This window comes from Chelonia mydas, chromosome 1 (assembly GCF_015237465.2).
Source record: "Chelonia mydas isolate rCheMyd1 chromosome 1, rCheMyd1.pri.v2, whole genome shotgun sequence".
Classification (NCBI taxonomy): domain Eukaryota; kingdom Metazoa; phylum Chordata; order Testudines; family Cheloniidae; genus Chelonia; species Chelonia mydas.
This window is the reverse complement of record NC_057849.1, coordinates 300,109,857-300,254,035: the sequence shown is the minus strand read 5'-3', so window position 1 is coordinate 300,254,035 and position 144,179 is coordinate 300,109,857. Positions and strand designations below refer to the sequence as shown.

The 144,179-nt window shown below is 40.5% G+C and overlaps 1 protein-coding gene across 6 annotated transcripts; it reads right to left on the bottom strand.

Moving 5' to 3' along the window:
• Window positions 1–36,388: 36,388 nt before the first annotated feature.
• Window positions 36,389–137,169, bottom strand: MDFIC (MyoD family inhibitor domain containing). Of its 6 annotated transcripts, none has more exons than XM_037888904.2 (7): window positions 136,958–137,168; window positions 136,410–136,564; window positions 135,817–135,855; window positions 125,807–125,938; window positions 90,858–91,133; window positions 61,452–61,510; window positions 36,389–42,811 (listed from the first exon to the last, which is right to left on the bottom strand). In XM_037888904.2, exons 2-6 carry the CDS (start codon window positions 136,501–136,503, stop codon window positions 61,500–61,502), a joined length of 552 nt encoding a protein of 183 aa, XP_037744832.1. In that variant the 5' UTR covers window positions 136,504–136,564; window positions 136,958–137,168; the 3' UTR covers window positions 36,389–42,811; window positions 61,452–61,499. The 6 variants fall into 6 exon arrangements, 5 of the variants coding, with proteins under 5 accessions (XP_037744832.1, XP_037744825.1, XP_037744818.1 ...); XR_005223756.2 differs by lacking the exons at window positions 36,389–42,811; window positions 61,452–61,510 and adding exons at window positions 76,908–77,032; window positions 84,810–86,001 and having other exon boundaries at window positions 136,958–137,169; XM_037888897.2 differs by lacking the exons at window positions 36,389–42,811; window positions 61,452–61,510 and adding an exon at window positions 73,348–77,032 and having other exon boundaries at window positions 136,863–137,154.
• Window positions 137,170–144,179: the final 7,010 nt, after the last annotated feature.

Below are 144,179 nucleotides of genomic sequence, written 5' to 3'. Positions count from 1 at the left end.
GTGAGGCAAATGTACCCTGTTTGATTAAGAATTAGTGATTCTCTCCAGTTTATTATATGCATCCTATAATTCAGTTACAAGGAGTTTGAATAAAGTGTGGATGGTCTCCTTTACAAAATAAATGCCTTGGGACTCATCAAGAAACAATCAGATGTTCCCCTGGGTGCATTAAAAGGGTCAAAACTTGAAGATATAGTGGCCTTTCCTTATTTTCTTGTTCTCATACTCACATGGCGGTAAATGGAAATAAGCCATAAATAACACTTATCAATAGATATAAATAAAACAATTTGCTATTATTTCTATTCAGGGAATAGAAGGCAGGGAAGTCATTTATACTACTTTGCAGAAGGTCAAGGAAAGCATTCCTTAACAAATTGCTATCATTCTATTCAGCGCCCTTGTATATAGAATGAAAAACTCTGAACAAATCTATTGGCTTTACGCTAATGTATAAGGAAAGGGACAGATACATATACATTTTTCCTATGTATAAAAGGCATTAATGTGAGAAAACAAAAAGGTAAGGCCTAACTTTTCTCTGTCAATCAACAGTCTTACGAATATTAGAATATACACCTGAAATTTTCTGATACTTTACCGTTAATCAGATCTTTGTTTTATTGTCATAAAGACAGTTAAAACGACCAATGTTCAGAGTCCTTGGAATGCAAAATCGTGCAATCCATAGGCAGGCAGAGCTACCATTTACTTCAAAAGAAGTCATCCCTTCTGGCTGAGGTATGGAGCAATGTTGACAGACAACTGCAAAGAGAGACATTTCCAGGCCTCTTCAGGGCTTGTCTACACTTACCGGGGTGGCGATCGATGCATCAGCAGTCAATTTAGCGGGTCTAGTGAAGACCCACTAAATCAACTGCAGATCACTCTCCCATCGACTCCTGTACTCCCCCACAATGAGATGAGTAAGGGGAGTCGATGGGAGAGCATCTCCTGTCAACCTTGCGTAGTGTGTACCCCACAATACGTAGATTTTAGCTATGTCGACTTGAGTTACACTAGTAACGAAACTCAAATTGCCTAGCTTAGATCGACTTTCATGCATAGTGTAGACAAGGCCTAAGTCAGAGTTAGTGTCACTGAGACATAGCTCTTCAAGGATGTTTGCAGGAGTATAGGGAACTGTTTCCTGGAGGAACCTTCCCTTAGGCTTGGGAAGAGGGAGGTTAGGAAGAGTCTCTCTTCATCATTGTATTTCTAAACTACTTATCACCATGGCATGGCAGAACAAAAATATAAAGGTAGTACATTCTGATGTACAAAACAGCCATAACATCCACCTCTCAATACATCACTTTTCTTCTTCTCTTCTTACTCCTTTGTTTTTCCCCTGAACCTTTCTGTCATGAGCTGGGCCTGAGAAAGAAGCCATTATCAGGTGAAGGCTTTAGCAACTAAGTAGGTCTCGCACTTTGATCTGAACAGTTCCCAGATGGAGTTTCATCACTACAAACACTCTGCCTTCTATTCCTGAGATTCCATTCAACCCCATGCGCAGGTAGCTGCACCATCCTTGTGGAATGCTTGGCAGCTCATGGAGAGATAGGTTATCTTTATGATAATCAGATCTTAGCCCACTAATCTACTACAAGCAAATCCCAAGAAGATTGACATCTGGGTGCTCTAAACCAGGGGTTCCCCCTTCTGATAACAAAAATTATTTCACGACCCCAGGATGGGGGGACTGAAGCCTCAGTCCACCCAAGGCCCAGTGTCCCAGGTGGAGGGGCCAAAGACCAAGGCTTCAGCCCCAGGCAAGGGGCCTGTAACCTGAGCCCCACTGCCCTGTGCTGAAGCCAAAGTCTGAGCCCCGCTGCCCAGCCCTTGGGATTTGGCTTAGACTCTGGGAAGTGGGGCTCGGGCTTCAACTGCAGCCCCTGGTGGTGGGGCTCGGGCTTTTGCTTCTGCCACAGACCCTAGCAAATCTAACGCTAGCCTTGGTGACCCCATTAAAATGGGGTCATGGCCCACAGTTTGAGAACCGCTGCTCTAAACAATTGCGCCATAATCACTTTACACTTAAAGAATGAATTGAATGAAAAAAATGAATGCAAGTTACACTTTTATTGGCCAGCAGTAGAGTCCACATTGCTTCTCTTCTATTCAGAGGCTGTGGGAACCAAACTACCTCTCCCTCTCTCCTCACACCAGCACTTGTGCCAGCAGAGGGATTAATCTGCGTCATTATTTTTTAAAAGAATACAGTCAACTATAATTATGATACTGAAATAATGCCCTGAAAAAGCTGAAGGAAAACATCCAACTAAAATAATGTGTAACATTATTGGGAAGACATCATGCTGTCCTCTGGACATGTAGATTTTGAGATGGGCCATCAGTCACAGACATGCTAATTACATTTGAAAAACGAATTGAATGAAAGTATGAAAAAAAGTTAGACTTAACATTTTTCATGTATGGATGTTCTTTGGATAACTCTCTCTTTATTCACATCTAAGCATGCATCTCTGCTTATGAAAAGAGGATGATACCTAAAAAAATCACACATAGCTAGAGATGTTCAGGAGCACAGCAGTGTAACCTGAAGAGAATAATAGAAAAATATGGGGAAAATAAGGTTAGAAGAGACACAGATGTTTTAAAATCAAAATGATTAAAATAGAAAATGTCAGGCTGTCTCTGGTCCTGGCATAGATGGTGGGGGGAGAGAGCCAAGGAGCCTTTCTTATCTGTTTCAGAGTAACAGCCGTGTTAGTCTGTATTCGCAAAAAGAAAAGGAGTACTTGTGGCACCTTAGAGACTAACCAATTTATTTGAGCATGAGCTTTCGTGAGCTACAGCTCACTTTAGTGAGCTGTAGCTCACGAAAGCTCATGCTCAAATAAATTGGTTAGTCTCTAAGGTGCCACAAGTACTCCTTTTCTTTTTTCTTATCTGTGAACCACAAACAAAGACCAGGAGGGATCATCCCCAGGGCCCTGTTCACGCAGATGTATGGAGCTAACTGACTACCAATAGGTACACCCTGAACTGTGGAGCTAGCTGAACACAACCCTCAAAGATGATGCAGCTTGCAATCTCCACTTGCACACCAGGGAGATTGGAGCATATTTGTCCCCACTAAGGGCTGTGGTTAATTGCCATAATATAGCCACGAAGAAACAGAACCCCAAAAGCAGGGATGAAATCCTAGCCCCACTGCAGTCAATTGGAACTTTACCATTGATGTCACTGGAAACAGAATTTTATCCCAGACTGGTATACTGAAGATAAACACAGCCCCTTGTGCTGTTGGTCCTCCTTACATCTATAAGTTGTGATTCTGCAATGAGATGCATGCAGGAACAGGGGTTTGTGCATGCAGAGCTCATTGCAGGATTAGCTGCTAAATGAATTGTATGAAAGCTCCAGATCGAGAAATACCATGTTCTCTATTCTATCTCTTTGCACAATGTCCAAAACATGTTAAAAGCAGACAGAAGGCTTACAAAATGTTTGCAACGTAATTCAGAATATCTCTAAATATGTTTGTCCACTGATTTTAGTTTTACATGATACTGAGTGCAATTGATATAACTTTGTTTTGCAGATAAAGCTAGACTGACATTTCTCATATTCCATTCATATTTATGTGCAAATCTTGGTTTTGTGTCACAAAAATTCACATGCACTATTTATAGCAGGTGAGATTATTCAGGCACTTTACGCAAAAAGTACAAAATACATTCTGTCTCCTACCTGTTACACATAAAGAGGTGATCAATGAGAAAGGTTCTCAGAGTCAGAGAAAATGGCCATATTGTGCTTCAGTGTTCAAATTACGTGTCTTCTTTAAAAAACTGAATGCTGGATAATGATTTGCCACACAGCTATGCTACAGGTAACTTCAGAAGCAAACTCAAGGCTGTCATTGATGTAAAGCCGTCAGTCTCTGGGGGAAGAGTATAGCACTTCCTACTGCTTGATCCATAAAGCAGCATTTACTACAGCCCACCTTCCTGGTCTGTGCTGCATAATACATTGCTGGATTATGGGATTTAGGGAATTAAAAGGAAAGGAAAAGAATGGATGAAAAAGCCATGACCTCTACTACACAAGTGGAATAGCTGAGTCCCTGACTCAGGATGCTAGAAGACACTAATTGCCATCCTAATACCCACTAGCCATTTGCACCTAAATATTACCCACTTCTGGCTGATTACCCAGCCTAAAAATTAGCTGAAAAAGTTTGCATTGAATATTTGCATCCTGTGGTGACCAACTGGGACTGGAAGCATTCAGTACCACAGCTATCATATAAAGAAGGGAAAACAAGACCATGTAAAGGAGCACACATAAAAGGCAAGGAGAGAACAAAAACAGCTCTCAAGGATCCTCCCTTCAAGTTTTTTCTGCTAAGAACCATCATCCAAATCTGCAAAACATTTGTTTTTAGTACAGTTCTAGATATGGTTGAGTTGGCAGAAGGTTCCATTTCTTTTCTGAATCAGTGCACCATTCTGTGAGGGAGTGTGAAGTCATATGGTTATTCACTTTAAGTGGTGCTACACGTACTAGGCACTGCACTGCTGCTTGGTTCAACATCTGCTATTTAACAATTACTTCCAGATTTTTTGTGGGCATTCTCAGTCACTCGTTGAAAGAAAACTGTAACATGCCTACAGAAAACCTGGGAGAGAAAACCAATGCGGTGACAAGCAGGTGCTGGATAGCCTGAATGAAGCTGAGGTTCCCTGTTGATTATAATCCATGTGAGAGCAAATAACACCCATGAAGACAGATTTGATAAGATTACCAATCACTCCAGAGCCTTGGGAAAAGAAATTCACAAGGAAGCAACATAAAGACTCCTTTGGTGCCAAAGTGCAAGTAAAGAAAGGAGAAGTTTGATACTGGAGACCAAGCAATGGATGCAAAGAAAAGGATTCAGGCTTTGCCAAGCACTGAAATAGATTGTGTGATGACAGTCCTGTTTAGTTCAGAAAGATTTCTCTTAAACAAAATGGATGCCAACAGCCAAGATTCACAACTTGCAGACCTTGTTAGGTGGGATTTAAACTCTTTTTTATACTGCTCAAAAAGTGCCAGGTGCTGCACATAATATTTGAAGAAACAGTCCTTGTCCCACAGTGTTTACAATCTAAAAGCAGACAGTGGATAAGTGAAAGGGAATTAATATACAAACAAGCAGTTAAGGTAGCGATAGGGTTATGTCTTGATTTTTCAACAAACTAAAACATGGATGATTGTTTTATAATATATTTTGGACCTGATTGTCCACTGCCTTGCACCGTGTGTAGTTATTTACACATGTACAAAGCAAATCATAATGCTAGCATTTTATGCACAGTTGTGAATAACTACATGTAATCTCCCCCTCCTCCCCCCCCCCCACACTTTCCTTCTTGGGTTACTCAGGATCAGGCAACACTCACTTATGTGCCCGGTGCCTGATGATGTCGACAGTAAAGGAGATCCTGAGTTTCCCGGTGGTGATGTTGGATAGATGGGAACCCTCTACCCACCCCTCTGCTGCAGTCCTTTCACATATAAAGGAAATTAATCTTGGCAGTGCCTCCACCTGGCTGGCCATATGCACACTCCCCTGGAGGCCGAGGGGGCATCCAGGAATTAACCTGAGCTAATTTATGCAATGGGTCTAATTCAATATACAACCACTAGACACTTAAAGTTAACATACCTTCACTTAACTTAAAAAAAACCATGATATAATAGATGGAGATTAATTGAAAAATGTCATAACCAATATAAATCAGTAAAGGGCACATCACTAAATCAATTAACAAATGCAGTCTGCATTTACACTGGCACCATTTACCCCACCCCTGAGTGTACACTCTACTGAATTACAGAGTTCTAAACACTTGCTTGAGTGGGTGCGCTTAAAGATCATGAAGCTGAAGACAGCACTGTATTGGCCCAGTAAAACAGTCCAGCTTAGGCAACAAGAGGCAGAGCAATTCTAACTTTGTATCATTCTAAGCTGCACAAGCCCTCTAAAGGTGGGAGTTGTTTTAACAAGAAGACAGTAACCCTGGATTCTGGTTAAACAATAAGACCACTTCGTCTCTTCTCAGACTGGGCCAACCTCTTAAGGGTTGCTGTCCCCTTTCGCCTGCAAGCACTTTCCCAAACAACAAAGGCCATGGTTACTTACACAGCCTTCACTGCAGGCCCACCTGAGTTGGTTCTGGCGAAGCAACAGGTTCTGCGCTGGCTCCGAGTGAAGCCCACCAGCCACCTCTGAGGCTTCCTGCTTGGTCAAAGCCCCAGTAGACTCTCAGCAGCAGCTCCTGGCTTGGACAGAGCTCCTCAAGTCTCAGCTCTCCTCTAAGATGGAGCCCACCGTATGCTCTCTCTGCAACCCCTGGACACAGTTGCCAACTTTCACGCAGTAAATAAGCACCCCGACTTTCACAATAAGCCAAAAAACAAACTAACCCCATTTCAAAACAAGGCCAAAACAAGCCAGTCCCTAAGAACCCCAACACTCTATGTGACTAGATCCTTCCGCTGTGCAGTCTGGGACTGTGGTGGGCCCGCTGTGCACCCCTGACTCTCTTCCCCCCTTGCCCCTGATTGCCGATCAAAAAAAAGAAGCAACAAGCTACAACAGGGATTGGGAACCTTTGGCACGCGGCCCACCAGGGTAAGCCCCCTGGTGGGCCAGGCTGGTTTGTTTACCTGCCACATCCACAGATTTGCAGCGGCGTGGGCCAAGGGATGTGCTGGCCGCCACTTCCCGCAGCCCCCATTGGTCTGGAGCGGCGAACCTCAGACAGTGGGAGCTGCGATTGGCCAAACCTGCAGACACGACAGGTAAACTAACCAGCCCAGCCCGCCACGGGGCTTACCCTGGTGGGCCGTGTGCCAAAGGTTGCCAATCCCTGAGCTACAACAAGCAGCAAGCTACAAGGCAAAAACTAGCCAACAAGCAACTCACAAGCCAATTAAGCAAAAACAAGCCCAATTTTTGCATTTTTTTTTGCAGGTTTGGCATGTCTACCCTTGAAGTGGAAGTCTCTCACTCTCTCTCCCCCCCCCCCCCCCCAAGGCATCATAGGAGTTGTAGTCCCCAAGGCTGGATTGCAGCACTCAGGATCTTTCCAGCTGGAACACTCCCAGTTAAGTTCAGAGGCCCTTCTAGTAGAGGGTGTCTACATGCACAAAGTGCAAGGTGCTGGAGATCCAGGCCCATAGCTATTTGTTGTAGGTATCTCACTCTGAAGGCAGAGAAGGTAGTGGCTTTGCGGGTCAGCACAGGAATGGCATTCCATTCATAGGTGGCAGTGAACAAATGTGATATCAAGGCTGACATCATGGTGGAGCAGAGGAGACAGGGTGTCCCAGGTTAAGAGAAAAGGGTAGTTGAGTAAAGAATTTGACGAATTGGAGATGGGGGAAACCAGTGGACAGCTCAGCAGGGCAGCATGACATGACCAATATAATACATAAGAAACTAGGTAGAAGGTCCTTTCATTTTCCTCATGTGATTGGCCATGTACTTCAAAAAGACAATGACAGACAGATATTGCACTGTTCTGAAACAAAACACACAGAATAAGAAGATTATCATTCTAAAAGCACCATACATAAATGGGAACTCTCCTACACACAAAAACTCCAGGTTTTTTGTATCTCAATTAACCAGCTCTATGGGAATATGTTTAGATGGAGTTCTTAAAGAAAATAAAAACAATTTCTACACACAAAGATGAAGGCGAACTTCATGATCAGTGCGATTAGACATGATGTTGTCAAATTCAAATGACTGCTATGTCATAAAAGCAATACAGCACAGTACACCAAGTAATAAAGGTAGGATCCCTGTAACCACTGTAACACCCATTGTTTCATGTTCTCTGTGTATATAAATCTCCCCACTGTATTTTCCACTGAAGACATCCGATGAAGTGAGCTGTAGCTCACGAAAGCTTATGCTCAAATAAATTGGTTAGTCTCTAAGGTGCCACAAGTGCTCCTTTTCTTTTTGTGAATACAGACTAACACGGCTGCTACTCTGAAACCTTTTCAGTGATACGTTACAAGACCTATCTTGCATAAAATATATCATAAATATGTCATAATCATATCATAATATCATCTCTATGAAGAATATAGGGTGCAGTGTCACAACAACATTTCTCTTTTAATATAAACACAGTATTAATACATCATTTTAGCCCCCCAACCTGAAGCAAATACTCACCAGCAACCACACACCAAAAACACTAACCCAGGAACCTTGCAACAAAGCCCGTTGCCATCTGTGTCCACATATCTATTCAGGGGACACCATCACAGGGCCTAATCACATCAGCCACACTATCAGAGGCTCGTTCACCTGCACATCTACCAATTTGATATATGCCATCATGTGCCAGCAATGCCCCTCTGCCATGTACATTGATCAAACTGGACAGTCTCTACGTAAAAGAATAAATGGACACAAATCAGACATCAAGAATTATAACATTCAAAAACCAGTCAGAGAACACTTCAATCTCTTTGGTAATTCGATTACAGACCTAAAAGTGGCAATTCTTCAACAAAAAAACTTCAAAAACAGACTCCAAGGAGAGACTGCTGAATTGGAATTAATTTGCAAACTGGATACAATTAATTTAGGCTTGAATAAAGACTGGGAGAGGATGTGTCATTACACAAAGTAACACTATTTCCCCTTATTTATTTCGCCCCTACTGTTCCTCACACGTTCTTGTCAACTACTGGAAATGGCCCACTTTGATTATCATTACAAAAGGTTCAAACCCTCCTCCCCCCGCCGTTCTCCTGCTGGTAATAGCTCACCTTACCTGATCACGCTTGTTACAGTCTGTATGGTAACATCCATTGTTTCATGTTCTCTGTGTATATAAAATCTCCCCACTTTATTTTCCACTGCATGCATCCGACGAAGTGAGCTGTGGCTCCCGAAAGCTTATGCTCAAATAAATTTATTAGTCTCTAATGTGCCACAAGTCTTCCTTTTCTTTTTGCGGATACAGACTAACATGGCTGATACTCTTACAAAACTGGGTCAAGGAGAGGGACTGCTTTAGGCATGCACAGGCCAAAAACGTACAACACTTTTAGTGGCAACAAAGACCAAAAAGAAATAGCTACATTTGGAGAGAATATGAGGGAAGGCAAAAAGAGCTGTGTGTGCTTAGGAGGTAAGTTAATTTATTTGTCATCATTTTCTCAATGCTAAAAGAAAGCAGTAAAATAATGACCTGTATAAATTCCAGCTCAAAGCAGAGAATCAGACCTTCTACAGACAAAAGGGTTGTTTCAGCCCATACTTGCCATTTGATTTCCACATGAAGTTGCGCACTCAATAAAATTCTGGCATGGTTCTGTTGAAACTCCTATAACTGTAGCCATTTATTAAATACCTACACTCAAGTAGAAAAAAAAAAGACCCCTGGCAAATGTGTAATACATGAAAGTAAGTATTTTGGTATTAACCAGAAGGACTCATGTCTTTCTAGAGTCTTAATAAAACTCCTCACTGAAATCCATGGGAGTTGGGTTCACACTTATGGCAATAGCTTAGGCAATATTAAGCTAGTGTACATGCATTTATGTACGTATCATTTACCCAGGGTTCTTGGACTCTTTATTATCTTTTCCTTTCTAGCCCCCATGTTCTTAGCATCATTTTTCCATGAGGAGTGATACCACAGTCATTCATGATGTGATGTGTGGGTTATGCCCAGTTGACAGACTGTGTTAGTACTATATTTATTCAAATTTCCATTGACTTTCAACCGAGTCTTAAGCTCCAGTTCAGCAAAGCTCTTTAGTACATGCTCCCATTGACTTTAATGGAACTTAAACACACATTTAAGTGCTTGACCAAATCTGGCCTTAAGAGTATTTTTATGAACTTGCATTTCCTCTGTTGTGGGACACAGCTATAACAGCCAACTCAACTAGGACACTGACAGAGTGGGCCAATTCTGCTTTCTGTTACATCAGTGCAAACCAATTATGGGTGTAACTGGGGGGAAAATTCGGCACCAGAAGCATTTATTTAGCAGCTTTTGGGTTAGCTTTGAAAGCGTCTGCATGCCTGAGTACACTCTATCATCAAAGTAAAAGTTAGACTTTTTTCCCCCCAAAGCAATGAAATACAGGGTTGTTTATGTAGTTGTTTTATGGAAGGGAATATATATTTTATATATGGTCTATAGTGTCAGAAATCCTTCTGGTGTTTACTAATTTGAAACAATATTTTGAATTGCCGGCATTGTTTTGTTTCATTATAAATGATTAGAGATGCTTATTGACTATTACATTGCTAGTTAATGAAACTGCTGTACTGTGGGATCTTGAGGTCGTCAATATTATGCACAATTACAGAAAATGTTGAATATTATTCTAAATTTATCCAGAACAACATATTTCAATGTATTTCTGGTTTATGTAGTCATGAGCACTAACATCTTAATGAGCAAAATAAATTTCACTGTTATTTTGGATTCCTCTAAGAATTGTGAAAATTAACATGAAAATATAGTTTTAAAATACAATAATTATTTTAAACATTGTGAAATAATAAATAAAAAGACTGCTTAATTAGTTCATTGCAGTTTAGAGTGAGTTAAACATTATTTTACCATTATGTAATTAGAATAAAGATATAAGTTATTAACATTGGTTCTCCATTTTTACATTTAAATGCTGTAGTTAAACATGGTATTTTGGACAAATCCTGCTAATAAATAATCTTCTATTGCATTCTAAATTATTAGCAATCTAGGATTACAAATTAGGCCCCTAAAATTTTCCTCACTCTTTATACCGCAGTAAACTGTAGTATGTTACCTATGAATTCCTTCATATTATTATTTTTAAAGATAAAAAATCAAGAGGAATGCAGTAAAAATTTCTTAACTAACTACTGTACAAGAGTACACAGGTAAACAGAAGAATAAAATGAGAAATACATATTACTTTGTCTAAAGAATAAATTCTAAAACCAGTAATAAATTCTAAAACCACAGGTAAAACGTGGAAGCTTTACACAGCTTTACACATCCTAAATGCAGCAGTAAAAATCTTTGACATACATTATTTTCTGAACTACTGCTGTACCTCTACAATGTGTTAAGTCCATGAACTTCCAGAGCCAATCATAAAATGTCACAAATGTTACGGCTATACTCCACAATATACTGTATTGAATCAGCGCAGGCCTCAGGGAGACTTTAAGCAAGTGGTTGTATGAGGCACATAAGTGAAAGATGCACTCTGAGATTTAAACTCTTCCATCTCTGATCCATATAGGGCACTATAATCTGGTCTCGCACAGAGCTCCAGAAACATGAAAACTGATGCTGTATTTCATACTAATCTCAAACAAGCACTGGCTTTGCCACGAGAGATTTTTCATTTTAAAAATGTAATTCCTTTTTATTTACCAGTTTTGTTTCTAACAAGTGAAAATCCAACCACTACCCATTGTATTTTTAAACTAAAGATTGTACTGCGGGTTTTTTGCACCACCACCACCACCAATACTCTCAAGATTTTTCACCATTTGATGTTGAGAAGCCTGTCCAGAACTAAAACTTTTTTTCCCCCTTTGTAGTGTTGTTGTAGCTGTGTTGATCCCAGAACTTGAGAGAGACAAGGTAGGCAAGGCAATATCTTGAGACCAACTTCTTTTGGTAGAAAGTACAAGCTTTCAAACTACACAAAGTTCTTTTTCAGGTCTGGGGAAAGACATAAGAGTGTCTCAGCTAAATACAAGTTGGGACAGATAATTAAGCATAAGGGATATCACATGTTGTAGGAGGTCATTTGAAATGGAGTGAGCAATGGGGGTGAGATTGTTATGGAAAAGGGTAAGCAGGATTAGCATCAGGGTTAAAGGGACAGCAGGCAGGTGTTCGTTACAGTTTGCTATAATGAGTCATGAAACCAGTGTCCCTGGTAAGTCCATGGTTTTTAGTGGCTAGCAGAGTTATGAATTTAAGTTCCCAGGCTCACCTTTTGAAGTTGTGCAGGTTTCCTTTGAGGATGAGTAATGAATGATCAGATATGGAGTGCTCACTTTGTGAAAAGTGTTTGTCCGTGGGTGGTACGGTGTTTTTGTCTTCTATCATTTTTCTGTGTGAGTTCATTTCAAATGACCTTCTGCAATATGTTACCCCTTATGCTTAACTGTCTGTCCAACTTGTACTTAGCTCAGACACTCCGAGGCCTGGTCTACACTAAAGAGTTAGGTAGACCCAGCTATGTAGCTCAGGGATATGCCCTGAGTGGTGTAGGTAAGATGACATAACTCCTAGAGTAGACAGAGCTAGGTTGTCGGAAGAATTCTGCATAATTCTATATGTAACTCTGATCATGCCAATACCAAGCCAATAGGTAACAGGATATTCTTTGGTGGACCAGTTGCTGCAATCAACTGTAGGGCTAGCCAGTTGCTCAGCTGCTGTTTCCTCTGCAGCTGAAAAGAGATCGCCCAAGTTGCTTGGCCCTGCCAGTCTATAGCCCTGACTATAATAAAACTAAGCAATAAAGCATCCATGATTAAAAAAAAATCCCAAAGGCCCCAATTCTGCAGGTGACTGCATGCTGCTGGACCTCTGACCCATTAACTATAATGGGGATCTGTGTAGGCACAGAGGGTTTCCTAAGCACAGTAACTCACAGGACCAAGGTCTAATTATGGACTTAAACAACTATTCAGACGTTTATATTTTCAATTCAATAGAGTTCTCTGCTTTCTAAGGCATATATTGTGCCATACACCTGCAGATCCATGGAATGATACCATATGGTCTTTAAACTGACTAATTTTGATCTTCATTTTTAATCAAAATTAAAACTGTTCAAAACAAATTGATGAAAGAAAGAAAAGTAGAAGGGTGACTTGTGGCCATTCACCTTTCCACAGGTATCTTCTTTCACCACCACCACCTTCCTCCTCATTTCTATGACATAGACCGATGTTGAAATTATCCTTCCACTGGTGACATTAATCTCCTGAAGAGCTCCAGAGGCTCTTGGAGTCCATCATAGGATAAGGTGAATATCAAATAGTCTGGAAGACTTCATTCTTTTAATGCCAGTTTCTTGTGACTCACATGTGATTAGTTGGAAGTCATGCCATTTATCTTAGTATTTTACCTTTTTGTTTGCAAAATATTCTTATTAGATTTCTGCATAAGGCCTTATAAACTATGAATGCTTTACAAGTCCATGTATTAACCTGCTTCGCCATAATCCATAGACAGCCATGTCCAACTATGCACGTACACTGAACTATTTAGTTTTCGTTCTGAAAAGGCTGACGCTCATAAATGTGCAGGAAAGTCATAAATGCCATTTCTTTGCAAACAGAAACTTCAGAACATTCACATTAATGGTCCATTAAGAAAAGCTCTCTCTCTCCAGAACCACAGGTCTCCTAAGAAATGATATTTGATAGGACTACAGATTAATATCAGAAACAAACCAACAGATTTTAAGAAGTCTCAGTTATTATGCTTCCAGTGTAGTTATCAATAGGCAACTGACAATAGTATTATTGCTATTTACATATTGGTACCATGCTGCCATGAATTTGCATAATGTATTGTGGCTGTATGCTCTAGGGAGTTGCACTGTAACATATTGGTGCTTAATGAACTCTGAAAAAATTGATTTTCCACAGAGTAAATTAAGGAATGCATTATAGCTGTTAAAGCAATCTTAAGGGAAATCTGAGGCTTCCACTGCAGCACCATGCTTAGTAAGTAATAAATTACATGTTATACTTATTTGCCTTAATTCATGCTAATTTTGTCCAATTAATGTATCACAGTAATTCAGAAGCCTGTCACAGGAGAGCTAATTATTTATTGGATTTTTGTGTTCAGCTCCCTAGGAGTCTACTAGCAAACAAACTTGCGACTGTCTTTCTGTTAGGTCCGCAATGACATTCTTATGTCTTACTGTGGGTGGGGAAAAAAAGCTATTTTTTTTTTGGTTCAAGTTATAAAAATGGATCATTATTCACCTAAGCTAGTTTTTTGTTTACAAACCTGTGGCATAGTAGTGACAGACTGCCATACTGTTAGGATGAGAGCCAATGTTTTCCCCCGTCAAATTACTTCCTGTAAATGCCTGTACATGGCAGAATTCTCATTAAAGAGCATGATGGTATTTTTTGCAACCTGAAAGGTTCCTTAGACTGTGTGTGTAAAGTTAAAAAAAAGAAAAACTCACACTCTTTTCATTGTAACTTACAGTTTTCAAATGAATTGGCTTGAGGAAATTAAGTACAAGACACCATAACAATTGATACCAGCTTCACAAATAGATTTTTAACTGTGGCAGCCTGTTAATTCACAGCAAAAAAAATGAATTATTTATTAGATTAATTTGTGCAATTCATACCTATAAATAATATGGCAGTTGCTAAATAATTTGCACAGTGATAAGATGCAGACATCAGAGTTAAGCAATAAGAGTTTCACCAGCTGTGAAACACCAAGTATCTGCTAGAATTCTGTCATGCACAAGCATTTACAGAAAGTTATTTGTTGGGGGTGGAAAGTTTTAGATCTGATACTCTGCTTCTTCTCATGGGTAGCAGAAGAAATTTTGTCAGGTGATTACCATCTTCTACTCATATGTGAAAAGAAGTGATATTTCTTTAAATCTATAATGCAAAGTGATGTTACCAGCAGGCTACATAAAATCATGTGATGTAACCTGACATAATATGATGCACATGACTGACTGTGGCAAAAATTTAAAGAGATTTATTATAGAAGAACTAGCTGAAAAAAAAATTTGCCCCACTACACTTCAGTCAGTTGGCATTGATCTGTATGGTATTTGCCTATAGCTAAATGAATAGTTCAGTAAATGTGTACAAGCAATATACTATTTTATTCTTCCAGTAGCTATTATCATCACTTAAAAGGAAACTGCAAAGTACATCATAGTTTTCTCGGTATATTTTGTAAAACTCTTCATTTCTTGCAATATAGAATATTCAAATGTGGCATTGCATGCTCTTTGGCCATATCGCCTGGAGGGACAAAACCACCCCAGCACAGCAGGCTCTCAAACTCTCCATCGACACTCAAATGGGAGCATGCACTGACCCTATGTGGGACTGCCTGCAGGGTCACCTCAGAGATTTGGGAATTCACAGGATTGAGCCAAATCTGGGAAACCTTGAATACACAATGCCTGGTGCCATGCCATCAACTGCGATCACTCTGGCAGACACAATGTCCCCAGTAAACTATGCATGTTTGATGATGATTCCTTACAATGCTCTTAAAAAGCTTGAAAATAAATTTTATCTCCCAGTATAGATAGATATATAGAGATGGATATATTTGCAACACTGTTTAATGTTTATTACATTTCTAACTTTAGGAATTTTCCTTTGTTTTCCTCTTTGGCCCTGATTCAGGACATGTGCTTAAGTCCCATTGAATTAATGGAAATTATGCACATACTTAAGTGCTCTCCTGAATCAAGACCATTATTTGTGCAAGCCCATTATCAGTCAGCACAACAGCTGGGAATAGCGTACTATTGCCTATTCTAAGTGTAGGGGCAAGCTACAAATGTTCCCCATGATGACTGTTGTATGAGCAATTTCCATAAAGGACAACTAAAGAGGGACAGGATGACAATCTACAAATAAACACCAAAAATGAGAGGGAATTATTTAGAGGGGGCCTTAGGTCTAAGAAAGAAAAATAGAATAGCTTACCTATCAGAAAAACCTTCTGAACAGCAAAATATATAAGCTATAAGCCATTGTCTGGGACACATTTAAAACTAGACTGTACAAAATATTAGAATATAGGGTCTGTCATAAATATAAAGGGAAGGGTAACCACCTTTCTGTATACAGTGCTATAAAATCCCTCCTGGCCAGAGGCAAAATCCTTTCACCTGTAAAGGGCTAAGAAGCTACGGTAACCTCACTGGCACCTGACCCAAAATGACCAATGAGGGGGACAAGATACTTTCAGATCTGGAGGGGGGGAAAAAAGGCTTTTGTCTGTCTGTGTGCTACCTTTGCTGGAACAGATCAAGGATGCAAGTCCTCCAGCTCCTGTAATGAATAGTAATTGTATAGTAATGAATAGATTAGTAAGTAATCTAGCTAGAAAATGCGTTAGGTTTTCTTTGTTTTGGCTTGTAAATTCGCTGTGCTGGAGGGAATGTGTATTCCCATGTTTGTGTCTTTTTGTAACTAGTGGGATTCTCTATGTTTTGAATCTGACTGCCTGTGAGATTATCTTCCATTCTAATCTTACAGAGTGTTTTCTTTTATCTTTGTTTTGTTCTTCTAATAAAGTTCTGTTTTTTAAGAATCTGATTGGATTTTTAGGGTCCTAAGAAATCCAAGCTGGTCTGTGCTCAACTTATTTATTCTCAAGCCTCCCCAGGAAAGGGGGTGTAAGGGCTTGGAGGGATTGCTGGGGGAAGAGGAACTCCAAGTGGTCCTTTTCCCTAGTTCTTTGTTAAAGCGCTTGGTGGTGGCAGCATACCCTAGTCCAAGGGCAAAGATTTTGTGCCTTGGGGAAGTTTTTAACCTAGGCTGGTAGAAATAAGCTTAGGGGGTCTTTCATGCGGGTCCCCACATCTGTACCCAAGAGTTCAGAGTGGGGAAGGAACATTGACAGGGTCTGATTTGACTCCCATTCACTTCAATGGACATCGGCTCAGACCTACAAGGGACAATTCTGCATTTAGCAGGGTCCTGAACTGGGTGTCCTATTAGTATTTTTTCAGTTCTGGGTTCTGTGTTTCAATGAGTAGTCAGCATCATGCAGAAAGTTCTAAATATCCTCTCCTTGTGTGTCCCAAACCGCATAACCTGACACTGACAATCATCTAAAACACTCATTATGCAGAATGGGTTACAGAGGGCTTGCAGGGTAAAGTCAATATAGTACTGCTGTACAGAATAAGAAAAAGCCCAAAAACTTAAAACAAGCCTTGGAATCCCTGGTTGAATTCAATATTTTTGAATGTCCATGTTTATTTCCTTGTTAAATTGATATGTTTGTTTCTGCTAGATGTAGCAGAAACTTACACGCTAACTTTTGTTTTATCTAACTCAATATAAAAATATTTAAAATATCTTGGAGATGGAAGCTTGGCTATCAGAAGACAGATATTTCCTTCAGTATCAACTTGTAAAATGCCTCAATAGTCCTTAATAAAGCTGACCAGAAATAGAAATCCTTTAGCATGAAAAATTCACTTTTTAAAAAAAAAATTTATTCCAATTGATGAAAAGCAAACTCTTTTGTGAGACAGTATTTCCAGAAAATCTGGTTTAGGCAAACCAAAATGAATTTTTTTCAGCTTGCTCAGCTTCCCACCTGGAATATTCTTGTCAATTTCACTTTCTAACTAGTGGAATGAGGACTTGAACTTGGGTATCCCACATCCAAAGAGAGTGTCCTAACTACTGGACACTCTTTCTCTGTCATTCTAACTCTTCATAACTTAATCATTCTAATATTTTCTCTGGGCTAATAACTATTTAATTATTTATACAAAGTGCAACATCTTAAACAGAAGAGACTGAAAGAACCCTACCCCTGAGTATTCCAAAGCCCAGTGGCCAGGGCACTCTTCTGAGAGGTTGGAGATGTAGGTTCCAATCCCTGCTCCGTATCTGGCAGAAGGGGGGAATTGGATCTGGATCTCCTGCCTCCTGGAGGAGTGCTCTAACCGTCCAACCTAAAGAATGCCAATATTTGTTGTGATCATTTTTAAGAAAGGGAACCAAGGCGTTGCACTCCTCTCCATTGCCAGGAAGATCCTCGCTTGTATCCTTTTGAAGCATCTCTTCCCTCTTGCCAAAGACGTCCTTCTGGAATCCCAACATGATTTCAGAGTCTATCTTGGGGCACCACTGACAAGTCTTTTGTTGCACAACAGATCCAAGAGACGTGTAGAGAACACCACCAGCCATTGTTTATGGCATTTATTAACCTAACTAAGGCCTTTGATTCCATCAGTCATGAAGCATTATGGAATTGTGATGTCTAGGTTTGGTTGTCCATTGAAGTTCATTTGCGTTCTCAGGCTACTTCATGGTGGGATGACCACCACCATCTTTTGTAGTGGGTTGGAGCTGGACCCACTCACCCTCTATACTGGTGTTTCAAACTGGGCTGTGTTATTGCCCCAACCCTTTTTTCCATCCATCCTGCCATGATCTTGATTCTTATTCATGACCACCTTTCTTCTGGAATTGGGATTGACTATCACATGGATGGCCAGCTCTTCAACCTGTGGTGTCTTCATTCTAAAACTAAGGTCACCAGGACTGTTATTACCAACCTTCAGTATGCGGATGACTGTGCTGTCCTCACACACACCGAGGCTGATTTGCAATCCACATTAGAAGACGCCTATCATAGCTTGGGACTTTCCCTCAACATTGGGAAGACTAAGATGCTTCACCAGCATGCCCCAGCACAAGTTGCCCCCTTCTCCCACAAATTGTCATCAGTGGTGAACTCCTGGAAAACGCTGAGCATTTCCCTTACCTTGGTAGCCACCTCTCCCAGACAGCCAATCTTGATGTGGAGATTGAACATAGGATCCATTGTGCCAGTGCATTCTTTGGAAAGTTGCTCCATCATGTCTTTATTGACAGAGATCTGCAGATGGAAATGAAGATCCTGGTCTACAATGCAGTAGTCATCCCCACTCTTCTTTATGGTGTGAGACATGGGTGACATACCAAAGCCACCTTAAATGTCTGGAGTGATACCAACAGCGCTACCTTAGGAAGATTCTCTGTATCAGATGGGAAAACCATCGCACCAAGGCCAACATTCTCTCTGCAGCTAACATCACCAGTGTTGAGTTGAAGATTATGAAACATTAACTTCGCTGGGCTGGCCATTGTGTGTGGATGGTTGATACTTGTCTTCCAAAGCAAGTCCTCTTTTCTCAACTTAGTCATGGTAAGAGGACTCATGGGGGGCAGAGGAAATGCTACAAGGACACCCTGAAAGTACATCTTAAAAAGGGAGGCATTGACCCCACGAATTGGGAAGAATTGGCTGGCAATAGACTGTAATGGCGTTGCATCATACATCAAGCATCAGCCCATTTTGAAGTGAATCATCTTGCTCAAGAGGCTGATAAATGGCAGAGGAGGAAGGAAAGTGTACAGCATCCCGTCCATCAGTTGTGTTCTCTCCAAGCAACCATCTGGTATATATGTGGAAAAACCTAGAGCACAGATTGGACTCCTCAGCCATCTTAAGTCTCATCAATGACTTTTTTCCTCCTGGTAGACATCATCCTGGTATCAAGGGATAGCCGACGACGGCTCTACCCGCTGGGCTAAAGTTACAAAGGGGGCACCACCTCCTCCTTCTCTGGCTGTGTTCTGTGTGGAGTCTGGTCCAATAGACATGCTCTAAGGCAGCCTCTGAGAAAGACTACCAGACTGGGCCCCACAGGCAAGATAGGCAAGGGAAGGAGGTTATCATAAGCACTTACAACAAGCCTAGCTAGCACACATCCATGCTATACAAGCCATTCCTTACCATATCTAACTGGCAGATGGTTTAGCAAAAGGTTGCACTGAGTACGTACACAAAATTTCTCTTCTCAGCACATTACTGCAAATTAGTAAATACTTTGTTTTGTTCCTTCGGAACTAATACAGTGAGCACTTTGAGATCCTTATATGGAACATGTTATAGAAATGCAAACAGTCTTACTTTATTATTTGACATACAGGCCATTGCATGGCTTTCCCTACTTAACACATCTGCTCTCTGTTGGTATCTGTATGCACCCTGAATTTTGTAACTGATAAAACTATCATTTTTCTGATGATATAAATCCATAAAGCCTTCAGCCATTTTGTTCACTAGATTTGGAACACATTGCCAGTTGAAATAAAGAGAGTTCCAGTCATTAGGATTTTAAATTCAAACATTTAAGGCATTGATTTTACTTAGTTTTTCTAAAATAATGTCTTTAGGAAATTGAGTGCTATGTTACTAATTTTAACTTTATCCACTGTAAAGTGCTCTGAGGTACAGGGGCGGCGAGTTATATCTCCACGTGGTGCCTTGGCACCAGTAATATTCAGAGCCCAGGGGCCCAGCTCCACCAATATTTGGGGCCAGGTGTGCCCCCCCGGCCCACCTGCCACCGCTCCCCCCACGCCTCCCACGAGTGTCCCCCCGCCCCTGCTTGCTGCCCCCATGCACCTCCCTGGACCCCGGAGCAGAGGGTCCCTGCCTCTGCCTCTTCCGTCCCTGGCTGCCTCTTCCGACCAGCTCCATGCTGCCTCCCTGCAACAACTGCTGCTGCAGGGTCCTAGCACCCCCCACTTCCCTGTCAGGACAGACTGACTGAGCTTGCCCTTCCACCTCAGACCCTTCCCTTTTCTGGCGGGATGCTCCACCAGCACAGGGGGCCCCCCGCACCCGCAGTCACCGCTCCTGCCCCATGCTGGGCAAGGAGGCAGCCCCAGCCCTCAGCCCCAGTGAGGCTACAGTCAGGGGCAACAGCAAAGGAGGAGGCACACGCAGCACCCCTGGCACCCACCACAGGGGAGGCGAGGGATATTCCTGGACCTGAGAGGAGCCCTAGGAGCACATGCAGTGACAGTGGTGGGGGTGGGTGAGCTGCTGGGGGGTGGGAAAGGGGGGCTCCTCCCCCAGAGCTCGCTGCTGCTGGCAGGGAAAGGGCTGGGGGGAGTCCTCCTCTCTGGCCTCTGTCCCGGAGCAACCTGCCTGCACCCCAAACTCATCCCCAGCCCTCATAGAATCATAGAATATCAGGGTTGGAAAGGACCTCAGAAGGTCATCTAGTCCAACCCCCTGCTGAAAGCAGGACCGATCCCCAATTAAATCATCCCAGCCAGGGCTTTGTCAAGCCTGACCTTAAAAACTTCTAAGGAAGGAGATTCCACCACCTCCCTAGGTAACGCATTCCAGTGTTTCACCACCCTCTTGGTGAAAAAGTTTTTCCTAATATCCAACCTAAATCTCCCCCACTGCAACTTGAGACCATTACTCCTTGTTCTGTCATCTGCTACCACTGAGAACAGTCTAGATCCATCCTCTTTGGAACCCCCTTTCAGGTAGTTGAAAGCAGCTATCAAATCCCCCGTCATTCTTCTCTTCCGTAGACTAAACATCCCCAGTTCCCTCAGCCTCTCCTCATAAGTCATGTGTTCCAGTCCCCTAATCATTTTTGTTGCCCTCCGCTGGACTCTTTCCAATTTTTTCACATCCTTCTTGTATTGTGGGGCCCAAAACTGGACACAGTACTCCAGATGAGGCCTCACCAGTGTCGAATAGAGGGGAACAATCACGTCCCTCCATCTGCTGGCAATGCCCCTACTTATACATCCCAAAATGCCATTGGCCTTCTTGGCAACACCCTGCCCCAGCCCAGAGTCCACACCCCCAGCCAGAGCTTTAACCCCCTCCCCCACTGCACCCTTAACCCTCTACCCTAGCCCTGAGCCCTTCCAACACCCCAAACACCTTATCCCCAGTCCCAGCCAGAGCCCTCATCCCCCCTGCACCTAACCCTCTGCCCCAACCCTGAGCCTCTCTAACACCCCAAACCCCCCCAGCCCCAGCCAGGGGTGGGTTCTGGGCACCACCAAAAATTATACAAACGTGCCACCCCTGCCAAGGTATTAGCACAAAGGGCACTGTAGAAATTTTATTGTACTCTATAAAAACAACAAGGAGTCCAGTGGCACCTTAAAGACTAACAGATTTATGTGGGCATAAGCTTTCATGGGTAAAAAAACACTTCTTCAGATGCATGGAGTGAAAGTTACAGATGCAGGCATTATATAATGACACATGAAGAGAAGGGAGTTACCTCATAAGTGGAGAACCAGTGCTGACAGGGCCAATTCCCAAGGTCTGTGAGAGTGAGGGATCATTTTCCAGGATAAGTTGTAGATCGTTGATAATGTGCTGGAGAGGTTTTAGCTGGGGGCTGTACGTGATGGCCAGTGGTGTTCTGTTATTTTCCTTGTTGGGCCTGTCCTGTAGTACGTGATTTCTGAGTACCTGTCTCGCTCTGTCAATCTGTTTCCTCACTTCCCCAGGTGGCTATTGTAGTTTTAAGAATGGCCATCACATACAGCCCCCAGCTAAAACCTCTCCAGCACATTATCAATGATCTACAACCTATCCTGGAAAATGATCCCTCACTCTCACAGACCTTGGGAGGCAGGCCAGTCCTCGCTTACAGACAGCTCCACAACCTGAAGCAAATACTCACCAGCAACTACATACCACACCACAGAAACCCTAACCCAGGAACCAATCCCTGTAGCAAACCTCATTGCCTACTCTGTCCCCATATCTACTCTATTGACACCATCAGAGGACCCAACCATATCAGCCACACTATTGGAGGCTCATTCACCTGCATGTCTATTAATGTTATATATGCCAACATGTGCCAGCAATGCCCCTCTGCCATGTACATTGGCCAAACTGGACAGTCCCTACGTAAAAGAATAAATGGACACAGATCGGACATCAGGAATGGTAACACACAAAAGCCAGTAGGAGAACACTTCAATCTTCCTGGACATTCCATAACAGATTTAAAAGTAGCTATACTTGAACAAAAAAAACTTCAGAAACAGACTTCAAAGAGAAACAGCAGAACTAAAATTCATTTGCAAATTTAACACCATTAATTTGGGCTTGAATAGGGACTGGGAGTGGCTGTCTCATTACAAAAGCAGCTTTGCCTCTCCTGAAATTGACCCATCCTCATCTATTATTGGGAGTGGAGTACATCCATCCTGACCGAATTGGCCCTGTCAACACGGGTTCTCCACTTGTGAGGTAACTCCCTTCTCTTCATGTGTCATTATATAATGCCTGCATCTGTAATTTTCACTCCATTCATCTGAAGAAGTTGTTTTTTACCCACAAAAGCTTATGCCCAAATAAATCTGTCAGTCTTTAAGGTGCCACTGGACTCCTTGTTGTTTTTGTGGATACAGATTAACACAGCTACCCCTGATATTGTACTCTATTGGATCCGAATAGGATGAGTTATGGAACAGTCTGAGACTTAACTCTGAATTTCCAACCTTTACTTGTTACAAGGTTTATAATACTAAGGTATTCTCATATATAAATTTCATGTTTAATTTTTTTCTTTTCAATGCTTAGTTTTATAATAGTTTATAAGAAGTATTGGAAGTATAATAGGCTATCATATATATCTTCATTTATGGATTTTTAAATAAATTGTTTACTTATTTTGTCTATCAAACAGTATAGTTGTACAGAGAGATTGCACAGAGCAGTTTGAGGTATATACAGGTATACAAAATGGGATTTTATTTTTAAACGGAAATTTTTTACTCATTAGACCATAGTGGGTCTTTAGAGGTCAATTCTGTTTTCTAATATTTAAGATTAGATTACTTTGCAATAGGATCTTTCTTTTGCAGAGGGAGAGATATGCTTTACTCTGAATGCCTGTGCATGGAAAGTCAATCATATATCAAAACTGCATGTGAATATTATATTGAGAATGAGAGATTGTGTGTGCACAATAACCACTTTGAAATTAAATAACTTGGGTTATGTTTATTTTTTCTACCCAAAATCATTTCCAGTATGTGCTAATGGCTTGCAAAAGTAACATTGACTATGCAAAAATCCCAAACACTGCACTTCATTTTCCTTTAATAATTTTAAAACTAGGATTTGGAGACTATAGTTACTGAATAAAGTAAAAACTTTGTTCATGAAGCAAAGGTCACAATTAAAAAATAGCAATATATTTCCATGAGTATGTATTTTTTCCATACATATCCTATAATAAGGTAGAGTGCATAAGGCAGGCACATGCTAAAAGAGATTGGCAAGCATTTCATTCTTATCATTATGTTTTCAAATGATTTCTCGCCTTTTCGTATTTAACCTAGAAATCAGAGCAAGCGATGAATACATAACACACACAGGCATAGGAATACTTTTAACGTGATAAGTAAAACTTTTAAAATATTAGGTCTTCAGAGGAAAAGAGTCAGGAGTATTAGAAAAGGTAAACATTAGCTTTGGAAGAATAAGTGGAACGTTCCCTAACAGGTTTGGCAAGACCAGTGGAAAATGTTCCTCACTCGCTGTGTTTTTTCCCCCTCTTCCCCCTAACAAGGGATAATTTGTGGAGGGATAAATTAGTGTAGCAAAAATAACTTGGATGAACTATAAGCAGCTTTTCAATAGAGATACAACCAACATGTACTCAAACTTTACCAGCTCACCTGGGAGGCAAAGCGATATATGTAGGTTATCGCTAACATCAAAAAGAATAGATCTATCACAGAAAAAAATCCCAGACTATTTAAAAATTGAAAGCACTATCCCTAGCATTGTTATTCAAAGTCTTTCTGTACAATTGGGTTTGCTTGTATGTTACTTTTGCTGTGGAAAGCATGGGACTAATCCTGAAACCCTTACTCACATGTTCAGGGCACTACATGGGCTTTTACTTCTGTGTGTAAATAGCACTGAGAGATTCTCAATTTCAAAACACAGCAAGACTAAAATAAAGACTCATAAATGGAGAGAGACACAATCAGCCCAACACAAAGCACTAGACAACAAAGCAAAAGGGCAGATGTAACTTGCACACCAAATGGTTATGTGGATTTTTATACTCATATTCCAGGTATTAAAATACCTGCTTATCATGAATGCATACATTACATAGTGCTTACCTAATCTGATTGGGCCCAGCCTGACCAGAAGTCAATGGGAGGCTTTCCATCGTCTTCAGTCCTCCAAAGAGACTCCTTGACTTTAATGAGACTCTGTATAGACACACATGGACCTGCCTGTACTGAGCTTATTGCAGGATCAGGGTCTAAATTGCAGACAACACAAGTGAGAAAACTGAAGAATATGGAAGGAGTAGGAATAAAATATATTACAGAAGTAAGGCCCGCAGTTACTTAAGTATTTTATATGCATATCTTGATATTTTTCCAAGTTCATCAGCAGACACAAAGACTTTCTCAGTGAGGGAAGAGCAGACTTTCTGTATGATATGACAGATTGTAGATCTGTGGCAATTCTGTTCTAGCACTGGAATTAATTGTAAGCAGAGTCAGGATGAGCTCTACCCTGACATCTGGTGGCGAGTCATGGTGGGTAGTGGAAAAGAACTTCAGGGGCTGATCTCATTTGCATAGGCACACCCACCCCGCCTAGATGGTCACTTTGGCTGCTGTAGGAGCCCCAGTTTCTCTGTTATTGGGGCAGGAATAAACTGTTATTATCCTGATTTTGTGAATCAAGGACAGTGGAACTGTACTTGGCCTTTTGTTATGATGGAGGGACTCACCATCAACTAAGCAGCACTCGCTAGGCAAAGGTCATGGGTTCCAAAATCCAGTGAATGGAGAGAGGCTGGGGATAGATGTTAATACTTGGTGGTATGGGCCCTATGGTGAGGGCCTTATATGTTAATTGCACTTCCTTCTCTCTCCCCTGTAGAATATCAGAGCTAATTTTGATTCCATTAGGAATCTAGTTGCAGGCTGCTGAGCTGAATTCATTTTGGGCCAATGGTGCACCAGTACTGAGGCTCCCCTACTACAAGCTGAAATCACTGAGTGTTGTGTTAAATAGTGGGGGAGCCTGAAGATACATTGCAGAGCAGTTTGTGGGATGGCTGGAGCGGCTCATGGGATGGCTGGCAGAGCTGCTGGTGGAACGGAGCAGTTTGTGGGATGCCTGGAGCAACTCATGGTGGCGGTTGGCAGAGCGGAGCGATTTGTGGAAGGGCTGGTGGAGCGGAGCAGAGCCCCATGGAGAGGTGGGGCTTGAGCCGGTTTTGCATTGTGTTATTGGAATGGAACCCCTAGATACTGAACCCGGCCCTTGTTGCTGCCAACTCTGACAGGCAGAAGGGTTACATAATTAAGGAATGAGACATGTTCTACTGCTTTAAATGTAAAATAGTCAGATTGATTTCAGTTAAAGTTAATCAAATAAACTAATTAAGTTTCCGGTAGTGCAACTTGCAGTGGGTTAGAAAGAAAGAAAGGAAGACATGATTCCTCAGTTCTCATAAGCTGTAAAATGGCTGTTCATTTTTATTTACAAGAGTTTATATTTAGAGTTGTTTGGAAAATGTGTTTTCCTCTGGAGAAAATTCTGACTTTTTGTCAAAAACCAAAATTTTTTGCTCACTTCATTTTTTTTAAGCAAATGTGAAATCTTCTGCAAGAAAGACACTTTTCCCCCCAAAAATAGTTTACTCAGAAACCTAATCTTTCATCGAAGAGCAGACCTATTTTCATCCAGACCTATTTATATTGAATTATTTCTTCTGTGTCTCTTGTCAGAAAACAATAATAGTTACAATAAGATCATTTATGTTGACCTGCTTTCAGTATTTACTAAATGCCAGTAAGGACAGAAATGACATTCTTGGTGGACATGTGAGATTGGATTATAACAAATCTATTTTTTATTATTTACTTTCTTGATGGCTAGGAAGGAAAGGAGGAGTACTATTTAGAGATGTCTGACAAAAATAAATTTCATATTAGAGCTGGTCAGAAAATGGCCTTTTATCTCCATGGAAAATTGTAAGTTTTTGACAAAATATCAGAAACTGAAATATTTTGGCAAAAAACAAAATATTTCAGATAGAAAATGCCTGATGAGCATTGTAGTTTGGATGCCTCATATTTCTATTTCCTCTATAGGCCGGTTCCCAGGTCGGAATACAACTCCAATGATGAACCATGGTCTCCCCTCATAATGAGAGGAGGAAGTTCCATCACAGGAATGCCTTGCTATAGTGCATTGTGGGAGATGCAGACTGGTTGGGGAGCCCTACTCATCAAGGAAAATGGGGACATGATGACACTGACCTATAATTCTCATAAGGCACCATGCCAACATATCTGAATTCAAATATTTCAATTTTCAAGCATCTTGTTTTTTGACAACATATTGAAATTTTCCATGGAAAGCAGACATGTTTAATGAAAAAATGCATTTGGTTGAAAACCGAATTTTCTAGTGAAAACAGTTTGACGGAAAATTTTCAACCAGCCCTACTCATGACTTTGTTTATGGTACTTCATTATACTTTCTCCATTCCTTTAGTCACTACCATAGTGCACCCATAATTAAAATGAATTATTCTCCAAAAATAAATAATCTGCTGAGAAAAACAAACTAATGCTTTTGTTCACATCAGTGCAATAAATGAATGTCATGCTGGTTCCTCTGGTATGTTCTACTGATTTGATTGTTCAGTAGTCAGATTTACAGTGCATTTAGAAAAGGAGGAAAAATTGAATGAAAGTGGCTCCTCTTTTCAGTTCTTGTAAGTTGTACAATAGCTTTTCACAGCTCATTCATTAAGTAGAGGATGAGGGATGGACTGTTGGCCTGTGGTGGTGTTTAATATCATTGGTATTCTCCTGTTAGCATTCTGCACTGATCACATACTATTCTTCAGGAGGTGTTTCACTGGCAGTTCTCTGATGACTCTGGACAGAACAGTAACAGCAGCAGAAATTTTCGTATGCTCTCTAATTCAGTTACTGGAGGTTTTCTAATCTAAACTAACTAGAGGGTGATTTATAAGTTGTTTTATAAGCAAACTTGTTCTTTTGTAATTTATTTTTGTGTCTGGAACTTGACTAAATACTTAGATTAAGTCAACATCTATATCAAAGGGCTGTTTAAAAATAGTATTCTTCAATAGATGAAAGAATTAACAGCACAGCAAACTGAAATCCTCTATTTATCCATAGAACACGTACAACATAAGCAATAGGTTTGGCTGGCCAACATACCTCATTCCTACTCTGGAGAAACACTTGTAGGGACACGAGTGTAAGTAAATCATCTTGGGCACTGATTGATTAGACAATGAAGATATTTCATGGAGGTGCTGTCAGGTGTCCATTAGGAACTATATGCACAGTTAGCTAAACTGAGGCAAACTGTAAATGACTTTTGGTCACTTTTCTTCTCCACCTCCCTCCCCATTCAGCCACCACTTTTGGAAAACTAAAAAACCCAAAGTCATATTTCGAATGAGATTGCATAAAGAAGACTCGTTCTGAATGAGTCTTCTTTCAGCACCCCTGGTTCGGGTCAGTGGATTAAATCACTGACATGGCATATGTTCCTTTTAATACATTATGCAACACTAATTAATTAAACCTGAAATTACGTGTGTGTATAAAGAAGAAAATAGCATGTAGTGCAGATTCTCATCTCAGTTACAGCATTGTTAATTTGGAGTGACTCCACTGAAATCAGTGGCTTTAGATCAATGTAAATGAAATCAGGGTCTGATCCTTTGGCCATTTCCAGTTGTACTTTATGGCACATTACATTCAGGTATTAAAATTTGCCACAAAAACAAATTTGCATACTGGACCACAGAACACTCAAGTTTTCAGAGGCCTGTTCAGGGTGCACCAAACCTAATCTGTAGAGTAAGCAGGTGATAGCAGTAGTACTAATGTTTTCCCTATAGTTCAATCTGTATAGTTTTTTCCTTATCCCGGTATTCTGAGAGGGGGAAAAAAGGGTCCTTGGTGTCAAAATGGGATGAACAGAATACAGTTCAGGAGCATTATTTCTTAAATGTAAATTTTGCAATTGCTCCTTTAAAATAGGCTTTTTTTGATTTAATCAAATCGGAAAACTCAGAGTGGTCCCAAGTTATTCTCCTGCCCAAGCCACACCAACAGTTTCAATTTATGAGGACCAACTGGGGAACTTAAATACAATTTTTTTACAAATATAGCACCAAATTATTGAAAAGGTCCAGTTAGCAAATCCCCAGGAGCCCTGGTCCTTGCACAAAACTACAGGCCTAATTTGCCTAGCCACTGTGCCCACAAATGTGTGCATGTAAGTGAGAAATTAGATGCTTAAACATCCGTTTATACATGCAAGTATTAATGTAGGCTCCATGGTAATACAAATAATTAATAATAATAATCTGCAGTATTTTGTGTCTGCAGATAGGGCCTGATCCAAAGCCCACTGAAATGAATGGGAGGCTTTCCGTTGACTTCAGTGGACCTGGGATCAGGCCTATACCCAAAAGCGTCTGTTGTAATTATATGCACACATGTAGACGTGCATAATTTTTCATAAATTAGTTTGCGTCTTTGAAAATGTGGTCCATAAGAAAACAACATAGTGAAAACAAAGACTGAATACAGAAAGTTTTTTTAGCCTATTTTTTTCAGAACCTGATTGCAATTTGGGAACTTTTCTGAAAGCTGGCATTATCTACCAATATTTAGTTATAAGTGTAAGATGCATGGCAACACTTAATACAATTGAAAACAGGAATATATCCCTAATTTGATTTTTAATATGCAGCATATGGTCAAAGCTTTCAAACTCAATGCACAAAATAAATACATAAATAAACTTTGTTTTTGAGCACAAATCAGCATAAACATTAGATTGTAAATTATTAGAAAATGTCCCTTACTATATTGAAATATTACTCTTAATACCAGAAATATAATTAATATCATCACCGATTAAAGGGAGAGGTGTTTTTTCCTCTTCTCACACATACTGCCATTGAATATCATTTCATACACCTGAGTAACCATTAGTTTCTTCATGCAGCAGAATTCACCTTCTAACAGCAGCTCTTAAGGAGGTTATGAGGACAATTCACATGAAAAATTAATATACTTTTTTTTTTTTTTAACCTGAAGACTTGTTTTACTTGTTGTTTCTCAACCAACAGCCTTTTCCCATTCGGAATATTTGCTCTACTATGAAGAAGTTGTTAGTTACCCGTCAGATTGCACCTTTTCTTCTTCTGCAAACCTCTCAGGCAGCGCACGCACATTGCATGTCCTTTCACAGTGCAGTTGACTTGGAGACAAAAGCAAGAGGAATTTGTTTCAGTTGAGCTAGTCTCCTTTAAAAGACACTTTCCAGCTGACTAAAGTTATATTTAAAATTACAGAAGCAGTCAAAAGGGAATCGAGAATTTAGGTGAATAATTTTCAGGATTTCAAAGATCAACAAAGGGAAAACTTTTATATTGATTTATTTGAAACATGTACATGTTAATTGATATGCGGTCATCAACATGCCAGTCTTAAATCATACCATGTAACTAAATTATTCTCCAAAATGTCATCATTAGATACTTGATTTAAATACATCATGATGAAAATTGCTTCCAGTAAAATACAACCGTGATACTTATTCTACCATTGCCATTAAAACTAAGTAACTGGCCTAGCTACAAGAACAACAGAAGGCTTATTAGATCAACTATGTATTATTTGCAGCTTGGGCAGCCTAAACCCCACATTAATTTTAAAATAGATGTATACCACATAATACCTTGATTATTGTAGGTGCTGCTAGTGCTATCTGACCAGAAAACACACAATCCAAACAAAATGCTTTTAAAATTATCAATCAATACTATTAATGACAGAAATTTCTCTACATGTTTGCACAGGTGTGTTGGCTACAGATAATAACATTTTATATCTTCAGCTGGACAGAATTTAATCAATTTAAAGTTGAATATGGATTTCATGTATTTATTATTATTATTATTATTTATACTACTATAGTACCCAGATACTATGATGCTGATCAGGGCCATATTGTGCCAGGCACTGTACAAACAGAGGAAGACAGAGTCGTTGATTCAAAGTACTTACAACCTAAGGTCTGGGAGACCTATCCCATCAAGCACTTATTGTGCACCAGGTGACTAAAGCTCTCTGTCCAGAGGTGGCTGTATTTCAGTGGGTCTGGGTGCATTTAGAGCCATATTGTAGCTCCTCTACATGTCCCTCCAATATTTGTATCCCTTACATTGAGCTGGTCACAATGGGAGTGCCGGAACTCAGGGAGCCCAAGGATTCCATGGTGCTCCAGTCTCTGTAAAGGGGAGGGAGAGGATGCTGAGTCAGGGTCCTTTCCAATCCAGCCCTTGGCACTAGCCAAGCAGATAAGGAACAAACACCACACCCAGTCCACGGGTGATGCAGCAAGCAGGTTCATGCTGCATTCTCCAAAGCTCTTAGGAGTTCTTGGAGTAGTGAGCGCCCCACTACCCCGGAGGCAGACCTCTGGTTATTTGCCACGGTCAAGTCCGAGTTTGTAAAGCACTTTGTGATCTTTTGGGATGAAAAGTTCTATATATATGTAAAATATTATCATAATTATTGGCTGCTGTTGGAAAATAAGGAACAGGAGCAGAGCTAGAAAATTACCCAAAGGCCAAACCTCTATCCAATCCTGCTGTGCCTGTCACATTTTGGCAGGAGAGAGTGGCAGAACCAGCCATCCTGCAAGTCTTGTAGTCACTGAACCTTTCTTTCAAGAAAGAATTATGAACTGTGTTTGGGGATATATTACTGTGGATGTCCAGATCAAAAGAAATGATGGCTATAGAATATTATGGTAACGGGTTTTGAACATATAATGTATTTTGTTGAAAAAACCCTAAACAATTAAGAAATTATGTTTCCAGTAATTTTTTAAGACCCTGGACCAGATTGCAGGAGGTGGATTTAGGGGAGGAAATTATTAACATTATCCTCAAGGAGTTTTCCATTTGGGGAAATGGGGTTTCCTGCTATCCCATCCACAAGCCTGTTTTTTGAAGAGTTGGCAGCACTTCTACCCTGAGAATACCACTAAATGATACCTCAGATCCCTTGAGAAGGGCTAATTTTAAAGGGTCTAATAAGGATACAAGGCCACCCGTATGAGGTCTCTGTGCCTTAATATAGACACTGGGGACCCCAACCTCTGGTTTAGGCCCCTAGGTACAGGACTATGCTGTATTGCCAGGACTCTCACTGCCCTGGAAGCCTTGTTAAAGCTTTCAGAGTTGCAGCCGTGTTAGTCTGTATTCGCAAAAAGAAAAGGAGGACTTGTGGCACCTTAGAGACTAACCAATTTATTTGAGCATAAGCTTTCGTGAGCTACAGCTCACTTCATTGGATGCATTCAGTGGAAAATACAGCGAGGAGATTTATATACACACAGTACATGAAAAAATGGGTGTTATCATACACACTGTAAGGAGAGTGATCACTTAAGATGAGCTATTACCAGCAGGAGAGTGGGGGGGTGGGGGCGGGGAAAGAAAACCTTTTGTAGTGATAATTAAGGTGGGCCATTTCCAGCAGTTAACAAGAACGTCTGAGGAACAGTGGGGGGGGGGGGGGAATAAACATGGGGAAATAGTTTTACTTTGTGTAATGACTCATCCACTCCCAGTCTCTATTCAAGCCTAAGTTAATTGTATCCAGTTTGCAAATTAATTCCAATTCAGCAGTCTCTCATTGGAGTCCGTTTTTGAAGTCTTTTTGTTGTAATATTGCGACTTTTATGTCAGAGATCGAGTGACCAGAGAGATTGAAGTGTTCTCCGACTGGTTTACGAATGTTATAATTCTTGACATCTGATTTGTGTCCATTTATTCTTTTACATAGAGACTGTCCAGTTTGACCAATGTACATGGCAGAGGGGCATTGCTGGCACATGATGGCATATATCACATTGGTAGATGTGCAAGTGAACGAGCCTCTGATAGTGTGGCTGATGTGATTAGGCCCTATGATGGTGTTCCCTGAATAGATAGGTGGACACTTCCTAGCATGGAAGGACCTTTATGGAAAAGCTAATGCAGCTTCAGGCCACAACAGCGTTTTGGTGGAATCGGTGCTGATTGCTGACATGCCCCTTATGTCTTGAAGTAGAGTCCTCCAAATAAGAAACAGTCTATGTGGAACAAGATTAGGTATTATCCATTGGATCCCTGAGATTATGAAATAAGAAAATAGAGAATGTCAAACATATATGACTTTTTATATTTTCATTCTATTACTTTTTCTTCTACAAAACCAAAACTAAGTTGAAGAGGAAGATATCTCTAAATTTTGAGTGAAAACTTGCCTGTGATTGGAATCAGGCAACTAAGAAAATATTTCAAAATCACTGTAGCAAATTATTATTGATCCTTTCTAGGAACTTGAAACTGTAGATAAATGTAGGGCATAATCCTTCGACAGTTAAAGACATGACTAGTTGACGTCAATAGAACTTCACCTGTGAATAAAGGCTGTTTGTCTGATTAATGGTTGCAGGAATAGGCCCAGACATTTTCATTGAAACCTCTGAGTTCTGATAAAATTTTCATTTTTTAATACTTGCTAGTGTATTTGCTTATGTGGGCAGCGTAAGACTTTTTATGTCCTTAATTATTCCTTTCCTTGCTTTCAATTGTTTAGGTTTTGTTGATGCCGTCAGTAACTAGGATGGATGGGTTACCAGACTATTACAGTGAAGGGCTGAGTAAACTGATAATGACACCCATTGACCCCGACCTCGTTTGATGCATGTGTGACGAGACACACATGTGCCCTTGGTATGCCATACATGCAGCCAGACTGCAACCTATCTTCACCCCAAAGGTTGGTAAGAAGAACTACAAAGCAAATGCAGATTTTCAGACTAGAAGCTATTGTATAGCTCTCACATATAGCCTCCAGGCTATAGTGTTTCCTAACTAAGTTACTGGCCCTCTCTGTTACCTCTTCTGAAAAATGTTGTTACTCGTGCTTTGCCTTTTTCTAGTGTTTTCCATTTGTAGATCTCAAAAGTATGTAGATTTCCTTATCTTCATTTCACCGACCTAATTAACTACAGAAATTTGAACCAATGTGTATGAGACATGCTGTGACCTAAAAGATAAGAGGCTGCATACGTACAGTTTTGTAAGTCACTTAAACGCCCTAGGCCTGGTTTTCTGGTCTGCTCTGGCATCAGAGAGTGGGTTTAACTGGCACCCCTTATGTAAGAAGAATTCCCAGGTGGTGTAGAGTCAGTGGAATGTATAGAACACGTTTCTGAGAAAAGGGATGTCCTTACACTGGATGAACCATGTATACAACCCTCTGTTGTAAATAACGCATAAAATTCATATGTTGAAATACATTAAAGATGATTTTGAAAATTGGACTGAATATGGATTATCCCAGGCACTTGCGCAAACATAACACTAGCAAAGAAGGGGCTGGAAGCAGATCAAGGGGTGAGGACTGGGAGGCAACAAGGAATAACCTATGAACCAGCTATAGAAGACCATCCAGTGTCCTCTTCAGATACTGCTCCCAATTGTGTTATTTCTATGTTGCCATCTAGAGTTGACTAAAGGAAAACAAGTGATTTGGCCCATTTATTTAATGATTTACAACTCTAGGACTATGGGATCCAAAACTATGACATTTCTATGGACCTAGGAGTCTGACATCTTTTCTGAAGACAGGATTATTTTAAAGTTATGTAGTAGTTTTAACATTTTGGGTTATGTTTCAAAAGTTATTCACCGTTATCATATATCTGTGACTGGCATTTGCCTGGCAGATAATGGACCTATTCTGGCCTTGTTAGCATTACAGGAATAATGTTTTTAAATTGAGAAACTATTCTTAAATAATTTCCTAAATGTTCAGGATCATTCCCTACACTTTCTTAGCAGGGGTGCTGAGAGACATTGAACCAAACTATAAACCATGTATATAGTGGAATCGACTTTAAGCTAGGGGGTGTGGCAGCACCCCCGGCACTTCTAGTTCCAGCACCTATGTTACTTAGTTTCAAGTTCCTAAAAAGGATCAATCATAACAATCAGCAATACTGATTTTGACTTATTTACCTGATTCCAATCACTAACTGGTGTGCCAAATTCTCCATGGGTGCAAATTAACATTGCTCTATTGATTTCAGTGGAGCTATGCTTATTCATACTAGCCAAGAATCTGCCCATTATATCTGGATTGCACTGTACAAATTTTACTCACCTTTGCATTGCCATCAAGGCAATTTGTTGTATTTTCTCCAAAAGAGACTCAGTCTATTTATGAGATTCATAAGTCTTCATTGTTTTCATGGATTCTGTGACTTACATTGCTTTTTAAAAAATTATCCATGAATTTTGCATGTGGGTTGGTAGACATGATAAGAATTGTACAGATTTCACAGAGAACGAGAGCTGGTAAAAAGGGAAACAATTTTTCTGAAAAAAATGTTCCCTTTTCATCAAAATTTTTCAGAATTCAAAATATTTTTAGTCAATATATTGAAAATACTAAGAATTATCTTGGGTTTGCGGAGTTTAGTCAGCAAATGCTACAGTCAAATCTGTCCGCCAATACACAGCTCAAGCAAATTTTGCAGTTCGTTGCACTAAAACAGGAAACCTATGCCCATAATCTTGACATTTTTCTCCATTAGTGCCATAATAAAACAAAAGCTCTAATGTCTGGTGGAAATGCGTAAATAATTATGGAACACTGCATTGTTTCTGTGGACAATTCTCACAACAGTAAAAACTACTTATTTGCTACGTGTATAGGGTAACAGTTTCAAAAGCTCAGGCTGCTAAGGGCAGGTCTACATTTAAAATGCTGCTCTGGTGCAGCTGCCCCGTTATAGTGCCTCTGTGAAGACGCTACTCTGTAGATTGAAAAAAGCAGCTCCCATCGGCATAGTTAATCCACCTCGACAAGAGGTGGTAGCTATGTGAGAAGCCCTCCCATCGACACAGTTCTGTCTATACTGGGGGTTCAGTCAGTACAACTACATTGCCTGGGGTGTGGATTTTTCACACTCCTAAATAATGCAGTTATACGGATGTAAGTTTATAGTGTAAACCGGGCCTATGTCACTTAAGTCTCATTTTCAAAGGAGACTTAGACATGTAGGAGCTTAAAACCAGTAACTGGAGGTTTAAAACAATAGACTAAAGTCAGCTTTGAAAATGAGATATAGGCTCCTAAGTCACTTAGGGGGACTACTGAACACTACCCTATGACAAAATATTGAAATAAATTCAGTGAATAACTACCAATATGATGTCAAAGACAAATAATGCCAGGCAAATGGCATGATGTCTTCCAGGGCCGGCTCCAGGCACCAGCTTTCCAAGCAGGTGCTTGGAGCTGCATTTAGAATGGGGCGACAGTTCATGTCCCGCGGCGGCAATTCGGCAGCAACTCTTCCCGCCACCACGGCTTTCAGCGGCAGCTCTGCTGCTCTTGCGGCGGCAGCAATTCGGCAGCGACTGCTTGGGGCGGCAAAATTGGTAGAGCCGCCCCTGGTGTCTTTAACAACTAGAACTTTTTGGTGAGCAATCCTATTTACATGTCTTACAGCTTTGGTCATCACAACAACATAATGTTAGATCCTCAAAGACCACCAAATTGCTGCACTTTTTACTTTTAATTTGGAAGAAGCTTAAACCATGATGAGTGAGAGGTAATGCAACACAGAAAGCACAGTAATCAGTTAGAAATTTACCAATCTTATATCACAAGCATATGATATTTATTAATTCATTTACATATTTTATGCATACAAAGATTTTGATAAGTTGTTTCCCTCCTACAGTAATTCTTAGTTCCTCAACACACAACCATCATTTTGAAAGATCTGAAATCATAATTTTTATAGGTTCTAATCTACTAAATGTGTATTTTATTTTAAAATAATATATAATATTGTAAATTCAGCAAATCTGTCTGTCTCACAAAGGAGCAAATTGTTCCTTTTGAAACATGCACACAACTCCTTCCTAACTCAACTGGAGGCTTTCCACATGTAACTGAGGGCAGAATTTTGCTCACAGTGATATTTTGATTCTTTTAAAAATAGAACAGTGGTCCCTGGCACAGAGAATATATGCGCAAAGGGTAAGATTATCCCCGCCACTGTGGCTTATTTATGCTGCTGTGAGAGCATAAAAGAACCAGTGGCACCCTGGATTTGTCCAGGGGAAACCTTCCTTGGGCACAAGCTTTATCCAAGGCAGCTTTCATGGCTCTCTGTGCCTGTACCACAAATTCTGGCACAAGGGGCTCGTCTGGGGATGGGAGGGATTCATCAGGAAGGGGGAAGGCTGCAGCACAGCAGGGATTCCATAGGCAGCTGGGGACAGGCTGCTGGCAGTCGAAGTTTCTTGACAGGTTTCAGAGTAGCAGCTATGTTAGTCTGTATCCGCAAAAAGAAAAGGAGTACTTGTGGCACCTTAGAGACTAACAAATTTATTTGAGCATAAGCTTTCGTGAGCTACAGCTCACTTCATCGGAATGCATCTGACAAGTACTCCTTTTCTTTTTAAAGTTACTTGAGGGTCACATCAGCTCTGACAATGGCTTAGATTAGAATCAGGAGATTAGCTGAGCTTCCCTCATGCTGGGTTGAGAGTTTTGTGCTTCTAGACATACCTCTCAAAATCTCATTCAAAATGTCTACTCATAAATAATTTGAAGCAGCAATAGTCAACCACAGTCTCTTACATTGTATGGGGCTTTCTTCCAAAGTTTCACAATGGTGTGGTAGTGCCCTAAGGAAAAATAATAATTTAAAATAAAAACTGAGTATCACAGTTAAGAGAGGCAGATAAGAGATCCACAGATTCATTTTTTTGCCTCTCTGGGACACCATTCTATGGCTAAGTGCCACTGATTTAAAAGATGAAGGTGGTGTAGATTTTGCCTACCTTATTTTGAATCAAATATAATATGATCTTTACCAGGATTGTAAAATGGCTCTGTGCACACATTTACGACTCATGTTTCGCCTACTTACATCCAGATATTGCCTTCACAGAGTAATTACAGTTTATCACCTTAATAATACCAACATCTGTGAAGCAGGTGGCATGAAAAAATCTATTATTTGATGTATATTTATTTAAATGTTCCTTTATAAAGCACATACCAAAACCAAATCTATGCACAAATACAAGCAACTAAAATCAGATATCAAAAAACAGATAGCACAGGCCAAAAGAGCAGACACCTTCAAAACCTTGCCTCAGCTAACATGGATAAACCACTGCCAGAATTAAAAGGCCTGAAAAAACAGGTAAGTCTTGCATTTCTTAAACTTTGTTTCTACTATGAAAAGTGGCCATGACTCTGTAAAAATAGTTATTGTATTCCATGGAGCTGTTCCTTTTCTGAGTTGTACCTGCTGACTTTAGTGACAAAAAGCTTTTACTGCTTTTTATGCAGTGGACCTGCAGAATGAACACAGCTGGGAGAGAAAGATTCTATTCCTCCTTGTTCATCTTCAACAGAATTCTTTAAAATTCCAATCACCTATGCTTGTGTATAACAACCATCATCTTGGTAGTCAGGGAAGATTGAACTCAGAAGTTCCATAGCATGAACTTAAGCTAAAGGGCTAAGGCTTCAATCATGCTTATATGTTTGCAGGATTGTGGCATTATCCCCTGCTTGTAGCAAACCCATATCCTTCGTGGATCAGGCACAGAAGGGAACACGTAACACACGTTGAACAGCAGTTATAATATGCAAACTAATTGCAATGGGATTGCACTAGGAATTCTCATTGGCTATTTCCAGAATCCTGAGTGGTGCAAAGTGGCCAGAATGACTCCAGCCCATCAGTTTATTTGCAACCCTAGAACAGGGCTTGGGGTCAGGCTTCACTATGCAGTCACACCAGGACAGTCCTTAAGGTAAAGTAGAGCAGGCTCAGGATCTCCTCTGGGTTCAGAATATGTTCTAGAGTAAACCCGGTTAACCTGTAGAAGTCCGAAATAGTCTTGTTTCTCGCTAATGCTGACTGCCAGGTCAACCACATTACTCAGGCTCCACCCCTACCTCAAACAGCCCAAACTAAAGCTGTCCCTAATGCTGCCTCACCAGGAATCTACACTGGATCCCAGTAAGTTTCCAGGTGGAACTGAAGATTCCTTAGGCCTTAGCCTATACAGTCTTAAATAGTTTGGGGTCTGGCTGCCTGGGAGATTGCTTCTCTCCCCATTTGATGCTGTCACAGTTCAGTTCAGTCAAAATGCTTGATACGGAGGCCCCTCAATACAAAAGAGAGGTAGTTGCTGGCAGGGCATTTTCCATAAGAGACCCTCTACTTTGGAACTTGCCCCTTTGTGCCTCAGCCTGGATGTGTTAACCTTCTGGTTATGTTGAAAAGCCCATAGTTTCCCCCAGGTTTTTGGGAAGGGGGTTGGGCTTGGGTTGGAGGGATCTATTATGTTTGCTACGGGCTGTTTTGTTTTATTTATACTATATTTGCTCATGGATGTTTATCTGTTCCTTGAAGTGGGAGAAGCAATTCATGGTATTAGATTGCATGATTGATATTGTTAATGCTAATTTGTCTAAAAAGCACCCAGAGCACCTATTGAGGTGCATACCTATTGAGACTTCTAGCAATCAAAAATAAATAAAATATTAATTTTTAAAAAGACACACACCCATGCACCCATCCACAAAGAGATGCAATTTGTCGTGCCTCTCATAAAATTGTCTAATTGCATTTCATTTTAAAAACTGGCTTTAATTGATTTTCATATTTCAAGCTTCATCCATAAGGATCTATTTTTATTTTATTGCTTTGTCTTCTACTTTATTGTTTCATTCAACCTAGTCTACTGAGATCTCTTTATACATGGTATTTTCTTCTTAGCCATATTTTATTGAAATGTCAACTAGTACTGGAGTTCTTCTTTCCATGGATTTTTGAAACTTAGAGATATCTTGGTTCTTACATGATACTTTAATAATGTTGCCAATCCTCTGATAAGTTGTTCACATCAGATATTTAGCCCCAATACCTAATGCTTGAGAATCCACATTGATTCTCTTCACGTTATGCCTCTGCATTCCAAGATTTATGAATATTAAGTTGTGCTTGCCCCAAAGCAAAAGTATACTCGCTAAGATATTTGCTGAGATCAGGAGTCTCTATGCCCCATTTTTAAAACAAAGGCATTAATTAGAAAGCACTATAAAATGTACAACATTCAAAAAATAAGGAAAACAGGAATTCAGTATTTTTTAATAAAGTGGGGGGAAAAAAATCAGTTCAAAGCACCCTATTCTGAGCTACCCTGAATAATGCAAAAGAGCAACATTTATGAGACTGGTACAGAATTATCTCTGCTAAGAAATGTGAATAAATCCTTGAGCTCTACAACTATGACCCTTGCTTTTAAAATCATGGTCGTCTACTGTAAAAAAAGGCATCCTTCGCTATAATTTTAACCCTTTCAGACACCAGGGGACTAACAATATATGGTTGCAGGTAATAACATGGAACCCTTATATAACATGTTGCTTAAGGCCTTTAAGAAAATAGCACGGAGTTCCTCCTCTTAATCATCCAGCAAGGAGGACAAAATAGCCAACAGTCATTGTTTTCACACCAATTTTGGAAAACTCTCCAAACCAGACCGTATACATATTTCTCTAAACTTGATAGCAATATCTCCTATGTAGAGCATTTGCAGAAACAGTGAGGGACAGTAATTATTGTGTCTCATCCATCCCTATGTCAGAACCATTTTCTTCATGATGTGTAATCTGGGGACACTTGTGACCAGTCCCTGGAAACAAACAGCATAATGAAAGTGAGGAGTTAAGTGACCTAGCCACAAGTTTGGCATACCAGGGCCAATTAAATGAAATTAGATTTACTCCTCCTTTTTCTTTTTCCTTCTTTTTTTGGGGGGGAGGGAGGGTCTACTTTCTTCTTAGCTATGAGGGAAAAGTACAGAAAATACATAGTAATCTCAGAACATGTAAGAACATTAAGGCATGCTAATCAGACATGGTTTCCACTCAATACATTGAGCCCATGTATCTAAACTTTTACCTTGGTTCATATTTACTTCTTAGTTCACTAAATCTCAGTGATACCTCAGTAAAAGTTACTAACTGCAAAACATGCTTGAAACAGAATTTTAAAAAAAAAGCTGAGCTAGAACCTTGAAAATGCACATGCCATGATCTATAGTCAAAATCTGTTTGAGCTACTTAGATTTGTAGGTAGGAGCAAAAAGGCTACGTTCATCTCTTATTGAAATAAGTGAGCAAAAACTTTCAACTGAACGGAAACACACACACACACACACAAAGTTTCAGTACTAAATTCAACCATGGGGTTGCCAGTACAGCTTCAAAGTTTTAAATACACATACATACACAAATTTAAAAAATTAAAAGTAATAGTATACTGGTAACAGTTTTTTTACCCCAAAATGAATACTTTTCTCAAGATCCTTTCCAAAAGTATTCACCATCTCTGGAGATTTGACCTATTCTTATTTGATTGTGGAAATAAGCACTCTGTATTGCAAACAAGTTGTAAAAAAAACCAATCAAATTTTCAGGAAAGAATATATATAGCTGCTGGCAGAGTTAACAGTGGATTACTGGCTTACTAACAGGTGGAATACACACGTAGTCACAAAAGCATTGCATTGAGACAAGCGCAGTACCAAACCAATACTAATAATTTATGTAGACGTATATTAAGATATTCAAGGTTCAATTTATAAACTGTGACTGCATAACATGACTTCTGCCCCTCTGTTTGTAATTACATCACTTTCAGTTATATGTATTAAATGGTCCCCAAGCTGCTCTTTAGAAAATAATAAATTGCTTAATTTTAAAAGCAGCCCCATATGGTTAAGATAATTCAAGAGATACAACTGAGTAATATAATTCATAATTTTTGACTTAAACCTTTTTATTAAACTAAAAATAGAGATCTACAGTGTTTATTACAGTAAATATTCTTATTAAAAATAAAGGCACATGAGGAATTCCCAGCAGGCTCTGCATAAACCGTCAGTGAAATATCTCATTGTAATTGTTTTTCAGCAGTTTCCTCCTACTGTGATGCACATTGTTATTATATATACTCCAGAACACCGTGCAACAAAACAAGATGTTGGTACTTCTCAGTCTTCTGAATGAAGGAGTTTCAATGTAACTTTTATTAGCTTATAATTAAATGGGTTGGGGGAGGAGAGGGCAGCACATACTGAAAACCAGCTCCATCCTCAGGAACCTGGTGGAATCCACAAACCTTTTTTCCTAGATGTACGAAGGCCTCATTGGATATCAGCATGATAGCTGATCCAAGTGATGTTTCAGCACAATGGCCTTCTTTCCTAAGTGGCAGAATGAGGAAAACACCTTGGGTTGTCCCACACTATATTAGGCTACTCCAAATAAACTGAGGATTAAATACTGAGGCATTATATAGATTGCCTGATAGTATTGGGGGCCACATTTTCTTTAACTTGCAGCTGGTCAGGAGGTTGTAATCTCTTTTTTAAAGATACCAGATATGGGTCTCCCCATAGTTAGCCATGCTTTTATCACCCTCCAGACTGGATTACTGCAGAATGCCCTGGATGACGGTATACAGTACAGAGACTCTCTTGTTCTGACAGTCCTCCAGCTGGTATCTCTCAGGGGCTAGCAGATGACAACCCTTAACTTTTGAATTTACTTCCCCCACCATCTTTGTGTGTGGTGACCAACTGGCCTCTGGTTTTATTCAGACTTTTTCATTTATTTGGAGAAGCAGTTTTGTTGTGTTTGCTAAATAATAAAGGTTTGTTTAGCTGACACCTTGTTATTCATATTACTGTATTATTTGTATTGCAATAGCACCTAGGGATCTCGATATCGACCAAGAGCCCATTGTGCTAGGTGCTGTACAAACTCAGAACAAAAAGGCAGCCCCTTCCCCAAGGAGTTTGCAATATACCTTATATTGTGTTTTCTATTACATCCATTGTAAATGCAACTAGAGGCTGGGATATGTATCTCATACATGGAAAAAATGAAAGATGCACCAGAATTACTCACCAGTCTGAATAGTCAAAAGTGAACTTTACCTGCCTCCAGACCAAAAGCTCCATTTTGCTCCAGAATAACAATCTAACATGAGAAAAACAAGTGGAACATCATTTGAAAATAATCACTTAGATTTGGATTCTGACACCCTTGCCTTGTTGTACCTTATTCCTTGAGTAGTCTCATGAAATGAATGGGGCTACTTAAGAAGTACAGGTACTACGCATTGTGAGTAATGGTGGCAGAATCTAGCCCTCAGTTTGAACAGGCTGCCTTTGAGGAACTGACCTTTGTCAATATAACAGGAGCTTTCTGAATCTACAAAGATCTATAAGAACAACTAACAGTCACTTCATGCTAACTCTGTAATATAATGCAAGTGCTAAGGAAGAGTGAATATTACTCATATCAGTAAACTAATTTTCTCATTATCAGTGATATAATAGACCCTAAATGAATTACTGATGTAGTAGAACCACTTTTGTAAGGTGTAGGCGGGGGAGGGAGAAACCCTAAGGCACTTCAAAAATTATAGTGGTTTTTATTTCGTACTATCAAGGAAAAAAGGAATAAAACACTGGAGGAAATATATTCATTAACGTCCCTGGAGAAAATATATTAATGATCAACAAAGGCTCAGCCAAAATGCTAAGACAACTTATGTAGTGCATCAGACAAAATATGCCAACTAATCAAAACCCAAGACAGACAAGATTAGGCTTGTGCAGATTGTCTCCCTGACATGCAGCGTTCTAGACAAGCAAAGTGAACATGCTACCAGACAAGCAAGTGTACACATTACACAAGGATCTAAGAAAACTACAAAACGATCAAAGATGTCTTCAATATCATAATGTAAAAATATAATGGGAAGGCAGACAGGATGATATAAAGAACCAGATCTCTTTGATATGCAATTCAAGAGTGAAAAAATGACAGGCTCATAGAATTTTCTGATAAGGATTTAAGATTGTCGTGCTTTCCACAAGAGCAGCCTAGGAAATGAGCATGAAATGCCCAGCTTTTAAAATGAGATTAGTATACTTTTGACAAACTATATTATTCCAATATTGTAAAATTCAGCCAGTGCCAGAAAGGAAGGTATCACACAATTCAGTGATGTAACATCTAATTAAATACAAAGCTAGAGAGAGCAATGCAGTTAAAGGAAGAGTCAGAGTGTCTGCCCTCACTGCATGAATTGCAGAGAAACCCTGCTGTGAAATAATAGGACCGGGCTCTGCTGATTTCCCCATCAGCCCTCCAGAAAGAAGGAAGCTGCAAAAGAAAGTAGGGGCTTTTGGCAGGTCTGTGCTGAGGAGTCATTACTCAGTTTAACTGGAAATGGAGCATCACTATCCCAAAGGCAAGAGCGCTTTCAGAAACACGGGCTGCAGCACTAAATACACATTGGAAGACTGGCTGCAGGAAACCTCATGTAACATTAAGATTCCAGCTGCAGGAAGCCTTATATTTTTATTTGTTTTAAAGCTGGCTGTGAGAAGTCATTTATTCTTTGCCAGACATTGGTCACGGGAAGAACTGCTTTAGCCTACTGCAGCTGGAAAAAGAAGGAAGGGCCAGTTATCCTCTACCTGTGCTTTGCTGGCCAGCTTATTGTAACTAGAATAGAGGCAGAAACTCTGCAAAGTAGACATTGGACAATCATGTGCAGCAGCCAAAACATTTGGAAAATGGGGTGAACAGAGCAAAAAAGATTAACAATACAAATAAAATAACCAGAAAACCAAACGTCCACTGGGAAAGGACAGGAAGAGTGAGATTATAAACCCTTTGTTGGCATGCTCACTGCTTCTTGTTTGGCATGGATCATTGGTGCTTTAGAGGTGCAACAGACAGATAGTTTAGATAAATTCTATATAGAATTATGTGCAAGAAGGGGCTCCCTAAGGCCCTTGCTAAAATTGTCAGTAAAATCAAAGAAGGTTTGGGATGATCTCCTGTTTCTGATAGAATTCACCCTGCTTGGATACAGCTTTGTCACTCCTGCCAGAGGTGAAATATTCATAGGGCTCCAACAATATTTCTGAAGAGCAAATCTTTACCGTAGGAACTGACAAATGACATCGAAGGGCAGGTATACTTAAAAACTTTGCAGAAGGATTGCCCAGCTTCCTGGTCCATCATGTTGACAAGCACCTTCTCCCCCAGTACATGAGGGTTAGAACAAGTTAGTGAGGAGATTTTTTGCAAAAGCCTCTTTTTAAAACACTTTGATAGCTCATCTCTTGGGACTTGACCCCCATTGACTTCAATGGACATTGACTCAGGCCCTATATATGTAAGAACATCAAGAGAAAAAAGGAAGATAAAAGGCAAACACATTAACTGGAAAAAAAACCCCAACTCTCTGAACAGGGAGGGTAAATTTCAGCACTTCCTATGATATGGCAAATGGAGAGAGGGAAATCAAGGGAATTTACAAATTTGGTCAAGAGTGAAATTTTACTCTTTCTGCCAGTGAAGAAGGTTTTTTGTTTGTTTGTTTTGGTTTTTGTTTGCCTGAAAAACTTGTCATTGAATAAATCATGAAAATTCATGAATATCACCAGTTTTAAACATAGACATTCCCAGAGAGAAATATTACCCTTTTGACCTCCAAAACGTGACTTTGTTTGTTTGGAGGCAGTTGCTCAAAAGTGCAAAACAACAAAACCAAAAATTGATTGACTGTCTCTCTCTTTGCACACTGCTCAAAAATATGTTTTTTTTCACCTGGTTGGCTGGTGGTGTGAATGTTTTTTGCACAGCTCTGTAAGATTCTCCCTACACTAGGAATAGAATAAGTTAAGAAAGTGGTAAGAGGAGTGCCTGGGGAAGAAAGCACTGCACAGAACATTATAAAGATCAGAGGGAGCCCAGAAGCAGAACTAGAAAAATCTGTTCACAGTGTGCACCACTATGTAGAAATTCCCAGAAAACTCAAATACTGCTATTGTCATTTTCAAAACAAGAAAGCTAAAAAAGGTGACAAAAGGAACCTGAGAAAGTACAGACCTATGAGTCACTTGTAAGTAATATGGACAGATTTTATGACATTTTGACATCAAACAACAGAAATAATAGATTTCAAGTCCAATCAAGAGAATAATCTGTCCTTGAATCAAAATTCTCTATAATAGACAATCTCGATATATGATGAACAAAGCTGCTAAATATGCACACGTAATCTACCACTGTGTATGGAACTCATTGACTATAAGAGAGCTTTTGATTTAAATAAAAATAGATTTGTTATGAGTGGTTCAGCGCCAAGGCACATACAAAAAAAAAATAGAGTTATATCCAGCCTTTGAGAAATAAACATGAAAATGAATCTTCCACATACTTAGACAAGGGAATAATTTCCGAAACAAAGAATGAGAGACAAGACAGAGCCATCTCTTTTGAATGTATTCAGCATCTATATAGACAATAAATACGGAACTTGAACTATTTCAGTGCTGTATATCTTGCCCATTGACAACACAAGGAAATACAAGAATTGATAGAATATCTAATATGTGAGAGCCAAGAGAACTGAAAACTTAACCTGAGAAATATTAATCTTATGCTCACAATATGTAACAGAAAATAGCAACATCACAAAACAAATTGGGAAAGGTACCTGAAAATGGACAGAAACTAGAAGACATCAAGGACCAGGCTTAATGCGTTCGAAAATCATTCTAAAAGTATGAGAGCCACAGACACCCAACTAAGGCCTGTTCCTGCTGCATAGCAGTCATTGGGCAAAATTTTGAGCTCAATTACACCAGTGTAAATTAAAGTTGATGGGCGGATGCTCTAGGTTTTGTGTAGCCAGGTGCAGAATTTGTTCCACTGACTTCAGTGGGGATGGGATCAGGTCCTTGTGCTGAAGTAAAATTAAAAGTTTCAAAGTTTGGTGCTTTTTTTTTTTTTTTTTTTTTATTTAAAGACCCAGCTGCTGGAATCAAAGAGTTTTCAGGAGAATCTCAGCTTTTTTTTTTTTTTTTTTTAAGTAAGGTTCTAGCCCCCTTGGTTGAAGGGAAAAGCTTGAAAATGTGAAAGCAAGTGTTATGTGCCCAATACTAATGGATCACTCTGGCATTCAAAGTCCAGATAGCTGTAGTAAAATCTTCTAGATTATGTTTTCAATTATCTCTGTGACTGACAGTATTCCGAGATCTAATAATGTGTAAAGATGCAGGCCTACATGTAGTTTCATTGTTATATGTCTGGATCGAAGCCTAGCTGGTGGTATCCTGCTGTGAGATTTAGCTTGGGAAAAGGAAACTGGGCTACATTTAGGACTGGAATTACATTGTCCCTGGGACAGATGATATGGTTTACATTTTCTTGCATTGTTTGGGAGCTGCACGTCAGCATAGATTTGGCTCTTTCCCCAATGCTTTGGCTTCTGAGCTATCACAGTAGGAGAGATATGTGGGCCTTCCACATGTTCAGTTCTGAGCTTCCCTGGGAGCATTAGCTCTTCTTCCATTAATTTCCTAATGTGGAATGGGATTTCCTCTGTGTGACAAAACCACAGGGTGAACTCTGTTATCTGTGTAATTCAATTTGATGTCCTTTGAGTTTTCCAGTGCTCTGGAATAGGGCAGCATGAATTTGGAGTAGCTGATTCAACTTGTCAGGCAGCACACTGTGTAACATGTGTATCAGTCCTAATTCAGCTGCAGAAGAATAGGGTCTCTCTCTTGTCAGTCACTCTGTATACTGAGCTATTCACAAGAGCACTGCAGAAAAAGATGTCAACTGTGAATGCTCTAGACAAGGATATTTATTTTGATTTATAAAAAAGGGCCCATGCGAACCCTGGTACAAATCAAGAAACAATCATAGAATCATAGAATATCAGGGTTGGAAGGGACCTCAGGAGGTCATCTAGTCCAACCCCCTGCTCAAAGCAGGACCAATCCCCAACTAAATCATCCCAGCCAGGGCATTGTGTCAAGCCTGACCTTAAAAACTTCTAAGGAAGGAGATTCCACCACCTCCCTAGGTAACGCATTCCAGTGTTTCACCACCCTCCTAGTGAAAAAGTTTTTCCTAATATCCAAACTAAATCTCCCCCACTGCAACTTGAGACCATTACTCCTTGTTCTGTCATCTACTACAACTGAGAACAGTCTAGATCCATCCTCTTTGGAACCCCCTTTCAGGTAGTTGAAAGCAGCTATCAAATCCCCCCTCATTCTTCTCTTCCACAGACTAAACAATCCCAGTTCCCTCAGCCTCTCCTCATAACTCATGTGTTCCAATCCCCTAATCATTTTTGTTGCCCTCTGCTGGATGTTTTCCAATTTTTCCACAGCCTTCTCGTAGTGTGGGGCCCAAAACTGGACACAGTACTTCAGATGAGGCCTCACTAATGTCGAATAGAGGGGAACGATCCCGTCCCTCGATCTGCTGGCAATGCCCCTACTTATACATCCCAAAATGCCATTGGCCTTCTTGACAACAACGGCACACCGTTGACTCATATCCAGCTTCTCGTCCACTGTAACCCATAGATTCTTTTCTGCAGAACTGCTGCCTAGCCATTTGGTCCCTAGTCTGTAGCGGTGCATGGGATTCTTCTGTCCTAAGTGCAGGACTCTGCATTTGTCCTTGTTGAACCTCATCAGATTTCTTTTGGCCCAATCCTCTAATTTTTCTAGGTCCCTCTGTATCCTATCCCTACCCTCCAGCATATCTACCTCTCCTCCCAGTTTAGTGTCATCTGCAAACTTGTTGAGGGTGCAATCCACACCATCCTCCAGATCATTTATGAAGATATTGAACAAAACCGGCCCGAGGACCGACCCTTGGGGCACTCTACTTGATACCGGCTGCCAACTAGACATGGAGCCATTGATCACTACCCGTTGAGCCCGACAATCTAGCCAGCTTTCTAACCACCTTATAGTCCATTCATCCAGCCCATACTTCTTTAACTTGCAGGCAAGAATACTGTGGGAGACTGTGTCAAAAGCTTTGCTAAAGTCAAGGAATAACACATCCACTGCTTTCCCCTCATCCACAGAGCCAATTATCTTGTCATAGAAGGCATTAGATTAGTCAGGCATGACTTGCCCTTGGTGACTCCATGCTGACTGTTCCTGATCACTTTCCTCTCCTCTAAGTGCTTCAGAATTGATTCCTTGAGGACCTGCTCCCTGATTTTTCCAGGGACCGGGTGAGGCTGACTGGCCTGTAGTTCCCAGGATCCTCCTTCTTCCCTTTTTTAAAGATGGGCACTACATTAGCCTTTTTCCAGTAGTCTGGGACTTCCCCCGATCACCATGAGTTTTCAAAGACAATGGCCAATGGCTCTGCAATCACATCTGCCAACTCCTTTAGCACTCTCGGATGCAGCGCATCTGGCCCCATGGACTTGTGCTCGTCCAGCTTTTCTAAATAGTACCGAACCACTTCTTTCTCCACAGAGGGCTGGTCACCTTCTCCCCATGCTGTGCTGCCCAGTACAGTAGTCTGGGAGCTGACCTTGTTCGTGAAGACAGAGGCAAAAAAAAGCATTGAGTACATTAGCTTTTTCCACTTTCTCTGTCACTAGGTTGCCTCCCTCATTCAGTAAGGGGCCACACTTTCCTTGACTTTCTTCTTGTTGCTAACATACCTGAAGAAACCCTTCTTGTTACTCTTAACATCTCTTGCTAGCTGCAACTCCAGGTGTGATTTGGCCTTCCTGATTTCACTCCTGCATGCCCGAGCAATATTTTTATACTCTTCCCCGGTCATTTGTCCAATCTTCCACTTCTTGTAAGCTTCTTTTTTGTGTTTAAGATCAGCAAGGATTTCACTGTTAAGCCAAGCTGGTCACCTGCCACATTTACTATTCTTTCTACACATCGGGATGGTTTGTCCCTGTAACCTCAATGAGGATTCTTTAAAATACAGCTAGTTCTCCTGGACTCCTTTCCCGCTCATGTTATTCTCCCAGGAGATCCTGCCCATCAGTTCCCTGAGGGAGTCAAAGTCTGATTTTCTGAAGGCCAGGGTCTGTATTCTGCTGGTCTCCTTTCTTCCCTGTGTCAGGATCCTGAACTCGACCATCTCATGGTCACTGCCTCCCAGGTTCCCATCCACTTTTGCTTCCTCTACTATTTCTTGCCGGTTTGTGAGCAGCAGGTCAAGAAGAGCTCTGCCCCTAGTTGGTTCCTCCAGCACTTGCACCAAGAAGTTGTCCCCTACACTTTCCAAAAACTTCCTGGATTGTCTGTGCACCGCCGTATTGCTCTCCCAGCAGATATCAGAGTGATTGAAGTCTCCCATGAGAACCAGGGCCTGCGATCTAGTAACTTCTGTGAGTTGCCAGAAGAAAGCAGGGACTCCCACCACGACATCACCCTTGTTGCTCACACTTCTAAACTTAATCCAGAGACTCTCAGGTTTTTCTGCAGTTTCATACTTGAGCTCTGAGCAGTCATACTGCTCCCTTACATACAATGCAACTCCCCCACCTTTTCTGCCCTGCCTGTCCTTCCTGAACAGTTTATATCCATCCATGACAGTACTCCAGTCATGTGAGTTATCCCACCAAGTCTCTGTTATTCCAATCACATTATAATTCCTTGACTGTGCCAGGACTTCAGTTCTCCCTGCTTGTTTCCCAGGCTTCTTGCATTTGTGTATAGGCACTTGAGATAACTCGCTGATCGTCCCTCTTTCTCTGTATGAGGCAGGAGCCCTCCTCTCTCACACGCTCCTGCTCGTGCTTCCTCCCGGTATCCCACTTCCCCACTTACCTCAGGGCTTTGGTCTCCTTCCCCCAGTGAACCTGGTTTAAAGCCCTCCTCACTAGGTTAGCCAGCCTGCTTGCGAAGATGCTCTTCCCTCTCTTCGTTAGGTGGAGCCTGTCTCTGCCTAGCACTCCTCCTTCTTGGCCATCCCATGGTCAAAGAACACCATCCCATGGTCAAAGAATCCAAAGCCTTCTCTCCAACACCGCCTGCATAGCCATTCGTTGACTTCCACGATTCGACGGTCTCTACCCAGGCCTTTTCCTTCCATGGGGAGGATGGAGGATGTTCTTTATGCAAATTACTAAAGGGGCTGTGGACTTCTGAAAGGATAATTCATAGTTCAGGAGTGGTCCAGGATTCCTCCCTAGCATTGAACACTTAGGAATAACTATTTCAACCATATCCAGCTGCTAAAGAAACTCCATCACATCCTGAGAGTCAATGACCGGGCCTCAGAGTGCTGAGAGTCTTGGCTAGTCATCATGCTTTGGTTAGCAAGATCTAAATGGCTTTAAAATTGATTCTTCTTGCTGCTGTGACTTGGGGGAGGAAGGTAGGAGGCAGGAGGTAGCAGCTGGAGGACCAAAGGGCAGAAAGTCACTAACAATACAATTTGTATCCCACCAAATGCAGAAACCTTGTATCCTATGCTGCATAACAAGCAATTGCCACTCTTTTGTAGTCTTTCACACGTGATGTTCAGAACCAGATTAACAAAAGAGGAATATTTGTAACAGAACAAACACCTTCCTTTAATTACACTTGATTTACTAAATATATATATATATATATATATAAATATATATATATATATATATATATATATATATATATATATTGTGGCTAATAATAACAACAGATGAGAAATCTAAAAAGATAATAAAATATCCAGATGATGCCCTGGCATTCAGGATTTAGCTGAAAGATGCGTAACCATTCAGGTGGGTAGGCAGATAGTTGGCCTAACTATACAGCTAAATACATACACAAACTTTTTAAAAAATACATGATAGAAAGACTGTTTTATACAAGATATATTAACACATACATTAATATGAATGTGATACATACACAGATCATGCTTCTTGTCTATTTGGAAAATGCCTAGCACACCACTGACTCCTACTGAAAAAACAACAACTCACCTGAGCAAAGAGTAAGACATCCCACACTTATTCAAATCACATTTCATTTTGATGAATCTTCAAACACAGATGCAGAAAACACACTTTCTTTTCCTCATACGTCATTTTCAAAACGTCAAGTTCCCAGAGAATTACAGTTACGTGTGTAGACAGCAACGTGCCCCTCAGACACTCATATTATGCCTCATGTGTATCTGAGCTCAGAACTGGGCCCAACTAGCACATTAACCCAAACAGTGCAGCCTGGTAGCACCTCATACATAATTAGTACTATATCAAGCATCTATGTATTACACTCACCATGGAGGACCACTGATAAACAGAGGATATGCACTTCATATGCTAATTTCTATAAAAGGCTCAACAATGGATTGCACTTTAAAAAGTCCTTATGCTTTCATGTAATGGAATGCCCTTTGTGTGCTAGAATCCTTGATGAGGTGCTGATAGCCTAGTTGTATCACCCACAGTCAACAATATCTTTCCTTTCACCATACTGATTAAATGAGCGACATTTGCTGTTGGGGAATCCCCCATGGAACAATAGGAGCACATATGCGCCTAGCCACAATACCAGCAATGACATGATTCTGAGGGAATCTGAAATCCTACCTCAACAAATTTATTTCTGTTTTTCAACCTATATTCAAAGCAATACTTTGGCATTGTGATGTGATTCTTGACAGGGCTAGGGTAAATTCATCATGCTAAACAGAAATGTTTCTGGCAGATGTCTACTCTGCAACAATCAAATGGTGTGTACTATATGTGACAACCACAGTGCTAGTTCGAGCTGTAAAAATTACACATATATTAATGTATTAATGCTAAGTCTCAATGTAATTATGATATGCATTTTTTAATTAGGCAACTTTTTTTTTTGCAAAAAAGTATTTCGGTACTTTATTTATATATATATATGCAAAAGATTTGGTTTTAAAAGTAAATACTGAGGAAAAATTTACTACTACAAAGACACTTAAGAAGAATTTTTTATGCTTACTAAAATTATTTTTCTCACTCAATTTACATGCCTGAGAAATTTGAAATAGATTTTTTTCCCCCAATCCCTGTCAAACTTTCTATTTCACTACCTCTTACCGCTCATTTGTGACTGGACGGTTACTTTTGAATGACAGAATCCAGAAGCTGCTTTGGAAACGGACTGTGACTCTGAGAGGTTCTGAGTGTTGGTCTCCAGATGCTCCAGGGAGAAAGTACACCGTGCTGAATCAGCAGCAGGAGCACCAGTCACAATCTGTTTCTCAGGCTGCTCCTGAGACAGCAAAACTCTGTGCTGCCCCTTGAGAGGGTCAAATCAAAGTGACAATCTAGCCCTAAATGAATATCTACACTGAGACACCTTAGATTTGAAATATTTAGAGAAATCTGCAAATTTTGTAAATAAGAAAATTGACAAAAAGCGTTAATGCTTTTTAATTTTTCCAAATAGCTTCTTGACTCCATCATTCAAGGGTAACTGTCCAGCCCCAAACACTGTCCCATCCCCCTTCCACCACCATATTCCCTGCTTCTTCCCATCCTGTGCTGCATCATGAGGTATGAGTAGCTCACAAAAGAGATCAAGGGAGTGTCTTATATCCCTTTGCTCTTTTGCATAGGCACACAGGACTAGTGACTAGCTAGTACCTAGTTTTGTTCTTTTACAATTTTTGAGTATATTTGTAAAGGTTGTGAGTGAAGCCATGCTGACAGCTCCTGAGACTGAAATCCCAATAACTCTCTTTAATACATCAGGCTGCATTTTGTCTTGTGAACTTTCAATAAACCCCTGTAGCATGGATGAACTTTCATGTTTTATTTCACTGAGAGAGGACTATTTAGCTTAACGAGCAGTGCACTGCCATTCCTCTTCTCCCCCCTCACTCCCATTTTATTAACTTTTGTATATTAAGTAAATTCACTTTTTATCTATGATGTTTGTTTAACAGGTAGTTCATCTAATTTAGAGTATTTTCTCAGGGATTTCAATTTAGCATTGCCCTTGAAATGATCATTTTATGTGTTTTACATTTTTGCAATAGAAATTAATCTTTATTTGCATTATTAGTCCAGAACGATATCCTATACCCATCCTATTTGAATATTAGTATTGAAAACATCTGCCTCTGTCCTATTATCCCAGGGAGCCTCCTTAAAGACACATGTCTGTGATTTGGTGGACTTACACCTACCTTAGATGATATACCATTCCAGGTGTAATTTAAATTGATTAAAAATTTGCAAAAAAAAGTTACTTAGCTTCCGTACGTTCTTCGAGATGTGTTGTTCATCTTCATTCCATTCTGGGTGTGCACACGCCCATGTGCGCAGCCGTCAGGAGATTTCTGCCTTAGCAGTATCCCTAGGGTCGGCTGTGGCGCCCTCTTGAGTGCCCCGCTCATGCTTCGGTATATTAGGTGCCACCGACCTCTCAGTTCCTTTTTGCCGGCAACTTTGACAGAGGGACAGGAGGGTGGGTAATGGAATGGACATGAGCAACACATCTTGAAGAACAACAGTTACGAAAGGTAGGTAAAGTTTTTTCTTCTTCGAGTGCTTGCTCATATTGATTCCATCCTAGGTGACTCGCAAGCAGTATACCTGGAGATGAGCTTGGAGTTCACGGTTGTGTGGCTTACAACACAGCTCTACCAAAGCCAGCATCTTCTCCAGCCTGCTGGGTAAGTGTCTAATGCGAGGTAAACGTGTGGCTAGATGATCAGGTAGTGGCCCTGCAGATATCCTGAATCAACACTTGGGTCAGGAAGGCTGCCAACGAAGCCTGTGCCCTAGTTGAGTGGGTAGTCACGGTCACCGGTGGAGGCGCTTTCACCAGGTCATAGCAATAATGGATGCAGTCTGTGATCAAGAACGAAATCCTCTGCACAGACACTGGGTGACCTTTCATCCTGTCCTCCACTGCAACAAACAACTGTGATGACCTGTGAAATGGCTTAGTCCTGTCGATGTAGAAGGCAAGTGCCCTCCTGATGTCCAGGGCATGCAATTTGCACTTCTCTTCCGATTTATTAGGCTTCAGAAAGAAGACCGGTAAATATTTGTCTTGGCCAGCATGAAATTGTGAAACTACCTTGGGCAAGAACACTGGGTGTGGCCGCAACTGGACCGTGTCCTTGTAGAACATAGTATAGGGCGGCTCTGAAGTAAGCATCCTGATCTCAGACGGGGGCGGGTGTTATTGTGACTAAGAAAGAAACTTTCCACGAGGAGGAGAAGGGGACAGGAAGCTAAAGACCCAAAGGGAGGACCTATGAGCTGTGACAGCACAAGGTTCAGGTCCTAGGGAGAGATGGGATTCCTGATGTGCAGGTAGAGGTGCTCCAGACCTTTCAAAAATTGGATCATCACATCATGAGCGAAGACCGACCCACCCTGGAGCAGAGGGTGGAAGTCGAAATAGTGGCCAAGTGGACTTTGATCAATGACAAGAACTACCCTCGGAGCTTGAGGTGCAGAAGATAGTCCAGGATCACCTGCAGCCCGGATACTGCAGTCTGAGGACCAGCACATGAACCTCTTCTCACTTGGCCAGGTAGGTTGCTCTGGTGGAGGACTTTCTGCTACCCAACAAGACCTGTTGGACATAGGCAAAGCATTTCCATTCCTCCTCATTAAGCCATGCAGTCAAGTGCAACACCGCCAAGTTTGGGTGCAGAAGACTGCTGGGGTTCTGGGACAGCAGGTCTGGCCAGAGAGGTAGCTGCAGCGGGGTGGCTACCGAAAGGTCCAGCAGCGTGCCAAACCACTACTGTCAAGGCCATGCAGGGGCTATCAGGATAACCTTCAGCCCGTCCTGTTTGATCTTCACAAGGACTCTGTGGATCAACAGCACTGGTGGGAAGGCGTACATCAAGGACCCTGACCATGGGAGCAGAAAAGCATCTGATAGGGAGCCCTTGTCCATTCCCCGGATTGAACAAAACACGTGGCATCCCCTTTTCTGATGGGACGCGAACAAGTCTACCTGGGGAGACCCCCACCTCTGGGGGAACATATGGACCACCTCCAGATGGAGCAGCCACTTATGGCAAGATGAGAAGGTCCTGCTGAAGTCATCTGCTAACACGTTCCTGGTCCTGGGCAGAATCACGGCTACCAGAAGAATGGCATGCCATACACAGATGTCCCAAAGGCAGAGAGCTTCTTGGCAAAGGCCCAATGACCTGGCTCCACCCTGCCTGTTGATGTAATATATCACAGCAGTATTGTCCGTCAGGGCCTGCACTACCTTGCCCCTCAGGTGGGGCAAAAAAGCCTGGCAGACCAGGCGAACTGCTTTGAGCTCCCTGATATTGATATGGAGGGCCAGATCGTCCCGCAGTCAGCGGCCTTGCATGCTGAGCTAGCCCAGGTCTGAAGCATTGGAGACCAGGATCAGCGACAGGGATGGGGCCGTGAAGGGAACTCCATCCAACACCGATTCAGGGTCCAACCATAAATCCAGGGATGACAGGTTGTGATCTGGCACCCTGACTACCCCAGGTTGTGCCTGTTGGGGATATAGACTGACGCTAGCCACACTTGCAGAGGCTTCCGGGAGTGGGTGGCGGATACCTTGGGGATCAGAGGCCCCGATTGGGGAGGCAGGTCCATGTGTCTCCGGTGTGGGCAGGCAGCCCGAACCAGGTCCTTTGCCTGAAATAACATGGCCTTTCTTCCCTGGTGCTGGGGAGCCGTGCTTCTTGGCCTTCTTTTTGGGCACCAGTGATGGACAGCGGTGCTGGGCAGAGCCCAGTGCCGGGGGCGCGCTACGCACCGAGGCTGAGGTACTGGGGTAGAGTCCAGCCAGGAAGGCTCGGAAGCTGGGCAGAGAGCAGCCTCCATGAGGATGGCCCTCAGATGGATGTCACACACTTTCTATGTCCTGGGTTAAACGTTTTTGCAAATGCAACACTTCTCCTTCATGTGTGACTCCCCGAAGCACTTGAGGCAGCTGCTATGTGGGTAACGAACAAGGTCAGCTCCCAGACTACTGCACTGGGCAGCACAGAATGGGGAGAAGGTGACCAGCTCTCTGTGGAGAAAAGAAGTGGACTATTTAGAAAAGTTGGACGAGCACAAGTCAATGGGGCCAGATGCGCTGCATCCGAGAGTGCTAAAGGAGTTGGCGGATGTGATTGCAGAGGCATTGGTCATTATCTTTGAAAACTCATGGTGATCGGGGGAGGTGCCAGATGACTGGAAAAAGGCTAATGTAGTGCCCATCTTTAAAAAAGGGAAGGAGGAGGATCCTGGGAATTACAGGCCAGTCAGCCTCACCTCGGTCCCTGGAAAAATCAGGAAGCAGGTCCTCAAGGAATCAATTTTGAAGCACTTAGAGGAGAGGAAAGTGATCAGGAACAGTCAGCATGGAGTCACCAAGGGCAAGTCATGCCTGACTAATCTAATGCCTTCTATGACAAGATAACTGGCTCTGTGGATGAGGGGAAAGCAGTGGACGTGTTATTCCTTGACTTTAGCAAAGCTTTTGACACAGTCTCCCACAGTATTTTTGCCAGCAAGTTAAAGAAGTATGGGCTGGATGAATGGACTATAAGGTGGTTAAAAAGCTGGCTAGATTGTCGGGCTCAACGGGTAGTGATCAATGGCTCCATGTCTAGTTGGCATTTCTAGTGCCCCAAGGGTCAGTCCTCGGGCCGGTTTTGTTCAATATCTTCATTAATGATCTGGAGGATGGTATAGATTGCACCCTCAGCAAGTTTGAGATGACCCTAAACTGGGAGGAGAGGTAGATACGCTGGAGGGTAGGGATAGGATACAGAGGGACCTAGAAAAATTAGAGGATTGGGCCAAAAGAAATCTGATGAGGTTCAACAAGGACAAGTGCAGAGTCCTGCACTTAGGACGGAAGAATCCCATGCACCGCTACAGACTAGAGACCAAATGGCTAGGCAGCAGCTCTGCAGAAAAAGACCTAGGGGTTACAGTGGATGAGAAGCTGGATATGAGTCAACAGTGTGCCATTGTTGCCAAGAAGGCCAATGGCATTTTGGGCTGTATAAGTAGGGGCATTGCCAGCAGATCGAGGGACGTGATCGTTCCCCTCTATTCGACATTGGTGAGGCCTCATCTGGAGTACTGTGTCCAGTTTTGGGCCCCACACTACGAGAAGGATGTGGAAAAATTGGAAAATGTCCAGCAGAGGGCAACAAAAATGATTAGGGACTGGAACACATGACTTATGAGGAGAGACTGAGGGAACTGGGATTGTTTAGTCTGTGGAAGAGAAGAATGAGGGGGGATTGGATAGCTGCTTTCAACTACCTGAAAGGGGGTTCCAAAGAGGATGGATCTAGACTGTTCTCAGTGGTAGCAGATGACAGAATGAGGAGTAATGGTCTCAAGTTGCAGTGGGTAGGGTTAGGTTGGATATTAGGAAAACTTTTTCACTAGGAGGGTGGTGAAGCACTGGAATACGTTACCTAGGGAGGTGGTGGAATCTCCTTCCTTAGAAGTTTTTAAGGTCAGGCTTGACAAAGCCCTGGCTGGGATGATTTAGTTGGGGATTGGTCCTGCTTTGAGCAGGGGGTTGGACTAGATGATCTCCTGAGGTCCCTTCCAACCCTGATATTCTATGATTCTATGATTCACTAACAGGTATAGCCCTGTTATAATCAGAGCAGGGCTTAAACCCTGGGGAATGGGGCATGTCCAGCCTGGGGCAAAGTCCCCATTGGGACTCTAACTTCTAACTATACTTAACAACACCAATGAGTAACTACTGTAAACAAACAGTACACGGCCCCAAGGTTTGAAGTCAGAAGAGACAAAAACCGCTAGCTGTTGGTAGGCAAGGAAAAGGCACTCCGACTAAGCACCACGGGCGGTAAGAAGGAACTGAGAGGACATAGCGCCGGCGGTGCCTAATATACCGACGCATGAGCATGGCACTCAAAGGGGCACCACAGCCAACTCTACAGATATCGGTAAGGAAAAAATCTCCAACAGCCACACACTTGAGCACGTGCACACCTAGAATGGAATCTACATGAGCAAGCACTTGAAGAACTCATATTCCCTGGGCCCATATCATTTACTGTTGGAAGGGAAATGGGAAAGTACAAAGACATTGTAGAAACCATTAGAGTAAATCAGGTAAGAAACAATTCACATTTCAGACACAGTCTATCTCTAGACCTTGATATTGTAGCACCCTTGTATTCAGCCCAATAACTTGTGTTTCACTAAAGCATAACGTGTATGGCAAAAACATACCAGAAACATACTTCCTTTGAATGAGCCCATCTTAACTGACCTCCCTCATCATAAATTATCAGTGCTTCAATCTTTTTGTCATCCACAGATTTTTATCACATCTTTATTAATGATCTGGATGATGGGATGGATTGCACCCTGAGCAAGTTCACGGATGACACTAAGCTGGGGGGAGAGGCAGATACGCTGGAGGGTAGAGATAGGGTCCAGAGCGACCCAAACAAATTGGAGGATTGGGCCAAAAGAAATCTGATGAGGTTCAACAAGGACAAGTGCAGAGTCCTGCACTTAGGATGGAAGAATCCCATGCACCGCTACAGACTAGGGACCAAATGGCTAGACAGCAGTTCTGCAGAAAAAAAACCTGGGGATTACAGTGGATGAGAAGCTGGATATGCTTCAGCAGTGTGCCCTTGTTGCCAAGAAGGCTAATGGCATATTGGGCTGCATTAGTAGGAGCGTTGCCAGCAGATTGAGGGAAGTGATTATTCCCCTCTGTTCAGCACTGGTGAGGCCACATCTGGAGTATTGCATCCTGTTTTGAGTGCCCCAGTACAGAAAGGATGTGGACAAACTGGAGAGAGTCCAGAGGAGGGCAATGAAAATGATCAGGGGGCTGGCGCACATGACTTACAAGGAGAGGCTGAGGGAACTGGGCTTGTTTAGTCTGCAGAAGAGTGAGGGAGGATTTGATAACAGCCTTCAACTACCTGAAGGAGGTTTCCAAAGAGGATGGAGCTCGGCTGTTCTCAGTGGTGGCATATGACAGAACAAGGAAAAATGGTCTCAAGTTGCAGTGTGGGAGGTTTAGGTTGGATATTAGGAAACATTATTTCACTAGGAGGGTGATGAAGCACTGGAATGGGTTACCTAGGGAGGTAGTGGAATCTCCTTCCTTAGAGGTTTTTAAGGCCCAGCTTGACAAAGTCCTGGCTGGGATGATTTAGTTGTTGTTAGTCCTGCTTTGAGTAGGGGGTTGGACTAGATGACCTCCTGAGGTCTCTTCCAACTCTAGTCTTCTATGATTCTATGATCAGCAGTGATTTTATATTTGCTTCCACATCTGTCATGAATATATATGTTGAATAGCATACAGCTTAAAATGATGCCTGCAGAACCCCACTAGAAACACACCATTCCATGATGATTCTCCATTGACAGGTACTTTTTGAGATCTGTCAATTATCCAGTATCTTAATCCATTGTGCTTAATTGATATTTTATAGTGCTAACGTATTAATCAGAGAGTCATGCAGTACTAAGTCAAATGCCTTACAAAAGTCTAAGTATATATCATCTACAGTTACCTTTATCAACCAAATTTGTAGTTTCACCAAAAAATGGAATCCAGTTTGTTTGACAAGACCTATTTTTTTTAATAAAACCATATTGATTTTTTACATTAATTACATTCCTATCCTTTAATTCTTCATCAATCTCATATCAGTTTTTCCATTATTTTGCCCAAAATGGATGTCAGGCTCCCCTGAGGCATTCCACTTGCCCTTTTTGAATATTGGCACAGTACTGGCACTCTAATCTTTTTGGAACATTAAGTTCTACAATAGAAACATACCTCACAATCATAAATTTAATTATCAAATTGGCCAAACTGTTGCAACCACATCATAAGGCTGAAATTTACACTGACACACTTACTTAGCAATTACATTTATGCACAAATGGGTATAAGGCAGTAGAAAGCAATGCAATAAAAAAAGGGTAAAGACATTTGGAGAATAGGTGAAGGTTGGTTTGTAAGGAAGAAAATATAGAAGAGGTAAAAACAGTGAGAAGCTTTAGGGCTGGGCAGGAATAGAATAGTGACAAATAGGGATGGGATAAAATAAAAAATTGTGTACATACACTTTCTCTTCCCCAACCATTAGATAATATATGTTTCTGCCCCCAGAAAGCGTGCAATGTGATTTGTGTTTGAGAGCTGTATACATAAATCAGTAATAATGTGGGGTCTTAGGACTACTTCCAGCCCTTCCAAAAGTAAGAGTGCAACAGAATTACTGTTTTAGTTTCATTGTAACAAAGGCCTATTCAGCTTTCCAAGTGAGTGTTCCTGTGTCTGCATACACTGCCCAGGCCTCTCTCTTCCATTCAAAATGCAACAGTTCCAACTCCCAACACCAAGCATGTCCCCTACCCGAGGCCTATTTATGTCAGCTTGGTTCCAATAGACCAAGTTTTGACACTTAGGAAAGTGGAACATTTACGACTCACGGTACATTACATCTACGGGATGTGTTTATTTTCATACCATTGTATATTATTTTTTATAGTATTTTGGGATTTAATCTTTTCTATTCTAATCTCATTTAAGCTTACTCTTCTGCTCCATATAGTAATAAAAGTAATAAATAATGCTTCTTAGAAATGTAACATATTTAAGCACATATGAAACAATCTCTGTAACATTTTGATACATACCCGATAGTACAATTTGTCCTTATTTTTATGTTCATATTTTAGAAACCGAGTAGTTCTGGTTTTACATATTAAAAAAAAATTGATACAACTCTTAAAGGATAGTAAAATAAAAACATGATTTCAACAAACAACAAAAAAATAGATATTTACCAAAGGCCTCTTCTAACAAGTCTTGCAATTTAAAAATCATTTGATGAATTATGAATCACCTGTAAAATATATAAATAAATAAAATAAATAAATAAATAAAGTGACGACATTCTGGATTTTGGTAAATATTTATAGAGCCAAACAATATGAAGTATATGTAACAATCAAATTTCTAGTGAAAATGTGTGCAAGTGGGTTTATTTTGAAAGGAAAATTCCTACTCCCAGTGTCATAACCAATTAAATTCTCCAGGTAATGACCCCATTTGCATAGAGAGCTGAACCCACAAGTGGGAATTTTAATGGGCACACCACCTGAGTACATTAATTGAGAGTGACACTACTTGAACTAGTTTTGTGCTTACCCCACTGAAAATTCTACTCATATTATTTTTAATGTCAAGCTACAAGTCAAATTTCAAGATGATGGATTTGTTCTTTTTTAAGCATTGAATTTGAATAAAAGAATGCTTTAATTATGTTATGCATTGCATAGCTTTGCTTTAACTAATCTGTAGTTCTGATTCTCACAATTGCTTCATTTTTTCAGTGATTGGAATTTAATTTTCTTCATTAATTTGTGAATAATTAGATACAAAATAATGCCTTCAGCAGCTAAATTGCTTTTGGATTGCTGTTTAATGTACTTTTACCGGAATATGTGTTACAGTTAAGCTGGCATAATAGTTTACTAAAATGTAATTGCGTAAATATGTCTAAATTATTCTTTCTGATGTAACAAGATTGAATATAAATTTCAGTCATCGATGATGTCCCTTTTCTCAAACTTAACTTCACCAAAGCATACTTGCCAAAAAGTGATCACTGATACAAAGATATTAGTTGTCGTTTATGGTGGTTCTCTTTATCCTTCAGACAGTGTTCATGATGACCTTCAAGTTATTGTGGATTCTAAGCCATCACTTGAAGCCTTCATTAATTATGTAATCAAGGTGTCTTACCACCACATCAAGAAACAGACAAATGGAGAGTTATGTTTTCTAGGCAGGCTAGCAAAACCTTGTCGTTTAATCATATCTCACCTCTTACATTTCTGCTTGCAGGTCTTCCACTTACCAGTTTTCAACAGCTGTAAGCATTATAGAATTCAGCAGCTAGACTACATCATTCCACTGTATTATCTACCAAGTTTAGAAAAATGTGCAGGCCATACAGTAGAAACAACTGTTTCAAGATTGTCAACTTTATATTATAAATTATATAAAAATTATATAGTGCATGGCTCAAATTATGAGATCTGTTGGTTCTTTAATTGGACACATTAATCAAGCAGAGATTACCCAAGATTTTTATAGAGTACTATTTATTATTTGGCACTTATTTGAAGTAATTTCATATGAAAAATATCAATGATACTGATGGATTAGCATATTTTGAATTCAAATACACTATTACAGTGGAAACCTCTTAAAATGAAGTAATTTTTTCCCTCCATGTGACAACTTCAGTATGGCCCAGATTCAGGAAGCAGTAGTCCAATATTCCATGGTTAATCCCACTGATTTCAAAGAAACCACTCATGCAGTGGGATACTACTCAGCAGGAGTAAGGGAGGCCAAATGTGGTCATAGAAAGAAGAAATCCATTATGGATCCAATGCTGCAATTCTACTCAAGTGAGTGTAGTTATTCAAGTGCACATAATTTCAGGGTCCTATGCATCAGTAGCATTATCTATGACTATACATGGGTGATACATTTTCTCCGTTACATGTTCTACATTTAAAACATAGCTGAGTTACAGTTGCTGCAGAAAACCCATAGTAGGTTACTTAATAATAGCTGGAGATCTCCAAATATATTACCTTCAGAAGTCTATTTTCTTGGAGTTGGATCTAGCACCAAACATGGAAAATATAAGAATTTAATCTACCATAGGACAAATACCTTGACATGTCAAAAGGGTCCAAGACATCTACAAAGGAAGAATGTGTCCTTACCTGTTCTCTTCTTTGGAATACAAATATTTAAAATAGATGGAGATCAGGTTAAACAAAAGCATGCACTGGGGAACGTTTGACGTGTGAAATCATGCTATTTTTGTTTTGTTTTGTGTATGGTTGATTCCAGCATTTTTAAATACAGTTTTAATATGCAGTGAAACATTTTATAATTATATAGTGTCAAAAGTTTGCTAATCACTTGAAAAAGACCCAAAGACGGAACTGCGTGCTGAATTTATCATTTAACTAGAATACATACAGATGAAGAATGGGAAATATCAAAACCCAGGAAGATGAGTTGGAATGTTTAACACACATTTTGTTCTATGTATTGAAGCTTGCTTTTGTTCTGTTCTATTTAAAGTTGCATTGGTGTGCTTTAACTAAAGTTGTATATACATTTGTATTTTCATCCACTGTTTTTAAATTATTTAACTCTGGAAATTTGATCATTTGGACTATAATTTTACAGGTCTGGTCTCTGCCCAAAGGTAAGTTACTTTGGAAAGTTTAATCTTTCTTTGAAAAGTTCAGACATTTTGGAGTACACACAAGTTCCTTATTTCTTTTTTAATCCAGGTCTAACACCAAAACACACAAGGGTACAAAGTTGAAATGTGGCCTTCATTAAGGAGTTTTCTGGTGGAAATTCCTTAATGAATTTGTCCAAGGTAGTAGCTGTTGAAAATTACACTCTCTGCAACCTCAGTACATTTTGCCCAGTCTCTCATTTGGTGCCTGATCTAAAACTCAATGAAATCAAGAGAAATCTTTGGATTGAACCATAAATTCTCTAACGATGCAACTAAAAAGACCATAGTGTATATGAAAGCATGGCTGACAGAGCGTGGCTAACTTAGCTACACAATGAAAACTTTAATGGAGGTGCATAACGAGGGAGGCAAAGACTTCATAGAAATGCCATACATGCCCAAGGAGTGCAGGAGAGAGGGGTCTAAAAAGATTTTCTAAGGTTAATAAGATGCTCCTGAAGACCTAATAAGATGCCTGGGTGGGGCATTTCAGTAGTATTCAGCCACAGAATTGGACAATATAGAATTTCTATATTTTTTCTTTTGAAAAAAGAAGGGGGAATGAGAATGGTAAAGTTGCATGGTTAAGCACACAAAAGTCAGAAAATGCCAAAGTTTGGTTGCACAATAAAAGCTTTACTCTGCTTCTTTCTACATATAAATATAATCTCATTACATGATCACATGCTATTTCTCAACTAATATACTTTTCCCCCCAATAATTTAAGTTCCATTCTGAACAATTTTTATTCTGCCTGTGCAGGACAAATAGTCCATTAAATTGATTTTTCACTCAGCATACTAAAGACTAAATAATCACATACAGAAAAAAAGCAGTTACCTACCTTACATAATTGTTGTTGTTCGAGATGTATTGCTCAGGTCCATTGCATCCTAGGTGTGTGCACGCCCACATGCGCAGTTAGAGATTTTCACCTTAGTAGTATCCGTAGGGTCGGCTGTGGTGCCCCCTTGAGTGCCGTGCCCATGTGCTGGTACGTTAGGCGCAGCTGAGGCTATGCCCGCTCAGTTTCTTTTTGCCAGCAACTCTGACAGAGGGGCAGGACGGCGGGTAATGGAATGGACATGAGAAACACATCTCGAAGAACAACAGTTACAAAAAGTAGGTACCAGTTTTTTCTTGAGTGCTTGCTCATGTTGATTCCATTCTAGGTGACTTGCAAGCAGGATCCTCAGAGGTGGGCTCAGAGTTCACAATCTAGCGGCTTGCAGTACTGCTCTACCAAAGCCATCATTGTCCTGGGCCCTCTGGGCAAGTGTGTAATGGGAGGTGAACATGGCCACCCTACAGATATCCTGGATAGGCACTTAGGCTAGGAAAGCTGCCGAAGAGGCTTGCACCCAGGTTGAGTGGGCGGTGATAATCGCTGGAGGTGGCATCTTCGCTTGATCATAACAGCAGCTAATGCAGGCAGTGATCCAAGAAGAAATTCTTTGAGCAGACACTGGACGACCTTTTATCCAGTCGGCCACTGCAACGAACAATTGTGTCGACTTGCGGAATGGTTTGGTTCTTTCAATGTAGAAGGCTAGCGGCCTCCTGACGTCTAGGAAATGCAACCTACGCTCCTCCTCCAACGTATAAAAAGACAGGTAAGTACATGTCCTGGCCCATATGAAACTGAGACCACCTTAGGTAGGAAAGCTGGGTGAGGCCGCAGCTGGACCTTGTCTTTGTAAAAGACCATATAGGGCGGTTCTGCGGTAAGCACCCTAATCTCAGAGATCCGGTGAGAAGATGTTATTGCAACCCAGAATGTGACCTTACAGGAAAGGAGAAGGAGAGAGCAGGAAGCCAGAGGCCCCGTGAGGAAGGGCCTTGACAGCACGAGACTCCCATGGAGGGACGAGTTCCCTCATGTGTGGGTAGGGTGCTTGAGGCCCTTGAGGAACCTGGAAGTCATGTCCTGGGCGAAAACCGACCTATCCTCATGCAGCAGATGGAAGGCTGAGATCGCAGCCAAGTAGACCTTGATAGATCAAAGGGACAGGCCTTTGAGCTTGAGATGAAGAAGGTAGTCCAGGATTAACTGCAGCGAGGCCCACTCGGGCAGAATGCCTTTATCCGAGGTCCAACAAGCAACCCATTTCAATTTGGCCAGGTAGGTTGCTCTGGTAGAGGGCTTTCTGCTGCCTAACAGGACCTGTTGGACACCAGCTGAGCACTCCTGCTCCTCCGGCATTTAACCATGCAGCATCCAAGCCATCAGGTGCAGCGCTGCCAGGTTCTGCTACAGAAGATTGCTGTGATTTTGGTTACAGCAGGTCCGGCTTCAGCGGTAGCTGTAATGGAGCAGCCACCAAAAGGTTCAGAAGCGTGCTGAACCAGTGCTGGCGCAGCCAGGCTGGCGCTCTGAGGATCACCTTCGCCCTGTCCTGCTGGATCTTCGTGAGGACCCTGTGAATTAACGGCACTGGGGGGAAGGCGTACAACAGAGGCCCCAACCACGGGAGTAGAAAAGCATCTGACAGGGAGCCTCTGTTGATCCCTCGAATTGAGCAGAAAATGGGGCATTTCCTGTTCTCCCTGGGTGTGAACTGGTCCACCTGGGGAGTCCCCCACCTCTGGAAGATGATGCTGACCACTTCCAGATGGAAGGACCACTCGTGGCGAGATGAGAAGGTCCTGCTGAGGTGATCTGCCAATGTGTTCGTGACCCCGGTGTCCGGCTAGGAGACGAATGTCATGTTGCACACAGAAGTCCCAGAGCCTGAGGGCTTCTTGGCAAAGGGCAGACGATCTGGTTCTGCCTTGCTTGTTGATATAGAATATAGCTGCTGTATTGTCCATCAGAACCTGGATCACCCTGCTTTCTATGTGAGGTAGGAAGGCTTGGCAGACCAGGTGAACTGCTCTGAGCTCCCTGACATTGATGTGTAGGGAGCAATCATGATATGACCAATGGCCTTGCATGCTGAGATCACCCAGGTGGGCTCCCCGCTCCAGGTCCGAGGCACTGGAAACAAGGGTCACCTACGGGGATGGAGCCACGAAGGGAACTCCCTCCAACACCAGTTCAGGATTCTGCCACCAGGTGAGTGACAACAATACAGGTCTGGGACCCAGACCACACGGTCCATAGACCAACGCCAGTCATGTCTGCAGGGGCCTGAGGCAGAGCTGTGTGTGTCAGACCACGTAAGTGCAGGTTGCCATGTGGCCCAACAATCGCAGGCATCTGTGAATGGTGGTGAGAGGGTGGGCTTGCATGGATTAGATGAGGTCCGTCATGGCTTGGAACTGAGCCCCCGGGAGGAAGGCTTTGCTCCAAGTAGAGTCGAGGACCACTCCAATGAACTCTATGTGCTGCACTGGACTTAAGGTTGACCTTTTCTCATTTATTAATCGCCCCAAGTCAAGACAGGGAGCAAACTCTTGGGGCTGATGAGAGACCAAATGGTAGTGCCAGGAACTGGAAGTGAACTGGCCCAGCACAAAATGGAGGAAGCCCCTAGGCCTTGGGAAAATGGAAATATGGAAGTATGAAAGTATTCAAATTGAGGGCAGTGTACTTCTCCCTGAGATCCAGGGAGAAGCTCATGGAGGCCAGGGAGACCATGTGAAACTTCAACTTCTTGAGAGACTTGTTGAGGCGACACAGGTCCAAAAGGGGTCTGAGGCCCCCTTTTGCTTTCAGGATTAGGAAGTAGCGGGAGTAGAACCCTTTTCCTTTCATGTCTCAAGGGACCTCCTCCACTGTCCCCAGGTGCAGGAGGTTCTCGATCTCTTGAACAAGAAGTTGCTCATGAGAAGGGTCCCTGGAAAGGGACTGGGAAGGTGGGTGGGAGGGAGGGTTGGCCATGAACGGCAGGGTGTAACCTGAAGATATTACTTCAAGCACCCAAGGGTCTGAGGTCAGCCGATACCAACCCAAACGAAGGGGCACAGTCGGTCGAGGAAAGAGTGGGAGGGTGGATCCTGGGAAGTGATTGGGGCGCCGTCCTCGAGCACACCCTCAAAATGCCTGCTTTTGGCTTCCTTTTCTCCTGGAAAAGCCAGGCTGAGCAGACGAACCGGAGAACGATGGGTGTCGTCGCTGAGGACCCTTGTCTCTATCCTTTCTCCTGTAGGTGCTCAGCCAAGGACTCCCCCAGGACTTAGACTTGGGGGGTGGAAGAGCTGGAGGATGGAACCGCTTCCTGTCCTGCTGAGAGGTATGAAGGCCCAAGGAATGGAGGGTGGCATGTGAGTCTTTAAGGCTGTGGAGCCTTGAGTCCATGAGCATGGAGAAGAGCCCCATCCCCTGAGATGGGAGTGCCTCAAAGGTGGCCTTCATCTCCTGGGATAACCCAGAGGACTGCAGCCAGGAGCTGTGCCTTGTGGCCACCACTAAGGCGACCACCCTAGCCGCTGAGTCTGTAGCGTCCCAGGCTATCTGGAGGGCCCCTCTCGCCACCACTGTGCCTTCGTCCACCAAAGGGGCAAACTTCTGGGCTCGGTCCTGTGGGAGGGCCCCTTTGAATTTGTTAAGTAAGTCCCACAGATTAAAATTGTACCTGCCTAACAGGGCCTGGTGGTTAGACACCCAAAATTGCAGACTAGCCATCAAATAAACTTTTCTGAAAAACGAATCCAGTCTCTTGGTATCTTTGTTTTTTGGCATGCCACTGACTTGGCCCTGCCTGTCCCTTTCATTAACAACAGACACACTGGAGGGTGCGTGTACAAATATTTGAACCTTTTTGCAGGGATGTAATACTTCTTTTCCACCTTCTTAGAAATAGGCAGAATGGAAGAGGGCATCTGCCACAGCGATTTGGCAATCTTAAGGACCTCTGCGTGGACGGGCCCTGGAGAAGGATATAACATGACAGAGGTCATTGGATTCCTCCATGAACTCCTCAATTTTTACGTTCAAATTGGAAGCCACCCTTTTAAGCCACCCTTTTTGCTCCTGGAAGTCATTGGGGGGACTGCCCATTTGGGAGGGACCCGCCAGCACTTCGTCTGGAGACAACGACGATTGCACCACCGGGCGTGGGGTGGGTTCCCCTTCCCTCTCTGGGGATGGCTCCTTGGGTGTTGGAGCCTGCTGCACTGTCCCCGCATTGGATTCAGTGCCGTGTTCTGACTCTGGTGCAGCGGTGCTGGAGACGGTTTTTCCAAGGCAGCCAGGGAGGAATGGTGGGAATATGGGACTGGCATTACGGGCAGGCCCCATGGGTTCCAGCATGGCCATTGAGCAGGACACGGTGCCTGCTGCCATGCTGCAGATGCTGCACTGGTCTCGCGGGTCGGCAGCGAATCACCCCTCCTTGCCAAGAGGCTGAACTCCCAGTCCGACTCCGACCACTGCCCTTCCAGTGACCAACACAGGACTATCGAGGCCTCAGTTTGCCAATTGACCCTAGTCAGCGATCAGTGAGATGAGGGCAAGGATTGGTGCCTGCCCGATGAGTGGTACCAGGGAGGTGTAGACTGGTGCCATGATGGCGAGCGATCCTGCCCCGGTGGGGGACTGACATCTGGGAGACTGTCTAGGTGAACGTGACCTGCGCCACAGCAATCTTTGGCGGGACTTGCCAGTACCATGGGTACTGCATGGGTGGTGGGTATAGTAGGCCAGGGAAGCCACCAGATCCCCAATTGCAGGGTTTGGAGGGAAGTTTTTGATTTATTATGCCCCATGCCTGTTCTGGGGTGGCTGAGGAGGCGGTATGTGCTATCGCCTGCTCAGCCACCCCGGAACCTGCATGGGGCATAGAAAAAGTTTCTTCTGGAGAAGAGAAAACACATGCTTTTCTCCGTGCGGCTTGGGATCTGGGGAGGGGAGGGAAGAGGATGCTGCCGCTGGCCCTGGAGGACTCCTCCGGGCAGGTGGGGGTGGTGCGGTGCCAGTCGCATTGCTTGTTCTTTAGCCGCTGGGTCCACTTCAGGCAACGAGTGCCCTAGGAGAAGCCAGGGTCCCCTGCCACTCCCAGGAGTTGGAGTCCGATCCCTGGCCAGGCTGGGGGGTCCGACTGCAGCGGTACCCCCATGAAGCCCCGGGGCAGGCACATAGCCTAACATAGGTCCTTTGCCTGAAGTCCCTTTCCCCTCTGGAGCTGAGGGCTCTTCTTCTTTTGCTGCTGCTTAGGCACCGGTGAGGAGGAACGGTGCTGTGCGGAGCCCAATGCCAGCAGAGCATGCTGCAGAGCGTGCCGCACTGATGCCGAGGTGCTCGGCGTGGGGTCCGAGCGGGAGGGCTCCAACACAGGACGAAGTGCAGCCTCCATGAGGAGGGCCCTCAAGTGGATATCCTGCTTCTTTTGGGTTCTAGGGCAAAAGTTTTTACAGATTCTGCACTTGTCCTTTCTATGGGACTCCCCCAAGCACTTCAAACAGCTGTCGTGGGGGTCACTAATAGGCATTGGCCTGTCACATGACGAGCATGGTTTGAAGCCGGGGAACAGGGAATGCCCCGCTCCAGGGCAAAGTCCCAGCCACGACTAACTACCAAACTAACTTAATGGCTAACTAATTACCTATAAACTATGTACAAAGAAGACAGCGGTTCTTTACAGCCCATTGTCTAACGCGTTTGCAATGCAAGATGAGGTGCTCCGATCAACCATCATGGGTGGTAAGAAGGAAGTGAGAGGTGCGGGCGGCACATAATATACCAGCGCATGGGTGCGGCACTCAAGGGGGCACAACAGCTGACTCTATGGATATTGCTAAGGCAAAAATCTCCGACGACTGTGAACGTGGGCGCGCACACACCTAGAATGGAATCGACATGAGCAAGCACTCAAAGAACAGTGATATTTGCTAGCATATATAGGCCATCTTAGGTCTAGACTCTTCAAACATTTAAGCATGTGTGCAACACCATAGATATCAAGGGGCAGAGCCTCAATTGTATAAACTGTCATAGTTCCAGTGCTATAATAATTTACACCAGCTGTCCCCAGAAGTGTATGCAGGATGATGACCTAAGTTTACTTAGTAGTAACTATCTTATCTTCTGCAGTGTACCTACATTAGGTATATAACTTAGGTATGCTGTCTGTTTAGTGCACATAAAGGTGCAACTCAGGGATGAAGTAGTTGAGGAAGGCTGCATCGCTGTTTGAAAAAAAAAATTGTGATAGTGTTTGGCTGCTGACTACACACTTTAGAGGGTCATATAAAAAAGATGCCAAATTATCCTGGACTATTACGGTAATGAAATCAGTGAATGCATTCCAGAATAAAAATAAATAAGATGCTACATGAGTATTAAAGGTTATAGAAAAATATTGTGTACTATTTTGTACTTCAGTAAAGCGTGAATTTTAGACTGTACTGTAATGCATAGGCACAAGAGGGCAAAATTAGACTGCTTGCGGATAATTTAAAAACAAAGGTAATCCTCATACTAAAAAGTCAACTCATATACAGGCTCTGATCCTGTAATCAAATCCTACATCTGCCCCTATCTTGCAGAGTGGAGATGGCACTCCTCTCAAACTGTGGTGGAAATAGTTCACCATGGCAAAGGCTGATAAGGGAGGAAAGACCATTCTCTCAGCTAGTCAGTGCCAAAATCACTGTCAAAGATTTGGTGAATGCTAATGACAAAGCTCCTTGATGAATAGGTAGATCTCTGTACAGGTAGTCAGCTTCATCTTCTAAAAAGCTGAGTGCTCTGAACAAGTCCAAGTAGGTGCAGGATAACTTTTATGGCTATTTTAAGGAAACTTTTCAATTTCCTCATGTCCAGATTGGGTCAAAATCATCCTGTTACCTTTGGAATTGGAAAGTATTAGCAGCATACAAGTACCAGAAGGCTTGGTTAGGAGGGGAGAAAGATTAGTCTCCACGTAGTGAATCCTCATTTTTTTTTGTAGGACCCCTCAGGTCACTATTTACTTGAGCCAAGCTGAACTCTGGTGCTCTGAATAGTATTCCAAATACCTGCACCACTGTTGGTTCAGAGAGAGAATTCTCTGAATTGCCTTCTCTCATTCCTAACGAGAGCACATGGCGACAATTTTGACAGGGTTTTCTAAATGTCTAAAAAAGTTCTAAGCACAGGCAGAGAGCTCTTTGCCATCTTTAGGACTGAGAGGAGCAAGAAATTTCAGATTAACAGAAGTTTTGCAGAAAGCTGTAAGGTATCTGTTAAGGGCTTTTAATGGATTTGCCTCAGTGTAACCACAGTGTTCATCTCCAGACACACACACACACACACACACACACACACACACACAGTCTCTCTCTCTCTGTTGTTGTGAATATTATTTGGGTATCACATAATAAAATAGTTAGACCTACAATGAAAAAGCTTTTCCCTTTAGAAATGAATTCTTTTCTTAAAAGATGGCGATTCCCTTTGAGTTTAACTAACAGTTTTTACTATAAACTACTAGTGTTAAAATACAATTACTATGCACACTAAAGTTCCTAAATGTGGATCAGGTCTCCTCTTGACTGAAGACATTGTTCTCCAAAAATGTTATTGTATATAGCCATCTACTATTATATCTGAATAACTGGAGTAAACCTCAAACCGCGGCTATTTGTAGAGGTTTTTATTAGTATTTTTATATGAACTATTATTTTCTAGTAGAAATTTAGCTATTATCCCAAAAGCAACATTTCATTGTGTAGCCTTTTAAGCACAGAATTTCATTCAGTGCAACTAAAGTATTAGTAACATTTGGTGGAGAGTCTTTAGAATTATTTTTGATTTTCTAAGGTCTCATGTATACAGGAGGGTTGTATCACTTTAAATAAAAAGATTTAGTAAACCATTGTAAAAGGCCATGTGGACACTCTTCTTTCAGTTTGAGAGGCTTATTTAGGTTTAGCTTAACCCTGTTCCCACTCAATTTGAGCCAAACTGAAATAACCTTAGTTTAAACCACAGTAAGTGCCAAACAGCCTTTTGCACTGGTTTAGTTAAATTGGTTTAAAAAAAAAATCACACCTTAAATTAAAGCAATGCTATTTTCTTGTGTGGATGAACCCTAAGTTTTTGCAGTCTCGTGAGTCCATTAATCTTACTGCCAATTAAATAATACTGTGAACCGACTACTCCATGTTTAGTGTAGCTTTTTAGTTATTTGAAAGGGACATGTCAGTGAATATATTAAAAATACAATAATTCACCCTGAGTGTGATTCCACTGTAGTCAATGGAGTTACACCAGGGATAAATTTATCCCACTAGTGTTTAACTTACATAAAATGTATTTTAAATGTATTCCATATTACAAAGTCCCAAGTTATTTCTTCGGATATTATTTCTTTGCTATGCTTTGCAAAATTATACATAGTGATATTGGTTCACTCACACTGTGAGTCACCCAAAGATTACAAGCTGTAGCAGGAAGTCTTGCGTAAAGCAATGTCTGTATGCAGAGACTTCTACATGATGTTAAAATGCAAAACAGTAACAAGACAGTAACAAAGTATTCCAAAGTTTTAAAATAAAGTTCTTTTATTTCAAAATAGTGTTTTACAATTACACAGATCCAGTTAATATAAAATACAAATAGTAACTTACCAATTTGTAAAAAACAGGGCCAGTTTGGAAAACTGTAAAACTGAAACACTGAAATGTCCACCAGAAATTTTACAAACTTGATGAGTACTGATTTTTTATTTAAACTACATTTTCACATTGTCTACTTTTAGTTCTGCTTGTTTTTGTTACACAAGGTGCTCATAAGATTGCCTACAGAACGGACATAACAAAAGAGAATTTTAAGAATATAAATATTAAAAAAGTTCTTTAAACTACTCACTAATATTCTCTGCTGCAGAGATAAATATTACAAAATGCTAATATTTCTATGACAAAGAATAGCAGAATAGATTTAAATGTTAAACAAATCACACGGTTAAAAATTTCAGAATTAAATGTGCAATAATCTGATGATAGTTCCAAGTCATTGGAAGGCTTTAAATGTCCTATAACTGCCAGTATTTTCACTTCCTAATATTTCACAAATCAAGCGGGCAAAGAGAAATATTAAAATTAGGTATATAAATATCCAGATTCTGATTATATATAAATTATAAACAGAGCTCTTCTTGGTTTTGGTTTAACAATATTGGGACTATGCTCTTTAGAAAAAAAATGAAATACGTGCATTTCCCACCTTTTTCTACTTTGAACCCAAAACATTTCCATTTGTAAAGTATCCTACAAGCAGAACCATTTGTGTGTATAACAATCTAAGTGAACAAACAAACCTTAAACCATGAAAAGGTAGTTTGCATAGACCATAATTGTTTGCCCGTCTATAGCAACCTGTGGTATAGTAATTTATTTTCAAGAACAATACTAAACAATTCTTAAAATTCAATATTTACTAAAAGCTTAATAATGCAGATGTTCAGTTTTCCAGAAATCTTTAAACCAAAATGTGACTGCTCTGGCACAAAGAGAAGACATAGGAAACCCTTCTCCCCTGACTCACAAACGCATTCAAAACAAGGGATAGCCATAGCTTATTTGGCTGTGCTAAGCAACACAGGGGATGGGACAGTTAGCACAGTTTTTAGTGCTACCTGGTTCCAGAGAACATTTCCCCAACACCATCGTGGTGATATCCATAAGTGTTGTGCTGGGGGGAACCACTGTCTACACTTTCCCAAGGTGCAGCAAGTCCTACTGCTCACGGTGATGCCCCCAGTTTCCCCAGAGGCATTATATCTTACAAAGGCAAAATGCCTCCAGGCACTGCCACTCAGTCAGCATGCCTCTTCCCCCGTCCCAGTGAGGTTCAGACTAAAAGGAGTCATAAATGGGCCTGATTCTGAGCTCAGTTATTTTATCAGTTTAACAATGTAGTTTTTTATTATAGTGTCCATTACCATAATATCTGAGCACTTCCTTAATGAAGGTACACCATTAGAAAATGGTGACAGTGGAGAAACACCTGTTCACCTTAATGTGAGATCAGAATCTGGATCTATCTATATGTAGCAAAAAGAGATGGGAATAGCTACTGTAGTAACTGTCAAAAAAATGGATAAAGATACCTGCTGAATTAATCTGCATTGACCTGGAATATACCACAATCCTGGAGAGGTCAAGGCAGAAGGAAACACCTCCCTAGTTCAACAGAATTGTGAAGGATACAGCTATTTTAAGGCTATCATTTTCAGTGAGAACTCACAGTAGCAAGCACTACTAGTCAGTGTTTACAGGACCGGCCCTAGGTAAGAACACATGTGTTCACCGTGAATTTCACATTCCCATGCTCTTTCAGTTTGTCACATTTGCATACATTGAATTCTTTACACTGGAAAGAACTGTTTTAGGGTCAATTCACTTTAAGGAAATGTGATATTACCCATCAAGGACTGTTGTAGTGAGATCTAAATCTACTAGGACCAACAAGCTACAAACAGGAAATATGGAGTCTAGATAGCAAAGTTAAACATGTGAGATCAAGACGTACAGGTAGTTTACATAACAGAACAAATGAGGCAGAGGTATTGAGGGGAGAAACTAGCAGATGCTAAGGTAAATGGGCACCATTATTTCTCAACATCTGGAAATTGTGTAATCACTAGCTAAGTTGGGCCAGAGTCTGTTCTCAATTACACTGGGAAAATTTAGACTTACTGAGAAAATCTAGATATACATGGTGTAATTAAGAGAAAAATTTGGCCCATTGAATCCTATGTGTTTTTAAAAGACATTACTACAGTTCCTTCAGTTTTAAAGCGACACAATCAGCTTAAAAGTAACTATTTGAAAATTCTTTACATACTGTTTATAAGTAACACTTAAAAGAACCAATATTTGAGAATAAGATATTTCATAAGTTTACTTTCTACACTTGATAGTACTTCCTCTCTAGCTGGTTTCACTATTTCCTCTGACTGCCCATTCCCCCTGTTTGTGTGGGTCTTTCCTACAGCAGAGGAAGGAGGATGGGGGGGCGGGGGGGGGGGAGGGGGAAGAGAAAATTAAAATTAGGAAATGTGGTTGTAAAGCCACAAAAACTAGTAGGTTTAGAATCTGAATTTTTTTTTTCATGATATTCCTTAAAATAATCAGCGTGATTGAGCATCTAACTGAGAAATGGTATGTTTCATGTTCACCTAGGCTTTCAAAACCTTGTTCTAAAGTTGATCACTTCAAGTAACATTGACACTGAAGGGAAATACAGGTCCCATATAAAAAGTTTATTGTGGTTTGGAAGACAGTGGGTGAAATCCTGGCCCTTTTTAAGTCAATGACAAAACTCTCATTGACTTAATTTACCTGGATTTCACCTATTATCAGTATTCACCATGGTAAGCACAGGGAATCTCTCTCAAATCAATGGAATCTTTCGAAACAGAAGAAACATGCAATGTGACCACTGCACCAAGACCAATTGTACATTCCCACTGCATATTTTAAATTCACTTTAAAATATAATAGGCCAAAGTTACTTCAAACCATAAAAGGTTGAAATAAATACATTTTGCTTCCAAGAACTCCTGCAAAAGTGTGTTAGGTATGGAAGGCTATTCAAGCATTAAAGTAGGTGAGGGGAAAATATTTAAGGCTACTTTGCAGTCCTTTCTCTGGCCAAAAACTTAACTCAAATTGCTATTTTAACCAAGCAAGGCCTGTTGTATCAGGCCTTTAAGTTGATTGCAGCCAACTATTCCATTTGCAAAGCCAAAGAGGGTTGGAAAGTAACTAGAATTTCACATACTAAACCATAAAACATTTGTTAAAGTACAGGTTTTTTGTTTTCTCTAAAGATTCTTTAAACATAGCAAATTAACAGTGCAAATACTAGGTTGCTGTGCGAGACTCTTACCTTATTTTTCTTCAAAAGTAATTTTAAAAGCTCTCCAGTTTTTAACAGAATTTTTTTTAAAAAAAGATACAAATATTTCATGTTGGGAAACAAATCCCACAGCATTCCATACAGATTTCCAAGCAGTCTGATGATTCGCAACAAGCGTCCATTATGCCACAATCCATGTCACAAGGGGAGTTACAGTCATCCCCCATTTCATCCCCACAGCAACAACAGCAGGCCTCCGATGTACAGATGCCACAGGAAGCTTGTCCCAGAACAATATTACAGAGGGTGAGAAACTCACAAAACAAGCAAGCCAGGATACAGTGAACACAGCAATCTTCGTAAGTACCAGTTTTGTAGTGTGCCGCATATAAAAAAAAAAAAAAGAGGGGAAAAAAGGACAAATCAGTATTACATTTTATGTGCAAATATGTCGCATAATAATTACTGGCACTGCTTTACAATCTGCCAAGCTTCCCCTCCCCTGCAACATGAAGTTCAAATTTTGTGTCCTCCTCTTCAAGGTCACAACACAGTCAGCTTAAATCTTGGATCTCATCTTGTATGTCGCCCTCCATTAGTCAATTATGCTAGCCTTGATGCCAGGCTTCATGTCCTTTCTCTCCTCTTGTTTTCGCATCACCCCCTGCATATCTCTATCATCTCCTCATTCATGTTTGTCCAAACTTACTTCTTCCATGACACCCATAAATTACCTGATTATGAAAGAAATATCAAGTTATCTAAAGTGACTGCTTCCTTTTGGTCTACCTTTGCATCTGTCTTCTAGATTGTAAACTCACCATATTTTATATCTGTGCCATATAAGGTACCAACCACAGAGCTGGCATATGAACATGTTAGTTTCTTGTAGCAGGATCAGTTTGTCTGGTAAAGGTCCAATACAATTTATGTACTGTTTACTTTTACTGTTCATACTGTATTGGGGACCTTTGCTACACGTAATTTTATAGTTGTGTGACTAAGGACAGGAGAACTGGTGCTGGGGGGAGGAATGGAATTAAGAACCATACCTCAACCCACATTTCAAGTCAAATCAAACCCAACTATTTTGAGAGCCACCTTCATAAGACATAATTCATAACAGAAACAAAATCTCAAGAGGCAAAGACAAAAACAGAACACTGAGACTTTATGAACTGAGAGTTGGTCCCAGCTGCTTATAATTTATGCATAAATTATGTGCTTCCTTGTTGTTGATGTTTATGGAAAAAAGTAGTTATAGCCAAGGAGATGCCACCACAGCATGAGGATTTTGCTTTCTCTGATATCACAGAGAAAGCAATCTCAAAACCAGCCATATCAACATGCTATACATACACACATCTACATTTTCAACAATGAAGAAAAAAATCTGTTCTGATCCCACATTTTAAATTATTCCTCAGCACAATTCTCTTATTAGTATTAGATTTAATTAATTTTTAAAGCTAACTGGAAATTAGAACTAAACCTGAACTGAAATATCCTGCTGTCATGGGCACCAGTAAGTCACACATGGTAAATGAGAAAGTGCACTTGACTGCTACCCCACACATCATCGGTTGGAGAGATGGCACCCAAATAATGAATACATGTAATCACATCAAATAATTGTCACACAAAGATTGGAAGAACAGCAAAACATTGAGCACTGAAGAAAATTATAGTACTGAGGCATACATTTATCAGATTGTCATCAAAATCAACCCAAAGAAAACCCAATTACATACATTATGTTCTGATATGCTCAGCTTAACCCCCCCGATATAGCTCCATATATCATGCACACAAGTTTGATTTTGTGTTCATCATTCAGCAACAGATACTATTTGGGGAGGAGTATATTTAATCTGTGAGAGACATGAATACTTAGAACACAAATGAAACTTTTAAAGTTGCAAGACTTTTTAAAGAAAAAGGACACTACAGGGTAACATCTTTAAAGCTGTGGAATATTTGTTGTAAGAAATTAACGGCTCACTTGGACGTAAAACAACTCTGATCAGAATGGGTAATCAGTTTTGAAAATTAGACAGACTAAAACATAAATTAGATTAATATTTATAACTCAGTGGAGAAAATATAGTCCTAGTGTTTTTTCTACTGGTACACTTGTAAGTTAGTCTGTCCTTTCAAAAACACTTGATGCCAAACTGTTTAGCTATTTATAAACAGTTATTGCAAGGTGATTTTCATGCTAACCTACAAATGTAACCAGAGGCAACAGTGATGATAACATAGCGCTCAAGAATACAGTAACAATTTTAGATGCTCACTTGTAGACCATGTCACATTTTGAAAGGCTTTATGGAAAAATGTGACCAAACTATATCTGTGAAATCCAGATGCGGTATAATAAATGAGCTTACTAACTTATTTATAGTAGGCAGAGTCCAAACTGATGTACTAAATTTGGAAGAAATCTTACTTAAGTCAGTGTACGTACTAAAGATACGTCTACACTGAAAATAAAGGGGTGACTGTAAGTACATCCATGCTATCTTTAATTTATCACAACTCACTAACCTCAGTACATATGCAGAGTTCCTGGCGGGCTTGTACTGGCGCAGCTAACCCATGCCAAAGCCCATATTGCCAATCACATCTTCATTTGCGGCATAGATATACCCTGAGTGATTGTGATCAAGCAAGACTTATGGGTTTTTACATACATTTAATAGCTGAGAAATTAAAATTATAAATGTGTATTTTTGACATTAAAGGCCAATTAGAATTTCTGGTAGGAAACAGCAAAGTTGCAGTTCTCGTGTTTAAAAAAAATAAATGAATGAGGTGATTTCATTGAGCCAGTTGACACAGGAAAGTGTTGACAAGAGGATTATCAGGAGCAGTAGGTAAGAACATGGTCATCTGCATACATAAATATCTTAGGTTAGGTGCAGTACTTAAGCCAACAAATGAATTTATATAAATAATAAATAGAGGTGGCCCAGAATAAACCCTCAAGATGCAGTAAAGCCAGAGAACGAGCGAGAAAAACAAAACAACTCTCTCAGAAATTCCTTAGCGTTGTGTGGGAAGGAGAACTGCGACAGGCAAATGCTGATAAGCTTTAACAGTTTTTCTTAAAAAAAAACCAACCACCTTGCTTATGTCTGTTAAAGTGGCTTCTTTATATGGAAAAAAAATCCTATACCTATATAAGTGACCTTCATCAAAAACTCTGCAGATATGTGAAATGAAGTTGGGAAATATTAGCTAAGTGAAGATGACCAAAGCCACACGGACTGTGATTAATTAGCTTGCTGTCATGGAGATGATGTTAGATTTGTTCAGGTACAATTTCCTCTCTGATTTTTGATGTAAAGGAACTAGAGGTAGAAGACAACAGTCACATGAGTCTATGGAATGTCCACATTTGAGGAACTGTTATTTTTACTGTTCTCTACCCTCAAGACAGGCAGATAGACAGAGGTTAATAATGAAAGAAAACAGGTAATGATTCTGAGTAGACTGCAGGACATTTCACAACTGTTACACAGAGAGATAAAGGCGAAAATACAGAAACACATACACTAAACTTCATCACTGCCTCCTTTTCCAGCGATGTGTAAATCAGAGATAGAGGCAAACAGACACACTCAGGATATAGCACACATTGATATACTGGCTTTTAAAGCAAGAAGCAAAACTCACCAGAGTCTACTTCTCAGTTCTCAGTGTAGTGAAAGACATTCCGTGGAACCTGCAAAGCTTTCCATTATGTAGATATTTACTGAAGCAGACCGATTGTGTTGATCTACATAAAGCTACTTCACTCTTGGCTAATTATCAAAGGCCAAAGCTATCCATGTATGCTCAATTACACAAAGAAATGATGCACTGTTAATTTTGGCTGATGGTTCTATTATGGGTGTCACTATGGATGTTTTTTCTTTCATCTCTTCTTCACAGGAGTGAAGCAGAAATTTATGCACATGCTGTTTATTCTGATCTAAGCTGCCCTGATAGCAAACTCACACATTCTCCACTCAGAAGATACTTAGTTTCCTATAAAAAGAAAAGGAGTACTTGTGGCACTTTAGAGACTAACCAATTTATTTGAGCATAAGCTTTCGTGAGCTACAGCTCACTTCATCGGATGCATGAAGCTGTAGCTCACGAAAGCTTATGCTCAAATAAATTGGTTAGTCTCTAAGGTGCTATAAGTACTCCTTTTCTTTTTGCGAATACAGACTAACACGGCTGTTACTCTGAAACCTTAGTTTCCTATGAGGTTTACTAGCCTACACAGACTTCAGAGAATGAAAAGAAAAAAAAGGCATAACATCTGTGTTACTTTCTTTATCCTTTCAGTGACCAGTGACTCAACTGTATGATGAACAAGAATTTTGGGCCATGTTTCAAGGGCAAAGTTGAAACATTAATGAAACTTTTCCCCCCCCATGCTATTGATTTTAAATCTGGACTCTGAACAGCTGTGTTGGACTAGAAGATTATACAATATGTTGTGATGGGCAAGTTGTTATCACCACATCCACCTAACCTCAGGTTTTTGGTGACTCTCAATAGTTTCTCCAAAATCTCTATACTTTGGTTGGCACCAGAGGTACCATAGCCAAAAGTACAATAGACCCGGAGGTTATGTTGAATAGAACACACTAGTAAGAGCAGAGTTCCAGTTGTATCAATTTAGATGGAATATATGAGCCAAAGGTATTAACATAACCAAGTCACTGTCCAATGTTAAACAACTTTAAACAAGTTTCAGAGTAGCAGCCGTGTTAGTCTGTAGCTGCAAAAAAGAAAAGGAGTACTTGTGGCACCTTAGAGACTAACAAATTTATTTTATTTTCAAATAAATTTGTTAGTCTCTAAGGTGCCACAAGTACTCCTTAACTTTAAACAAGGTTCAGGATTTGGTATATACAGAGACCTCAGCCTGCTTAGTACCATGGCAAGCACACTATTAGAAATCCTTTCAACCTTTTATGAAAGTTAAAAAAAAAAAGAAGGAAAAGCAGTTAAAGCATTTGAAATGTAAAGCATTGAATACGGTTTTCATTTTATCACCTTCCTTTGCTCCCTTTCCCCTTAGCTGGGGAGCATTTTTAGAAGGGAAAATCCTCTTCTTTGATAGACTCTTAGATTGCATTAAAGATAACTGTCCTTTTGGGAAAAAGAGAAGTTTGTAGGGATAGTTTGTAGCAAGCTGTTGTTAAAGTTTGATCCGTTTTGTAGAAGACAAAAGAAGACAAACACTTGCAAAAGGAGAGAGAGAAAACCCCCCAGCAAAGACTGAAGTGCAGCTTCTGTCATTGCTGGAAAAAAGAGAAGGATCGGAAAGAGAAGAAATAAAGTAGGGGAAGAAAGAGACACATAAGGGGAGGCAGAAGGAAGAGACAAGTCTCACATCCAAAGTAATATTTGGGATTTAATCTTGGGTTTATGAGCATGTGCAACAGATCAATGTGCTGCAGAAACCACACACATGCCTGGCTGTGGTCCTGGCAGACATATCCTAGTTCTTCCATCTCCAAAACTATAAGCGTGTCTGTCACTTGGCCTAGATGATCTCTCTCTTAGTGGATGGTAGAGGGTCCCTTATCTTCTTTGTAAGTCAGTCACTTAAAGGCAACAGGACGCACACCACTAGTATATTACACAGGATTCAGTCAAAAAGATAATTTCAGGTTTTTCAATACTCCTTTGTAGACAGTTATGTTTCTGCTCCTTTCATAAGATTCTGAAACACTTTTTCCCAGGCTCCAAAACCAAGTCCTTATAGATTACTTAACTAGAACATCTTGGATAAGCACAAATATTTTTGATGATAGTGCTTGTATGAAAGATTGTTTCCAATGGAGTTTATTTCCACTTACATAAAAAAAACACAGCAGGTGCTACAGATGAGTCAGAAGTGGAACACATTAAGCCAACTATCTGGAACATGAGTTTCATTTTACATTCCCACAGATGAGCAAAAATCATGGAAAAAGAATAAAGCCAGCAACCTGGGGGTGGAGTATATCTTTTTGCAACTTTTTAAACACCTATTCTTTTCTGTTGCAGATACAGTCTTCCTCTTTATACTGTAATACAAAGTAGGGTTGCTGGGCCTAAAACTGTCTCCTGATAAACCACAACAGCCGAAGGTTTGAACTAAAGCCACTATTCACCTCAGTGACATGCTAACTTCAAAAAATCTCTCTTTGTGCAGAAAAAACATTCATCCATTTTTAAAAACTGGACGTTTCCTAACATAGTGTAGGCTGGAGAAACTGGGGCCCACACTGTCACAACAGCATTCTTTAGTTCTTCGTCTCCCAGTTTGCCATCCCACATAGCAGTGCCCCTTCACCATAAACCAAGATATATTTGCCTTAAAGTTAATGGTGCAGCACTTTTGGTAAACAGGTTTCCTCTATTTTTGATCAGGTGTAGAACTTGGTCTTTATAACAGACTGTGTCAGAGTGCTGGGCAACAGCAACTATGCAGCACTCTGATCACTGTAGCACCAATTAAATCACATGTTGTTTACTAGCAGAGAGTCTCTGGGTGGTCTGGGTGCACAGAGGAAGACGGGGCGGAGAGAGAGCCCTGTTACATAGACCTTTTCTCTTTCACTCTCCTCCCCACAAATCTAAAACAATTTCTAATTTCTCAACATCCTTTTTAAAGTGTGGACACCAGAACTGGACAAAGTATTTCAGTAATGGTCTCATTAATGCAATATATAGAAGTAACACCACCTCCTTCTTCTTACTCAATACCTGATCATACATCCTAGGATTGCATTTACTCTCTTTGCCTCTGCACTGGACTGGGGGCTCATGTTCTCTTGTTTATGCAGTACAACCCTTCAGCCCTTCCAGAATCACTATTTGCCAAGATACCATCCCCTATCCTGTAAGTGTGACCTACATTCATTGTTCCTAGATGTATGAACTTGCTTCTGGCTGTATTAAAACTTACATTTACTCAAATCAGCCCAGCTCACCAAGTGATCCAGATTGCTCTATGGAAGCGTACCTGTCCTTACCATTATTTACTACTTCATCAATGTTACTGTCTCCTGCAAACTAGCTATGATTTTGTGTTTTCCTCCATATCGCTGAAAATAATATTGAAGAACATTGGGCCATCCAGGGGGATGCCACAACAAACACTGCCATTAGACAACAATTGCTCAGTTACTTTTTGAGACATATCAGTTAGTTAATCCATTTAGTATGTGCTACATTGATTTTGAATAGTGCTGTTTTCGTAATCAGAAAATTGTGTAGTACAAAGTCTTACAGAAGACTAAGAATGACATAGTTCCTTTTATGAACCAAACTTGTAATCTTATCAAAACACAATATCAAGGTCAACCAGACCTATTTTCCCTAAAGCCATGTCAATTGGCATTAATTATTATACCATTCTTTAATTCTTTACTAATTGCATCCCAAATCAACGCTTCCATGATTTTGCCTGGGATCAACATTAAGCTAACCAACCTGAAGTTACCCTTGTCATTCCACTGAGCTTCTGTTAACTATTAGCACACTACTAACTTTTTTTCTCAGTTCTGTATTTTAAGATTTCTTGGACAGGGTTCTAAAAACTCCTTGTCAGTGTCAGAACAAATGGGCAATAAATACCACAAGCTAGTCAAGGTTCTGAAGCTCAAACAGTGCATATGCACAAAGTTACTTTCGGTAGATTTGGCAAGAGAAGATTAACAGTTAAATGTTGTACCCAAGCAATACATATTTTGTAGTAGCTTAATTTGCTTATGCATGAGACCTCAGACAAAACCGTACAGGTTTTAAGCTCTGTAATCTGTTTAACGGCGGTTTCCTTGAGAGATTTAAGGCCCAAATGGCTTCTTCCTCCCTCCCAATTATAGTATTTATAGTATTTATGCTCATTTAGTCTGGAAACAGAAACAACTAATAGCTTGAATTTTGTAGAGTAAAATTTTCACAGCAAACTGTTCTAAAGCAAGCCATAGTGTTAAAAAAATTGCCAAATGTTGCCAAAAATTTTTGAAAAACTAATACATTTGAGGAAATCATGATCTCCTTATGGAACTTGTGTAATCAAAAGAAATTCCTAATTTGTGGAAAACATTATTCATGGGAAATTATTCACAAACTTTTACCATTCTTCCAGATGAGGATGTAGAAGACTTTCTTCAAAGCTCATCAACACTTCTTAACTTGACTGAAAGTGTATATTGCTGAATGGCAAAGATCCAACCTAGGTTTGGACCTAGCAGACTTAACGTCTTACTATTATTTATTTTTGCCAAATGAGAGGTTCACCGCTCACAATTTAGGGAGCAAAAGACCCAAAAATGAACAAAACTTTCCCAGGGTCCTGCAAAAATTGTATTTAACAGCAAACTTTAGTTTAAAAACAACTTTCTCTGTTTGAAATATACTTTCTGAAAACAAACAGTCCCTTTCTTTATCAATATTTCTTTTAAGAACGTGTTCAGTATCTTAGAGGTTGCACACATGCAGCACATTGCTGCAACTGGATGATAACTCCTCAAAAAAAAATTTAAAAAAAGCCACTTTAACTACAACAAACAGCAAGGATCTAAGTTAGGGTAAAGCCTTGCTGCCTAAACTTAACTTTCCATAACCAAAGTTTGCCAAATCATTCCTCGTCTTTAGTTATATATTTTAATGTCACTTTGTTTTTAAGGGTCACAATAATTATTATAACTAGTAGCATTAGCATAACATTTTTCCTCTTCCTTACACACATTAACAATTCCTCAGTATCCAAGTTTAATATGCAAGACTGAAACAAGCATTTTTTCAGGTTAGCTTCCCTTCTGCTATCTCCACCCACTTCTTTTATTTAAACTGGGTAGATCTGTTTAACAAATAGATTTTAAGAGATCCATTACATGACCATCTAAACTGCACAAGATCAGCCAAAGTTAAATTGCAACACGTATAGAAAAAACACACATGCAGGCTGATCTTTGCTTCTTTTGTAATACTTGACACTAACCTGCCACAAACTGACTCAATAAGCTTTCATACCAGGCAGGCAGGTCATATACGATAAAAGGTTTTCATGTCTGTAATGGTAAATAAGCTCACTTACAGAATGCTGACCTTGGTCAGCTTTTTAGCTAACTATATTCACACAGTTCAGACAACTCAAAACAAATCTCCCAAGCACTCTGCTGTCTCACAGCAAGAATCAAAAAGGGCAAAACCGCAATCAAAGTGGCAGTTGAGGTCCTCAGCAGGGGTTTGCTCAAGGCCCATACAGAGAGATGAACAGAAGTCTCAGCAGGTGTTACAGGTCTCATGCAGATCGGAGGAGCAGACCTGGAGAAAGCCAAGGATGAACACTGAGCACTGTCAGAAGAGACAGGCCACAACCAAAGCAGCACAGCAGTCTGAGACAAACAAGAGACAAGCTGAAGAGAAGCCAGCTGAGCAAAAGTAAAATAATGATGATGATAATAATTAAATTAAATAGAGATATGGTTTACATCTATAAAGCAGTGTACAAGAGGTAACAGATTAAAAACTGTTATCTATGTGATCAACCCCCTCTCCAGCTGCTGTGCACACCACCTTGAAAATATTCAATATTCCTAAGCAAAATACTGAACTAAAATTTTAAATACACAAACAGGCCACATAAACAGTACAGTTCTCCCTATTTTGGGAAAAAATATAAAAATGTGAAACACGAGAAGACACAGGATAGTTTAAGCATTTTAAAAGCTGACAAAAGTAATTTCTCTTCTTCGGGAAAATTAAAAAGCTACCTGAAATAAACAGACATATAACCTTGCGCAACAAAAGGAAGCTCATAATGTGAGCTCTTGAAACACAATCTGATAACATTACTTTTCTGTGTAAACAACTGCTATCATTGTGATGTGATTGTCAATTGATCACAAAAGAGAGGGGGTGTCCACAAGGCAATCTCTTTGTTAGGGAAGATAAGGTTCACAATATGAAAAAGGTTTTAGAAACTATGCCCAAAATTTGTGCACATCATTGCTGGGTGGATAAATGTATAATGTTAGTTACAGCACTGAGGCGTGTGCACCTATATATTTGTACAGCTAACTATATTTGTTACTCTGAATATAGTTAAAGTAGATTGAATATGCATTTGATTAATAATAAGCAAATTAGCCTTCTATAAGAAGTTACAAAAGGGTAACATTCTCCTAACTGCCTTCAGAGCTGGACCACTGGAAAGCAGCGGCTGTTGGCTGGGCACCCAGCTCTGAAGGCAAGGCCACTGCCCGCCATAGTGCAGAAGGGCTTCTCCACTGCTGCTGGCGGCAGTGCTGCTTCCAGAGCTGGGCGTCTGGCCAGCAGCCGCCACCCTCAGCTCTGCCTTCACACACAAAGAAGGGGATCGTGATCAAAGAAAGTTGAGAACCACTGTTCTAAATAAATGTTCTTTTCTGAAGCGGTGATTTATTCCCTGTGCATTATTTCATTTAGGTCAAATGACTAGTACCAGTGTGTCCACTTGCGGGTTTAATCAACAAAATGAGTGATGAGAGAGCAAGACGAATACTTCCTGCATGATAAGGACTTATACAAACATCACCAACAGTCTCCCCAACTGCACCTCCACTTCCAGCAAAATAAACTACTCAAGTGCTGAAAAAGTTGCCAGCAGGTTTATCCTATTTTTTGACACAGATGCAGAAGTGCCTGCCATAGGACGACAATGCAAAATAAACCAAGTTATTGAAGAGAAAAATAACATTTTCCACAGATGTGTATTCATCACCTGATACCTCCATACAGTTTAATTACGACACAATAAAGCTATGCTGCACTCAAACTGAAAACAGTTGAACCTGAGCAACAATTTCAGCAGCTGTCTTAGATCATACTATTCAGAGCCAAGACAAATTTTCCCACCTCCAAAAACCATAGCATTAAGCACCAAATTAAACATGTCTAATTTTAGCTGTTGGATAATTCTGTATCTAGAGATTATATGTGACAGTGTACTATTTGTGACTGTACAGGGAGTGTACTATATTTTTAATTTACAGGACACAAGTAAGAAATTACCTCAATTTATAAATGGTGACACAAAGTGAAGCCACAATTGTATCAATCAGAATCACTCAAACAATGAAAACAGTAAGTACCTGCTAACAGTTCCGTAGTAATTTTTAGGTCTCATTTAGATGCATGTTTTCACATATAAACAATTACTTTATACTTTAAACCCTGTCAGGTAGGGCTTAGATCATTTGTTTAAGCCCGAAGTAACTCGGGAGATCCCTACAAATAAGAGGAGTAAAATAAGCCCTATCTGCTTTTTTATTTTATTTAAAGAACACCCACTGTATGAACGGATCATACAGAAGGGTCCTCCTGCTTGCCCCTTGCTCCCCCTGGGGAGTAAACAATAGAGGAAGCAAGGGGTAAGCAGGAGGACCCTTCTATTTGATCTGTTCAGTGGACTTGGGGCGTTTAGGGGGGAAAAAAGGCAGATAGGGCTTACTTTACTCCTGATTTCCCCAGGACAGACTGTGCATAGCTGAGGCAGGATGTCCTTGGTGCTGCCCCAGGGGCAGTGTTGCTCTGTGCCACCCCTACACAGGCCTTTGTGCAAACTGCACAATCCAGTCCTGACTATAAAGTGTCATTTCTAAGCATACACAGCATAGTATGTGTCACTATTGAAACTTTCCATGCTCCATGTGTTTACAATGTATGGAGAGTCTATGTTGAACTACAAAGTAGCAAATCCACAGGGAACCTCCTGATTTTTCATTTGGGCCAAGAAATGGGAGCATAATGAGTGGAGGGAAAATCGGACTCAATTTAAACACATATCTAAAGGGATTATTTTGCTTTGTAATTGATTTTGAAAAGAGAATTAAGTTACTGAGAAGTTGTGCCTGCATATTGGACTCTTGTTACAAGACAATGGTTCATAAGAGATTGCAGGGCCTGAATTGCTGTTGTTTAGTGTTCAATTTAAAAAAAAGTAATACTTCTGCCAATTTTATTTTGAAGGTTTACAATTAGCTGTTGAAGACAGAATTGAGAGAAAGGATTTCCCGGTTATGTTCTTAACTATGCCACTGACTTGCTGCACACTGACTTGCATCCAATTGTTCTTTTTATTTTTTGCATGATAAGTATCCACTAACTTGAGTGCCTAATTTGAGACATGCTGAACCTGGTTTTCAGAGGCGATAAGTGCATTCACCATCTTAATTAGGTCAGTGGAGTCTCAGATGTTTAGCATCTCTGAAAAGCAACCTAGAGATGTCAAATTGAACAACAAAAAATTGACATCCTCTATGTTTATAAGTGGTGAGTGAGATTCTTCACTTGTATCAATGTGTTGACTTTCAAATAGAAGTAATTATGGAATTACAGAGCACAGGCAGAAGCAGAGCAAACTTCCTCACAGTGCACTGTGAATGTGCCTCAACCTTGACTCAGGGTTACCACTGCCAGGGATAAGAGAATAATTTAGTATCTAACCTCATTCAATCTTTGCTGAGGTTGTCAATAAGGGTGCTGGTTATCATGCCAATATGACTGTGGCTTTTAGTCTCACGATTGATGTTAAATCTTGAATTGGAATTTACAGCTATACCTGCCTCTCTTAGCAGTCAGGTTTCCCCTGAACACCAGTCATGATTAATTTTTTGCCAATAAAGTGACTTCTTAAGTAGCAGTTACAGTCTTACAAATTCCCACTATACACTTTCCCCGACCCACCAACAGGAGCACCAGTTTTTAGGAATACTAAAATATCCTTTTAAGAGTCTGGATTTTCTAAACTCAGCAATGTTCAGTCCACATGAGCCACATGAATAGCCATGTGTTCAGTCCACATGAGCCACATAAAAAGACAATATGAAAAATAAGTAAGTGAGTACGAGGAAAATATTGGGTAGGGAGGTGATGTGGCTTTAAAATGAAATAAAGCAATAGAGGGGTCTAGCAAAGCAAAAGATGGTGCATTTGGAAGTAAATTTGAAAAAAATGAGAAGGTAACCAGAGAATAATAGCAGGTAGTTGAAAATATCATATGAAAATAAATCCACAGTAACCAGAATGAGCCCCACAGTACCAGTATGAGTGACTCTACCCCTGAAGTAATTACACATTTCCACTCAAAAGGAAAGGCCACTGAAGTCAATGGGAATCATTCCACTGCTGTAACAGTCTTTGGTTCAGGCCTGATACGTACTTATCTTCTGACCCCCTTCTCCTTAATCCTCCTTATGCCTCCTCTCCTCCCATCCAGATTGAGAGTCTCCCCCATGTCTCTGAACAAAATTACCTCCCAGTCCCTGTCCCCTATGATTCTGTGTTTTTACCTGTGTTCCCAGACTGCTTAAGCCAGTTCCACCTTCCTCCCCACAACAGTGCATGAAAGCCTGCTTCAACATCAATAAAACTAAGAGAGCTTCTAGCGTAGCTCCTATTGTAACAGGCAGAAGCAAAGCTTTCTGAGTATATTAGTACTAATGGAAAGGCAGTGGATTGAAAATGGGCTCAGGAACTCTGGGGCCATTAGTGTAATTGTGGGGAGTGAAAAAAACACAGCTAAACATAAGGAAAAATTTTACTTTTATTCATTTAAGCTGGGCATAGGGAAGAGAGGGTAAGAAGCAATTGTTCCATGCAAATTATTTACAGACTAACTATAGTATGATGCATAATAATAATAATAAAAAGAAAAAACACTGGTCCATTTTTAACTTCTGATCTTCAGACCACACAGGAACTCAGGAAATCTGCTAACAGCAAATTTTCAACAACAAATCTTGCCCTGGGAGAACCTGCCATTACAGGAATTAACTCTGTACCAATCTCCCAAACCAATGCTTGTACACTGTTTGTGGTGTATTTGTGAGGACGTTGCCAATTTAGAATTGCAACTATTCAGTCTGAAAATATTATCCAACTATGGTAGAGAAATGTTTGAAAGCAGGAAATCACCTATTGCTTCAATTTCCTTCAAATACTTAATATTTTCCTTTGGGGAAGTAACTTGCGTTTTATCATAATGATTTCTATTTCCTTCTGGAGCATGAGCCATGCTCTTCAATTATTTTTAGTTGATTGTGTAATTATGAGAGAAAATGGGTTTTGGTTAGTCTGTGTTTGGTTTGGTGTGGGTTTCTGTGTTTTTGTTTGTTTTTATAATAAGAATTTCATCTTACCTTCAGGAGAAGAACCTGGTTTTTGAGAATATGCAGAGCTTATTTTACTCTTCTTGCTGCTATCACTGTTGACGGACAAGCTGGACTGAATTTTTCTGTGCATTTTTTGTGAAACAGGAACTGAACATTTTCTATTATCTGTAGCTACATGTTTGACCCCGTTGTGAATTCCATTTCCATTACTCAGACCTGCATGACCATTCTGTATCTTGCCAGTTTCTTCCTCGCTCTTTTCCAATGCTGAAGTATTTGGCTGAGGCAAACGTTGAGGTTGTGCTTAAAATGAAAAAAAGAGAAATAGTTAATACAATTGTCAACTGGTATCTGAACAGACTGAGACCTGACTGGGAACATAACTATTTATTGCCTTTACTCAGTGACCAGAGAGAAAAAGTGGAAGAGTAGAAATTAATGAAAAAAATCTCTAGACTAAAAATTATGGAGATTAGTGCAATTTAAACATTCATATAATGCCATAAATATATGACACTTACAAAGTCAAAAATAAGACATGGTCCTTACCCTGAACAGTTTACAATTCAGCATGAGTTAGAGGGAGACAGCAGGAAGAACAGAGAAGAAAGCAGAGAAAACGTGTGCAGATGGAAAGAAATGGGAAGAGAAAGGGAGAACAGGAAGCTGCAGAAAAGGAAGGAAGAGACAGGAATGGAGAGAAAAGGAGTTAGAATGTTGTAACAGTAAAAAGGATATGGGAAGATAATTGGGCAAATAGACAGAACAGGAAAGAAAGGAGAGCAGCGGAATGAAGAAGAGTATACAAGCATGACAGTACAGAAGTGAAATAGGAGGAAGGCAGCGCACCTAGGCTGGCTGTCATCCCAGATGACAAGTAAAGGGAGGCCAGACAGCCAGCAAAATTCTGAGCTGGAACCCATGAAGGCCAATGTTTCTTGGGAAGGACTAAGACACAGGCTTTGGAGAGCAGGGCAGTCGGTTCAACTGACATGAGCAGCATTTTCAAAAGCAATATGCCAACTGATTTGTACGGCAACCAACAACCCATGCAAAAATCAAATCCTCCCAATTCAAAGTCACAATTTAAAAATGTTTCTAATGAATCAATTCAAATTCTAACTGCTACAAATTTAAACAGTCAAAAGAACAGTTGTCTAAACTGTGTCCAGGACATACTAACATGAGTTCACAATGCTCTGGTTAAGATTATACAAATACTTCTGTTATAAATTCCTATTACTAGGGTGTCATTATCACTGATTAAAAATTCTCTCTGGTCTGAAACTTGACATACAATATCTCAAAGCAGTAGGAAATATTTTTGGACAATATCTATTCCGAGGATTTTTAAGTTTATATGTAAGGAAAAGAGTAATTAGGGCTTTTAAATATGCTTTTTATGCTCTTAATTTAAAAAAAAGTTTGTGTTTTTAAATAGAAATAGTAGTCCCCAGTCTGGACTAGTCACTTTACCTTAAAAAAAATCGATACCTATGGAGTTTTAAAATGGGTGAAGTCACATTATAGTGACATAATGAGGTTTGAGTCCATACAAAGCACCAGCTCGAGGCCACGAATGCACATACATGAGCACTGCAGAATCTAAAAATACTCCTAAATTCCAATCTTGAGTAATAAAGAGTGGACAGATTCCTTTTATCCAGTATAGGTCCTTTAGCTGCTTCCCCTAAACTACTGACACTGACTCAGTCTTTTCCAGATTAAATCTCACTCAGGCACCAAATCAGCCATTTTGCATTTAATAAATCACAACAACAGATTTATAATACTGAAAGCAGTTTATCAGATTTTTATGAACATTTCATCTAGTTGCAAATAGATTATACTAAAACATACAGACTGAAATCAGGGAATAATTTTAATGTGCCCCTGAACCAGATGTTTTCCTCTATAGTAATCCCAAATGAACATACTATAGCTAAATGAACATTGCTGGGGTGATTTAAAAAAAAAAAAAAACAGAAAAAAAAAAAAGAGGGGGAGTTGTTTATTTTCTCTCCTCTCTTTACAAATACATTTCCCATTTTTCAGAATGTTCTGCCTATCTCAGACACATGCCTTCCTCACTACGCTGACTCAAGATCAAAGCTTCAATGATAGAAATACAATGAATTGTTCCTATTACTTAACAACCTCCCCTTTCTTGTCCTTTAGATCATGAGTTAAAAAATTTACTAGACACTAAAAATACTACCTGGAGGTCAAACCCTACTAAGACTGAGCAGACCAAAAATGCAGAGGGTGAAAGGTTCACACGCACTCAGTGGAGCTCCAGGGACACTGCCAGGTGAGAAGATGAGCCCCCTGTCCTCTTCTTACTCAGGAGAGGGATAACAAAGTTTTGTCCCCAGCTTGGAGTCTCCATTTTGTATCAGGCTTCACTTAGTATATCTGATATATTTGAAGCCGAATAATCCACACTGCTGTAAGAGAAAAGGTATGCAGTGTTGTAGCCATGTTGGTCCCAGGATATTAGAAAGACAAGATGGGTGAGGTAGTATCTTTTACTGGACCAACTTCTGCTGGTGAGAGAGACAAGCTTTTGACCTTACACAGAGCCCTTCTTCAGATAAGAGAGCGCGCGCTTCTCTTCCCCCCCCTCCAGAATCTGCCTGATGGTGGAGTTGGCAGGCCTTCATTACTCTACATGTTGTCTTCCTCCTGATTGGTGTGGCAACAGAGAGGAGGTGGGAGTGGAGGCAAAGAAGGCTCTATTATTCTATTAATCACCCTGCCTTTGTTTATTGTTACTTCTTCCCCTGCTTCCTCTAATAGCTTTGCCAAGTGCAGCAGCTTGAAACGTGCCTGATTCCTGACCATTTCACTGTTGCCTGCAGATTTGGAATAGAAATACTGAAATTGACTCGTGTTTTGAAGCTTGGCAAATCTAGGAACAGTACAAGCACTTAGGCTGTCTTCTCTACAGACTCCGGAGAGTATTGTTATACATTTTGTTAACATTGGAAACGTGTCTTCATAACCATAAAAGGTCTAGAAACATTTTTTGGGGAACGGAAAACTTGGAAAGAACCCATCTGAAACAGGATTAGACAGGGAATTACAAATATACTTTAGGGAACAATCTATATAAATTTCACCTACATAATAGTAGAACTGTACACACATACGGCTAAGTTCATCCAGTGGTCTCAAACCACTATCCAATGACATTAGCTCCATTTTGAAAATGGAGGCACATATGTTAAATGGTTTGCTCATGGTCCCACAGCAAACTGTTTGCAAAGTAAGAAATAGAATTCTTACATCTCAATTTCTAGTTGCTCTAACCATTATGTCCCAATAGTTCTTTTCCATTTCTAATGTATATAATTAGGAAAATTGAAGTGATCCTTTCCAGTTCTCCGAGGAAACAAAACTTGCTTTGCCCACTCAAATTTCTGCCGGTAAGTATTTTGCTTAGGATGCAATGGTACCAAGTGTTACAGCAGCACACCAATAGCCTGAAGTTACTGAGGGAGTGGGTAACCTTCCTCAACTGATGAAAACAAGAGAAGGTAGAAAGAATTCTGTGTGTCTAGACACAAAATTACTAAAATTGACAGTTATGACCTTTTCCAAGCCAGCTAAATTGGTGGTGGTGGCTTACAATTGTTTGTGCATGTTTGGAGCTTTATTACAATACAATAACTTGACAAATTATCCAATCTTCAAAATTATGTCTGTTTCTGTCAATTTGTGCATGAATGGGAAGTCTTGAGGTAATTAAGCTATACTCAGTTATTTGTTTTATTTTATTTTTACTAGGGATTTTTTTTTTAAATAATTCTGTTCCCAAAGTATTCTTACTTCAGCCTTTTAGCATTAACATACAATTTTTTAGCTGACTGGCTTTACAGTATTCACATATGATATGTAGGCCAAATCTGAATAAAACCCCCAAATGTATTAGTTATCTCAATTTAAATTTATTTTAACTTTATTGATAATTTTTCACCAGGGAGACGTGAATCTTATGGTTAAAATACACTTGAAACCAATTAGGAACCATAGGACTGCATTCTAGCATAAAGAACAAAAGCAGTTGACAGTTCTAAGATTAAGCCACAATCATTTGGTTTAAAACAGAAATATTTTTACCTTACTTTTTTTTTTTTAAGATATAAACAACCTTTTAAAAAAATAATATGGGAAATAATATGGGAATATGGGAAAAGTAATATGGGAAATGACACAATGCTTCTTAAAACACAGTGATACCCAGGGACCCTCACTCTCCCTTTAATGATCCACTGCTCTCATTCAGCTGTCTTTCTTTTTTCAAATCTTTACATATGTGACAGCTTTCAAAAGTAGACCATAGACCATCTGGCATTTTCAGAGGTGTAACTTGTGCAAATTCAGCTCTACTGGGAACACAATGCTATCTTCTGCCTGCGTTATAAAAGATACAATAGAATGTAGAACTTATGAGTTGTTTTGAATTATTCATTTTTTGCCTGTATATTCAAGAAATTTTACAAACTCTGCATTTTGTACTACATAATCACATGCGTTAAAGGTACAAAGAAACTTTTTGACACCTCTTTTCTACAGAAAGATGGCATTTTGTTTGATATGTGAACATTCAGCGTCTGTTATATCATTCTAAACAGGTCGCGTGCTGCTACAAAAGACCTCATTTTACACTCTATGTATGAGCAAAAATTTTATTCTTGATATTCAGTAACTAATGCAACACACATCAAAATTTCAAATAGCAGGTGTATGAACATTCAGTATCTTAAAACCAGAATGGCACTGGTCACCTACTATATGTTAAAGACATTTAAAACAAAAAAAAACCCCACCTTTCCTTGCACAATGAATATCCACAATGAATAGTTTCAAATGTCCTAAGAAATACTATGCTTTTTAGGTTAAAATGTTTTCAGTGTGTAGCAAAACCAGTAAATTTAGAGCAATATTTTATACAGTGCTAACACTAGTGAATTTTCAATAAGAATGATAAATATTGGATTAATGATTCAATAGAGTGAATCTCTTGATAGAAAACTAGCAGATAATGTAGCTAGCAATAACTATACATGAATCTGCTGCCTGTGGAAATGCAATAAAAAGGCAATATATTGCTATAACATATAATCTATTAGCGTGTTTCACTGCTGCCCTGTCATGAGTCTCTTTACAAAGTGGGCCTTAATACAGTAACTGCTGTTATTTAACCAACTTTATATAATAAAGTAATTGTAAGGTGAGTAAATGGTAACAAAGTATTTAGAAAACTACAATACATTTACTATGCTTTTGATAATTTTAATTATGTGCATTCTCATTCAGATTTTGAATGCAAGCCAGATGTCTCGGTCAAAAAAAAAAAAGGCTTACTTGAATATACATATAAACACATACCCCATACACATAAAAGAATATGACTTTTGTAATGATTTGGAAAAAGATTTAGAAAACTACAATACACATTTATTGTATCTGTGACTAAACCTTTATTCATCTAAAGAGAAAATATATGCAAACATGGGGAAATTCCCTTTTTAGCATAAAAAGATCTGTGTAAAGACATTTGAGATTTTACACAAAAACTTAATATAGATGTAGAGTACACAAAATTTGTCAGAGCTGAAGGGAGTCAAATGACTACAACATCAGGAGGAAGAAAACCTGAGACAGCTGATTACATTTCAAAGCAACTCCAAGGCTGGAAACACAATGTGGAGTTTACCAAGCAGCCCATCTAAGGAAAAGTGTCCTCCAGTTTATTACCCGAATCATTGGATTATTATCCGGAAAGAAGATCCAACACTGTGTGGTGGTTCAGGACATGGCATCACAATACTCATTTGGAGCAACATTTTTGAAATAATGTAAAAAAATGTAACGGATACACTAAGAGATATGATTTCTGCAATTTATTTTTTAATAAAGAAAAAATGATGTCTTCTGGAGGGTACTGAGAAAATATGAAGGACTATTGCAATTTAAAAGTGTTCTTGTCACTTGTTTTTCTCCCAACGACTTTAAATACAGCAAATGGAGTGATCATCTATTAGGAGATAGGAAGGTCCTGCTTTGGTCTACTAACATCAAAGGACTGGCTCTCCACCGCTTTGTATGGTAACTGTTTACACCTGCTCTGCACAAGCTGAAATTATGCAACAAACGGCAAAGCAGTGAAAAGTCAGACCTCTAGTTTCTAGCCTGCTCATCTTCATGACACAAACCTTGTCTTGAAAAAACAAAAACAAAAAACACATTACAACTAACCATGGGTTATTTAAAAAAATAAAAATAAAAAAATCCCAGAACTGTATTGGTCTCTATTTAATGGAAAACTAAGATGACTGTACAATTGCTTCTAAGAAAATCCTGATGTAAAAGGCAACATTTCAAAATGACTGTTGCACAAAAGCTTATATTTTAAAAATTACAAATTGAGTGTGTTCATGCCTTCCATAAGCATAACATTTTATTAAAGCTTGTAGGACTCAAAGACCTCAGTAGTTTCCCCTCCTTCTTCCCCCCTCCCTTTCAAACTAAAATCCTGACTAGCCTCTACATGAATCTTCAAACTACATCAATAGGTAGCTCTGCATAGCTATCTAGAATATTAACATTCAGATTACAAGATGTACCCTTTGAGTCAACCTGTGAAGTGGCTTTTGTCAGCAATTATTTTTGAATATTTTCTAGGAAATAAATAGCATATACTGCACCTTCTGTATCAAAGAAAGCATACATTAACTAAATAACAAGGTACCATCAAGGTACAATCTATCTTTTAAAATCAATTTTTCACACTGAATTTTTTATACCATGCTGACTTTAGAAGGAAAACAAAGTACCAACTAACAGCATCAACCTTTTTTTTTTTTAGAAACGTCTTCATGTTTTACAAGAAGCATCTTCAAAATGAATACAATATATTACTATGAAACAGGATTTCTTTGTAAAGAAAATACTTTAGTGAAATTGCTGGTAGAAGTTTTACAAGACCCACACTGAGAACAGTTTGTTAGAATGTGTCAGAAAACACATCCACAGAACACCAAACATAACAGGAGTGGAAAAATAAATTTTATAACATCAGTTTTCAACCTAGGGAGAGGGAGACAAGCCTTTGGCAATTGTGTGCAAGTTTGAGAGGTGAAAAGGTGTCACAAACCTGTTCCCATCAGGCTGAATTAAAGTTTAAAAATAGTTTAAAAATCAAATTCTATTTACATTAAAATACATTTTTCTTTTTAAAAATAAACCCACTTACAATTAAATCTGAAATTGATAACCTATGTTAAGACCTAAGCTTATTATAATCTATTAAAATAATTTACATTCAATATAAAAAACAGTATCAAGCAGTACAAGTACTCGCTGTTGAAATTTTAAAGAAAGTCAAACCACTGAACTGGTGGAAGTCACTGGCTAACCACCCGGAATCAGAGTCTGTTGAAGTGCTAAACCAGCTTTTGATAGAAGTATTCTCTTTTGTAGGTGCAGGGAGAACATTAACTGCAGTTCAGTTCATTCAGCTAGTTCAGTTCAATGACTAGCTCATTCGAAGTTGAGAAACCAAAAGAGTTGGGGGGGAGAAATGGGGAGGGGGCAGGAAAAGCTTTTTTTCCTCTTCCAATCTATGAATAAAAACTAGGTGTGAGGATGAGATCTACTAGTTCTAAAGTCTTAATGGACATGGTGACCATTCGATTCACTAACTACAGATAATGCTTCCTTTGTTTAATAAATCAGTTGTATATACTAAACATGTTTTAATAAAAACTTGATTTTTTTCCTTATATATCTAGCACATTTAAGGGAGTTTAATTTAGCTAATAAAAACAAATTTAAAATACTGTTTTGTGCATTTTAATTAAATTCCAATTTCGATCCAAATGCAGTCTGACCCAAATCATGAGTAAAAAACAAAAAAAAAATCTAGTAAATAAGAAATGTGCTAGTCACGATTTTCTAATATAACATAAAAATTAAGAATCTGACTAAATGTGTGTTAAGATATCTAATTGTTTAAATAAATGTGTATAGTACAGGGTATCCTCCTGGTTAGCAAAAACTAATACCAAGTTATACCAATCATTATCTTTCTTAAGAGCTATAACTAAAAAGTGCAAATGTAAAACAAGACTAAAATGACAATTTAAATCCAGTTTCCTGGTTGCTGATTTAAATCATTGATTTAAATCAATCCACCCTGGTTCCCATCCCATCTCCAACCTTTCGCAGAACTTAATTTCATCCATCACTTGCAACCAGTTCTTCAGATGCCAAAGGTTCTCAAATATGCGTATGCATGCCTATAGTACTTCCTCTGGAAGTACTGCAGGATCCTGCACCTCCTTTGAAGGGCAGCAGGAACTTGTTCAAAAGATTCTTTGATATATCCATAACATTGATGGAAAAGGTTGAGAACTACAAGTTCATACAGTTGACCAGCATTCCCACTGAAATAATGTTAACTATTCCATTTATGAATCCTCTTTCTTCAAGTGGAGTTTCAAATGTTGAAGGAGTCGCCATCTAAGAAATGCCTATTCAATTTTTTAATTAAAAATAGCAAGTTATGAACTTTTGCTGAATTATTCTGTTTAATATTTTTTTAAATTGTCCATGTCTTAATATTCTAACATTAGGATATTTTCCTCCCTTTCATTACCTTCAACTGGCCAAGAGGTTTCTCGTTCCTTCTCAAATGCTAATTATGCCACCCTCATCCACATTTGTGTGATGTTTAGGCTAAACCACTATGCTGCTACCTGGGATTAAAGGCAACTTGAATGCTCTCAACAGAGCACAAAGTAGCTAGCAACCTCCAGGGCAGGGAGGACCTTTGAAGACATAGTGCATCTCTGGTTTACACACAGCAGCAATTGTCAATCCATTTATAGCAACCCCCAACCCTCCCCCCCCGTAAAAAAAAAAAAAAAGGTTGCTACAAGGCCCTAAATGGCCAGGCCTCAAGTTACTTACAGTAAGAAACTGGCTTTCCCTCTCTGAGCCACAATACAATAGTTTGTCAGGAAAACCAGACAAAGCCAGAACAGTCAAGGTAGAAATGTGCTCACTTCTGAAATTTGCTCTGATCCCCCTCCCGCCCTCCAAACGCCTCGATCCCAGGGCAGGGCCACCTCTTGTACCTCAAGTCCCTCATCCCCGGCCCCACCCCAGAGCCTGCATCCCCAGCCAGAGCTCTCACACCCCTCCCCTGTACCCGAACCTCCTGCCCCAGCTCTAATCCCCCTCCTGCCCTCCAAACCCCTCGGTCCCAGCCTGGAGCCCCCTCCTGCACCCCAAACCCCCAGCCCAACCCCAGAGCCCAAGCCCAGCCCAGTCCCTCATCCCCAGCCCAACCCCAGAGCCCTCACTCCCCAGCACCCCAACCTGGAACCCCTCCTGCACCCTGAACTCCTCATTTTTGGCCCCACCCCAGAGCCCGCACCCCCAGCCGGAGCCCTCACCCCCTCCCGTACCCCCACCCCCAATTTCGTTAGCATTCATGGCCTGCCATACAATTTCCATACCCCGATGTGGCCCTCAGGCCAAAAAGTTTACCCATCCCTGGGCTTGAGGATACATGTATGATAGACCAAAATAATGCACCAATCAGAGGTCACAGAAATTAAGCTCTTCTGTGAGTTTCTGCACTACTGAAAATTCTCTAAGTTAGGGGTTCTCAACCTTTTTCTTTCTGAGGCCCCCACAACAGGCTATAAAAACTCCATGGCCCACCTGTGCCACAACAACTGGTTTTCTGCATATAAAACCCAGGCCTGGCATTAGGAGGTAGCAAGCAGGGCAACGGCCCGGGGCTCCATGCCACAGGGCCCCCCCTTGAAGCTAAGTGATGGGATGGGATCTGAGTTACTTCAGAGAAATCTTTCCTGGGTGTCTGGCTGGTGAGTTACAGGAGTGGTGGGTGAGATTCTGTGGCCTGCGTTGTGCTGGAGGTCAGACTAGACCAGGGGTCGGCAACGTTTTTGGCCCACAGTCCACATCGGGGTGTGAAACTGTATGGAGGACCCGCTGCCCGTGTAGCGGTGTGGATGTGGGGGAGGGGGGACAGCAGGGGAGGGGAAGGGGGACAGCCTCCCCGACGGGGAGCTCAGGGGCCAGGCAGGAGGGTCCCGTGGGCTGGATGTGGCCTGCGGGCCGTAGTTTGCCCACCTCTGGACTAGATGATCATAATGGTTCCTTCTGACCTTAAAGTCTATGATTCTATGAAAAAACACCACAGTTGAAAAATTATTTGGAAAATTGCCATTTCTATCCTCTGCAAGGACAGACTGCGGAGATAGTAAAGGCAGCCTAATCCCATTCCACAGGGTTGTCAATATTCTCCCCACTCCTGCCATTCACCCCCTCCAGAAACGATCATCAGGCTTATTCACAGTGTGACTTGTATATTTAACTTTCATACGACTGGGGCTTCACAAATACACACATGCATGCACACTTTCAAAAAACCACCAACAAAGCAAAAATTCAGGAGCTTCTTTAAAATTTGTATCTCCCTTGATTTCTATGATTGCATTACCATTGCTACGCATACTAGACTTAGTCCCCTAAAGTTGTTTCTCATGTCAGTAGTGGACTTCAACAGAGTTACCCTTTGGGGGTGAATTTGGCCCATTGTTTCCAATTTTAGTTTTCCTCAGTTCTATAATGCTATGTATTAGCCAACACTTAATCATAGAATATCAGGGTTGGAAGGGACCTCAGGAGATCATCTAGTCCAACCCCCTGCTCAAAGCAGGACCAATCCCCAATTTTTGCCCCGGATTCCTAAATGGCTCCTTCAAGGATTGAACTCTCAACCCTGGGTTTAGCAGGCCAATGCTCAAACCACTGAGCTATCCCACCCCCCAAAACTGGTGCTCCAGATGAGGCTTGAACTCACAACTTCAGCATCACTCCATGCAGCACTGCTCTATAAGTAATGTGCGCTAACCCACTGCACCACTGGAGCCCATGTCTCAGACCTAACAATAAGATTCAGAAAGAGCTAAGTAGTGCAAAAATAGAAAGAGTAAAGGCAGAGAAAAGGAAATATCCTCCAAGAGAAGGGGAAATGGAAACAGAACATCAGTGCAAATTTTAAAAAAAGACTGGGGGGGGGGGGGGGGGGCTGGAGGCAAGGGAAGTAGATCCTCTGATCTGTGTTTCTGACACCTTTGCTGCACCGATTTTCTCCCTGCTTTTCTTTTTGTCTCTTATGTATCAGAGGACAGAGAAAGATGCAGCTAAAGCACAGCAGAAATGAAAATGAAACTAGAGGAAAGCAAAGGGGTCAGGAACCACAAGCAGCAGAAAGAGAGACTTCATATTTTTCATTATTCAAACAAGATACCTGAGTTGTGGAGAAGGCAAAATAATAGGAGAAAATAGTGGCAGCCACCTGACAATCCAGGAGAAGACAGTATCAGAAGAGAAAGCAGACAGAACCACTGGGATTTTCTGGGGTAAAAAGAAGCACAACAATTGTAAGAAGCCCCTCAAAAGCAAAACAAAAATCTGAGAGATGTAAAAAGCTATATGGAAATAGCTATATGATTTCCTAGAATTTTTAAATGCAATGGAAATAAGACAGATAAGTCAGCAGTCAGCTTAACGCTGCGAGAAACACAGATAATAAACAGGCATTACTTGGAACAGCGCGGTGATCTAATACCACCACAACGCTTCCCTCTTATGCAGGGCCAGAGTTTGACTCCAGATCATCGGGCTGGAAGTCAGCCACACTGTGTTCAAGTGGGGAGACATAAAATGGAGACCTGGGGCAGAGATAGGGAAAGGAGGAGAGGGGGATACAAGGTGCAATTCATGGTGCTTTAACATCCAGTCTTCCTCTTCTAGAGGACTAGATGCAATTTTAAGAGACGTGAGGGTGGGTAATGGGAGGGAGGAGGAGGAGGAGAACAGTGGACGGGGGAGGTGTCCTTGGGACTCCCAAGAAGAGGATTTCCTAAGGTGAAGAATCAAGGGATGGGGAGGTAGAGAAGCAGCATGTACTTGCACTTATTATGCTGACATATTGGGAGGAATTCTCCTCCACGACAGCCCCTGTACACTACTACAGTCCCTTCACCAGGGACATTCCCCAGCGCAAGTACTGTATAAGGGACCTGGATTGGCCCCCTCAAGCTCCATTGCAGCAGATATGCCTGGGGCCAGAACAGGCATAAGAGGGGATCTCCATAGCAAAGAGCACTATGGGGACTCCAGGACAGCTTTGGGTTTTGGAACTATGCACAGCAAGTTCAGGTAGGGATGTCATAATGCAGAGCAACTCCCTTGGCTGGGTTATGTCAAGGGCTGCACCAGCTCAGCATCAGAATGGTAAAAAGGTGGCTGTCCCTGCTGCCCTTGGGCTGCAGCTATTTGTGTGGTATGTTCTGGAGTTGCAGCACAGAATCTCGCCCAACATATTTACTTTATGTTCAAAAAGCACAAGTGTGTGGGGGAAGAAGAAAAAAAAAGACAGAATCTTGGAGCTGGTGTCCACACAATTTTTGTACTGACTTATATAGCTGTTTCAAAACTGATACAATTAAATGAGTGCAAAAAATGCATGTAGATAAACTCCTGTTTCTTGATACGTTTCAAATGCTTACAAATGTTATTTTTCAGCACTGAAAAACATACATGAAAAATAAATTATCTGCCATGTCTATGAGTATTCATTTACTGGACATTTAACTGCAGATACAACTTTGATTTGATCAATCTGATATTCAGCATATCTGAAAGTAGGTTTTCTTACTTCTGATTTTACTCTACTCTACCAGAGAAAATATAATGATTTAGAAAGAATTCTTATTTCATTGCACTATTACAGTGCTCATCCATCCTGGTAATCCTTTCATACATAAGATTCATTGCATGGAAATGATACACAAAAAACTAACTGTAAACTATTAGACAAAAACTGTTTTACTATCAGTTGTAAACTGCCCTATACAAGACTGTAGAAGGTGGGATGACTGATCAAGCCCTGTGAAGACTGAACTTCCTGTAAAAGTGACGCACTCAGTTTCCTGAGAGGAAGTAAAGCACAAGATGCTCGAAACCAGTGCCAAACAATCTGGGAAACAGCACTGGTATTTGAATCAAATAACTGGCGGCAAGGATACAGTACCGGTTAAGATGTCACATCAGTGACGAGCAGGGGCAGCAAGGCACAAAAACTGGAGAGAAACAAAAATACAAATTCACAGGTCAAGATGAGTAATAGAACACGCACTGAGGCGGTAGGGCAGACTGCCATAATGGGATGAAATTACCCATACAACGTTTTTTTTCAGCAAGTTAAAATTCTGATCCTCCTTGCAGTTCATGGAACAAGATATAAATCTCTATGAAATCATTATGCTCACACAATTTCAATACAGCTGAGACCAGTGACACTCACAAGTCCTTATCTTATGGAATGAACTGAGTGGCAGCAGAATACTGTTTTTTATCTTTAACATACTAACAGACTACAGTATGTCTTATTATAACATTATAAAAAGCATTCAGCAATAAAAATCAGAGTTTATTTTCATTATATATTGAAGATTTTTCCTTTAATTTGTAAAACTAATTTGGCCCTGCTGCAGCTTATTTAATGGACCCGCATGTTTAAAAATATTCCTAGCTAATGTTCGAAATCTGCTAATGTTCAATTTTTGAATGATTCTCACTCCAGGGCTTCTTGTAACATGGATCTTTTTCTGAAAAATGCCTTGGCTGGAGTACGTTTAGAAGGCAGATGCTGTAAGACTTGTATGAACTCTTTCCCACTTTAAAAAAAAACACATCTGGTTTTCTGCTCTTTAACAGAGATTTTTCTCTTAACACAAAGTGCAGACACATTAGTGAAAGCTTTATTATAGTAGCATTATTCGTGATACTATGGTAAGAGTGTCAAAATTTCCATTACAAAACCCTTGCTTACAGGATTTTATAACTCTGCTGTAACATTTCACAGCCAAGGAACACTGTTTTAAGTTGAAGTGCTCAACTTTTTAGTCAAACTCCTTTTTCTGTACCTGTCCAGTTCAGGAGCTAAAAAGACAAGAGTTAAAAACACTGCCTCTCACCTACCCAACAGGACCAAGCTCCAGAGCAGACCCTCTACCCACAGCAGAGAAAGCAGCTGCATCCTATGCTAACAGCTGTTCTCCCTACAGAGGTTATAAAAGTCCCCACAATCTCCACAAAAACACTCCGATCATCACCAATAAGAGTTGCTCAATCAGGCTCCTACTTAACAAGCCAAATCTGTTGCCTCCTTCCCTTTGTCTCCAAAGGACTAAGCAGCTGCATCAGACATCTCAGCCCTCCTCCTTGCATTTCTTTGCCTCAATTATAGAAGCCCCCAGCCCCATACTGCAACTACTGCCAGAGGGACAGAGCTCCAGCTTCTTGCCACTTTCTCATCTGCAGCACTCAAGGTTTATATACTCTGCGATTTCGTTTACACTGTTGCCTTGTCAAGCCGGTTTTAATTAACCCCACCATCCTTATTTTGCATTGAACTATTTCATAGTAGCCAGTCCTCTAATTTTACCGTACTGCCCCATGTCACCTCCCTTTGCCACTGGAATCCTGCCATTTTACCAACCTTTGTTTTCTATCATGTCTTTGCTAACAAGCACCTTTTACCTTCACTTTCCCTACAACAGCCTTCTGCAGGTCTCTCTCAAATTTTCACTTCCATTTGCTTTTCCATATTCACACACCTATCCCTGCTCCCCTTCTTTCTTTCACCATTGTTCACTATCCTCTCTTCTGTCTATCCCATGATCTCCATCTTCAATTTCACTCTTTAATGCCTTCTCCCACCACTCCATGCAGGCTAGACTGGGAGTTAGTGGGATGCATGAACTCCTCTTTCTCATTTATTTGCTCCTACATTCACTCTACCTCTCCCCACTCCAACATCTATTCCATTTCAGCCCCTGAAGCGCACCCTATCTTAAATTTCTCATCCTTCAGCCTCTGCTCCTTCCAACTCACTATTACTGTTGCTTCCCCACCAATCTCTCTCTTCTTTAGCCCCATTCACTAAACCTTCAAACATGCTCTCCAGTATCTCCTCTCCTAAACCCTCCCCCCGCTCCTTTCTATCTATCTATAACCAGGCTCCATGTGTTCTGTGGCCATGGATTTTGCCAGAGAATTGTGCTGCATAATTTCACCTTTTGTTTTTTTAACAAAAGGACTGATTTTCTAGTCCTTATGTTTGCGGAGAAAACATCAAAAATATGAATCAAGTGTAAACAGATGCAATGTTACCACCTGAATCTGCAGAGAGCCTGAATCTATAGCTATCAAAGGTATGATTTGCCATTCACCTCACTCAGGGCCTCCTGGACTTCACAATTCTGTAGCTGCATAATTTGGCATTTTCCCAAGATGACACAGAATTAATTTTTCTGAAGCCAGACACTTGACATTTTGTTTTCTGCCTCTCTCTTATGCCATGACCTACCTAAACTGCCTCTTGCTCTGCAGATTTCCCCATAGAAGAAGTGAATAGGATTATAATGCACACTCCCTGCACTGAACCACAGGAGTAGGCAGAAGAAGCTTGGGGAGCAACAACTGGAGTCCAGCTACCAGCCAGGGAGAGGGAGACACAAATGGCGGCTGGCAATTTAGGAGAACAGTGCAGCAGTTGAGGCTTGAGAGCTGGGGAATTAAGCAGTTGAAGTCAGCTACCATTTCCCTTCTACCCTGGCACACATGAGGACAAGGAAGTTCTAAACTGGGCTGCCTGGAGACCATAATGGGAGCCAATCCCTGGGGAGTGGAGCCAACTGCCTGGAGACCATAACGAATCACCCATTCTTGAAAATCATCATCATAAACAGAATTTACATCAATGAATAATTTAAACTATAAACCACCACAGGGCATATTTTCATGGGGATTGAGGGGATGGGAATGAAGGATATTTTATAGCAAGAGAATAAAGTAATGCTGCTGCAGAATTTCTGAGCTATTGCCACAATATTTGGTCCCACTATGTTGTGGCATGCACAGGGCCTGATTATAAACAGAATGAATTATCTTAGTACTAGAACATCTCCCTAGAAATAATTACCAAAATCTTTTGCCTCCAAGTTCCTCAAGGCTTGCGTTCTGCTCCTGCTGTTTTAAATTTTCCAACACTTTTCTGGATTCCAGGCCTCCACCCAGTATTTAGTCAATGTTATACTGTCTAATTTCAACTGTGACTTTTCTGTGGACCGAGAACTGTTGCCATTTGCTATACTCTGCAGTATTGCAAACCCCAAGCATAAAAAAATATGAGTCAGTCCCATCCCCCCAAAATTACGAGACTGGCTTAAAAAACACTGGATTTAAAAAATAGGTTTTCTCCCTTTATTGTCTGGGTTTTGAGCCTTTAGGGTTCATGTTTTCTAGTTTTCTCAGCAACCATGGAGGACTAGAAACTTTTTTTTTTTTAATGAAAGTTGAAATTCTCACATAATCAATCACTTGACTCTAGGTAGGGTTACCAGGCGTCCAGTTTTCCACCAGAATGCCCAGTTGAAAAGGGACCCTGACAGCTCCAGTCAGCACAGCTGACCGGACCACTAAAAGCCCAGTTAGCCACAAGTGGTCAGGCAGGCTGAATGCCCGGCTCCAAACGGCTCCCGGGAAGTGGCTGGCATGTCCCTCAGGCTCCTAGGTGGAAGGGCGGCGAGGGGGACTCTGTGCACTGCCCCTGCCCACAGGCACCACCCCAAGCACCGGCTCCAAGAAGTGTGGCCAATGCGAGCTGCGGGGGCGGCATCTGCAGGCGGGGACAGCGCATGGAGCCCCCTGGCTGCCTCTCCACCTAGGAGCCAGAGGGACAGGTTGCCACTTCCTGGGAGCTGCCTGAAGTCAGCGCTGCCCGGAGCCCGCACCCCTACCCCCCCCCCCCCATGCCCCAACCCCCATCTCTGAGCCCCTCCCACACTCCAAACTCCTTGGTCCCGCCTTCCAGCCAGGAAACCCCTCGTGTACGCCAAGCCCCTCATTCCCAGCCCCACCCCAGAGCCCACACCCCCAGCCAGAGTCCTCACCCCCTCCCGCACCCTAACCTGGTGAAAATGAGCGAGTGAGTGAGGATAGGGGAGAGCGAGCGATGGAGGGAGGGGGGATGGAGTAAGCAGGGGGCCAGGCCTCAGAGAAGGGGCAGTGCAGGGGGCAGGGCAAGGGTGTTCAGTTTTCTACAATTAGAAAGTTGGCAACGCTAACTCTAGGAGCTGAGACATCCAGAAAAAAGAACTCTATGAATGCATGGTGAGCTTTTTCATAAAATTGTTAATGCACTGTTCTCTAATCCTCAGTAGTCTAAACAGTTATAATAAAAACGTTGAGCAGCATAAGACTTCCAAGCAGATTTTGATATAAAATACCATGTAGGCCAAAGTGGATCAATACAGCCTTTACGTTGTAGCATTTGTTTTTAAAAAAATGCCAGTCACTTCTCCACTCCCTGCCCATCACGGCATACCTTTGCACGCAAGCAGTGAAAAAGTGAAACTTTCAAAAAAGAAAGACTTTCAAACTCTCAAAAGTAGAGAAGAGGATGCAGAAGAGAGGCAGAAGGAGGCACAAAAACTTTCCAGTGATCAAGGGAGAGAAAGCAGTGGGAGGAAGCAAAAAAAAAGCGAAGGGAAAAAAAAAAGCTAACAAATGAGGGGAAAGATGACAGTCTGGATGCAGTAATTGTAAGAGTGCTGATACCATGACTTATAAAGGAAATAGAAACTACTAAGAAAGATGATTGTGTGTACAGTGTGTGTGTCTATGTGTGATTTTAAATTATTATATATATATTTTCACATGTGCACACAGAAGGCTCAGTTGACAGTGAGACAAAACGGGAGCAAGAAGAATGCACTCGTAGAAAAGGATTAAACAGAAGCAGCGAGTTAAAGTATTTTTATAAAATAAATTATTTTGTATTTACAAAATCAGCAGCTATTTGGTAGCATAGCTTCTATACCATTTCTTCATATGACAAATGCATGTGATTAATTTTTAAATGGCAGAATATTACCAAAAATAAATAAATAAACTTAATAACAATTTTAAAGCAATGTGATTGGTGTAAAGTATTATTTCAGTTTCAAAATGCTGGAGGACCCAAAGTGAACTGTGGGAAGTAGAGGAAGGCTGGGATTAAGCATATAGCAAGTAGAAGGATTGTGGTTATGGAGAGAACTCTCGCTCCCCTCCACCTGCCATGCAACTAAGGTAACCGTTATTCTACATCTACCTTGTTTATGCTCCATATCCTATCTCCTATTTCTTCCAAAATTTGCATAAATGCTTTTTAAAGAAAATTATCTGTATAATCAAAACATTCAAATGTTGTTTTTATATTACCAAGATTTTAGTTTCTGACTCCTGGTCAGCACTTTATGAGGCAGAGAAGGGCTGCGCAAGCAACTGATCCACCTTTTCAACATGTCTATGACCATCTATCAGAGGATCAGAGACCAGAGCACCAATAATAAGGGCTGTAAATAAACAAACTGCAATGCTGGGCAACTCAAGTCTGAGGAAGCCGCACTAGCAGCATTCCTGCCTGGCAGATAAGAACCAGAAGATTAGCAGGGAAGGAGGAAATTGTAGGCAGATTAAAAGGGACTGAAAGGCAAGACAAAGCAAAGTAGGGACGGGAGAATTTGATTATTTCTATTTTAATTATTCAAACAACTTTAAATAAATAAAGGATGTTAAAAATATTTTATCTTTTTCACATCTCCTTTGTTTCCAATAACTAATTTTTCTAAGGTGAAAATTCACATTAGTTTCACACTTCCAAGTCTTGCTCCAGTACGACACACCTTACTAAATCTGGCTATAATTAAGACTACCACTGTATATATAAGAAATACACTGAGGACCTGATAACTTTTTCAGATTATGGGTGCATATTGCTTGAGGCATTGCAAAGGAGTTAGTGTAAAGATCTTTTGCAAAGACCTTTCCCAGGCAAAAATCTTTCTCAAGACAGACTTAGGGATATAAAGATGCACAGTGATAACTTCCGCTGAAGAATTTACCAATTGTATTATGGACTTTTGAAGGGGGGCAAATGATATTTTATAAGAACACTGTAATTACACATCAAAAAGCCAGGAAATGCTAAATAGTGAAACTATATAAAACTGGAAATATGGAAGTCTACTTTAGAGTCACTTATAAAGTCTTGAATCTGCACCTGTCGTTACCATCCAGTATACCTAATACATAATGAAACTTCTACAGGACACTCAGTGTTACCACTCAGACCCTCAATCCATGGCAGACTGGCCCCAAATCCTCTACTATCACTAACCACTTTCTTTGGAAATTCAAGCAAAATGAACATTGTTCATTAATGTACTGTAGTCTGAATTATATATTTACAATATTTTCACGCATCACATTCTGGGTTTAAAATGTATTTAATGACAAGTCATGCTTGACCTACAGCTATTTAATATAGTTCAGCTGGTAAGACATGGAATTTATTGATTAGAATTTACAGGTGACAGAATGCAGTAAAAATTTTGGTAGGATCTGTAATTTTTTCCCCACACACATTATTTTCTCTTGTTCCCAATAAAGTGGGGAAAGAGGGATTTTTAATGGGTTATGTCAAGGATTTTTCAGAGACATATATACAACTACATTATGAAACTTATGCCAGCAAAATCCGGGCAGAGAAAATATACATTGTATGCTACAAATTGGGTAAAGATCATTAGGTTCCAGAAAATCTTTTAAATATAGCTTCAATATTTAAAGTCCGTTATGATGTTAACCAAGACTGAGAAGTGATTTTACAGTCACTTATCAAAACTGTTATTCAGACAATTCCTATCTCCTACCAAACTTAGTCATAAACATACGAATGAAAGTTTCAAAGATCAGCCAATTTGAGTAACTTTTGTGAAAAAGTGATGAGTAAAATCTGTTCAGTGATTTACTAATTAACGTCCCAAAAATTAACACCCCCACCCACTCAAGAGACACCCCCACATATACACACACCCTTTCACAGGGACCAAGCACAGACATTTTTAAAATCAAACGGCAACTAGTAAGGGACAACAAGAAAGTATAGTTCAGACTGTTTTGCAACCTGACCTATAGTACCCATTATCAAGCAACCAATGGAATATTGCCACATACAGTCCTCCCAGAGAGCAATTTAGCGGCTTATGTGGAATGCCGCATATAAACATATTTGCAAGTTGAGTAATATGTACCAGTCAGGGGGAGCAGCTCAAATTTTTCTGTTGTAGCAATGCACATTCTGAGTTAAAATAGTAGTAGTATAAAAGTAGTCCCAGTGTTGGTCAACAGGCAGGCTGGAGTTAGAGTCCTATTCAAATATTATAGCTTTTTAATTTTTTTAAATCGCATTATAGTCTTAACACCTAGAACAGGCTATATTTTCCTGAAAGTGAAAATAACTTCTTTTTTTTAGTAATTATATTGATAGTATCTCTCTTCAAAATTTGTATCAGATTAAGAATTATTCTTTAAAACTAAATTCCCTACTAATATTTTTCTGAATCAAATTCACTTATTAAACCTGAGAGAGCTTTTAATCTCGAATTCACTTTTCACAATTTATGTTCTATACTTTTTGCAGTTCAGTTACCTTAGAAAATTAAAATGGAACAGTCAGCTTCCCTTTTGCGTATAGGCTGTTTCCTATCAATTTTACATTTGACTTCTCATGTATTAGCACACTGCTGCAATGCCTGGGTTCCAAAAACTCGAGAGGAATGGTAATTTGTTTTTGTTGTTTTTTAATTCATTAGATTTTACTATTTTATGCAAGCATTGTTATGGGACTTGGCCTTTAAAAATTTTTTTACATAGGCTAAAGTTTGAGCTAAATTTGATCCGACAGTGTACCTCTAATGACAGTCAATTTTTATTTTAAATGTATTACTTGCACTGCAGATGACTACAGTTACCATCAGACTTTTACAAGCAAATCGAATAGTTGTCTATGGTCTCAGACAAATAGATATTTCAAGTCCTGTTGATATCTGAAGATACAACAGTCTGCTCTCCCTTGCCTACACATAGCCACACAAATAGTGATCAACATTGTGCTACACCTCATATTTTGCTACTCTAAGTGGGCTGTTTCTAAATTTAGTTTTATATAATCTCAAACACACATAATACAACCTGGATCTTAATTGGAAATCACAAAAAACACACCACATCAATACAGCCTTAATGAACATGAACATTAATAATCAAGTAGTCAAAGACACAAAGAGGACCTGGGCACCCACAGACTTTCCTAGAAGACCAGAGGACATCCAATCTTCATAGATTGCAAGCTCTTCAGGGTAGGCACCTTGTCTTCCTGTATGCATAGGCACTACCTCAGACACTGCGGATACTACCAGAATACAAAATAAATAATATTCAGAGACCTTTTTTCCTCTGGACAGTTAGAATACATAGATTCACATAATCACGCATTGACTGGCGGTGTGAGCTTGCAATCAAAGCTGTATATAGCCCTACTCAATCTCCCTTGATACCACTAACAAGTGCTGATGGTGAATTTCTTGTCACCGAACCCACTGCCATCCACCAACGGCAGCGTGAATGCTTTAATGAATTAATCATTTATTTACTGTCTCTGACGAGTCACTGGATAATGTTCCCAAACTATCTGCATCTAATGCATTTGCCAGTCCACCCCATGAGCTGAGGTGCTGAAGGCTATCCAAGCAATGAAAAATAGCAAATCTGGTCCTAATGCCTTTCCAGCTGAAGTTTTCAAACATGAAAGAAATGTTCACATTGACAAGCTTTTTGAATTCTTCTCACATATCTGGCCTCAAGAAATCATACCACGACAACTGAAAAATGCCAACATTGTCATATCTATAAGCACAAAGGCTTAAAGAGCAACTGTGATAACTACCATGGTATCTCCTTGCTCTCCATTCTTGCATGGATCCTCTTTAACTAGCTCCTGGACCAAATTATCGATAAAATTCTATCTGAGACACAGTGCAGCTTTCATGCTCAGTAGAGTACTGTTGACTTGATTTGCATCATCCGACAATTTCAGGAAAAATGTTGCAAACAGCATCAACCTTTGTACATTGTGTTTCTTGATCTAAACAAAGCTTTTAACATGGTCAAATACACTGACTTCTGGCAACTGCTCTCTAAATTTGGACGTCCAGATCATAAAATTTTATGATCATTTGGCTATTCCACAAACCACATTTGGAAGAGTTAATGTTGATGGTGATCTAACAAACCCATTTCCAATCACAAATGGGGCAAAGCAAGGATTTTTTGGTTTATTCTTCACTGTAATACTAGAGGAATCCTCCAAGACTCTTCAAATGGAGTCTTTATCCACTTTTACACTGGCAAGCTCTTTAATCTCTATCCTCTACATGTGAATACCAAGGTGATTGAAGCATTGATCCAGGAACTACTCTACCCCAATGATTGTGCCTTCCTAGCACGTTCTGAAGCAGCACTACAAAACCTTACAAACTGTTTTGCTGTGGCAGCTCAGAACTTTGGCCTTACCGTCACTCAAATAAAAACTATGTACTAGCCTGCTCCGCAATGACTTTATCGAGATCCACATATAAGCCTGGAAGGTACCATGCTCCAAGTCGTCAGACAATTTAGTAATCTCAGCAGCATGTTAAACAATGATATGACAATCAATCACAAAGTGGATATGCAAATAAAGAAAGCCAGTGCCGCAATATGGTTTCCTTTATCACTGAATCAGAAAGCAACATGGAATCTCTGTAAAACAGACAAAAATCTAAGTGTATAATGCTGTTGTCCTAATGACATTGCTCTATGGGGTGAAACATGGATCTGTTATTAATGGCACATTAAAAACCTTGACAGTTTCCATTTGCAACACTTATGACGACTGCTGGGCATCAAATGGTAGGACCAGCTGTCCAACACAGAAGTCTTGGCAAAAGATTGGTTGGTATTGAGGCTCATTTGATTTGCACCCAACTGAGATGAACTAGCATTGTAATTTGTATGCCTGAGAATTGTCTAGCAAAACAAATTCTATATTCTGAATTATGCTCCAGCAACCGTAACTATGAAGAGCAGATGAAACACTTCAAAGATACTCAGACAAAATCTGCACAAGATGAATATTTCTGATTTGATCTTTAATAAACTGGCATCTGACCACATCAGATGGCACCACACTGTAAGTGTGAGTATCCACAACTCTGAGGAGAACCACGCTGTGCAGCTGGAAGCACGGAGCCAGGCATGGAAACAACATGCAACTCAATTAACTCTGGCAAGCAAATGGCTCTGTGGTCAGTTCGGGAAATGATGTTCTCTCCAAATTAGTTTACTGAGCCATGCAAAGCCCCATTAGTACAAACTGTGATTGTTGATACCACCCTCGAAATTGGGGTGACCAATATTATTAGTAGGCAGTGCCTCACACACTGCGGGGACTACTGGAATGCAAAATAAATTAATAATGTTTAGAAATCCTTCTATCCTCTGGACTGTTAGAATTCAGATTCACATAATCACTCATTAACTTGCAGTGGGAATTGGGTACCTAAGTTCCCTTAGACGATTGCTAGTTTGTCACTCAGGACAGGTCAAAACCACAAAGTGTTTATAAAAGACTAGGAGGTAAACTACTATTCTGGCTCTCTCATTTTAAGAACATAAGAAGGGGCATACTGGGTCAGAACAATGGTCCATTTAGCCCAGTATGCTGTCTAGCAGATGGTGTAATATGCTTCAGGAGGAATGAATAGAATAGGGCAATTATCGAGTGATCCATCTCCTGTCATCCAGTCATACCTTCTGGCAGTCAGAGGTTTAGGGATTGTGTCCTTGACCATTTTGGCTAATAGTGTTTGGGGGGACGTACTCTCCAGGAACTAATCTAATTTTTTTGGAACCCAGTTATACTTTTGGCCTTTGCAAAATCCCCTGGCAATGAGTTCCACAGGTTGACTGTGCATTGTATGAAGCAGTACTTCCTTATATATGTTTTAAGCCTGATGCCTATTAATTTCGTTGGGTAACCCCTGGTTCCTGTGTTATATGAAGGGGTAAATAACACTTTCCTATCCACTCTCTCCATGCCATCATGATTATATAGACCTCTATCATATCACCTTTTAGTTGAGTCTTTTCTGAGCTCAGCAGTCCCACTCTTTTTAATCTCTCTTCACATGGAAGCTGTTCCATAACACTAACAACATTTGTTGCCTTTCACTGTACCTTTTCCAATTCAAATATATCTTTTTTGAGATGGGGCAACCAGAACTGCATGCAGTATTAAAGGTATGGGCATACCTCGGATTTACATAGTGACATATAATAAGACAGAAAATATCGATCTCGTACCTAATAGTTCCTAGCACTGTTTGCTCAATGTAAAGCAAGAGTCAAAAAAGCTGATATTTTCAGAGAACTGTCCACAATGACTCCAAGATCTCTTTCTTGAATAAGAGCTAGTTTAGATCCCATCATTTTGTATGTATAATTGGGTTTATGTTTTCCAGTGTGCATTACTTTGCATTCATCAACACTTACTTTCATCTGCCATTTTGTTGCCCAGTCACCCAGTTTTCTGAGATCCTTTTGTTGCTCTTCGCAATCAGCTTTGGATTTATGAGTAATTTTGTCTCAACGGCAATCTCTGCCACCTCACTATTTATCCCCTTTTCCAGATAACTTATGAGTATGCTGAACAGCACTGGTCCCAATACAGGTTCTGGGGAGACCCCACAATTTCTCTCTCTCCATTCTAAAAAATGACCATTTATTTATAGTCTTTGTTTTCTATGTTTTAACCATTTACTAATCCATGATCACTCTTATCCCACGACTGCTTAGTCTGTTTAAGAGACTTTGTCAGACGCTTTCTGAAAGTCCAAGTACAGTATAAAACTGGATTACCATTGTCTATGTGCTTGCTGAGTCCCCCCAAAGAATTCTAATAGCTTGGTGAGGCATTATTTCCTTTTACAAAGGCTATGTTGACTCTATTCCAACATATCATGTTCACTACCAGGCAAATTGGTTGAAACTGTAGTAAAGAACAGAATTATTAGACATGTAGATGAAGTTGGCTTGCCAGCCTGTAATTGCTAGGATCACCTTTGGAGCCTTTTTTAAAAAAAAAATTGGCATTACATTTAGCTATCTTCCAGTCATCTGTACAGAGGCTGATTTAAGCGATAGAGAGAATTCACTATGGTATGTAACCTATATATGCATGCACACACACATTATATGGAAGACGCATTAACACTCTTCAGCCATGCAACCTACACCAAGTTGTGCTATAAAACACACGAAAAATACATAGAAATTAAAATGAGAAAGGCTAACCATTTCTGCAATGGTTCACGTTCATGACCTTTTTTTTTTTTTTTTGGCAAAAAAGTATTCTAAAAGTACAAACCATGTATGATCATGTTTTTGTACAGAATGTAATTTGTTGTTTGCAATGCTAAATATGGCTAATTGAAACGAGTATTACCAAAAATGGCAGACTGAAGCCACACTAACTCTGGGGCTCCATACTATTTCACATTGAATTTGGTCTCACTTTTATTCCTCTTTCACTTTAAAGGCACAAGACAAATATACATATTTTCCAATTAAGAGAAGTAATTACAATTATAGTGAACTATTTTTAAAACCAATTCAGCATATAACAGTTTTGGATTCAGTTTATCTGACATGGTGCCAACAACAGACACTATTCTGAAATGTAGCTAAAATTTACTTTATATTCAAAACATGGCAAACCCGATTATCTTTAATTTTATCTGGAAATCCCAAACTATATGCAGAATTTATGATGGTCATCCAAGCAACCAGGTAAAGTGCTGCTGAGGCAGGCATGCAGTAATACAGAAACAAAAGGTTTCAAATAATCTTGGCCATTAGTATATGTAGCATACGTGCATCACACTATGATCACCCAGCACAGCATCTAAGGTTCCTGTTGGAATCATGACTGCTACTACATACACAAGTAGTGGGATTAGCGAAAAAACAACAACAAAAAACACCCACCACCTTCTTCCACATTCAGTCACCCAGGAGGTTACACACTGTGAAAAACTAGCCATGGTAGTTACACCACTGCAACTCATTCTATCTGGGGTTATGGATTAAAAACCAAGACATTTTCAATTTATACAGAATGCAGCAGCCTGCCCGCCCCTTTTTAAGCAAAAAAGGCTACAAAGTGCATATCACTGGCACTTTGCCGATTCTACTGGCTTCCAATATCTGGTTAACTTCAAAGTCCTGGTTCTAACCTTCAAGGACCTTAACTGATAAGGGTCTGGTTATCTCAGTTACTGTCTTGCCACCAAGACAAATGTACTCAAGGTTATACTGCAGCTGATAGAGTCCAGGGTGAAATTCTCCAGAGTAAGGGGCAGAGCATGCTCAGCAGAGGCACCTTGGAATATCTTACAGTAAAAAATAAGAATGATCCTAATATGGACCCTTTCCAGGGACAATGTAAAAGCCTACCTTTTTGCAAAAGCCTTCCTCACAATAGGAAAGAGCTCATCCACATTTCTAATTAGAAGAAACGGTGGGGCAAAGAGATCTAAACAATCAGAGCTCAATCATCAGGAGGTAGTGGTGAATAGTATCCATTATTGAGAAATACAATGTGACTCCACTGGTTGTGTTACCTCAGAACTGTGATGATTATATTAGGAATATTCAAGATTGTTATTCTGTCTGTGTACTGCTGGTAATGGCTTACGATTTCTCACTTGCATTTGCAAGTTTCCAGCAACTGCACTTTTATTAAAATCTTCTAAATTCTCCTCCTCTAGGCTTGATGCACCTGTATCAGGACTAAACTCAAGTACCATAGAAAGGACCAGTTAAGAGCCCACTCTAGAATACAAGCACCACATAATGCAATGACCTGCCCCGAGCTGACTAAGCCCTTAAACGTCTCATTCAAGATCAAAATTCCCACAACTGGCGTACAATGTAAGATCAAGCTTACCAGAAAAACTTTATATAGTACAAGATGTATCACCAATATAGTGCAAGACATATAACTTATCCTCTGTTGTCTTTTTAAAATAAGTTAAATAATCAGAATTAATGTTTTGGTACTTACTGGTTGCAAACTGTCACAGTAAGTCACATTATTCATCCTTATGTAGTGCTGAAAGGATTAGCTTATGCTCAACAGTTTGAAATAAAAGTGCATACTTTTGAAATCACTGTATGAGCAATCTTACTATTTGGTAGATCATCAGCCTTTTGGGTGCCAAACTCTTTTCTCCACTTCACTGTAATAGTTCACTTGAATAAACATCATGTATAATAGATTTAGTTTCAGATAAGGAACTAAACAACCGGCTGGGAAGAATAAGTTAAAATACACATGGCATTAGGCCAGTTAATACATACTGAAGGAGATCTGAGAGTTGAGAGAGAGGAAGCACATTAGAGGGAAAAGTAGAAGTTAGTAAAGGAGGTGTTTGGTAGATGGGTCAGAGGGTAGGGTGATCTGGTTGAAGGAGAAATTGCTTAGGTGTCCCAAGAAGTGGCTACACATAAAGGTGCTCCTAGACACAACTACTGTATCTGTTGTCTGGACACGCTTCCTCTGAAAATGTGTTAAATGGCTCAAAGGGGATCAAACATTCAAGTTCATATCCTACTTGCCTTTATTTGAATGTCTGGGCATTGAAATAAACAAAACTGGACTGTTTATTTAGATACACTTCTGGTCACGTGCCTGCTCGGGCACTGCATCTATCCCATTTGGAACATGGCACAATTATGTCTTTAAGGATGAGGATGTACTATTTCAGATCAGTATGCTATTTTCATTCATTTCTATTAATCTAATTTGTAAAGCATTTTAGACTTACAGAGTAACAAGCCATCACAGAGGATTTGCCAGCTCTGAAGTTTGAAAACAGCCATTTGAGTTAATCCAAGCACTAAGACTTTTTTTTTTTTTTTAAACAGAACAAGATTTTTCATTCTCATAACTTTAAAACGGTTTAATACACTCTAAGATTTCTAAGAAAAATTCATCTTTGGACTGAAATCAAGCAGAAGGGATTATTCTAAAAATCAGATACTATAATGGGAGTTATAAAAATGTCCTAATTTTAAATTGTATAATATAACCTACCAAAAAACAAAAATACTGCATTGCAAATCCCGAAACAGACCTTTTCCTAGAGCAGTTGTTTTCATTCATTAACTGTAGAAAATAAAATCTCTGGGTAAATTTGAGTAATAGAGAAGATCATAAACCTCCTAGAGTAATGTAATCACACCACCTTCCTTACCTCCTTTTCTTTAATTAAGATAGTGGGCACCACAGTGTACATAGTAGTTTATCCCCCTAGAGATGGATGAAGTATCCCTTTCCCAAGAGAAGAACGCTTACACAGGATGCTGTTTAGTAGAGGAGAAAGAGGCAATTGAAGCAGAGAATTGATGGATAGCAATGACCTTTCTATCTGTAAAACATGGGCATATTTTAGGCTATTTAATTTTCAGAATTGAATTATTATTAATCAATTATTCATGGCAATTTGAATCTATTGGAGATGATTTTTGTTTTCTTAAATATCACAAAGCTATCCTTCTTGAGAACCAGAAAGGAGATTAAATCCTCACAAGTAAATAATGATCAAGTCACTGAAACTCTCCCCCATCTCTCACACACATTCTTTCTCCTACATAAAACATACATTAATGACGACTTTTTACTTTTTATAAGACTTGTGTCTAAAATCTATCTACTTAATCATTTTGAATGTTGTTTTGACTACAACAAAGACGTTTTCTGTGCCGGTATAGCTTGAGTATTAAACTGCAGAAGCCACTGTAGTTTGGGATCGGTGAAAGAATGTACACCCCATCTCCGACTGGGAGAGACGAGCACTACCACAAGCAGTGCTGTTGCATCATAGCCTTTCCCACAGACACTAGTTAAAGCAAATGCAGTTAAACTTAAGCACCTTCTTTAATTTCAGCTTAACAGTGGGGAAAAAAACATACAGAGCCTTTGAAAGGTGTGGGTGCACAGCAACAGGCAAGGACAGGATAAGATTACTGGGCTCAGCATATATGGTTATGGGGTGTATGTGAATGGGCGTATGAGTGCTTGTGAAGGTTTCTTTTTTCCTGGCTGGGCCAGCCTATTTTCTGCAAGTCTGGGTAGCAGAATTTCTGTTCCCAGAGCAATAATGTTCCATCAGGCACCCCTCCCACACGTATCAAAGAAGGGTTGCAGCAGAAGTAGGGTCGCCATAAAGGATGCCTGCCGTACTCCGATGTGGGCAGGGGAGCTATTAGCTGGTATTTAAACACACAACTAAGGAAGAAGGCAAACCTGATAAGAGGCTGGCTTTAGAACAGCTTCATTAGAGGAATAAAGAAAAGGAGTACTTGTGGCACCTTAGAGACTAACCAATTTATTTGAGCATAAGCTTTCGTGAGCTGTAGCTTAGTCTCTAAGGTGGTTAGTCTCTAAGGTGCCACAAGTACTCCTTTTCTTTTTGCGAATACAGACTAACACGGCTGTTACTCTGAAACCTGTCATTAGAGGAATAGTATCCTGAATGCCTGCAGAATCCTCAAATAAGAAGGCTGAGGGTGATTCTCTGTGGAAGGAAAAAGGGTTACAATAGTTTCTGGGATTTTTCAAGGCTACAAAATCCTGGCTGATCAAAAACTTTAGGAGCTGCTGGTGCAGAGAGGAACTCTCTTACACCAGGAGCCATATAGAGCTACCAAATTCAAGGTTGGAGTAGGCCGATTACAGGAGATTACCATCTGAAGGATGAAGTCCAGGGAAGTGCCTCAAAACCAAGCACTTGGAGTGAGAGAGTTGCAACGTGGTAATATGGAGTCCTTGGCCTGTCTCAGAACAAGACAGTGGTTCTTCCAGGTTCTGAGGCTAGGTTCAAACGTTCTGCTACCTCCCTAGCTAATTATAATAGAAGAGCGGTAGCTATGTTTTCACCTACTGGGCAATGTGTTGCAGGTGCAATTACTAACTATTGGGTGACTAAAAACCTGATAAGCACCATACACACAGAATTCACTTAGGAGAACACACAACATGTGAGTGCAAAAAATGCACTCACAACAGAAATGGTGGGCTGATACTCTCTTTCAGACCATTCATGCTTGGATGCTTTTCTTCCCTCTACTGTTTATATGTTCGTCTTCATAGACTGCAAGCTCTTTGGAGCAGACCTTTTGCACTCATGCACACATGGGCAGTGCCTAGCACACTGTTGGAGTATGGAATGCAAAAACAAACAAACAAGGTTTGGCTCCTTCCTTCCTCCAGGCAATTAAAGAATTCACACTAATCTCTCACTGGCTCCAATGATTACCAGTTAGATTAATTTGCATTATTCACTTCCAATGAGAATTAAACTGAGGAAACTAAAGAAAGAAAAAAGTATGTCACAGCATGCATTTTATAACATTTCAGTGTTAGATAGCTAACTTCATGCAGAAGTGTTAATAGAATATATGGCCAGACGTGACCACTGTGATCATCTAGTTTGACCTCCTTTTACTATACAGGCCATAAAACTTAATTGAATTAATTCCTTAAACTACAGCAAATCTTTTAGGAAAGCATCCAATCTTGATTTTAAAATTTCCAGCGATATAGCATCCACCACAACCTTGGGTAAGTTGTTCCTATGGTTAATTACCCTCACTGTTAAAAATGTATGCCTTTCTTCTAATGTGGATTTGTCTAGTTTCAATTTTCAGCCACTGGATCTTGTTATACCTTCATCTGCTAGCTTGAAGAGCCCTCCATTATCAAATTTTTATTTCTCACGTAGGTATTTATAAACTGTGATCACATCACCCTTAACATTCTCTTTGTTAAGATAAATAAATTGAGCCCCTGGAGTTTTTCACTATAAGGCGTATTTTCCAATCCTTTAATCTTTCTCCTCTGAACCCTCTCTAATTTATTAGCATAACCTTGTGTGGACACCAAAACTGGACACAGCATTCAGGTAGTGCCAAAAATAGATGTAATATGACCTCCCAACTCCTACCTAATACTCTCCCATTCATTAATCCAAGGATTGCATTAGCCCTTTTGGCCACAGCAGTGTAGAGGGAACTCATGGTCATCATGACATCCAGGTCCTTTTAAGAGTCACTGCTTTCCAGAATACAGTTCCCCATCTTGTAAGTATGCCTACATTATGGTCTGAATGATCATCATCTGGGAGAAAGATGCACGTTGGGGGTAGGTCACTTGTCAGGGGTAGTATGATGGTGTTCATTACTGGTTTCTGAGACTTGGGTTTGGGGATTTTGGGGGGTGGGGGTGGTAACAAGAGGGATATGTGGGAGTCCAAGCATGTAAAGGTGTAGCAAAACTGCAGCTGGTTTGGGGAACGGGCTGCAAGCTAAGGGGTGTGAAGGGGTTTGTATAAGACAGTGAGTGGATGAGATATTTCAGTTTATTAATTCTGCCTTGTAACAGGAATTTACAAATGCAAATGAGCAATGATAAAATAGTGAACTCGTTACACAGAGTCCCTAAAATTCTAATCTATTGTACTGTATCTGGATCAGTAAAACTGACGGATGAATTTAGTTACATACACAGCAGGATAAGAAACATCTGTAAAAAAGAAAAACCTGGAAAATTAACAGATGGAAACATTTATCATATGAAAACTAAAAGGTTCTTATTACAAAAGGGGGCATGTATCAACTGTGTGGGTGGACAAAACAATCCTTATGGAAAAAGAGAAACTGAATCATTAGGACAGTGGTAAATAGATGGCAAGACTTTTGAACAAAAATTACAATGTGTCCTTTGTTTAAAATTAATTAAAAACATGAAAAACTAATTATTTGACTAGGCAGCGTTATGTAAATTTTCTTATTTAAAATATAACAATATGCCAAAACACTGTTTACTTCTAGTCCCAGACTGGTTTTTATATACAATATTTCTTGAATATACTTGAATAATACAATATACTTGGTTGAATAAGTATCATGCTTAGCTGAAGTACTTATTATTAAGATGATAAACAATGTTTTAGACACACAAGGTTCCCTTTATTATACTTGTTCTGTTATTCAAGCTTCAATTATCGAGAAGACCAATGCATAAAACTTTTACAAATAGCACTTGCAGTATGTAATCGAGTCAAGTACTGCTAATGTGATGTAAAAGCTATGTCTCTCCTTATGCCCACAACTGAAGAACAGTGAGAAAATCTGCTTTAGTATCATGATTTTTACTACTTTTTCTTGGAGGATCACTTTGCTCTGCATTAAGAAAATTAAGAAAAAAAAAACAATGGTGAAATAAAAAATGAGTATTCATTATTTCACAACAGTTATTCACACGTGCTTCATCATAATGGCAGCACTTTATATTTGAGTTTCATATAGCAGTAAAGGATGGGAGCTTTAGAGGTATTCAGCATTGACCTAACTGCTGTCACTGAAGTCAATGGTAAAACTGATATTGACTTAAATGGGAGCAATTAGGCCAATGCCAAACCCTTTTGAAAATCCCACCAAAATATTTATGATGAGATGATCCCTCCCATTACTCAGGCTTTCAATCATGGTGTCATTTTAGACTCTCCTCACTTCCACGCACTTGCCAATTCCTGCTGCTTCTTCCTATACGATAAAAAAAAAAAAAAAAATCCTCCCATCTCCAATCTAACTGCCAAGAACAGAATCCACGCACTAGTTGTTTTTTTTAAATCTTGACTACTGCAACCTTCTGCTATACCATTCTCTCTCCACTGCAGTTCAGTCCATATAAAATATTGCTACCAATTGATTTTACTTTCCCAGAACTCTAGGCCTTCTTCCCCAGCCTCTTTTCTAATCCCACATAAAATTCAAACTTTTTCTCTTAACCTTCAAGGAACCCCAGACCCCTCCTCCTGCAAACAATTCTACCCTCATCTCCTCCACTACACCCATCTCTCTCTTTGCTCACTCTCAACTCTGCATCTTCTTGCCTGTCGCCATTACATTTAGAACATCACTCTCTTCTTTTCCAAAACCATTTAACATCCACTTTTTCCAAACTTAGGTCAACCTAGCTACATCACTCAAGGGTGTGAAAAAAATCACACCCTGAAAAACGTAGGTATGATGACCACAGCCCCAGTATAGACACCACTAGGTCCACAGAAGAATTCTTCCATTGATCTAGCTACCACCTCTTGGGGGAAGGAGGAGGAGTTTCCTACAGCAATGGAAAAAGCTCTCCCATTGCTGTAGCAAATGTCTGCACTACAGGGGTGCAGTAGAAGGTTTGCCTCTGTAGAGCTTGTAGTGCAGACACACCTTAATACTCAGTACAGTATTTTGAACTGCCCTAGCTTATGCCCTTAGACTGATAGTCCTTTGGGATAAGGAACCCGTTAATTGTGGCACAGCTCTCCCACCACACTGTTTTACATACATTTATGTCACCATATATAACAACTATTACCCCAAACTATGAAAAATGTGCAGATTTACCTTTAGGTAAATTTAAGCTTTCCTAAGAAACACCTAACCAGTAATACAATACATCCAAGATATGGCAAAATATTTATGGAGTTAGTTATCTAAAAAAAGGGAGAAGTTGATATTGGGAGGGAGGGATAGCTCAGTGGTTTGACCATTGGCCTGCTAAAGCCAGGGTTGTGAGTTCAGTCCTTGAGGGGGCCATTTAGGGATCTGGGGCAAAAATTGGGGATTGTGCCTGCTTTAAGCAGGGGGTTGGACTAGATGACCTCCTGAGGTCCCTTCCAATCCTGATATTCTATGTTTCCTATTTCAAGAGAGCCTTTTATTCAGCTGCTTACAGAAAGGGGAGGAGATGGGACCACACAAGGGAAAAGAAATGCTTAACTATGGAGAGTTCTGAGGACTAGAGTAGCACAAATTTATCCTGCTGAAACTCTGCTGAAGGACAATACATGCAGAGTATGCCGCAACGCTAACCTTTAAGTGGATGGTCAGTCCACATTGCTCAGGTTGAAAGTAGATGCAAAATGCTGCTTTAAGCTTATTCAATTTATGAATATACATTATAATTAGAGACATTTCCCCATGCTACCACTCCCTTGACTTTCAAAAGCTCAACTATTTACAGAATGTTAAAGTAAACACAGTATTAGCACTAACAGTTATTAGCAAAACATTTGACCTTTAAGCATGTGCAACTGTTCAGAATACACTGGGCAGTGCATAAACATTGACTGAAAAAGAAAATGAAAATAGCCTTACATTCTTTATTTAAAATAAATTATAGACTAGGGTGCAGCTTCTAAAAGCTATCTAGTGTTAATCCCTTACCAATCAAGCTTTAAGGTATGTTTTACAACATTCTTTTAGTTCGGTGTCTGGAGAGGCTACATTTTGTTATGCAAGACCTTTCTGCAAGCATGCTACTTTAGGACTTGAAATTCCTCAGTTGCTCAATGTATCTGAATGGAAGCTCTCGCTTTAAAAAAAAGCTGCTTTGAGCTTAGTTTACTCTGCCACTTAAACATGTAACTTGATAAATTTATGGTGATAGTACCTAGTAAAGTTGCACACTGCAACTAGTTTGTCTGCTACATAAACTCATCTGGTCATGAACTTATAGGCAAAGTACATCACGTCACATAATATTATGTCTTTAAAAGGTAAATTGTACAGGAGTTCCCTATCATACTGTTATGCAGAGACACTCAAATCACCAAAACATCTTGTTTATGTCTTGGTTTCAACCTTTTGCTGATAATGCTGACAGGAATCATTCCAGGGAAGAAATTCTGTTGACATACATTATGGTTGCAACATAATTGATTTGACACACATTTAACTGAGTCAACAGTCAGTACCCCATTACACTAGTAAAGCAAGCCTAAACGACAGCAATTTGTTCTGGAAATACTTACTTCTGATGAGGTCACCATCAGTGCGATTTCCCCAGACAGACTGGTCTTGTATCTTTGGTTGTATGCTTTGGTTATTGGAAGGTGGTGTTATGTCTCTTTCTCCTGCAGCTGTATTCTCTTTATCACATTTTTCTAAATCAAAGAAAAACATATTTTAATTTCAAATCACTGATAACATTAGTATTGTTATTTTCCCCTTTTAAATAATGCACAATTATGTTAGTTTCAACCACTTTTCCCATCATTATTGCTCATCCAATCAGACTAGTTCTTTAATGAAAGTCTTTCAGTGGGCTTGCATTTTACATGTTCATATGCAAATACACCTTAAGACAACAGTTTAATGGCAAACTGTGTTTGGCGTTTAACAACGTTTATTTACCTTCCAAAACAACATTTTCAGATAAAACCTCTAAATGACACACAAAATCCGGTATTTTTGCCCATGCAGATGTGCTTCTTGTGTAGAAACTACTTGCTATGTGGGAATTTCATAAAAGCTACAGGAACTGTGCCAAAGGTCTGAGATTCAACATATGACTAAGGACTTATGTTGACTAATAGCCAAAACTGATGGAGACGAAAATCCCATGGTAACAGAACTTTCAGTTGTTGTTTTTTTAAAGATATGAAAAGTCACTGTTGAATTAAAATGAAGTTCTAACCAAATTTACAAAATGCTTTTCTTTTTGTAATAAACATGCTCCAAATGTAAGAAAGCTTGCTTCACCGTGTTGGCCAAGAGATTCTTAAGCCTTCTTTACAAGTACTAGAGAATTCAACAGTAATATGTTCAGATGTAGTCTCCCATATGAAGTTTCTCCCCGCTCACAAGCACTGACCCATATTTTCACTCACCAAAATAAACGAAAGCTTTCATAGGTATCTTCCGTAGGCAATTATTTTATTCAAAAAACACCAGTCACTGATAGATCACCATGCATCTGAAGAAGTGAGGTTTTTATCCACGAAAGCTTATGCTCAAATAAATCTATTAGTCTTTAAGGTGCCACCAGACTCCTTGTAGTTTAAGAATCTATATTCCATGTTAAAATGGTTCATAAAAATATTGCACTTAGATTTCAAGTTGCAGTTTGAAATATTACTTCATAACATTTTTGGAATGTGTTTTATAACGTGTGCTATGTAAAGCTATTTTAAAATAAAGTGAACTACCACCTGTTGAATAGTGGGAGGAAATTGCATGAAATTCTTAATGTTACCTTTATTAATTTACTGTATCTCTAGCACACAGATAACGATTTAAATCATTTTAAAAGATTTTGCTCTTAAACTAACCAGAGTAGCAAAATTAAGAAGATTATGAAACCAATCCTGAATTGCTGGAAGACAATTGATGTTTCATTGTGCAGCGGTAACTGTTTTGTATAAGACGTGATAGTGCACAATCCTATTTAAAATCTTGATATAGTAGATGATATTAAACAGTCCTACTGAAAGAATAACTGTATTTTGGGGCAGTCAAAATTCCAAATTAAATTTTAGCCAAGTGAACTAGAATTCTGAGCGTAAAACCAAATGTAAGTGTCAAATTTCTTTAGATGTCACCACACCTACAGCAGTTGTCATTCGGTCTTAAGTAGACATCTTCTCAATATCTGAAGTCTGCGGAATAATTCATAATTAATTACCTTTAATTTTACTTCTCTATTAGCTTTCTACTCATTTCCCAACTTCTTTTCATTGCTGAGGACTAAACCACACTTGAATTCTCTCATTTTTGATTCCTGTTTGAAAATCTATGATGGTATGTACAGTACGCTGGCAACCAGCACTACTTCATTGGCTATTCTGTGAACCACTCCTGAAATTGTGATTAAATTGTTAACATCAAGAAAACAAAGGTGCAGCATTTAAGAAAGGAGTGTCACAACTAACCAGTAAAATAACTCTTGATCTGACAATTATCTAAAAATGAGTATCTTAAATTGCTGAAGGGATATCAAAAGACAGATGTGCAGCATAACACCATTAACTTCACCAAGTGAGGATCTGCCCCCGAATGTCCATAGATGAAATCTATCCCAATGTTTTTTCAAATTTCACAGTGAAAGTAATAACCACTGACTTAACTTCTCATTTCCCTCTCCTTCCCACCCACCCACCACTCCAGCAGACTATCTAAATTTTTTTTTAAAAAAATGGGAATTTTCCCCATAGTTGATATCTTAGGCTTCTTGGATTGCATTATTAGGCTTCAAATAATGGAGACATCTTGGATTATACAATAGACTAACACCTGTCAGGAATGGTCTAGATAATACTTAGTCCTACCATGAGTGCAGGGGACTGGACTAGATAACCTCTCATGGTCCTTTCCACTCCTATGATTTTATGATTATTTTCTTGATTCCGGAAGTGCTGACACAATGTGCTAATTGCTGTAAGCATGCATGAAGACGAACATTGCCTCCATTTGCGGCAATAATTTACAATTAAAAAAACTGCATTTGTAGGTATTTTGTTGTTTTACTTTATCTTTGCGTTTTGTTATGAAAAATGCCTGAAAGCAAGGTCACTAAATTAAAGCATTACAATGACTATTACCAACAATCCAAGGAAATGCTTGAACCTTGGTTGATGGGTCATACCTACTCAGAAAGTTTTCCCAACAGAGCCTAAAGCTGCTATGAGAGCAATGGCATGATCAGGCACTCCTTTTTCATGGGTTTTCTGTAGGAACTTATAACACTTTTCTAGTTCAAACAAGTTTGGTCTTGAAATTTCTCTCTCTGTATACTAGCCTTCTCTTCTCCATTACATTCTTCAGCCTATATGCAATAAACCCTCAAAATTGACAGCCAGTAGGAAAAAGAGACGCTGTTCAACCCAGCTTATTTCCAAACTAACATCCTACATATTTTGTTTGATATTCATTAGAATGCATTCATCCAGAAAACCAATCTCTCTTCAAAACTTTTGTAAGTTTTTTCAGATGATACAATAAAAGCATCATACCCTTTCCCTGGTTATTACGGTTATTCATTTGTATTACAGTATTGACTCAGGATCAAGTCCTTCTTGTGCTAGGAACTGCTGCTTTAAAAAAAAGAAAGGGGCGGGGGGGAAAGACGGGACAGTCCCTACCCCAAAGAGCTCAGGACTAGATCCACAAAGGTACTTATACATTACAACTTTTAGCTGACCTGCTTCTCAGTAGAATCCTTGGATTTAGGCAGCAAAACTGGCAATTAGGTGCCTAAATTCCTTTGTTGATCTATCAGCTAACTACAGTCTAAGGCCCTGATAGAATCATAGAAACGTAGGATTGGAAGGGACCTCGAGGTGTCATCTAGCCCAGTCCCCAGCACTCATGGCAGGACTAAGTATTATATAGACCATCCCTGACAGGTGTTTGTCTAACTTGCTCTTAAAAATCTCCAATGATGGAGATTCCACAACCTCCCTAGGCAATTTATTCCAGTGATTAACCACTCTGACAGGAAGTTTCTTCTATTATATCATCCAAACCACCCTTGCTGCAATTTAAGTCCATTGCTTCTTGTTCTATCCTCAGAGGTTAAGGACGACAATTTTTTCTCCCTCCGCCATGTAACATCCTTTTATGTACTTGAAACCTGTTCTGCCCCCCTCAGTCTACTCTTCTCCAAAACTAAACAAATCCATTCTTTTTTCAATCTTCCCTAATAGGTCATGTTTGCTAGACCTTTAATCATTTTTGTTGCTCTTCTCTGGACTTTTCCAATTTGTCCACATCTTTCCTGAAATGTGGTGACTAAAACTGGACACAAACCTCAGTTGAGGCCGAATCAGCGTAGAGTAGAGCAGAAGAATTACCTCTCATATCTTGAGTACTCCTGCTAATAAATCCCAGAATGATATTTCCTTTTTTTGCAACAGTGTTATGCTGTTGACTCTCATTTAGCTTGTGATCCACTATGACCCTCAGATCCCTTTCCACAGTACTCCTTCCTAGGCAGTCATTTCCCATTTTGTATGTGCGCAACTGACTACTCCACTTAGGAAGGAACACTTTGCATTTGTCCTTATTGAATTTCATCCAATTTACTTCAGACCATTTTTCCAGTTTTGACCAGATCATTTTGAATTTCAATCCTATCCCTCCTAAGCACTTGCAACCCCTCCCACCTTGGTATTGTCCACAAAACTTTACAGATGTATCACAGCCCTGTGGACATGAATCATTTCACTGGTATTATGCATATGAAACTGAAAGCAGAAGTAGGTTTACAGGAAAAGCTACAGTTAGGCATTTATGAGTTTCTGCTTTTCATTTGGTGGCACTTTAGAACCAACACTGACAACTATGAAGTAAACCAATTTCACAAAAATAATAAGCCAAATAATTTTATATTTGGAAACATACAAAGTAACTACTTAACTAGTTTGGAAAAACACAACTAAAATTGCCCAACAGTTGAAAAAAAAAAAATCCCCATTATTCATAACACTCAAACTGCTGGTAAAGTGTGACTATTACGACAACTGGAGTAGCTAGCTGTAACCTTAAGAAATTCTAGGAGTCCCCGTAAAGCAGGATTATTACAGTCCAAATCCAATTTGGGTGCAGTGTTCTTTAATGGCCCCAGGATTAAGGAAAGAATCCCCATTCACATAAGAACTAAAGCATGCAAAGTCAATGGTACTTTGAGCACATGCTTGAAGCTGAGCATGTGCTTAAGTGCTTTCCCAAGGCACTGAACATTAATTCTTCTTTTTTCAAACAGTATATTAAATTTCATATTTTGAATTCATATGGAAGTATATTTTGCAGAGAAAGAGGAGGCTGCTGGACGTCATTTTCAGAATTTGTCTCTATTTCTTCTATTTTTTCAACTGATGTGTTTGAATCCGTTTCAACACTCTAAATCATCTTTAGATATCTGTTACTCTCTAAAGTATTCTTCCTGTCATACGATTATTCTTCCTTTCATACTAACACTGTTTGTTTCTCTATTTTGCAAACACTTAGGCAATGTTCACTAATTGTTATTCTAGACTATTTTTAGTTAATAACAGGCCAAGGTAAAAGCTTGCTCAGTACTCTTAGATGATACTCCAAAACAGTCTAAAATATGGCCTGATTATTCGGCTGGAGTTCTGTGCAAGATCAACCTCTTAATAGCATACAGTTTATTTAAATGCACAGGATTTAATATAAAAAAGTCTGTCCATGGGTACAAGTAATAATCAGCACCAGGTCAGTGCTAACATTTTAGGCATTTTACTTCAATGGGAGCTACTGGTGCTCAGAAATGTTGAGAGTCAGACTTCTTATTTAGGTGCGTTAGGTGTCCTTCACAGTCCAATCTACATCCCACAGAACACTAATACAGGGGACAGTCAGGCAGCTGGGGAGCACAGGAGGTGAGAGGTGCTAGTACTGCTAGTTCAACAACTACAAGGGGCCTGTCCAGAAAAGATCAGGGCCCCACCCAAGCAGATCTAATCACTATTGGGGGGAGGAAATGGACAAGCACCTTTAAAGGTATATCAAAGGTGCACTCTTAGGACTCTCCTCAGTGCCAGGTATACCTCACTGGTACTGATGAGGTACCTCACTGGTACCGATGAGGCTCTCAGGATTCAAAACTAAGCATTAAAATGGCTCAATTTCAAAAGGGACGACACGACTAATTCATTTGCTACCAATGGTAAGCCCAGCAATATGAAGAGCCAAATTCCAATTACCTTACTCACACAAATATTTACCAATTAATTTTAAAATGGTCTAATAAGAAAGGTGATTGGAGAGATGCTCCAATGCCATGTCAGTGAGCATGGTGTAAAAAACATTTAACGTGGCCAAGTATACACTTTATAACTTTTGCTAGCATCATCATCTTTCTTTCCCCACAACTTGCATGGGTGTACCCAACTAGCTGCTGAAGCTATTTTCTTCCACTTCTTTTTTCTTAGTCACATAACTGCGGCATTTTTCAGACATTTAAACTTTAAACAGTTCTTCCTTATAAAGAGTCTTGTTTTAAGAAGAAGAGCACATTTAGGCTTAAGCTATCTATCTGACAGCGCAACTGAAAGTACAAGTAGTTGAGTGAGGAGAACACCATTGGAGAGTCTGTTTTCCTTGCAACGCATTGCAGAATTATGGAAGAGAAGAAGAAATGGATGTCCTCAAGAAGTGAGTCTTTGCAAATATGGAAAACATTTTAGAAGGTTGTATAATAGTTTTTCTGACTGAAATGCATTTAATATTTTCTATTCTACACAAAAGCCAGTTATATCTAATTAATGAAACTTGGTCAGTTTTCCCAGGCAAATAGAGATTCAGTTATGCTCTTTACTGAGAATGTACGGAGTCCTAATTTAAAAATGACGAAGTTTTCAAGAAAATGATAGCAAGAATTGTGTAATTAATTACTCAAATTATTTCCATGAACCCCCTGACCTACCCCAAAAAAACATTCTGGTCTTTCAGTACGCTAAAGAAAAGCTTTTCAAGAACCTACAACTTCCAGCGAAGTCAGTGGAATCATAGGTCCTCAGCAGCACCTAACAGGGTCAGGTCACAAGGAAATCGCGCTACAGAATATTGCAAATGTTCATTGCTATTTCCCCATAAGTCCTGTTCTCAAAATAAAATTCATGCACATTGATTTGCTAATATTCAGAGTAATTGGGAAAAACTGGTACTCCACTTCCATGCATTCCTCTGTCAGTTTCCTAACAAAGCAAAGAGTATTTTAGAGATATTTCTTCTTAAATACGGATTTAAAAAGCAGCAACTTCCTCTATTTAAAATAAATGCTGTAAATATTTCACAAGGGTCATAAGTTGAAGGTGAAGTGGACACGGTTTTCCTTACAGGTTTCAGAGTGGTAGCCATGTTAGTCTGTATCAGCAAAAACAACGAGGAGTCCTTGTGACATTTTACGCTTTCGTGGGCTAAAACCCATTTCATCAAATGCATGGGGTGGAAAAATACAGTAGCAGGTATATTTATACATAGTACATGAAAAGATGGGAGTCCACAAGGACTCCTCGTTGTTTTTGTTTTCCTTACATTATATACAACATACCTTGAGACATCATACAGCTAATCTCTTTAACTGAATCTACAACAGTGGTTCTCAAAGCCGGTCTGCCGCTTGTTCAGGGAAAGCCCCTAGAGGGCCAGACCAGTTTGTTTACCTGCTGCGTCCGCAGGTTTGGCCGATCGCAGCTCCCACTGGCCGCGGTTCGCCGCTCCAGGTCAATGGGGGCTGCGGGGAACCGTGACCAGTGGGAGCTGCGATCGGCCAAACCTGCGGACGCGGCAGGTAAACAAACCGGTCCGGCCCGCCAGAGGCTTTCCCTGAACAAGCGGCGGACCGGCTTTGAGAACCACTGATCTACAAGATATACTTCCACAGCTAGTCTGTAGACGTCATTTTTCTTCCGTTTTTAATTTACTAGAGCACATACTGTACTGGGATCACATTTATAAAAAGCATAACATTAGTTTATTTATGATTCCCCAAAACAATTTTATTAATCGAAAACAGTAGTTTTCAACCTTTTCTTCATTTGCTGACCACTAAAAAATTTTAAATGGAGGTACACATCTTTTGGAAATCTTAGACATAGTCTGTGGACCACCAGGGGTTCGCGGACCACAGGTTGAAAACCACTGATCTAAACTATGAACTCAGTTCTTTCACCCTAACACTGAGTAATAACTTACTAAGCAACAGGAGATTAATATGTGTAAGGGTGAAAGAGTCAAGTCCTAAATATTTTTCCTAAACCTTCAATTCTGTAATTCCTGAACTACCCTGGCTTTGTAACCATATACTGCTAAACTGATTGAAGCGCTGGAATAATGATTGACAATGATATAAACTCACCTGTTCCCTTCTCCCCTCCCTTCAAAAACAGATTTAGGCTAAAAGAAAGTAATAAATATCCACAAATACTATTCAAGTTTAGGTTCATCATCAAATACATCACATTTTAAAGTTGTAGCAAATAAGACCCCAATCCATTGATGGAACTTTTTACATGCTTAAAGTTGAACATGTGCTTAAGAGTTTGCAGGAGCTGTGACACTGATAGACCCTGTGCCAGCTCTTGACAAGGTGTAGGTGTCAGCTGAGAACTGACAAATTCATAGCTGAAAACCAGACCAGCTCATCTCTATGTTAGTATTGTTTAAGATAGATGTAAAACTTGTAAGGATGTGTTTAGACTCTATAAATTGGTTGTAAATTGCTGAATGCATTAATCTTATTGTAATCTCTGTATCCCATGCTATAAGGTAATATGTATCTTTTGCTTTATAACTGTAAAAATGCCTGCTCTGAACTTGAGAGCTCAGACAGGAGGAGTGCTTCCCTCACCCACCAAGGAGGACTGTGAGACTAAATGGGCCATTGTAAGACATCAGGATACAAAGACTTTGCTAATTACACCAACACAGGCTACATGCAGAAGGCCTTGTCCCATCAGTTTGAATTCTGAAAGAGGAAAATAAAGATAGCTGACATGAAAATTTTTCATCTTTGGAGTCTGGACTCTCTCGGGGCCATAGACACTAAACTGAAGAAGAGATCCTCAGGGTGGACCTAGGGGTAACCCTGGAAGACATTTTGAATTGACAGTTTACTATAGCTCTGTCACTTTTTTGGAACCAGAGACTCATTTTTGGGTATATGCCTGCTTGCTTTAACCTGAAAATAACACTCTTGTTTATTTTCTTAGTTAATATAGCTTGAGTTAGTTTACTGTAGGATTGGTTACCAGCATTGTTTTTGGTGTGAGATCTAAGGTACAAATTGATCTGGGGTGAGTGACTGGTCTCTTGGGACTGGGAACAACCTGAATATTTTGTGATCTTTGGTGTAAGTGACCATTTATCACTAAATCCAGCTTGCCTAGGTGGCAAGATAGACTGGAGTGCCCAAGGGGACTATCTGTGACTTCCTAGTAAGACCGGTATAATGCTTCAGGACTGGGTTGGTAAAATCTAATTATAGAACATACAACCAGTTACAGGTGTCTGCCCTGAGGCTGACATTTACAGTCATGAACCACTCCAGAAAGTGTGACAGGCCCCAACCAGTGCATAAATCTAAACCAAAGTACTTACAACACTTGTGATTCATTGGCTCTTCAGAATATGATCATATAATCCTTTAAAATGATACTTACACATGTAATAGATATTCAAATTTCTTCTTACACATAGTTTGCCCATGGCCAGATCAGTGTCATATTTTGTCCCAGGTCGTTAAAAAAAAAGCCTAATATTTGGGAAGCTAAATGATTTTATTTCATATTAATAAAATACAAAAACCCAATTCCAAGCCATATATCTTAAAAATAAAGTCTTGTTCCTAAATCAATTATCTCACTGACCAAACTTCAATAATTTCTATGTATGGCCTACATGTAAAGTTTAACCAGTATGGACATTTGATTATATGACACAATAAAGGTGGCACTTAATGCTCAAAATATGTATTACAGACATTGGTCCTTCTGGCAAAAACATGGTGCTAACAGTTCAGTTCTGCACGGTTGATCTTCTGTATCTAATTTAAAAAAAAAAAATTGCTGTTTAGCAGTTATGAGTCACTCTCTAGGACAAAAAAACAATAAGATCAGTATAAGCCAATTTAACATTTCTACATGCCAGAACATTTTTATTTAGCTACGGATACTTTCTGGTTTCTTAAATGAGATGTCAACTTTGATTCCATGTAGCTATTGATTTAAAGATGTTGCCAAAGAAGACAGTGTGGCTTTATTATACAGTTGTACAACTGAGTTACCATGCTGTGTAACTTTATACATAGCTGGTACTTGAAGCAATTTTAAATTAGATTCTTCCTTTCTATTCTTCAGAGACTTATTTTATATCGCTATCAGAATTCTTGAAATCAAAACTGTCAGCTGTAAAAGAAAAAAAGATAAAGCCTGATTGCCACAGACCATAAGTATGTACAGTAAATGACCACATCCTCCTGTAAGTTATCTTCAGAAGATAAGTTGTCAAACTAATTTACCTGCAGCTTTTCCAGAAATCAACTCATTTGGGTGCCAAACTAAAAATAAAATAAGATTTAATTCTGAGAGTGACATACTAAGATGAAAACAAATGATATGCATCCCTTTGAATAGTGGATTAAAAGTAAGTTAATAAAGCACAAACTGGGTTTGTCAGCAGTATCTCAAGGATAACCTCAAAGGGAAAACAAAGTGACCTCCAACCTGAACAAGTCATGGTCACAGACCTGCTGCCTACCGCAATCTGCTCGGAGGACACGTTGGGAATTTGAGAGGTATTACAGAGACGTGCTTACAAACAAAACCACAAGGCTGAGAAGCGAAAGAAAGGGAGCGTTTAAGGCATAGCATGATGGGGCTCTCTGAACGCCCCTTGTTTTTTAAAAAGAGGGAACTTGGGGGGGGGGGGGTAAGACCCACCTACTTTTTTTCTGTTGACTGCAGAGACACATTTTCAGTAACAAGCGGAGTCCGGAGGAACAGCAGAGACCAGGGCTCAACACCCCCCTCCCTACACACACCGAATGAACCAGGGAACGTACCATTCCAATCAGAGGCGCAACAATTGGAGAGAAACTTTAAAGCAACTCACCGCGAGGCAGCGAGAGCAGAAGGCTGCGTTCGGTCCGAGCTGCAGGCGCTGGCCCTTCAGGCCCCGGAGGAAGAGGTTCCCTCGCTTGGGACATCTGCCAGCTCTCTCCCCGCGTCCTAGGAGCTTCCACCCCCCGACCAGCCTAACACGCCACCCTGAAGGGACAAACACACGAGAGGCCGTTCGAGTGCGTTGCTCCCCCGCACACTCACGGCTCCGGGGCTAGGGCTTGGGGAGGGGCCGGCCCCAAAGAAGCAACAACTTTGCAACTCCGCGGCAGGCGCGTCCCTCCGCCCCTGTCCTCCCCGCTGCATGCGGAGGGCGCCTTTAGATGCACAGGCGCAAAGTGCTGGCGGGCAGCTCAGGGCGGAGCACAGCCCCCGGGGTGCCTGAGCTTTGGGGGGCTCGGGGGATGCTCAGCGTCCCACAGCCAGCAGAAGCCACCCGCCATACCTTGGCACTGCCTTCTGCTCGGCCCCGGCACGCTCCCCTCCTCCACCTCCTGTGGCGGGATGTCCCTTTCCTCCGCCCCGGCAAGGGAAACTTACCGAGGCTCCCAAAGCAGCAGCAGCATCTCCCCTGGCGGCGCGGCCGCCTCTTCGCCTCCCCTCTCCAGCTGCGGCGGCTGCCTCCTCCCTCCTGTGCAGCCCCCGGGCTCCTACTGCTGCAGCCCCTGGCACCCCGCCCCGCTGCCGCGCGGGCCCTCGCCCTCTACAGCCAGCGCGCTGCACACACCAAGCGGGGACTTTTTTCGTCTCTCTCTCCCCCGCCCCAACGCTTCTTCTTTTTTCATCATTTCCGGAGACTGGAAACAGCCAGCTGTGGCTGGCAGCGATCGAGGCGTGGGGGCGGTGGCTCCCCAGGTCCCGCTGCCCGACCCGTTCCCCAGAGGCTGGGGCAGGGAGGCTGGGCCAGAAGAAGGTCATGGGCACCAGCCAGGCACAAACTGGGAGCATCCTCCTACCAGGTGGCTGGGGTTGGGTATGGGCCATGCTGGGCTTGTAACCCTGCAAGTGCCCTGAGCAAATGGGGGGCACCACTTCCAAAAATAATGACAGGTTTCAGAGTAGCAGCCCTGTTAGTCTGTATCAGCAAAAAGAAAAGGCGTAGGTGTGGCACCTTAGAGACAAATTGTTAGTCTCTAAGATGCCACAAGTACTCCTTTCCACTTCCAAAAAGGAGGCTTTCATGCCTGAGCATTGCTTGCAGCTGTAGCATAGGGCTAGGTGAGAGTAGCACTTTAATAGGGTTAACCTCTAATTCTGACATTATTCACTTTGGTTTGAAAAACGTAGGCTACTTTTCAGGTTCAACCAGTTTGCAAATAGCAACCTGGTTGAGGTGACTGATTTGCAGAAGTCAGAGACACAGTAGGCCCTAAAGCCTTTCATCAACAGCAGAGATTTACTTTAAAAAAGTCAGTGCAACATTTACATATGATTGCACAGATGCGATATATAAATAAAGAAGGAATGAGCAAAGATTTTACAGAGCAGATACCTAGAAAGCTAAACCACTTCCTTCCTTCCACCAGCACCTCTTCTGTAATCTCATGCACCTCTCACTTGCAGGTCTGTTTTCATCCATATAGAAAATACATTCTTATCAGTTTTAGGGCTTGTACACACCAGCGCTTACTTTGGTATAAGTCACTGTGGGAAAAGAGACACCCTTGAGTGATGTCAATTACACACCAACCTAAGCACTGGTGTGGACAGCGCTATGTTGGCAGGAGAAGCAGTCCCACCAGCGTAGCTACCGCTGCTTGGGCAGGTTGAGAAATTATGCTGACGGGAGAGCTCTCTCCTGTTGGGCATAGAGCATCTGCTTCACCGCTGTAGCGTTTCTAGTGTAGACTGGCCCTTAGGCCCTGATTCTGCATGTGCTTAGCTTTATTACCATGAGCATTCCATTGACTGCATTGGGACCATTCTTGATAGTTAAATGAAGCACATGTATTAAGTGTTTGCAGGATTGGGGGCCTTAATATGTTCCTATAAAGCAATCTCTTCTATGTCAGCATTTCAAACTTCTAAAACAAAAGCAATTTGTATGATTTAATTGTAATTTCCTTTAAACTCACTAGCAGATCATACACCATAGTTAAGTCCCCATGTTTGAACCTTATCTTTCATCAAAGCATATTTTCACCTCTCTCTCTGAGAGACTGAAAAAACACAACTAAGTAGGAAAAATGTGACTAAGGACAAAATAGTCTAAGTAATAAAATTTTGAGAGCAGCTGAGAGGTGGATGCTAGTTTTGATACTGTAAGCACTAAAAGACATGGCTCAAGTGTTCTAGAGAGAAGTTTCATTTTAAAGAAACATTTCTCTGCAGTGTTTGCAAACCAGCCATTGTAGATTGTAAATTCCTGGGGTTAGGAGCCATCCTTATTTGCCTGCAAAGTACCGTGAAGCTTTGGGGCCCAACCTTATTTCAGTGGACATAAATGGAAGTTTTGCCGTTGATTTTACTTAGAACAAGACTGCATTCCTATGATGCTATTGTATATTCATTGTCATAACTGAAAAGATAGCATGTGCAATCAGTTGCCTCACACTGGTATCCAAGACATCACAATTTCTCTCTCTCTCTCTCTTTGAATAGGAAATAACTTAATTGTAGTATCTCCTGGAAAATACAGACATTTTAATGACAACCACTGTAAGTAATAATTAATAGTGCTAGTGCATAAGAACTTGAAAGTGAAACCTACTAAAGAGAAATTGATCGCTCTATTGTTTATTGACAAGATGAGAAATAAAAAGGGAAAAACTAAAGCGAGTGAAATTTAAATTCGATTGTATACAATTTTCTTTCAATTTTAATAATTTCAAGTAGATTTAACAACCCCACAATATCTGTTTAAAGCTTTTCATAGCAAAATGACTGAACTGAAAAGGTGTATGCCTAAGAAGTTAAGTATGTTGACAGAAGCTGGGAATGAGCGACAGGAAATGGATCACTTGATAATTATTACCTGTTCGTTCCTTTTGGGGCACCTGGCAGTGGCCACTGTCAGAAAACAGGATATTGGGCTAGATGGACCTTTGGTCTGACCCAGTATGGCCATTTTTATGTTCTTAACATGGTTTTTTGTTTTTCTACAAAGATATTCTTTATATTTGTGTTCTATTCTATAATCATTTGCATACATACAGTTTTAATGGAATTATTTGTATAACTCTATTAAAGCAATCCAGATAATATTATACATTTATGTGGCAGAATGTTTTATCCTGAAGCATCCCAAAGCACTTCAGAAACTATATCTATAAAGTCACCTTTGGGACAGTGGGTGTGATGGGATTTCCAGGGTACAACCTTGACTGTGGGACTGCTGAGCCCTCCAAACGCAACAACCTGGGCTGCTTCTCTCACTGTGATGCTGATGTCAAGCTACAAGCCTCTGACTGGCACTGCACTTACACAGCCATCCACAGGCAGGGACACACCCAATTGAGGTGATCTCCTGGCCACTTATGAACGATCAATAGAGAGGATCCAGCCAATTCCCCCTAACTCCCCAATATTGCACCCGAGAACTGTAGCGTCTTGCACTGGTCAGAGGTGTGGCCCGTGTAAGCTCATTACCTAGTTCGCCACTTGTTCACCAGAAAGTGGATATTCACCAGCCTTTGTAATCTGAGCTGCGATTTCCCAAGATCTTTCACCAAAACACACAGTTTCAGGTAAAATATAAAACAGATTTATTAACTACAGAAAGATAGATTTTAAGTGATTATAAGTAGCAGGCATAGATCAAAGTTGGTTACCTAAGAAACGAAAATAGAAACGCAGCCTAAATTCTTACTTAAACAGACTAAGCAAGATTCGAATCAAGCAATGTCTCACCCTAACAGATGGTACAAGCAGGTTCCAGTTCCTCAGTACACAGACTAGACCACTTTCCAGCCTGGGACCAAACTTCTCCAGTTCAAACCCTTTTTCTTACAAATATTTTTCCAGGTGAGATGGGGAGGGGAAGGGGGAGTCCAAGTGATGATGTCACTTCCCCTCTTTTATACTTTCTTCCAGCTGCTAGACAGTGGATACCAGCCAACTTGTGCATAGTATATAAAACTTCATATCTATACAGCATATTCAGGCCTGTCTGTAAAGGCCAAGGCAGAAAAATCCCAAAAGAAAAAAAAGGGGGGAGTGGGGGGATGGAGTGTTAGGATAGAGATAAGGGGTGGGCAAACATTTTGGCCTGAGGGCCACATTGAGTTTCCAAAATTGTATGGAGGGCTGGTTGGGGGAGCCTGTGCCTCCCCAAACAGCCAGGCATGGCGTGGCCCAGTCCCTGCCCCCTATCTGACCCCCCCTGCTTCTTGCCCCCTGACGGCCCCCCTCGGACTCCTGCCCCATCCAACCCCCCCGTTCCCTGTCCCCTGACAGCCCCACTGGGACCCCTGCCCCATCCACCCCTCCCTCCCTGTCCCATGACGGCCCCCCGCTACCCCATCCAACCCCTCCTCCCATTCCTGACTTCCCCCCGGGACCCCTACCCCATCCAACCACCCCTTCTCCCTGTCTGCCCCCAGAACTCCTGCCCCTGACTGCCCACCACCACCCCATCCAACCCCCTCTCTCGTTTCTTCCTGACTGCCCCCCCGGAATCCCTGTGCCCATTCAACCCCTCGGTTCCCTGCCCTCTGACTGCCCCGACCCCATCCACACCCCCGCCCCCTGACCACCACCCCAAACTCCCCTGCACTCTGTCCAACCCCACCTTGCTCCCACCCCATTACCATGCTGCCTGGAGCACCGGTGGCTGGCGGCGCTACAGCTGCACCGCCCAGAGCCCCAGGACAGGCAGTTGCACCGCCCGACTGGAGCCAGCCACGCCACCGCACAGCACAGAGCACCGGGTCGGGCAGCGCAGCTGCAGAGCTGTGGCCTGGCAAGAGCTCGCAGCCCCGCCACCCAGAGCATTGTGCCGGCGGCACAGTGAGCTGAGGCTGCGGGGGAGGGGGAAGAGCAGGGGAAGGGCCGGAGCTAGCCTCCCGGGCCAGGAGCTCAGGAGCTGGGCAGGAGGGTCCTGCGGGCTGTAGTTTGTCCACCTCTGATATAGATATTCAGGCCTGTCTGTAAAGGTCTATACTTTAAGAATTTAGGTATATGTTTATCATTTAGCTAGTTAGAGATATAAAAGAAAGAATAAAAATCACTGTCTGCCTGTGTGAGGGCCTTCTCTCACTGTGACAGTCTGAGGCCCTGTTCTTTGGCTAAGGCCTTTGGCTAAGCAGCAGAGGCAGCCATAAGCTGGGAAGCCTATGGTCACATCCGCACATTCCAAACTAGTCACACTGAAATAAGGCAATCTGGGGCTCTTAGAAAGGTGATCCGATCTATCACCTCCTGTCAAGGTTCCTTCCCCACTTTGAACTCTAGGGTACAGATGTGGGGACCTGCATGAAAGACCCCCTAAGCTTATTCTTACCAGCTTAGGATAAAAACTTCCCCAAGGTACAAACTTTGCCTTGTCCTTGGACAGTATGCTGCCACCACCAAGCGTTTTAAACAAAGAACAGGGAAAGAGACCACTTGGAGACGTCTTCCCCCAAAATATCCCCCCCAAGCCCTACACCTCCTTTCCTGGGGAGGGCTTGATAATAATCCTCACCAATTGGTACAGATGAACACAGACTCAAACCCTTGGATCTTAAGAACAATGAAAAATCAATCAGGTTCTTAAAAGAAGAATTTTAATGAAAGAAAAGGTAAAAGAATCACCTCTGTAAAATCAGGATGGTAAATACCTTACAGGGTAATCAGATTCAAAACACAGAGAATCCCTCTAGGCAAAACCTTACGTTATAAAAAGACACAAAAACAGGAACATCCATTCCCTCCAGCACAGGTTATTTTACAGGCCATTAAACAAAGAAAATCTAATGCATTTTCTAGCTAGATTACTTACTAACTTTACAGGAGTTGTAAGGCTTGCATTCCTGATCTGTTCCCGGCAAAAGCATCAGACAGACAGACCAAACCCTTTGTCCCTCCCCCGCCCTCCAGATTTGAAAGAATCTTGTCCCCTCGTTGGCCATTTTGGGTCAGGTGCCAGCGAGGTTACCTTAGCTTCTTAACCCTTTACAGGTGAAAGGATTTTGCCTCTGGCCAGGAGGGATTTTATAGCACTGTATACAGAAAGGTGGTTACCCTTTCCTTTATATTTATGACACCTCCAGATAAAGGGAAGAGCCTAGAAGATGTAAAAGGAAATTTACTTTGATAGCTTTCTGTTTGGTAAGAACTCACTTATCAATAGACTTAGTTGGGAAACGCTTATGTCTTTATAGATGTAGTTGTGAAATCCTCACTTCTGTATTTTTTTGTCATTATAGTTCCCACTTTTCTATTTGTTTATTTGCCTGGTCTCTGTCTGGTTCTGTGATTGTTTCTGTCTACTGTATAATTAATTTTGCTGGGTGTAAGCTAATTAAGTGGTGGGATATAATTGGTTAGCTAATCGTGTTACAATATGTTAGGATTGGTTAGGTAAATTTCAGTAAAATGATTGGTTAAGATATAGCTGAGAATATTACTGTATAAATTAGGGGCAAACAGGAAGTAAGTTGGGATTCAAAAATAAGAAAAAAGGAACTTGGATTTAAGCTTGCTGGAAGTTCACCCCAATAAACATCGAATTGTTTGCACCTTTGGACTTCAGGTATTGTTGCTCTCTATTCACGCGAGAAGGACCAGGAAAGTGGGAGGGTGAAGGAACGAGCCCTCTAACAAGCATCGTGTAGAAATATTACTTCGAACATTCCTGTGAAGTAGATGGGAAAGTATTGTTATCCCCATTTCACAGACAAGGAAATTGAGACAGAAAAGTAAAATGACTTAGCTAAGGCTACACAACAAGTCAGTGGCAAAGCAGGGATTAGAACTCAAAGCTTCTTGACTCCTAATTTATGCTCATTCTTCCAGTACACACACTATAAAAGAGTGGGTGAAGGAAAATTTTAGCCAAGTGCACTGCGGCAAACTCTACTTCTTCAAAACATGCCATTGAATCATAAATGTCAATGTGGAGCAGACATTAATTTTTCAAGTCTTATCTGGAAGATGCTCACAATAAACTTCATGGATGATAGTATGAGTTTACTCTGCCAAGTTTCAGGTTGCAGGGAGTCTACATATTTTAGATTGGATCCATTACAACAGTTTGAAACAAATGAACAAAAGCAAAAAACATTTTCAGTTGAGATTGCCATATTGTAATTAATTGAGCTGTGATATAGCTTTAGGAAATTTGCCTGGTGAGCATGATAACTAAAATTCAAGGGTGCAAAAAGTCCCTATTCAGCTCAGTGCGGTATTTACTAGAATGTGCAGCAAGAAATTAACAAAGAATCCTGGAGCCCAATGGGTTGGGCTATGTCAAGGATAAGTAAAGATACTGCAATAAGACACGTAAGGGGAATGGAACTATTCAGTAACATCACACTATAATTCTTCTAATAAAAACATAGTGCATGTAAATTAAGGTAGACGGTAGAGTAAAAAAAATTCTAAAATGTTATATTGAGCATTTGCAGTACTTCATAGTCAGGAAGTTCTCAGTTAAGATTCTAACATCAACCTCCCTATCTGTACCATGCTTCACATATGGTATGAGACGCAGAGATATGACAAAGTCCTCCATCCCACTCCTGTTACCACAGCAACCTTAGCTCTGGGCTGTTGCACATATATATTTCAATATGTTCTTTCATTATGTGATAATAAAATCCCTGCATACTCTTGCAGCCCA

Excerpts from the sequence above, each read along its gene's own strand:
- MDFIC (XM_037888897.2), bottom strand. The coding sequence starts at position 136,503 with ATGTCCCAAGCGAGGGAACCTCTTCCTCCGGGGCCTGAAGGGCCAGCG. Across the intron at positions 135,856-136,409 it reads TCTGCTCTCGCTGCCTCGCG|TTTGGCACCCAAATGAGTTG; the intron begins GTGAGTTGCTTT and ends TTTTATTTTTAG. Across the intron at positions 77,033-90,857 it reads ACCAGGTTCTTCTCCTGAAG|ATTGCTGTGTTCACTGTATC; the intron begins GTAAGATGAAAT and ends GTACTTACGAAG.